The sequence below is a fragment of the Elgaria multicarinata genome, chromosome 10 (genome assembly GCF_023053635.1).
Source record: "Elgaria multicarinata webbii isolate HBS135686 ecotype San Diego chromosome 10, rElgMul1.1.pri, whole genome shotgun sequence".
NCBI lineage: Eukaryota > Metazoa > Chordata > Lepidosauria > Squamata > Anguidae > Elgaria > Elgaria multicarinata.
Genome location: NC_086180.1, coordinates 77,382,935 through 77,527,113, shown reverse-complemented (window position 1 = coordinate 77,527,113; position 144,179 = coordinate 77,382,935). Strand labels below are relative to the sequence as shown.

At 41.2% G+C, this 144,179-nt stretch overlaps 2 protein-coding genes across 3 annotated transcripts; one reads left to right on the top strand and one right to left on the bottom strand.

The window, feature by feature from the left end:
* Nucleotides 1-26,417: 26,417 nt before the first annotated feature.
* On the top strand, nucleotides 26,418-67,160 carry UBE2K (ubiquitin conjugating enzyme E2 K). The gene is made up of 7 exons (XM_063136165.1): nucleotides 26,418-26,589; nucleotides 40,932-41,025; nucleotides 54,684-54,742; nucleotides 56,599-56,681; nucleotides 58,847-58,946; nucleotides 61,782-61,910; nucleotides 62,290-67,160. Exons 1-7 carry the CDS (start codon nucleotides 26,527-26,529, stop codon nucleotides 62,362-62,364), a joined length of 603 nt encoding a protein of 200 aa, XP_062992235.1. The 5' UTR covers nucleotides 26,418-26,526; the 3' UTR covers nucleotides 62,365-67,160.
* A 4,391-nt stretch (nucleotides 67,161-71,551) lies between these two features.
* PDS5A (PDS5 cohesin associated factor A) lies at nucleotides 71,552-135,774 on the bottom strand. Of its 2 annotated transcripts, XM_063136216.1 has the most exons (34): nucleotides 135,574-135,774; nucleotides 134,543-134,716; nucleotides 110,985-111,188; nucleotides 110,346-110,432; nucleotides 109,868-109,965; nucleotides 107,982-108,108; nucleotides 106,699-106,779; nucleotides 104,592-104,732; nucleotides 102,366-102,481; nucleotides 101,445-101,539; nucleotides 100,729-100,874; nucleotides 99,690-99,841; nucleotides 98,581-98,694; nucleotides 96,176-96,257; nucleotides 95,460-95,508; nucleotides 95,234-95,373; nucleotides 93,104-93,219; nucleotides 92,560-92,665; nucleotides 90,995-91,155; nucleotides 88,068-88,191; nucleotides 85,007-85,165; nucleotides 84,755-84,823; nucleotides 84,116-84,252; nucleotides 82,683-82,806; nucleotides 82,264-82,468; nucleotides 81,880-81,994; nucleotides 80,795-80,927; nucleotides 79,846-79,965; nucleotides 79,338-79,400; nucleotides 78,346-78,491; nucleotides 77,471-77,576; nucleotides 76,288-76,643; nucleotides 73,299-73,449; nucleotides 71,552-72,679 (listed from the first exon to the last, which is right to left on the bottom strand). In XM_063136216.1, the coding sequence occupies exons 1-34, from the start codon at nucleotides 135,598-135,600 to the stop codon at nucleotides 72,587-72,589; spliced, it is 4,317 nt and encodes a 1,438-aa protein (XP_062992286.1). In that variant the 5' UTR covers nucleotides 135,601-135,774; the 3' UTR covers nucleotides 71,552-72,586. The 2 variants fall into 2 exon arrangements, with proteins under 2 accessions (XP_062992286.1, XP_062992287.1); XM_063136217.1 differs by lacking the exon at nucleotides 73,299-73,449 and having other exon boundaries at nucleotides 72,590-72,679; nucleotides 135,574-135,773.
* Between the last annotated feature and the right edge of the window lie 8,405 nt (nucleotides 135,775-144,179).

The following is a 144,179-nucleotide window of genomic DNA, read 5'->3' as shown; positions in this document are numbered from 1 at the left end:
AATTAGGCCTACCAAAATATATGCACGCCAACATCCAGAAAGCAGTCATACTTAAAACATGTTCAATAGTCAGGACATTTCTGTATCAGTAAAAGACAACATGACTTGGCAAAGCCCATCATGTTCATCTAGAAAAACCACCACAAGCAAGAAAAGAGAGATAGATGATGATGATGATGATGATGATAATGATGAAAATAGCAACCCTGTTAATTTTTTTAGTTTCTTTAAGAAGGATGAACAATTGTCAGCCACTGTTACAAAATATACGTCATGCCAATTATAGTAAACAAATTGGAAAGGAAGGTCTATGGGTCTAACATGCATTATTTAATAGGAACATCACCTCCAAACCATCCCCCCAACTCACAGAAAACTACAGCCACCCCCACTACAAACATGCACATGCATTCATTCAAACAACCAGGCATCCCATTCAGACATCAATACACTCACACTGCCAGCACATGTGTGCGTGCACACACACACACACACACACACACACTCATCATCACTCACTCCAAAAACACGCATACACACATGCATGCACACATGCATTCACTCAAAGACCCCATGCACCCCATGCACCCTCATATTCTCTCTCACACACAAACTTCAGTCTTGCCTCCTCCTCTATCTTCTCCTCCTCCTGCTTGCTCCTTCTTCTGCTTCTTCTTCTTCTTCTGCTTCTTCTTTTGCGCTGGGTGGGGTGGGGTGCTGGAAGCTGCATTGCTGGAAATTCCTGCATGCAGCCCCCAGCCACTCACCTCGGTCTCACCGCCCACCCCTCGCGGTGGCCATCTTGAATCTCGCCCAAACTCACGTGAGATCTCGGCTGTTGGCTGGGTTTCGCAGAGTTCCCAGCCAGCTGCCGAGATCTCGCGTGAGTTTGGGCGAGATTCAAGATGGCCGCCACCAACCGCTGGGGAAATTTAGCCCCGGTAAGTTGGGGTTGGGGTTGTTGTGGGCCCACTAACCACAACCCCGGTATTTTGGGCCCTAAGTCCGGTTCCTCCGGACCCCCAGCTCTCCCAGGAGGTTTCTGGAATTTTCCGGAGGGTATGGGCAGCCTAAGAGTTTGCCATTTAGCTAGTTAATGCATGGGCATCGCTAGCCATAGGAACTCTATAGCCTATGCTTAGCTTCCTGTTTCCTCCTTTTCGTTCCTCACCTCCCCCCCCCTTGCCTTCCTCCATTGGTATGGGCACATGATTCCTCCATCTCCTGCCGGTGTTGTAGAAAAGGACTGAACAAACTCTGCTTTGAACCCCTAAACGTTCCTGCATATTGTAAATGCAAGAATACTCATAAGTAAACTATTTTCTAACTTTACCAAAAGAAGAGTCTTTTGTTTATTTTTCTACGATAGATTTGTGTGTGCCTGTGGGCTGGTAAAACTCTCTGCTTCGCTTTTGTTTTATCTCTGGTAGGTGCCTCTAAATGGCAGTGGCAGTACTCTAGAAAACCCATCCTTTTCCTTCTGCCCCTGGAGGAGAGATGAGGGAGGCAGCTGTGAATCATGGGGAGAAAAACAGCCACCTCTGAACTGTGTTTCAGCCAGGCTGCTGTGGCCCCTTGGAGTGCAGCAAGACTAGAACTCACAGCATGGATTAGCTAGATTACTCTTTCTCTCTTGTTTCTTCTTTCTGTCATTTTAGTTTTTGGGTGCATACTTGCTATGTATCAAGCCCAAATTATTTGATTGCCATACAGAATTTATCCCATCTATTCTGAATTGCTAACTTTTGTTTTATTTGATTTAATTGATACATTTTGAAACTAATTCTTTTTTTTTTCAAGTGTTACATATTTCATCAATGCGATATGGCCTGGGTCCATCTCTTGGCACAAACAAATCCTGGCAAGCTAACACAAAATGCCAGAATCTGTGCAAACTCTTATGATTAGCAAATCAAGATAAGCTCTCGTGGCAAGAACTTAATGGGTGCTGTTGGTAATTAGCTCTGGTCTCAATATGTAGTTCCATGATCAGTCCAAGCTAATAACTACGACCATGTCAGAGGTCTGAACAGCTGGGTTCCCCTCGTGCAATCCCTAGGGTTCAAAGGAGTGGGCAAAGGGCGTGAATGGTTCCTGGCAGAAGCCATCCTAGGCTATCAAAGACCGGCACTACAGAAACAGACCTAAATACAGAGATGCAGGGATTAAGCCCCACTTTTAAATCTTCCTTGCTACGTTGGCACCACATGGTTCAAGGCCTATGAAATCCAAGATTCAGGCTTTAGGTTCCAGAGTAAGAAGAGGCAGAGAGATTTTGATGGTCACAGCTTCCATTTCATGATCTCTATACTACATAGAAAAGTCCAAGAGTGAGGGTCAGTCAAAGCCAGCAGGCATTGTGGGCTTGTGATGAGGAAGATACCAACAAATTCACATTCTATGGAACATGTAGCAATACCTTCCACAGCAGGTGGTTTCACAGATCAAACAAACACTTCAGGTTTCAAGAAGAGAGACCTTGCAGGTGAACAAACCAAGCCCATGTGTGAGGTGTTTCTCAGAGGAACCAAAATCTTGAACATGAAGAGTTACAGGCAGTGTATGGTGAGCAATGAAAGGTGGGCGTTAATGACAATGTTCCCTGCAAAGGCTCACACCCTGGGCATTGCCTTCAGAGCCAGGATGAGGATGCAAAACACCTCACCTAACTATCGAATGTAGAGGGAATCGTATCCCATCCATGCAACCTACCCCAAACAAGCCATTTCTCTTCTGCCCTCTCTGTCCTGTGTTGCCCTTCTGAACTAGGCTCCAAACCCTTCCGGACCCCTTCGGATCCCATTCTGACTGTAAACTACACAGCCAGCTGTTACACTGGGGCTGAACCCCAATGCCTTCATGTTTATTGCAAGCCGTTTGGGGCGTAGATCACTGTTGGAAAGCTACTGACTGCTAAACCAAAAAGGGCATCTAACTAAACCAAAGAGTCGGGCAATGTGAAGGGCCAGAAAAATGGGAGCGGAATTGGGGAAGGGGAGCATATCTGTGGGCGTGGGGGAATTGAAGAGCATCTTATGCTGTATTTTCTCATTTAAAAGGAGTGAGCTATTTCTAACTGCATCCTTTTGAAATAATACCATTTCGAGTGCGAGAGTCCAAAACCCAAATGCAGCCATGGAGATGCTACTGGTTATTGACGTGTAGCCGCCACGATGTCACGGGTGAAGAGAGAGAAATGCTTGTAACATGGAGGGGAAAGGAGGGGCAGCCCCAGATATGAATCACTGCATGAGTTGAAGCTAAACAATTACTGCAAGGAATGGTAGGATTTCCCCAAAGAAGCCAATTGCAATGGCAGAGCTCCCACCCATCCAATGCAAACAACAGGTGCAGGAGGAGATTGGGACTTCGGGGGGAGACAAATGATTCAGAGGCCCCCACCCCCATGCTGGTATCCTGAGTTGGATTAGGTCCCTGCAATTTACTTTTAAAAATCATTCGCACAGTTTTACACTAACAGCATCACATATAGTTTGGCCCTTCATGCTTTAGACGGAGTTGGTTCTGTTGGCTGAAGATACAGATTAATTTACAAAATAAAAGCATCTCCAATGTATGCTCAGTCATTCCAGATCCTTCAATGGTGCCTTAGTGTACATGTGCACCCATTGCCATGCATGTGTACTGGTGCCGAGATGCTTCGGCAACCCAAAATCGAGATTCACTCTCTCCCTGAAGCCCCTCCCCTCATGATACCATCTGGCCCCAGCTGCCCACTTTTCCTTTCTCCATGCAGAGAAGGACCTAGAGCTCTCTGCATGGAGAAAAGGGCTTGGCTGGTGTCTGCTGAGCTGTGTGTAGCACCTCCACAGTGGAATCCACTTTTCATCTCCCACACCTCCTCCACAACCTACCAGTAGCCTCCAGGCTAGGGTGGGCATGAGCTGGATTGGCAAGGTGGGTTGGTGGAACTTCTGCAGGCCTTCCACTGTCACAGAGAATTGGAGTGGACAGTTAAGCGACCTACTCATAGCCAGAATATGAATCCATGACCGAAAATTGCAAAGCATACTTACGCATACATGTGCGCGTGCACACACACACACACTTGGCCTTCCTTTCCCCATGATGCTAGTGATGACTAAAAAAGGCAAACCTGGACCGGGAAGTTGCTAAAAACTATAGGCTGGTGGCAAACATCCCCTTCCTGGGCAAGGTGCTTGAGCGCGTGGTTGCAGGACAACTCCAGGCACTCTTGAATGAAAGGGATTATCTAGATCCATTTCAATCGGGTTTCAGGCCAGGTTTTGGAACGGAAACTGCCTTGGTCGCCTTGTGGGATGACCTCTGCCGGGAGAGAGACAGGGGGAGTGTGACCCTGTTGGTTCTCCTGGACCTCTCAGCGGCTTTCGATACCATCAACAATGGTATCCTTCTGGATAGGTTGTCTATGCTGGGAGTTGGAGGTACTGCATTGCAGTGGTTCCACTCCTACTTGGATGGCCATTTTCAGAAGGTGGTGCTGGGGGATTATTGCTCGGTGCTGTGGCACCTAAGCCATGGGGTTCCACAGGGCTCTATTTTATCCCCTATGCTGTTTAACATATACATGAAGCCGCTGGGGGAAGTTATCCAGAGATGTGGACTGAGGTGTCATCAATATGCGGATGATACCCAGCTCTACCTGTCCTTTTCATCAAACCCAGGTGAGGCAGTGGCTGTTCTAAACCAGTGCCTGGGCACGGTAATGGACTAGATGAGGGCTAACAAACTGAGACTCAATCCAGCCAGACGGAGGTACTGCTGGCGGGTGGTTCATCTATCTGGCGAGGTGATGTTTAGCCTGTCCTGGACAGGGTTGCACTCTCCGTAAAGGATCGGGTCCATAGTTTGGGGTTGCTCTTGGATCCAGAACTGTCACTTGAGGCGCAGGTGAACTCAGTGGCAAAGAGCACCTGTTATCAGCTTAGGCTGATATACCAACTACGCCCTTATCTGGACAGAGATAGCCTAGCTACAGTTATCCATGCTCTGATAACCTCTCGTTTGGATTACTGCAATGTGTTATATGTGGGGCTGCCTTTGAAAATGGTCCGGAAACTTCAGCTGGTACAAAACAGGGCAGCCTGCCTTCTAACAGGGACTAGCCAGTGAGACCACATTACACCAGTCCTTTTACAACTTCATTGGCTGCCAGTCCAGGTCCAGGCCCAATTCAAAGTGCTGGTACTAACATTCAAAGCCCTAAACAGTTTGGGGCCAGGCTATTTGAAAGAACGCCTTCTCCCATATGTACCTGCCCAGACCTTAAGATCATCCACAGGGGCCCTTCTCCGTGATCCCCTGCCACAGGAAGTGAGGCAGGTGGCTACTAGGAGGAGGGCTTTCTCTGCTGTGGCACCCTGGCTGTGGAATGAGCTCCCCAGAGAGGTTCAGCTGGTGCCTACACTGCTTGGGGAGAGAGGGAGCGGTGGGGATTGTGAACTCCTGGGTGCTTGATTCCTGCCACCCCTACCCCGCAAACCAGGCTTTTGCTGTCCAAGGCTGAGAGGCTGTATTCATTTTGTTGGCCAATGAATTGTGCAGGTAAAGAGGGAGTTAAGAGAGCCTGAGCTGCAGTCTACTCAGGAACGCTTCCCGCATGGCAATTTCTCAGTGATTAAGAGCCAATTGCTTTTCAGCCCATGCAGGTGGGAAACCAAGTGCTTATTGGTTGCCTGTACTCTTTCTCGGAGTCATAGTCTGGAGGCTCAGCGTCACCTCAAAGAGGGCTCTGAATCCAGTGAGACACTGGTCGGCCAACTCCAGGGAGGTTCCTCGGGAACCTCTAATGCCTCCCCCAGACCCAAGGACTCAGCCCTCCCATTGACCTCAGGTTCCAAGGCTCTCTTGCCAAAAGCATCTCAGGTCCCTCATTCAGAAGGACCTTAGGGCTGCAGAAATGAGCATGGGCCCTTTAAGGCTGCAGTCAGTATCCACTGGGAGGTGGAGCTTCTGAGAGACCTGAGCAGATGAGCCTACTTAAGCCCTCCGTTGTTGTTTGTCCCTGGCCAGAACAGCAGCTTCTTCCCTTGTTGGAGCTACCCCAGTTTAGCAGAGGAGGAAGAGGAAGAAGAAGAGGAAGAGGAAGAAGAGGAGGAAGAAGAAGAATGCTGTCCAAGGTGCTAGTAGTCTCTGCCTTGTTGTGCCCTTGTTCACTGGGCTGAAGTACTGACTGAACATAACCTTTGCCTTCCTAGCTGTAGCTTCCTTCTACCAGAGCCTCTTTGAGCACCTAACTGACCAGCAGGCAGCTTCCCCCAAGGCTACCCAGGTCAGTGGGGAGGGTATATCTTGTTCACTCATTGCCAGATGCTCCTGCTCTTTGAGTGGCAGTGCTGCTCCCACTTATTTTTTTAGTTATTTTATTTAAAATAATCAGGGCAGAAACCCTCCCAAAGTGTCCTACAGCAATAAAATGCATAAAATAAATACAGTTAAACTATTAGTAGTGACAAAAACATAAACACAATAAAATAGCAGTAAAACAACAATAACAGCCAACAATAAAACCAGAAACAACAATAGCAATAATGCGTTCCCAAGGCCTTCTTAAAAGCCTGAAGTGATGGAGCATGGAGGACCTCCAATGGGAGCCTGTTCCAGAGGTGTGGGGCCACTGCAGAGAAGGCCCTCTCACATTTATTTATTTATTTATTTAGAATATTTATATACTGCTCCCCATTGAAAAATTTCAGGGCAGTGTACAAGATAAAATGAAAATAAAAACAGAATAAAACAGTTAAAACAGAATTTAAAAGAAGCAAAAACAGAGATTCAAGGCTGCATATTAAGGAAAGGGTTCTTGGAATAAAGATGTTTTCAGGAGGTGCCGAAAGGAGTATAAGGTTGGAGCCTGCCTGACCTCCAGAGGCAGAGAATTCCACAGGAGGGAAGCCACCATGCTGAAGGCTCTTCCCCTGGTGGATTCCAATCGGAGGATGGATCTATGTGGAACCCCCAGGAACAGGCCCTCGGATGACCTCAGTGACCGGGCAGGTTGGTAAAGGAGAAGGCGCTCTCTCAGGTTGCGATCACTCACCTAATTACTCTCATGGGTGGGCAAATGAGAAGGGCTTCTCTTTCTGATCTTAAAGTGCAGGCAGCCTGATATGGGTGAAGGTGGTCCTTCAAGTAACTTGGTCCCAAACCTGTAGGGAGGGAGAACTTTTTTTTTGTTTATTCGTTCAGTCGCTTCCGACTCTTCGTGACTTCATGGACCAGCCCACGCCAGAGCTTTCTGTCGGCTGTCGCCACCCCTAGCTCCCCCAAGGTCAAGTCTGTCACCTCCAGAATATCATCCATCCATCTTGCCCTTGGTCGGCCCCTCTTCCTTTTACCTTCCACTTTCCCTAGCATCAGCCTCTTCTCCAGGGTATCCTGTCTTCTCATTATGTGGCCAAAGTACTTCAGTTTTGCCTTTAATACCATGCCCTCAAGTGAGCAGTCTGGCTTTATTTCCTGGAGTATGGACTGGTTTGATCTTCTTGCAGTCCAAGGCACTCTCAGAATTATCCTCCAACACCACAGTTCAAAAGCATCTATCTTCCTTCGCTCAGCTTTCCTTATGGTCCAGCTCTCGCAGCCATAGGTTACTACTGTAAGGAAGGGGTTAAGCGTACTCAGAATTACTGTTTTTAGCAATTCACTCTTGTTCATTGTCTGTTATAGAATTACAGAAGTACCGCTTATCTCTCCACCTGGCCATAGGCGGGAAGCCATCTCCTGGCTCCGTTGAGGCGAGAGAAGTGACCTTAGGGCAATTTGCAACTGTAAAAAAGAAACTGGCCCTTCAGGAGGGAGGGGGAGGAGTAGAAACGAGGGGCCTTAAAAAGTCTACCAAATCTGAGGCCAGTGCCTGAGCTGAAGGACACCTGGCTGCGGGGAAGTATATTCTGTAACAAATGTTTTAGTTTGCTGGTATGGGGTTATGGGTTGATGTATCTATTTTAGTAGCTAATCTGATGTAAATGCTTGCCTCTTACCCTTCCTATTTCAATAAAGGATTGGGCTTAACCCTTTCAATTTGAGAGCTGTGTGCTTTATTCCAAGATCTGTGCAAAATCCAGTGGGCAGCCGGTTTGGCTGAGTGTGGTTTCCTTTACAACTACGGGGAATACCATTGCTTTAACTATGCGGACCTTTGTTGTCAGTGTGGTGTCTCTGCTCTTAACTATTTTATCAAGATTTGTCATTGCTCTCCTCCCAAGAAGTAAACGTCTTCTGATTTCCTGGCTGCAGTCAGCGTCTGCAGTAATCTTTGCACCCAAAAATACAAAGTCTGTCACTGCCTCCACATTTTCTCCCCCTATTTGCCAGTTATCAATCAAGCTGGTTGCCATAATCTTGGTTTTTTTGAGGTTTAACTGCAACCCAGCTTTTGCACTTTCTTCTTTCACCTTCGTCATAAGGCTCCTCAGCTCCTCCTCGCTTTCAGCCATCAATGTGGTGTCATCTGCATATCTGAGATTGTTAATGTTTCTTCCTGCGATTTTAACTCCAGCCTTGGATTCGTCCAGCCCAGCACGTCGCATGATGTGTTCTGCATACAAGTTGAATAGGTAAGGTGAGAGTATACAGCCCTGCCGTACTCCTTTCCCAATCTTAAACCAGTCCATTGTTCCGTGGTCTGTTCTTACCGTTGCTACTTGTTCGTTATACAGATTCCTCAGGAGGCAGACAAGATGACTTGGTATCCCCATACCACCAAGAACTTGCCACAGTTTGTTATGATCCACACAGTCAAAGGCTTTAGAATAGTCAATAAAACAGAAATATAGAGCATCTTATGCCATCAGTTCTTATTGAAAAAGGTCATGTTTTCTAAAATATAATTTTAAGTTTCTATTACTTCTGCAAGACCCCCGAAATCCAACATTTAAGTAACATAATTTTACTGCTACTACTTACTAAGGCATAGCCCCCCCCGCCCCCATTTCACAGATGAACACAGGGTCATGCTTGTGATATGGGAGGAATCAGCACCACTTCTGAATCCCAGGAACAAGAGGAAGCTTAAAAATACTGAATAAATGGTAAGATTTATTCCAGGAAACAGAGAGGTTTTCCCCAACTGCAAATATGACGTACCAACTCTCCCCACCACAAGCCGTGATTCTGGGAAGCGCGTACTTTAAGAGCTCAAACTCAATTTGGGGTATCGGAAGCATCTGGGAAGTAGAGCACATGTGTGGCAATCGTGGACAGCACCCTGCTGGCTCCTTTCCAATGATGGGTAACTTATAGTAGGGCATTTTTATTTCGTAAAGTGAATCACTTTCTATACAAAACCCCTTTCCTCAATTCCAGCTGGGATGAAATCGACCTGTTAAATTCTGCCATTGTTTAACATGAAATTATTGATTCCCTACATTTTCAAAACGTGCTGCATCAAGCTCATGGCATCTTCTGCATGTCGGTTGATTCTTGCAGATGTATCCCAACTTTTCAGGTGATTATGCTCTCCCAGGGTGGCTGACATCCGTAACAGAAAGCGAGACGGGCCCTGCCCTCAGGGTTACCAGCTAAAACGACCCACGAGGGAAGGGGACTGGAGGGAAAAGGAAGAGGAGGGAGATCAGTTCCTTCAAGGCCAGAACAAGGGGAGGAGCTATACGTGGGCTCAGAAGTGGTGTTTCAGACCAGCCGATTTCCCTTATCGTGCTCTTGAGGTTGCTGGGGCCGACAGAGGGGTCCAGGGCATCCTCTCCCCTCCCTTCTTTCATCCCAGGGGGAAACTCTCAGCTGCAGCCAGTGTCCTTTCTGGCTGGGAGAGAGAGAGGGAGGGAGGAGAAATGAGCCCGTTTCAAGTGCTCCTTCTCTGGCCGACGGATGGGCCATGTTGGCCTCCCCCTTGGCACTGCTGCCTGCTGAGAGCCTGAGAGCTGACTCAGGAGGTGTTGTTCCCCTTCTGGTTGTTGAAAAGGACTTTGAACAGCAATAAAATTGGCTCCAGGGCCCAGTCCTCACATTTTCCAACCAGAAGAGGGAAAACAAGGAAGAGAGAAAAAGCCACTCTGTGGTCTGTGCTCTTGGACTTTGATCTCTGGATGCTACCTGTGGACCATGGACTATATAACACACGATACGGAGCTCAGAGAACCACGGTGAGATGTCACTTTGTTGGCTTTGAGAATTTATGAAGCTGTTATTTACTGAGTTAGAATTCGAAATGTACGTTGAAGCCAGCCTTGTGCTCACTGACATCCTCCAAATTCCACAATAAGGCAACAAAAAGAGCAAAAAGAACCAACAAAAGAAACAGTAATAATAATAATAATAATAATAATAATAATAATAATTAAAAAACAGCAGCCACAATCATCATATCAGGCAAAGGCTAGAGCAAAAGCATCAGTTTCCAAAGACTTCTTAAAAGCCTGTGATGATGGAACATGGAGCACTGCAGATGGCAACTCATTCCAGAGATGTGGGGCCACTGCAGAGATGGCCCTCTCACATGTGGTCACCCAACTAAGTCCTCTTCCAGGTGGGCAAAGGAGAAGGCCTCTCTTGCTGATCATAACATGTGAGCAGGTTGATAAGAATGTAGGCAGTGTTTTAAGTAATCTCATAAGCATGACATGGGCACCAGCCCTAGAGACAACATGAACTATGAAGCAAGTTAATTCACTAAAGAAAGATTATGTACGGAACGGAATAGTGATTTTTATTTTCGGCTTTTCAAAAGTGCTTGAGGATAGTTTGGAAGGACTGAAAGAAACTAGGAGGCAGGAGTACAAAGACAGAGTCTTGTTGCAGCTAATAATATTAAGAGGTCCTAAATGTAAAACCTCTAAGGAAGCAGTTATACATTTAATCCCATAATAGTCAGGTTAGTGCCATCAGCCACATGGCCATCTCCCCTGCAAGGAAGGCACCCAGGCTGCTCCTTGGCTGGTTGGACGGTTTCACTTGGTGAAGCTCCCTCAGAGCCCATGCATTCAGCAGTCTGCAGGGCAACCCATCTTCTTGGAAGAGGGGGACAGGACTTGGGTGGCCACAAAACAGACCTGGCTTAGGAGGCTGACCAAATATGGGGCACCCTTGTGAAATCATAGGCCATACTCAAACAGCTCCAGTACTGAGAGGACCAATGCCCATGGCTGAGCAAGGTTGCTAAGGAACCATGGCATGTCTTCCATTGTGACACGTCCCCCAGCTGGGAGGCCTTTAGGAGGCCTCTGGGGGAAACAGTCTTTGTGGGTTGTGAGGAGAGAGAGAGAGAGAGAGAGAGAGAGAGAGAGAGAGAGAGAGTTAGCGAGTTAGAGAGAGTTGGAGAATTGGAGAGAGTTATCGATCAGTGGACAGTTTTGTTATTATTTTCATTATTTATATTTATTTATATTATATTTATTCATATTTATTTATATTATTTATATATTTATTATTTATTATCTATTTTATTTATATTATTAGAGTTAGTTAGTGGGAGGGACAGTGAGGGCACCTAAAGAAACTTTGAATCCTTTATTTATATTTATTTATTTATATTTATTTATTTATATTATATTTAATATTATATTTAATATTATATTTATTCATATTTATTCATTCATATTTATTTATTATTATTTATTTATATTATTAGAGTTAGTTAGTGGGAGGGACAGTGAGGGCGTCTAAAGAAACATTGAATCCTTAAAGATGTGAGTAACATTTTTTATGTTTTATATTCTGCTTCTCACACTAAATGTGATGGTTCAGAAACCTAGGGGGACTCTCACTTTTCTTTCATGGCCAGGTTAAGATTATAGAGATAGATAGATAGATAGATAGATAGATAGATAGATAGATAGATGATTGTAAGTGTTTGAGGTAAAGGGGCTTTCCTTGGCTTTGTTTCAGAACTCCTGCAGCTGATGCAGGATGGTACTGGGATTCTATTTATGAATACCCAGTATGATGTAATGATTGGAGTGTTGGACTGGGTTCGAGTCCCCACTCAGATATGAAACACACTGGGTGACTTTGGACAGTCACTGACTCAAAACCAATCATGTTAAAGAAATCTTTATTTCCAGGCAGCAATAGATATTGCTTCTTACATGGTCATAGAATCATAGAATAGTAGAGTTGGAAGGGGCCTATAAGGCTATCGAGTCCAACCCCTTGCTCAGTGCAGGAATCCTCCCTAAAGCATCCCTGAGAGATAGCTGTCCGGCTGCCTCTTGAAAGCCTCTAGGGTGGGAGAGGCCACGACCTCCCTAGGTAACTGGTTCCATTGTCGTACTGCTCTAACAGTCAGGACGTTTTTCCTGATGACCAGCTGGAATCTGGCTTCCTGTACATTGAGCTCATTAGTCCTGCACTCTGGGATGATTGCGAAGAGATCCTAGCCCTCTTCTGTGTGATAATCTTTCAGGTATTTGAAGAGTGCTCCTAACCCCCCTAAAAAGCCCAGGCAAGGAGCTTGGAAGAGGCAGAAACTAGCTGCAAGGCTCAGGGGGCATGCCCTCAAGGGACCTGTGCCCCCTCCATACTGTAGACTGAAACCAAAAAGCTATTTGAAAAGTTTTTAAGTAAGATGGTGGCCAGATGTCAGAAACCTCCTTCCCCAAACACACACAGAGCTGTTTGCTCAGGTTTTTGCACACTACTTGCCCGCTGTTTAAGCTTGCAGTCAATACCGGCCCAAAGTCACCCAGTGCATTTCTTAGCTGAGTGGAGACTCGAACCCAGATCTCCTGAGACCCAGTCCAACACTCTAACCATTACATCACACTGATTTGTCATAACTAATCAAATTGATTTCAATGGGTATACACTAAGTATGACAGAGTCTGGCTCCAGCTAATAATGAACCTCAAATAAAACTTTTTTTAAAAAAGTCTTAGAAACCTCATGAAAGAGAGAAAATATAATGGAAAATTCTTTCTGAAGTAGTTATACAAATGCAGCATGAGGGGAAAGATTAGCAAGCTTTCTTTGTTTAAATAAAAAGCACACTCTGCACATGCTCAGTGAAGAACACACACACACTTTGCCCATTCTTCAACAGATCCTCATCAAGTAAACAATAAACCTCCCTGCCACACACAATTTCTTATGTAAGCACAATCCCCCCCACTATGAACATGGAACGAAATTCTCCCCCCTACACACACACACGCAAACACACGAAAATGGGGAAAAACAGAGCTGCCTCTTTCACAGGAGGCAAAAAGTTTCATGGAAGTGTGTGTTTTGGGGGTGGGGTATTTTCAGAGCAGCACTAAAAATACAGCCATAAACAATGCAAGCCCCTTTCATGGACCTAGAAACATATGCCATGGGGGACGGGGGGCATGGGTATCTTTCTGATACTGTCTTCCTGTTGTGTCTCTGTTCCTGACAGTGGGGAATTCTCCAACAATTTCTGAGTAGGTGTCGCCATTGGCAAGGATTGTAGAACAGCTTCTTTTTCTCCCCCCCCCCCCCCCGTGGTTTTGTTTGTTTTGTGTTTCTGCACTGCTGCTGCAAGTGGCAAGAGCATCACCTGTGTTGGCAGCCTGGCCCCATTTTGCATCCTCCACAATGCCCCGTCCACCTAGCGTCATTCTGACAGGGGTTTCCGTTTTTCTGCCTCATTCTCAGGGCATGTTATAATTCATTTTGATTGTGTGTCGGTGTTGTCTTTGACTCTGAGGTGGCTGAGGGCACTGCCCGTATTTTCCTTTCTCCCAATATCAGGAGCTGGGAAGCAGCAGTGGGAGGGGGCTGTGGGACCCATGTCCACTGTAGGAATAGACTGCTTGCCTCTGGTCTGGTCCTAGTGCTGCGTGGATCATTTATCCCATGAAGATTTCAAACATTCCCATTCAATTTGATAGAAAGGAAATTGCTTTTGGGGGGAAATTCAAGAAGACATTTCAGTGAGATTCGCATGGATTTGGTTAAGAGTTCTTGTGCTTCCCTTACTTATAAGATGGCTGAGGAGTGTGTGTTTGGGAATGTCATGTTTTTCATTTCACAGTCACCTCTCTGACAGCCTGTAGCCTCCTTGGCTTCCCACACTTCCTGCCCTGGGGAAGGCATCATGAATTGATTCACAAGGCGTTTTCAGATCAGGAAGTGCAGGCAGCCTGGGGAACTGCAGAGCAATGCTGAGATGTGCAAAAGAAAGCAAAATACAGGCAGTAAGACAACACCAACACACATTCAAAATAAATTATATGAGAATTTATTTGAGAATTTATATGAGAATGAGGCAGAAAACTGGAAGCCACTGTAAGAATAATGTTAGGTGTGTGGAGTCTTGTGGAGGATGCAAGATGGGGGCCAGGCAGCCAACACAATTGACGCTGTTGCCACTTGCAGTAGTAGTGCAGAAAAAGCAAAACAAAACAAAAATAGGGAAAAAAGAATGAAGCTGTTCTACAACTCTTGGTAATGCTTAACTGTGAGAAATTGTTGGAGAATTTCTCCTCCCCCTGGAGAAATTTGGTGAAATTGTCCCAGTTTCTCTGCCCACAAATATCTGGTCTCTCTGGCCCCACATAGCTCTTCTTACATTCTTATATGCCCCCCTGAGTGGGGTGTGTGTCATTGTTTAAAACAAAGATCTGCATCTATGAATGCATTTATGAATAAAAATGGTAAAGGAACTTCCCCACTGGCAGGAACAGAGGCACAAAAGGCGGCAAGTATCAGAAAGATACTCCCCACCCACCCTGCATGCAAGTGGCATCTGCTTCTAGGCCAATGAAAGAGGCCTCATTGTTACCCCATTCATACTGATATAGGATTAGCATCTGATGAATGGAATCTTGGACAGACCTTTTACTCTCAGGATTTTTATTCGGAAGCATCAATTCCATGTTGAGCACAGAGTTGAGACAACAGTTCTTTCCAAACCAATTCCGCTTGAACAGGGCGTGTGCAGCCTTGAGGAGGGGGTTCCTTTTATGGTTCCCCTCCTGTATTCATGGGCTTTGGTGGGCTAACTTGGCTGTGGTGGTAGCAGTGGGCGGCTGAGTCTATCCACCCTTTCAGTGTCCCACAATTCCTCCGAGGAACATGAGCTCGCATAGGATTTGGATTAGGGATTTGAGGCAGGGGTAGGAAAAAAGAACTCCAGATATTTGGGACTTCAACTCAAAGCATTCTTGACCATTAGCTGTGCTGGCAGGGGCTTCTGGGAGTTGAAGTTCAAAACACCTGGACTTCTGCCATCTGTCTGGGCCACTTGTCTTACAATGAAGCTACATGGGGAATACGGTCTGCAGGAGAGGCCCTTTCGGAGGGTGGCATTAACTACAGAGGCCAATTTGCCGGCCACACGTGGAAATGTTTTCTCCTGCACTGTTCCCGCGTCGAGGAATGGGTTCTCTCAAGAACTCTATTGGCCACTGCTCCCTGGGCCTTGTGCCACCAAATACACGTTAGTCATGGAGATTTTTGGTGGCCTCAGCTGACTGCATTGTATGGAGCAAGAAGGAACTGCATGCCCCATTTCTCACTTTCCCCCTTCTCTCTTTTAGGCTGCGGAAGCTGAGAACTGCCTTCTGGACTGCCAAGGTCCAGCCAGCCAAGGCAGAGGGGAGCAGGTCTGCCAGGGGGTGTGCATCACCTGTAGCACCCCCAAGGCCCTTCTGGTGGCCCTGCTGCCGGAAGTCCAGAGTCCATCCGCTAGGGCTGAAACCTCTGAAGCAGAGGAAGGCCCTGGACCCGAGCTCCATGTGCAGGAGGCTGGAGGCCCTGGCGGAGGACCGGAAGGCCGCATCAGAGGGTTCAGGTGAGGTGATGCCCACAGCTCAGGGGAAGGGCTGGTGGAAGGAGGAGGCAGGTCTGTGGTCCAAAGGCCTGAGAGGGAGGGAGCAGCCTGCCTTTTGAAGAGGGAAGGACTCACTCATTCCTCCTGCCATCTGCCCTGACTTCTCCCTCTTTACATCCACAGACACAATGGATTCGAGCACCTGCTTGCTTCCTGCCTTGACAGTGGAGGAACTGGCCAAACGACTGGAAACTGTAAAACGTTTTGTACAAGATGTTCAGGCTGGAGAAAAGGTACAGCTACCCCCTTCCTTGCCACCCTTAACACAAAACCCTGGGTTTCCAGATCCCCCTGCACAGGTGCCGCCCACCTTCAGCCTAGGACCAGGCCCACTGCTCTTTGCTCCAGGGGGAATCCAGGAAGGCAGTTCCTGGGTTCTATGAGAGCTTCTCCTACACATGGCAGCATGGAGGAGCTGATTTTCCCCATGGAAAAGCAGCTCATAGCCTATATAAGGGACGCCCTGACATGAAGGCCCAGAAGTGTCTTTCCATAATTAACAGCCTGATTCTTCCAATTTTCTAGAATTTTGATAGCCTGGAGAAGGTCACTTTTCTCCAGGCCTTCATCTCCAGTTCCATGGCCACCCGGAGGAGCAGGGGGTGGGCGCTGGAGCTCCCCTGCTCCAAACATGACTTAATGCAGGCAATAGCGGTGAGTGAGATGTAGCCCCTGCAATCCAGTGGGAAGGGTGGGTGAGGAGCCCTGAATCTCCAACCTGGGGCTTGAGAGGGCTTTGACTGTCATCTTTTCCCTTTTCCCTGTTGCCCTCTCCCAGGTGGCCATGGAGACCCAGCCCGGGGCAACTCTCCCGTCAGGCATCCTAGCTTGTGCCCTGAAGGCGATCTACCGTCTGAGGTATTACAGTGGCTTACAGAATATGTCCTGGCTGGGGAATAGTGGGAGGTTTAGGCCTTTTCTCTTCCCCACCTTCCCCATTCTCTTCCGAGGTTGCTCTTGCTTGCAAACTGGAGCCAGGGCAGAGATTTCCAGGTTGGATCACTGGAGGTGGCTGGGAAGGTCCCGTGATCCGATCTCCTCCTTCCAGAGGAGGAAATCCACATTGCGTGGTGACCAGATACAGCCCTCGGCCCAGCCTGAACACCTGCCCTTCCCTCTCTCACTAGAACTGATTACTTTCCCTTTTCTCCTACCAGCCGAACCGGACCTGCATTTACCCGGGACCTGGAGTCTGAGGTCTTACGGTTGGCTCTCCACGAGATCTTCAGCAACTCCAGGAGTGGAGCAGCCCCTCGGCATCAGGTAAATCCTAGCCAGATGCATTGGTCTTGGAGAAAAGACCATGTTCTGGGCCTGTGGTGCATGATCCCTTCTCCAACTGCAGTTGCAGAGATCAGCTTTGTGATCTGGGGGGCAGATGTCTGTGCTTCGGGGAAGGGCTGAGTCCATGGAACCATTTCCAAAGGAGGGTTCCTTGGAGAAGCAGAGGTACATGGCTTTCTTTGGCCTTGGGGACAGAGGAAGGCAAAGCTTCCAGGCCTGCAGGCACATCTGACACTCTCATCTCTCTTTCCCCCCTTGCCCCTTCTTTGACCTAAATAAAGAGGGGGAGAGGGGTGGATGGCCAAAACATGGTTGGGCTGGAGGGAGGCGACCTTCTTGCTCCAGGGATCTTTTGTGTGGCCTGAGCCTATTCAAGCCATTTTGCTGCAAGGTGCACTTTCCCCCACCTCTGTTAAAGACAAAGGGACAGTGTTGCTCCATTGACTTTGTTGGGGGGGGGATGAGTAACTCATGGGCACACTGCGTGGTCTCCGTGGGCACCTGTGCATCCATGGGTGCCACATTGCTGACTCCTGCCAGAGCCTAATTTGCTACCTTGGCAGGGGAGATCCTTCAGTGACTACACCCTGGCCTAATGCTCTCTTTCTCTTTCCTTTCAGCACCTCTTCAAGCCATACGGGTATGAGATGGTAGAATTCATGCTGAGGGGTTTGCTCAGTGGAGAGCCAACCATGGGCCATATGGTATTTTTATTGGAAGTGAGTGGGGATGCAGGAGAATTTTGGTTTTGCTCACAAGACATGTGAGGACACCCAATCGGGAGCCCCAAGTGTGAGTGGGAAGATCCTGCATGGATTCTGAGCTGCTGCTTCCCTCCACAGCACATCCACTACTGGATCAGGTCCAAGGATGTTTTGGAGAGGTGGAGGGCCCTCATTGCAGCAATGAACCTCCTCGGGTTTGCCCTCCACCTCTGTGAATTGCCCGTGAGTATCCCCACCTGCTGGCATGGCAGCAGCCCTGAACTGGGACTGTAGGAGACGCCACAGAAGTGGACCCAAGCTGCTCTTGGAGGGAAAGGGAGCTCTTTTCTCCATATAATGAGCAGGGGTGGGGAGGAACCCGAATCAGGGCCACTGTCAGGGGGGCAAAGGGTTACAGCCCTTCCATCCCAATGCCAGGGTCCCATGGGAGTCCCCCTGGGGGCCTGTCATACATGCAGTTTTCCAGGATGGAGGCCCATTAAGGGATGAGAGAGAGATCTATCTTGTTTTCTTTCCCTCTAGATGCCTGGAGAGGATCCGGTCCTTCTCCGGCTTTTGGGGGAAGTGAATGAGCTTCTCCTTGATGGCAGGGAGGAGCTCCGGAAACAAGCTAAAGAAGCCCTTCCCCTGTATGAGGAGCTGCTCCGTCTCCAGAGGGGTAAGTTGGCTGGAAAGAGTGAAGATGGGGAAGAATGCAGAGGAAGCACAGCCTTCCCTGCCCCAAGAGAATTCAGGAATTTCTGCCCCAGCACCCTGAATCCTTCAGTTTTGGGGTCAGAGATTCCCCAATAAGACCACACGACCTCTTTCACTAATCCCACTAGTACGTCAGTACTAAAAACACCCCCAATTAGTGGAGCTTTTAAATGTGACCTCTACAGTGGCCCCTGCCTTCATGTTTTAAAGCTACTCTCACTTTTCTGCTTTTCCATCCAGATGCCGTTATAATTGAGGACCTGGACTAAGATCTCTTTCCAGGTCCTCAATTATATTATCAGCATTAAGAAAGCCAACACTATGGCCAGGCAAGACAGCCAGAAAATTCAAAGGGTCTTCCAGATAAAGGAAAGTGCAGACGGTGAAGTGGAACTCTACAAGGCAAAAGTAGTGGCCAAAAGTTTTCTGCAGAAGTTTGGAGAAGACTTCGATGGAACCTTTGCCCATGTTGTGAAGTACAGAACCATCAGGATATTCCACCAGGCAAGACAGCCAGAAGATACAAATGGGTCCTCAAGATTAAAAATAAATAAATGCAAAAGATGAAGTGGAGCATTTTCTGCAGACATATGGAGAAGTATGGAATTAGAGCACCGGCAGAATATTCCCAAGTCTAGGAGCATCCAGAAAGATGTAAGCAAGGAACAAAGACATAAAGACGGCTTTTCTATGTGGAGACGTAACAGAAGAACTGTTTATGGAACAACCTCCATATTTTACAAACTGCAAGCAAGCAGATCTTGGGTGCAAATTCAAGAAAGGACTTCATGGACAGAAACAGGTGGCAAGATCATTTTACTGGTCCTCAATTATGCTACCACCATCAAGAAAGCCAACTCTACTGCCAGGCAAGACAGCCAGAAGATACAAATGGGTCCTGAATATTTTTTAAAAAAATGCAGACCAGACATGACAAGCAGCTCACCCAGAGAAGGAGATTTCTGAAAGGATACTGAAAGGGTCTGTGGACGTTAAACAAAGATCGTCAGCTAGTAGCAGCAATCCAGAACTGGTTGGCTACATGGATGCAGCTTGGGCTGGCAACAGCTCCGGCCACAAATCCACACCTGGAAACTTGTTAATGTATAGGGACTGGCCGGTCTCTGAGGCCAGCCAAAAACAGACCGCAGTAGATCTGTCATCCACAGAATTCAAATACATAGCAGCAGCAGAAGCATGCAGAGAATGAATGCGGCTGATACACCTTGGACTTGATGAACAAAACCAATTCAGATTAGTGAAGAAAAACAGAGCTGTATCAAACTTTCTCAAACTGAGAAAATTGGAGTAAATTACCATTTAGTGTACAATTTCAAAGAACACGGGATTACTGAGATGTATTACAGTCGAGCTGCAGAGATGAGAGTGGGCATCTTAACCAAGCCACTACCAAGAGAACGCTTTGAGAGTTTGTCGCTCAAGATGAAGCTTCATGGCTTTTGCAGTCGACGTTGAGAAGGGAATATTTGCAATCTCCCCTGCAAGTTACAGGAAGGGGAGAGTTTGCCATTTAGCTAGTTAATGCATGGGCATCGCTAGCCATAGGAACTCTATAGCCTATGTTTAGCTTCCTGTTTCCTCCTTTTCGTTCCTCACCTCCCCTCCCTTGCCTTCCTCCATTGGTATGGGCACATGCTTCCTCCATCTCCTGCCGGTGTTGTAGAAAAGGACTGAACAAACTCTGCTTTGAACCCCTAAAAGTTCCTGCATATTGTAAATGCAAGAATACTCATAAGTAAACTATTTTCTAACTTTACCAAAAGAAGAGTCTTTTGTTTGTTTTTCTACAATAGATTTGTGTGTGCCTGTGGGCTGGTAAAACTCTCTGCTTCGCTTTTGTTTTATCTCTGGTAGGTGCCTCTAAATGGGAGTGGCAGTACTCTAGAAAACCCATCCTTTTCCTTCTGCCCCTGGAGGAGAGATGAGGGAGGCAGCTGTGAACCATGGGGAGAAAAACAGCCACCTCTGAACTGTGTTTCAGCCAGGCTGCTGTGGCCCCTTGGAGTGCAGCAAGACTAGAACTCACAGCATGGATTAGCTAGATTACTCTTTCTCTCTTGTTTCTTCTTTCTGTCATTTTAGTTTTTGGGTGCATACTTGCTATGTATCAAGTCCAAATTATTTGATTGCCATACAGAATTTATCCCATCTATTCTGAATTGCTAACTTTTGTTTTATTTGATTTAATTGATACATTTTGAAACTCATTCTTTTTTTTCCAAGTGTTACATATTTCATAAATGCGATATGGCCTGGGTCCATCTCTTGGCACAAACAAATCCTGGCAAGCTAACACAAAATGCCAGAATCTGTGCAAACTCTTATGATTAGCAAATCAAGGTGCACAGAAGAGCTTTTTAGCTCTCGTGGCAAGAACTTAATGGGTGCTGTTGGTAATTAGCTCTGGTCTCAATATGTAGTTCCATGATCAGTCCAAGCTAATAACTACGACCATGTCAGAGGTCTGAACAGCTGGGTTCTCCTCGTGCAATCCCTAGGGTTAAAAGGAGTGGGCAAAGGGCTTGAATGGTTCCTGGCAGAAGCCATCCTAGGCTATCAAAGACCGGCACTCCAGAAACAGACCTAAATACAGAGATGCAGAGATTAAGCCCCACCTTTAAATCTTCCTTGCTGCGTTGGCACCACATGGTTCAAGGCCTATGAAATCCAAGATTCAGGCTTTAGGTTCCAGAGTAAGAAGAGGCAGAGAGATTTTGATGGTCACAGCTTCCATTTCATGATCTCTTAACTCAGAGGTGAATGACAGCCATCAGTGGGGAGTGAAGGCACAGCCCTCCACAGAAGAGGAGGGTTTGGTTGACAAGGGTCTGGTTGTAAGAAAATGCACTGTCTAGTGAAAGCTTGTGCACTCAGTGTGGCAAAAACCTTCATCAGCAGTCAGGGCCTGCATGGGTTGGGTGACCATATTTTGGAAACCAAAAAGGAGGACAACATGTTCGCCATGTTAAAATTATTTTTAAAAAATAATTTTAAAACCTCAAACTTTTTTAAAAAATCCTAAAACTCAATGGATGGACAGATCTGTTTCAAACTTGGCATAGCTAAAGTCCTTGTTAAGAGCAATCATGGTGCCAAGTTTCATCTCTTTATCTTTAAAAATAACATATATTTTTTTAAAAAATTAAATCCTCAAATTTTAAAAAATTCCTAAAAATCAATGGATGAACAGATCTGTTTCAAATTTGGTATGGCTAAAGCTCTACCTAAAAGCTATCATGGTGCCAACTTTCATCTCTTTATTTTTAAAAATGACAATTTTAAAAATAATAATTTTAAAACCTCAATTTTTAAAAAATCCCTAAAAAATCAATGGATGAACGGATCTGTTTCAAATTTGGTATGACTAAAGCCCTTCCTAAGAGCTACCATCATGCCAAGTTTCATGTCTTTATCTTAAAAAATGACGGAGTTATAAGCATTTTTGTTAATTCCTATTAGAGCTGCTCTTTGGGGAAAATCCGGATTTCCCCTTCCCCTCCCCCTCCCGGATTTGTCATCAAAAACCCGGGCAAATCTGGGCAAATCCGGTCATATGGTCACCCTAATCTGGATGGTACTCTGGACTATATTATTTTAGTTAAATAATACTTTACTTTTGTTCTAGCAAAAAAATATCTAATGGAGGCAGAGAGGAGGCAATCCCACTGTTATGTCTAAGCAGCATCGCAAAGGAAATCTTATAATATTTTAACTGAGTGTTTTGAATGTTTTTACTGAAGTTGTCTGTATAATGGTTGATTGAATTTGACATATCCCATCCTGCAGAGGGCACAGTTACACCTACTTTTCAGCCTGTAGGCAGAATACAACACATATCAAGGGGAAAGGGAGGAGGCAGCAAAGTTGTGACAATGGTAGGAGCTGCTATAAGTTGGAATGTGATGTCACACTAATGTGCTTGCTTCAGATGCAGCAAGAAGACAGTTCAAACTAATTTGTTTTGTTGTAATAGTGTATCCTTCCCCACTATTAATCTTTATCAGTAAGTCTGTATCTGCTCTGTCTACTGGCCCCATGCCCTGGTTGCTTTCTGTACCTCCATAGCTGCAGTATTTGATGTGCATAACTACTAATTTGGCAAAGATGTAGTTGGAACCAAAGAAGATGAGTAACTTCATTTTCTAAATTTCACAAGGTTGTAGCGACTTAGCATACATTCTTATGGAAAGGAAAGGAGAGTAATATGCTGTGGAGAGAGATGGGGACTGGGGGAATAAGATAGCTAAAGAGTTTAATTTGTTTACACACTGGTTTGCAGCTTATTTTTCATTTAATGCAAAACAGGTTTTAAGCTGAGACAATCTTAGGGATCTTCTACGAAGGAATTGCATAGGGGATGGCTGCGGTCTTATGCAGTTACATGTGTTTGGCTTTGCCAAACACATGGGGAACCTCTGGCCTATGAGCCCATTTGGCCAGCCCAGCCAGCCCACAAAGCCCCTCCCTCTTCCAGAAGTCCTTGGGACTCAGCCTGTGGTTGCTCGAAGTGCTGCCTGAAAGTGCTTCGCTTCTCCTTCTTCCCTCTTTGTCCATCTAGCCCAATATTGTCCACAGTGACTGACACTGCCCCAGTATTTTGAGAACTAAATATAATTTTGACTCTAATAACCCCAGCCTTTCTCCTGCTGAGAGGAGGATTAGGACAAAAAAAATTAGATTAAAAACATAGTACTTGAAGGAGAAATCTTCACTATGCCCTGGTTTGCATGTAATGATAAACCAGGGATCAAAGGAACAGTGGTTTATAAATTATAAGCAGTGAACTCATGCATATTGCTCAGTTTCTCCTGCTGCAAACACTGGAGTGGTTAAATCTTGTTTGCAGACCCTTGGGCCTATAGGTCAAGTACAGCCATCTTGGAATCCTAATCTGGCCCTCCGGGTTTTCCCTGGCCTCACTGCTTGGCTTGTCTCTTCCTCCATACAACAAACCATGTATTATAATTATGTACCTGTAGTTGCACCTTCTAAGGGTTATCTCTGGATAGATTTTTTTTTCAGGGCTGGCCCTAGACATTTTGCTGAGATGAAGGACGAAATGGCACTGCCTCCCATTCTATGTACAGAAACTGACCAGACTGACATTTAAATCTTTCTTCAATACTGGCAATGGGACAGCTTTTTCCACCTGAGGGAAGCTTAGGGGCACAGGGTAGGCCACATAACACATACAGTTCTAACCTCCAACATCTCTATGCTTCGGCTGTTGGGCGGTATAAAAATGCAATAAATAAATAAATAAATAAATATGCAGTGTCCTATGCACTCCCGCCACATCTACTGCCTTTGGCAGCTGCCTCACTCTGCCTAATGGTAGGACCAGCTCTAGGGTTTGTTGTTGTTGTTTGCCACTGCTACCTAACACTTTTGGAATATAGTAAACTTCTGCATGGTTCAACATTTTTCTGATAAAAGATCACCCAATCCCCAGATGACTTAATTTACATATGCTATCAAAACATTGGATTGGCCCATATTTTAAACTATTCCTAAAATCCATGAACTGACTGAAGGCCAAACCAAACGTGTGGGGAAACCACATGTATCATCATCATCATCATCATCATCATCATCATCTTAATTGTTACCCGCCTGTCCCTCTGGATCGAGGCGGGGTACAACACAAATAAAAACACCATAAAATACATACAACTAATTCAAACGTTTAAAACAGTGCATCATTAAAAGCACATGTTTGTTTCATTTAAATATATAGCAGAGGTGTGTGTGTCAGGACAAGGGGATATACTTCTTACACAAAGAAGAAACATGCAGAGGGAAGTGATCCAGGCAGGGCAGAAAGTTGCCTAAAACAGTTAAGTCAGGATTTTGCTCTCCTTCCCTGTGTGCATTTTATGTAAAAAGTAGAGCTCTATCTGAGCCTTGCTTTATATGCAGACTAAACAAGACAAACCTGTGCTTAATTTTTCCACACACATCTAGTTTTGTCTGAATGACATATCAAGGGATGATTTCTAGGCAGGCTTGGGCCCTAGTATCTATCACTTTAGAAATTAAAGATGGATTTCTGTAGTAACTAACAGAAAATCTTTAGAGAATACAAACCTCCTGATCCAGCATAAGATGCCATTTTGCTCACACATGAGTTGCACTTCTAGATTATGATGCTTATCTAAGCCTTATGAATATACTGAATGCAACTTTAATCATTACTTACCTAAGAGTAAATCAAATTGAACTCAGTGGAGTTTACAGGATTGCACTGTTAGGCTTCTGATGCAAATAAGGATGTGCATCAGCATCAAAAGCTACCGGCTGTTGTGTGAGACTAGTACAAAATTCCAAAGCAAGGTGTTGTATCCAGTTCCCTAACGTTTGGCCGAGTTTAGAGCAGGAGCTTAGGGCAAAAATATTTAATTTCTGACTAGAAGCTGCATACTGCAGGTAGAAGGTGGGTTTTTTTTTACCCCTTCATAGGGCCACCTCAAGATAGTTTTCTACCTGAAGCAAAAAGCAAATGGCATCCTTCTCCCCAAGGCCGGATCTACACTACTGCTTTAAAGTGCTTTATAACAGTTATAAAGCGCTTTAACTGCTTTAAAGCGCTATAAAACTGTTATAAAGCGCTTTAAATCAGTAGTGTAGATCTGGCCCAAGTCAAGATGCATAGTACCCAAGGGGTGGCAAGTTATTTTGGCAGCTGAAACAGAAAAACAACAACACCTGTGTGTCTCCCTGAAAGTAAAAATGCAACAATAACACATTAAAGAACTATTATATTCATTCATTTCAGATATGAGTGGCTCTAGCTGAAGTTTTCAGGGTAACACACATTATAAAACCAAGAATAAAACCAGCACTTAAGAACAAAAACATTAAAAGCAGCAATGACACTATTGTTCCTACTCTAGAGTAAAAAAAGTAGCTCTAGATACAGGTTGAAAGTAATGTCTGTTCTGGCCTTCAGAGGATGCAAAAAAAAAAGTTTCTTCACCTTCTGCACTGCAGGAGTAGGGTGACATCCAAACCCAGCTATTTAAGGCAGCCTAGTCACTCTTTTTCTCTTCAACAGCTCCCTCCACCCCTCTAAAATAGATCTTTAAAATCTGGCTTATTGCATAAAATGGCATTTATATGCTGGGGGGAAACGCTACAAAATATCGTGCTACCTACTTCTGTAGAATATCGGTTAGACTATATGGCCTCATGCCTTGAGAAACCGTTTGGGAAAGCGTCCCAAACCCTCCATCTGAGCTGCATAAGCGTCCCCTATCTGCATGAGGCAGCTTTGGAAGTACACTCCAAGCAAAGGGATGAATATATCCTTTCAGATCAACTTGGGTGAGTATGGAGGGGTGGGGGGAAGTGGGCTAGAAAGGCATGAAATAAAATGGAGGGTGACATCTGTGCATAACTGACAACTTAAGCTGAAGTGAGTGAGGACTGCATTTGCATGAAGGAGCAGGAATGTGACACATCATACAATGGGCATGATTTCATCACAAGAGCCACAACCCCAACTTGCTCGCCACCCTTCCCATCACATTTATCTATTAGCCCGTATGAATTAACACCTGACACTCTCTATTTAAGAATAACCCACGTACACAGGAAAGGTGGAGGGAGGCTATATAGTCAGTGTCAGCCAAGGGATGGAGGTCGGCGCCGACCCGTCCTGAGGGGCAGGGGCTTCTGCCTCCCCTGAGGGGGAAATTATCCGCACCGTCCCTCGAGAGGACAAGCGGTGGCGAGTCTCTTCGCTTTTCCCCTCCCTCCGTCCCTCCTCGGCGCCTGCTCTAATTCTTCCCCCCTCCCTCGGCATTGCTGGAGGAGGAACTTTCTCTCCATTTTCTTCCTTTCTCTGACGAAAAGGAAGGGGCAGGCGCTGGGTTGCCGCAACGCGCATGCTCGGGGCAGGCGCCATTTTGGAAGAGCCGGAGATTAACCAGCAGGAGCGGTGGCGGTGGAGACGGGTGGAGGACCTCGGCCCGGCCCGGCTGGCTCAGAGGCGGCAGCAGTAGCGGCGGCCTGGGGTTGGGCGGGTCGGCGGACCCCGCTGTGGAGATGGCCAACATCGCAGTGCAGAGGATCAAGCGGGAGTTCAAGGAGGTGCTGAAGAGCGAGGAGGTCAGGCTTCCCTCCTTCTTGCTCTCCTCGATCGCCGTAATGGGGGGTTGGGAGGTTGCATCCCTTTCGGTTTTCCTTCCCCTAGTCCTATTTTCCTTTCTCTTAGCTGAAGTCCGGGTTATGATCTGGTTGGGGGCGCTATTGCCCTCATTTTCTCGAGCAACGCTTATTGTCAGGTAATATAGGTGGATGGAAAAGGGGGGCTTATTCCCCATTAGGGAACAACTACCTACTTGAGGGGAAAGGGGGGGATCGCCAAGAAAAGGAAGAAACGACGAGGGAGAAGTGGCTGAGGGGTGAAGCCAGGGCTGCTAGAGAAAGGAATCGCTCCATATCTTAACCATTTTACCTACTCTGGTACCCATGTGTAGGCCCACCCGAGGGGGAATGTTACAGGCCAAAATCACAAGTGCATTTAAAGTACTTTAATTGTTATTTGTGAATCTCCCCCACCCCCTTCAGCTGAATCATGTTTCTACTGGTCGAAAGTTGTGCTATTTCCCCCTTAAATGTCAACACTTCCTCTCCAGCTGTGTGAGGAAAAAAACCTTTACCATTCTCTGCCCCGAATGCAGGCCCATGCCACCCTGCAGCTAGATTTGGATACAACCCCACAGGTATCTTTCCCTCCTTTCTCCCTCACTCTATTTTCTGGTGATTCTGATAAGGGTGGAGGAAAGTTTTGACAGTTTGTTTATTTTTAAATTAAAAACATTATTATGTGCAGCGGTGCTGATGTTCATACTGGCAGCATCCACTGGTGAAAATTTCCCAGGATTGATGAAAGTGGGGAAGCCTCCCCCTGTCATTTTTTTTACTAGACAGCAGAAATGGAAAGCTGTAAAAGGCTAATTTGGATGTGTAAAACTGGGAGGGTTTCACCTCATAGTGGGTGGAGATGTTAAAATTGGGGATTGAGGAGGGGGGTAGGAGAGCCATTTTCAAATGTAAACTCTATGGGGGAAATGGTAGTTTGAAGACAAATGTGTTTCAGGTAGAATGCATCTTTTCAGAGATATCACCAACACAGGAAGGCAAGGCAATGTAATACATAACCATCCATTGATTGTAAAACCCTTTAAAAGCATACTTAAAATCACATTTCTATCTTTCACACATGCATAGTGCAGAAGAAGCTCTAGAGCATGTGCTTGGAGGGACTGTTTATTTATTTATTTTTTAAAAACTGGTTTTTATTTTTGAGTTTAAGTATTTTCGTAACTGGATGTGTAAAATAATATAGGTGGGAAGGCACACAGCACAATGGCATTTTTTCACTTAACAGCAAAAGGGTGGGCAAGTAGATATAGCAGAGATGGAAGGCAAGAAGTTGTTTAATAACATAATTTACTTTTTAAAACCAATCTCTTGGGGAAGAGTGTATATTTCAGTTACCGACTTTGAGGACATAATGCATATTGACTACTCACTATTTTATTCTTATACCATTCTTACTATTACCATCACTTCATACATTATATGAGGCAAACTGGGTTCGCCATACATTCAAGTTGAAACTAATCCCCGTATCATGAAGAGTGTATCTGCAGGATATATATGCTTTCCTATGCACAACACATTAACACTTTTTGGTGTACACGTTAAAATATCTTTGTTGTAAACCATTTTAGGTATACCTTAAATATTTAAAAGTACACATGCTTAGCTCTCACATTGAAATCAGTGACACGCACACTGGCTGCATCATGTCCACAGTCTTTCCTATATGCTTCCTGTTCTGACAAACACTTGAGTCATACTTCACAGATCTTCATTTCCCCCCCTTCCCATTATCTTTAGGTTGGAAAATCAAGTGTGAAGTAACTTATTTCTGAATAGTATGTATATGGTTGAGGTATACATTTAGTGTCTAGTATTCAGTTGGAGCTGTGTTATAAGTAATGGTATATTGTGTGCCTTTGAGGTGTTTTATCCAGAAGCCTCCTGACCCTTACTTGAATATTTAGATATTAAAGGACGGAAACCTTTCAATGTTGGTATGGTTGATAACATTTGACGAAAAGAACTGGAGGGTTTTGATTTATCATATTTACTTCCTGCCGTTCCTCCAAGGAGCTCAGGGTGGCATACATGGCTTTATTCTATCTTCACAACAGTCCTATGAGGTAGGTTAAGCTGAACAATAATCACAAGCTCAAGACTGTCCATCCAGTTTGCTTCCTGACTTAAGGAGCATTTCAGCACAGTTCCTTCTGATCCAACTGTTTATTTTTCCAATGTTTCAGGGAGCATGTGCTAGATTTAGAATGGTTATAACTCATTTTGCTTTTCTTCAACACCAATATTCAGTAAAACTCAACACATAGGTTTAGACCGCCAAATTATCTCTCTCCATGATAATGAGGTAGATTGTATTCCTGTAAAATATTGATCTGAGTGCTGACTGATAGTTTAATATTTTGCAAGAAGATGGTAACTTTGAGGATTTGTAGGAAACAATCTCTTCTGCAGATGATGGATTTTTCTGCTAGTCTGTACTAACAAAAAGAAAGCAGTAATTTCCAAAACTAGCATAGAAAAACCAAAGGATTGCTTTTACAGTGGTATCATACATTGTAAGCTAATTGATTTCAATGCAAGTTTACTTATGTGGCAGTTACAAAATAAAGGCCTACATAAATGCAAAACAGCATGTTTTCTTATATAATCAGTGTCTTTAGCTCCTTTCCACTGTAAGTTTTCAAATGGACAGAACATATATTCACTGTAAAAATTTAATTGGTGGATATCGGAAAATCAGGAACGATGGTAAATTCTGCAAATCAGGAATGCAGACAGTTTACTAAATGTTATAGAATTCGTAGTGATTTAGGTAAGAATGTATTTCCAATATCTCTGTCTTGTTTTATTTAGAAAACAAAGAAACTAAGTCGGTTTTGATGGTCCAAGAAGGTGGTGAGAGGGCATTTCTGTCCCACTGGCTGCTTTCTGCTCTGTATTTATTGGAGTTTGTTATGTTTTCAACTATTTAAGCTACCATCGGGAGGGGGCAACATTGGTGGAAATATAGTGATATGCTTTAAACTAAAAGATAACCAGAGTTAAAAAAAGAAAAAGAAAAAAAACTGCTAGAAGAAAATAGATCCCCACCAATTCCCATTTCAGATAAATGATGCAGAAAGATACCATGATCAATGATATTGAAAGTATGGGAGAGGTCCAAGAGAATCAACAGGATCATACTTCCCTTATGGCTGCAGAGAAAGGGCCCTGGCATAGTGTTAGAGCACATGTTTTACATTCAAAAGTTCTTGTGTTCAATCACTGGTATTTCCAGTTAAGTCTGGAGAAAAGCTCCTATTTGAAACACTGGAGGGCAATTGCCAGTCAGATGTTTACACTGCGGCCCTCCAGCTGTTAAGTTCCAGCTCTCATCAACCCCAGAAATATGGCCAATGGGCAGGGAAGATAGAACTTGTAGCCAACAACATCTAGAGGGCCACAGGTATATGGACCAATAGACTGACTCTGTGATCTGGTTTGCAACTAATTACAACCCATGGGTTGTCATGCACAAGTGGGAGAGAGTGAACTCAGCCCAAGATCGGCTCCCTTGTGGATTGTTCAGCATGATATCTGAACCTGGATTGATGAGCAGTTAACCCACGGTTTGTTGTTCGAGTAACTGCTGGGTTGTTTAGCTCCTAAATAACCCATTGGTCCTCACTCTTTAAAACCTACTAAGGTGTTTAATGTAGGTTGTTGATTAAAAGTGGAAGTGGCTGGTGCGCTGTAGGCAATATGCCCGCTTTCCCCTGCTTGTCCCTGACAGCCCATTCTTTAAACCAGTTTCATTCCCAAAATTGGGCCCAAAGCAAGACTGGAATATGCTTAAATCTGTTTCATCCACTAAGGTCTGAAGTTGGATAGCCAACACCTATTTCAGCATCCTGCAACAAAAGAGATGAATCCTGCAACAAAAGACATGAATGATCACCTGATACTTGAGAAAATGATTGAGTCCATGGTGGGTTTTTTAAGGAACTGTCTTGCAACCATTTATGCAGCTACCCCATTGTGGGTTAGTTTACCCTTGAGGAGTTGTGGTGTATGCCGGTGAGCATTATGAAAATGCAATTACTGATTGGGGGTCACCGTGACTTGTTGTGCTGTGTGAACTTGGCTGGCGTCTTTTTTTTGAGGGTTAAACAAAGCCCATGGTCCCAAAGCCCATGGTCTATGTTACGGTTATGTGAGGGTTGTTTAACCCTCAAATAACCCCACCAGCTGGGTTTAAACGACATTAGAAGCCACAGCAACCCCCCAGCTGGGGATTACATATTCATAATGGTGGCCAGTATGCACTGTAGTTCCTCAAGGGTAAATTGACCCAATATATAGTCCTTTGCATGTTGAATTATCTCCTATGGAACCTCTGAGTATCTACTATGAAACCATGCCTGTTGTAGAGGATTTTGGAACACATAGGGCTTACCTCTCATCAAGTGAAAGTACACTTTAGACCAGCCTTTCCTAGCCTGCTACCCTCCAGATGTTTTGGAATTCAATTCCCATCAGCCATTATTTGATCTCTTGTAATTGAGATGTCCATCTTCCCTGGAACACAATTTGAAAACCACTGTTGTATTTTTAAAAGTCCATCATGCCCCACCCCAGTTAGAAAAAGTAGCTAAAATCAGGCATATTTGCACATTGCAGTCCACATGTATCACTTAAGGTCCCAGAGCACTCCAACAGCAGTTAGTTCCTGGGCAAAGCAGGTTGATTTCATTTTCATAAGGTGAGGAGAAAATGTCCTTGTTTGTTTATAGAGGATAAATATTCATAATTTGAGCAGATTGCATGGTCAGATAGTTAAGAAAAGCTTAAAATACACATTTACAAGATGCTCAGTTCAGATGGGCACAATGAATGATCCTATAGTGCCGTAAAATGGCATCTCTTAGAATCAGGACCTGATCCCAGTGCCTGTGATAATGTACTAGTTTAAACACATCATAATATAGTATACTATATCACCTATTGTGCCATATTTTATAATGCTTGACACACAAAATATTTTCTCCATGAGCATCATCCAGTTGGAGAGCGGCGCTAAAGTAAATTATGTTGCACTAGCATAAGGAACCTCTAGCATAATGCCAGTAGCATTAGCAGCCTCAACAGTTTTCCAGGAAATCTAACTGTGGCATCTTATTGTCAGTTGTATGAGTGCAGTTTAGCTGAGAAACTTCTCTTTAGTTTGTTAGTGTTGTGAAGAATGATTGAGTATATTGATAGTTCCTGTAAAATAAGGATGCTCAAAATGGGTCATGCTAACGATTCATTTATTCCAGTATCTAAAAGCTAAATCTGTCTTTAAGTGGGGTACTTCCCAGCCTAATGCCCACACCCAAACTCTATTATTTATTTATTAATTTATTTATTCCTATACTAGCTGTACCCTGCCACACGTTGCTGTGGCTCAGTCTGGTTAAATTGAAAAGAAAGAAAAGACAAAGCGGATGTTTCTAATATGTTTAATTTCACAATGCTTGTGGATATACAATATTTTTAGTTGTTCCATTGTCTGTGTAGATATAGAGATTGTTTGGTTTGCCGACTCTAGAACACGCAACATATAATTGTGACATCTATATTCACTCAGCCAATTGTGAGAGAACATGCAAATAGAAGAGGAGGCAGAGGCAGTGGATTGGCCTACTGTTTGGTTTTTTAAAAAAGGATGTTTTTATGGTGAGGAGGTTAGTGGAAACTCCTGGCAGTTACCTTTCTTCAGAACGTGTAACTGTCACAGGTGTGACATCTATATTCACTCAGCCAATTGTGGGAGAACATGCAAATAGGAGAGGAGGCAGAGGCAGTGGATTGGCCTACTGGTTGGCGATGTCACAATGACCTATAAGAGCAAATAGGAGAGAACATGCAAATAGGAGAGGAGGCAGAGGCAGTGGATTGGCCTACTGGTTGGCGATGTCACAATGACCTATAAGAGCAAATAGGAGAGAACATGCAAATAGGAGAGGAGGCAGAGGCAGTGGATAGCTGTACCCTGCCACGTGTTGCTGTGGCTCAGTCTGGTTAAATTGAAAAGAAAGAAAAGACAAAGCGGATGTTTCTAATATGTTTAATTTCACAATGCTTGTGGATATACAATATTTTTAGTTGTTCCATTGTCTGTGTAGATATAGAGATTGTCTGGTTTGCCAACTCTAGAACACGCAACATGTAATTGTACATGTGAGAAGCAATCTGTGTCTAGATCTAAACCGCACAATTCTAAAGATTGGCCCTGAGCTTTGTTGATGGTGATTGCAAACGCCAATCGAATTGGGAATTGCAATCTCTTAAATTGTAATGGCATATCTCTTGGAATCATAGGAATGCGAGGAATGAGGACATCTTCACCTTTGAAAGGTCCTGTCAAGATTGTTGCTTCTATGACCTATAAGAGCAAATAGGAGAGAACATGCAAATAGGAGAGGAGGCAGAGGCAGTGGATTGGCCTACTGTTTGGTTTTTTAAAAAAGGATGTTTTTATGGTGAGGAGGTTAGTGGAAACTCCTGGCAGTTACCTTTCTTCAGAACGTGTAACTGTCACAGGTGTGACATCTATATTCACTCAGCCAATTGTGGGAGAACATGCAAATAGGAGAGGAGGCAGAGGCAGTGGATTGGCCTACTGGTTGGCGATGTCACAATGACCTATAAGAGCAAATAGGAGAGAACATGCAAATAAGAGAGGAGGCAGAGGCAGTGGATTGGCCTACTGGTTGGCGATGTCACAATGATCAGCAGGACTGGTTTTGAGGAGGCCTATTTCTTTGATTTTAAGACAAACCTTTGACCCCATATAGAACATAGTTACATAACAACACTCGCATATTCGAATGCAACGTTGTGTCAAAATTTCAAAGCAATCGGTGAAGAACTTTCAGAAATATAACGTCTGTTTCGAACGGACATTTACATTTTTATTTATATAGATTGTCTTTTTTCCAAGGCAGTTTACAATCTTTAAATACTGAAACAAATGGTATCAAAAAACATCAGAATATATTTCTCTTAGGCCGGCTGAAGGTCTCTTCAAGAGCTGATGGCATGAGCCCCCTGGCCTGGGCTTTTCCTCTTCTCTGAGGGCACACAGATCTTAAGTAGCCCTAGGAAGTTGGCGGAGAGGCTGCCCCAACTTTCCTTTCAGGCTGCCGATGGCTCCCTCAGGAGCCAAGATTGAACAAGTCTAGTTGACTCTAGTGAGCTTAACGGTATTAAAAAATTTCAAATGCAAGATGAAAATCCTGAAAATTCTTACTTGCAGTTGTTGATGTCCTGTCTGCCTGGAGTTAAACTAATTACTTAATTTTGAGGTTCCTTATAGTACTGGTAAGTACAGGTTCTATTTATAATATGGCTGGCCTGCATATATAGCATAGGTGAAACAAGTTATGCAGGCAGGTCTGGCTATGCCTAGAATGAAGCCTACACACTTGCTCCTTTAGCACTTCGCTGCAGCTTATTCAGTGGACTAAAGGCAAAGCCATCCCAAAGAGAGAGGGATGAACAGTTACTATGTCATGCACTAGTGTGGCACTCACTGGTTCAGTTCAGGCATAATGGAAAGCCCTGGCTTCCGGTTACAAGAAATTGTAGCTGTGAATCTTGAGCACATGTGCTGCCCTCTTCTTTGCAGTTATGTCTGAATATGCAAAATTGTGGCTTGTCCAAATGATGGTGCAGTTTTTACTGAAATTAACAGTCATCTTTGAGAAAAGCGGTACTTTGCAAATATTAATCTATATTTTTGTCATAGTATTATGAATTGTTATTTAGACACGTATGTCCCACTTTTATGTGATATAATTAGCTTAAGGCAGCTTACAATAAAAGTAAATCACCTGACAGTAAAGCTACATCATAAAACATATCAACAGCAGCAGACTAAAAACGATTCTCAGGTTCACCTAAAGAATTCCTACAGAATAAAATAGCCAAGAGCTCATTTAAAAGCAGGCAAATATGACAAATGTCTCTAGGGAGACTAATCCACAATTTAGGTGCCCCAATTAAAAGGCCCAGAAAAGGCTAATGAAATTACTAATGCCCAAATACTGAAATTATAGTGTTATCCTGCATGATCAGAATCTTCTAAGGCATGTAGAAGATGTTTTAAGGATGGATAACTGCATAATTCAAAACCCTTGAGGGAAGGCAATCAGTGGGTTCAGGGCTCATAGACTTTTGTAAAATGTTCCCATGTGTAAAGGCAAAACAGATATGCCTATTGGGGATGGGTTAATCCCAGGAAATCCTGCCATTGGAGAAGGTATTTTCACCTCAAAGATTGTGTGAACAGAGGACACACATGCTTGCAAACTTCTGTATAGTTTCAGTTTTTTCAATGCGTAACTATATTAATTGTAAAATAGACTACCTGCACATATAATCTCAAATGATATAAGTTTTAGATAGATGCTCAGAGAATTTGAGAATATTGGATGCTTAGAAATTGTTGTTGAGAGAAAAGCATTACTCACTTGAACATATAGAAAATGCTAAAACTATATTTGTGCTTGAATGCTGTTCCTGTTAGTAGAATGGTTTTTTTTAAAATATTTCATCTTTTCGCTGTTGGTAACTAAAATGCAAATATTAGGCTCCTCACCTTGAAATAGCAAGTTGTTGTCCTACCTCAGGCAAAATGATGGGGGGAAAACTAATTTTCCTACATAGTCTGGAAATTAGTTATGACACACATTACATTATTATCCTTGAGGATATTTTAGAATAAACAGATCTGAAATAACATTATTTTTCTTTATTCTCTTCTAACCCTTTCTCTGTAGTAATCAAGTATTTTTCTTTATTCTCTTCTAATCCTTTCTCTGTAGTACTCTAGTATTTTAGGCTGCAATCTTTTACCTTCTTACCTGGGAATCAACCCAGTTGAACTCAGTGGGACTTAGTTCTGAATATACTTGTGCTGTTCGTTAGTCTGCCCTAAAAGGAAGATGTGGTATAGAAAACTTACTATTCATAGAAATTTGCATAGTCTTTCAGCACTCTGTACGTTCTTTAACAATCAGCAAGAAATGGTACATTAGGAACCAGGGTGGATTTGATTTAAATCACTACTCAGAAAGACTCGATTTAATCATGTCACCCCCCCCCCCCAAAGTACACTCTTCCTCGCTATATTTTACACAACTCAGAGTTACCAATGACTCATTCTTGCTGGTTTAACAATATTTACAACCAGATGAAGGTTTCATTTTTAGAATAGCAACTTTTCAGATTAGTTTTACAGTTATATAAAAAAAATACTGATTTGGTTATACTATTAGAAACACATCTGAGATAGATAATTATGAAATTATTGCAAGGTGAACTATCTGCAGTTTAATAGGTTAATCATTAATATTTAGACAACTTTTCTGCTGTACTTTATTGGAAGGAGAAAAATAATCTTACAAAAACCTCTGGAAGAGCATGGCATTGTGAATGGATTAATGGAATTCATTTACCAAAAAATTTAAACAGCCTCATGCTACATAATTAAAAACTGATCCTTATTTCATGATGAATAACCTTTGGAGTATAATGTATCTTAGAAAACGATCTTTAGTTAGATTTTTCCTCAAAAAGCATTTTATTAAAAAAAAACCCAATTTAAATCAACATCTGATTTTAAAAAAAAATCTGATTTTTTAAAATTAAAAATAGTGATTTTCATCCACCCTGTTAGGAACTACTGGAAATAGCTGCATTAATTGCTATACTTTGAAGGGTAACACAAATAAAAAGCTGTATGGAATGTATTCTGTGCTACGAGACACCGAAGTAGGAATCTTTTAAGTAGTGATCCATTTGAAATCAAGGTCTTGCATTACACTTACGAATAAAGAGACTTTATATTGGTGTGTGATGAGGATTAGAAAGGCATCTCAGGTGATAAGATACAGAACTATGTACATATATGCATAACTTGAATGGTGAACCCACTGGAAAGGTGTACTCAGTGGCTGCATTTGGACATTACAGTGCACTGAAGCTTGTTTCAGCTCTTCTGATAGCATCCTCCGTGCATTCCATACCCATCAGTGGAGAAAGTGCATGACAGAGGGATTGCCTACTGTCAGGCGACCCTCTACCATGCACTCTTTCTTCATTGGTGGGTATGGGGCGCACAAGGGAGGACGCTATCAAAAGAGCTTTTCAGCATCCTCCCTTGCGAGCTCCATACCCACAAATGGCTAACAGGGCATGGCGGATGCTTTCCTGACATGGTCTCAGGAGAGTGTCTGCCTCCTCAACACCTTCCTTTGCCATTTGTGCGTCTCGGGATCCCAAGATGCACAAATGAACGGAGAGCGGGACACAGGCGGACGCTCTCCTCCTGCACCCCATGCTTGTTCACCGCTTGTTCCCCTCCTTCTCCCTCCCAATCCCCTTTCCTTTTGTGTCATGTCTTTAGATTGTAAGCCTGTGGGCAGGGACTGTCAAGAAATACTTTTGTAAGCCGCCATGAGAGCCTTTTTTGGCTGAATGGCGGCATAAAAATGCTTAAATAAATAAAAATAAATAAATAAAATAAAAGTGCTGGGGAATGGGGATGGGAGATGCTAGGAACTTCTGCAGCTGAGCGGCAGGAGTTCCTAGCATCCCCATTCTCCAGCACTTTGTGGCGAATGAGGGTGGGGTGCAGGAGGATGCTCTTGGCAGAAGGATATCTCCCTCAGGTTGACGTTACATCTCCCTGCCCCGTGATCCATTTGGATATCAGCTTGAGGGGATGGAAGGAGCCCTTTCATCTCCTTGAGTCAATATCTAGATGGATCATGGGGCAGGGGGGGCAAGGGACATGCATGTCCCTGGGAACACACGGGGTGCTGTGATCAGCAGCACCCCACCCCAGGATGGCATGTGCACATCCTGGGAAGCATGTGGGGAGCTGCCAATCACAGTGCCCCACCAAGGGATGGCAGAATTGGTGGCTCCCCACGCGCTTCCCGGGACAGGATTATTTTACATGCCTATAGAGCCCCGCTGGGCAAGAGCGGCAGGGGTTTCTGCCTCTGTGTCCATGTGACTTTGTAGGCATATGAAATACACAATGGAGCCCAACACACAATACAATAATCAATGGTTGTGCAAATAGTCAACTCTGCACACTGTTGATTATTTGTGTTGGTTATTCTGGGGAAATAACCAACCATGGTATGGAAAAGGCTCGACAGATGACACAATCATCAACGATTGACTGTTTAAGCAACCGTTGACTATTGTGTTGTCCGAACCCAGTCAATATATGTGAATTCAGGATTGTAACCAATAACTTTTTTGTAGCTCTATATAGCTGTTGCCCTGCATTTAGTGGTGGTTCTGTAAATATTGTAACCAAAACTGTAGTTATGGTAAATTTCAAGTCATTTGGGTATTTTTGAGGTATTTGTATATATATGTGTGTGTGTGTGTGTGTGTGTGTGTATATATATATATACACATACATATATGTATATGTGTGTGTATGTATGTGTGTATATATATATATATATATATATATATATGGATGCTTTCTTTTGTCATGGTATTTGTCATGGCCTTTGGCTAGTACAATAAACTTTGGATTGACTACTTGACTTATTAAAAGTTACTTTCATAGCCACTTGGGGAAATTTTTAGAATAGTGCAGTCTTTCTTCAAAAAGTATGTTAATTTGTTTAGAAGAACATAAGAGCCATGCTGGATTCAGATCAAGGATTCATCTAGTCTAGCATCCTGTTCACACAAAGGGTATATTTCTCCTACAGAAAGTGGAGGAAGGTGGAGGATCAGATATCCATGACTAAATTCTGGCCAATAGCCCTAAACAACTTGGGACAAGAATACCTAAGAGAGCGCCTTCTCCCTTATCATTCTACCTGATCACTGAGATTGTCGGAGGGCATGCTCCTCGTGGTTCCATGTAGACTTATGGCCTGACTGGAATCCACCAGGAGAAGAGCCTTTAGTGTAGTGGTCCCTTCTCTGTGGAACTCTCTGCCCCTGGAGGTCAGGCAGGCGCCAACTCTAGGTTGCTCAAAGTAATATGAGAATTTCAACTAGATGTCTGAAAGTATATCTGTTTTGGAGTGTGGTATGCTACTGCAATCATGGTATCCAACTTTCTGTGGAACTGTGACAGGAACAGGAACATCTGCCTATACTGTGAGGCAGCAAACTGTCCCCAGGCACATGGTATGTGAATTCTGTAATGGCTAGGTCACATTCAAGTAATTATGGAAGCATTGCAAGTTTGATTTTTTGAATCTTTGAAAATACTAAGTAAAGTTATGTCTAAGGAAACTATACCTATGTTACTTGTATTAATAACTTGTTATTATTACGTATCTCTAAGCCCCTTTCATATGTCTGTCTCTTCTAGGTAGGCTTCATTCCTCTTGTTGTTGCATTGCAAGCTTCCAGTCACATATAAATTTGATATACTTTACTCTTGCTATAGGCTATTTGTTAAGCTATATATATGTGATACCCAGTACAACAGTGTCAGGAACCACCTGCCATTGCTGCAGAGTGATTGAGGAGGGAGGGGGAGACCCAAGTAACCATTGGGAGGTAGCAGGGAAGATATGGGAGCATCTCATGTAGCACTTTGCAACTGATTGCTGATAAGAGAGTATCCACCACTTCTGGCAGGTGTGTGCTTACACAGTGCTGATGAAGACGCTGCCCTCTATTCCCTCTCCTACTTCCCAACTGTTTCTGGTAGAGATTTGTTTTCCCTTAATACTGCCTCACCACTTTTTTTGTGGGGGTGTGGCGTTCTGTGAAGGTGTTAGCACAATCGCCTTGTCCTCGTGCCATACTGCAGGGATAGGCAGCCTGGTGCCCTTCATATGTTTTGGACTAGAGTTCCATAAACCCCAGCCAACACGGCCTATAGTAAGGGTTTATGGGATTGTAGCCCAGAACATCTGGAGGCACCAGGGTGTTTATCCCTGCTGTACTGTAACTGACCTTAAGTACTCCTATCTGAAATAATACATTCTTTCCTTGTTTTTTCTTGCTTTATTTTCTTCCCCTTCCGTTTTGCTTGTGAATTATAAAGCGTAAGCCATGTTAGTTGGGATTTCTGCTTTGCACATTGATGGCGCCATATAATAGTGATAGTAAGTTGCTTTCTACACAAAGGAATATTTGTCTATATTTGACTGTAGCCAAACGATAGGGCCTATCAGATTGGCAGGCAATTGGCAATATTTGATCAGTCAGTTGACTGGCTTGCCAGACCGTGATACTGACAAACTTGCTTTCAAGCTTTCATCTCACTCCTTTAGAGTCTACAGTAGATTCCCAAAGATCTTACTGCAATCCATAGCTATTAAATCCCGAGTATGTCCACTTCCTTTTCTAAATTACTCTTTCATAGACATGGTCCCCACAACTTATATAAGAGTCATGGATGCTTCAAAGACAAATCTGTGTTTGATTTTATCAGATTATTGAAATGCTATTTGCTATTGGTGCATTTCTTGCTTGCTTTCTTTTCCTTGCACTCCCCCCTCCCAAGGATAATAATGTATGAAGGTTGCATCTGAGGATGTGGCTGAGCTTAAACTAAGGATGGGAACTTTTGGCCCTCCAGATGTTTCAGTTTAAAACTCCCATGTTTCCTCACTATTACCTATGCTGGCCAGGGCTGATGGCGTTGTAGGGCAAAACATCTGGAGAGCCACAAGCTGGCCAGCCGTGATTTAAACTGTCCACTTTTGCCAAGTATCGATATGCATAGCCAGTGGTAGTGTGATACTTGCCATTGCAACAGCTATACATCCTTGCTGACTCCATAATCTTAAAAAAATGAATGACCAGTCTAGAACTATGCCTTAGTAGGATTTTGAGCTAATTTGGAAGGCTGATTATGGAGTATGGAAAAAGTGCCATCCATTGTTAATTGTGTTTAATGTCTGTTTTTGTGGTTTGATACATAATCTTAAGTAGTCACTTGTAATTTAAATATCAGTGTAGAATTCTTGCACACAGTTAGGTTACTTAAATGCTCTTGACTTGAATGAGATTTAAGCAGTTTAACGATGAGAAGGTTTGGAGCCCTAATCCAATAAAAAAATGTTGCTGGAGATATGATGTGTTCACAGAATGTCTGACCCCAAACATATTTCAATGGGTACATAAATATGATTTCAAAATGGATAAATATTAAGGTTATATGGCTTCTAGTGTGTGGCTGTTTATTGGCTATTAAAACAAATGGGATAAAACTTTTTATTTCTCTAAATTTAAGGATATAGAGAATCCAGTACATATTAGCATCTGATTGTAATTTTTCTGTTTTTATTTTTAAGACAAGCAAAAATCAAATTAAAGTAGATCTTGTAGATGAAAATTTTACAGAACTAAGAGGAGAAATAGCAGGACCTCCGGACACACCATATGAAGGCAAGTAATATTTTTATATAAGTCATATAATATTAAAAATCTTGTTGCTTGAAGCTAAAGTTTATAAAACATTTTTATTGTGCCCCATTTTGAAGCTTGTTACTAAACTAATATATATTCAGCCTTGCAGTTAGTTATTCAGGGTAAATAAAGTTTTTTTTCCTGGTTTGTAGCATGTGGCTGCTTGAGCTAGCATATGTACAGAATTTGTTGGCGTAATTTTTGGCATGAATTTTGTGAGAGTTAGTATCATTTTTGTCCTTAACTTATCAACCGAAACATTTAAATCATGACTGGGCAACATGCATGCTGCACCCCATTGCTCCAAAATAGTCAGTTTTTTTAAAAATAAAATAAATGGTTTGCCACCATAATTCAGTAGCAAACTATTACAGAGGCTTACATAGGACAAATTTAGGTTTTTTTTTTTCAAGTTACATTTGTCCTCAGTAAACCTTGGTAGCAGCTATGCAGGCTAACTGAGGACAAATTTAGCTTGAGCGCAAGCTATATTTGTCCCTTAGTAAACCTCCCTAGCAGTTTGCCCCCAAATTATAATTTTGGGGGGGGGCAGGCATCACCACATAGGGAGGGAGGTGCAGCCCACAGGAAAGTGCAGAAGGAGGAACCACCACCTCTACCACCTGAAGTTGCCCACCCTTGATCTAAATACTTAAAGTAGAACTCAATTTCTTCTTCATGGTCTTTGTGTCACACATTATGGGCTCTGTGCCTGTGCAGAGCTTTTGTCAGGAATCTTCTAAAGCTGAGGAGTGTTTTTGGTGGGAACCCTCCCCCACCGTCCACTGCGCATGCATAGCTGGGTTCCTGCCTTCCCCCCAGTTCTCTTTCGACTGACTAGCGGTTAGCTTCTTCGGATCTTTGCTCCATGTTTTAGATCGTCAGAGAAATTTTTACAGAGTTTTTTTGCTCTTGTAGTTTAGCGTTCTCTCTTTTCTTATTTCTCTGTTGTTTAAAAAGAAATAATTACAGTTATTTCCCATTCTTTCTTGGCCTTTCTCGACACATGGCATTCAGGGCCTCTTTCAATAAGTGCCGACAGTGCGGGAGCAAATTGCCACCAACTGACAGACACTCATTCTACCTTTTGTGCCTCGGTGAAGCACATGTTGTTGAGTTGTGCCTGCACTGTATGAAGTTTACCAAGCAGATGAAAAGACACCGATCTGATTGCCTAAAAGCGATCCTTTGCAGAAAAGTGCGGGAGGTTGTGGATTCTACACAAAAGCAAAAGGAGTCTGCAAAATCTATGGCAGCCCCCTCACCCCCCACACTAAAGGAGCATGAGCAGTCACCAACTCTATCCAACGGTCCGCCCGATCCAACACCTACAGGAGCTTATTGTCAATTTCAGCTGCCAAAAAAATTTCTAAGAAGGCTAAGCTAACAATAGAGGAGCATAAAAAGAAAAAGAATGATAATGAGGGGCCACTCTCAAAAAAACTGATAATGTCAGAATCTGGTTCTTGACTTTACAAAAATCGGCCAACGGGTCTGGAGGATTGGTTCCTCCTTTTCGGCCATCTCTTGATCCTCCAGCTGCTATAGAGCTGCCGTCGAGACCGACACCTCATCAGCCGAAACTGACACTCAATGTCAAGACTAGAGATCGCTCGATACTGCTGCCACACCGCCAACACTCGACGTCTGTATTAGAGGGCGAGATTAGAGACACCTCAGCACCGGGTCCAAGTATTATTCCACCTCAGGACTCATTGCTGCCAATGCAGCAGTTCTTGATACCGAGATTATTTGACCAGCGTCACCGGGAAGCTTCCCCAGACTCCGTACGGTCCCATTGGTCTAGGCCCTTGGGACCAGAAGACCTCAACTGTGCAGATTGTGTCAATTACTTACCTCGCTCCTGAGACTGATGACGAAAACAATGGTTGGCTCAGTAGCACTCTGACGCCATGCCTGTCTCTGCTCAGCCAGCCTAACCCAAGAGGCTAGGTCTAGAATTGAAGATCTGCCCCTTGATAGTGAGTGGCTCTTCAATGTGAAGACCGACGATGCCATGGACATTATCCAGAAGGCAAAAACGACTGCTAAGAAGATGAGTCTCGGTCAGCATTCTCAAACAGCTACCTATAGACCTAGAAGATGGAATAATCAGGACTCTTACTTCCCTTACCATTCTTACTCGGAAAGGGGCAACCGCCTGTTGCTTGCTACTGTCAACCATGTTCAAAATAGGACCATGGAAACAAGCAAGGGCTTTGACTTCATTGGGGATCTAGTTGCTCATCTGATTTTTGGCTCCAGACTCTCCCAGTTTTTTCGGAATTGGAGCCTCATCACCAAAGATTCTTGGGTCTTTACCATCATTTGACATGGTTATTCCATCGAATTCGAAGTCCTCCCATCACCTCATCACCATGAGAGTATCGGCCTCAACCAGGGTTTTGCAAGAGGAGGCTTTCTCTCCCCTCCAACAACCCACGTGTTTTTCTCACAGTACTTCATGGTACCCAAGAGGGACAGGGGACTTCACCCGATCCTGGATTTGAGGGACTTCAACTCGTATATCAAGACCCACAAGTTCCTCATGACCATGCTGGCCAACATCATGCCGCTTCTTCGCCAGGGTGTGTGGTTTGCCGCGGTCAATTTAAAGGTGCCTCTCTCCATGTAGCCATTCACCATCGGCACAGACATTTGCTCAGGTTTATGATAGGAGCTCAAGGGTTCCAATTTTGTGTACTATCATTCGGCCTGTCAATGGCCCCGAGGGTTTTTACCGAATGTACAGCAGTGGTCTGTGCATGCGAACCCAAGGCATCGAAGTATATTCCTACTTGTCTCCTCACTGAGGGATGGCATTCTTTGGTTATTTATGCTTGTATAGAACTTGTTCAATGGTCAGGGTCTTTACATCAATGACGAGAAATCAAAGTTACATCCAACCCAATCCATATCATTCATTGGAGCAATCCTCAATGCCTTGAAGGCACGAGCCTTCTTTCCTTAGGACTGAGCCAACACACTCGTCAACCTAGCATGCACATTAACTTGACACTGACTTCTGCATTCCAAGTCCAAAGACTTTTGGGCTGATGGCATCGGTGGTATTAGTGGTCTAGTATGCATGGCTCCATATGAGGCTGCTTCAAAACTGGCTACTCAAAACCTTCCCAGGAACAAGCAGTGCTCGACGTTTCCGCCTAACTATCCCGATCGATGTTGTCTGCTCACTTCTATGGTGGACATGCCGACAAAACATTTCAGTCTCCTCTTTCTCACTCCACTACCCACCTGAATCTGGGGGGCACACTGTGGCTCTCTCAGGACTCAGGGAGAGTGGGACCTAGTACACAGGAAAATCACATCAACATCCTGGAATTTGTTGCGCTCTGGAGGGTCCTTGCCTCCTTCGAGGACTACGTCAATGGGACACACATTCAGATACAGACGGACAGTACTGCAGTCCTATGGTATCTGAACAAACAGGGTGGCACTTGGTCATAATCTCTTCTCAGAGAAATGATGAACATTTTCAACTGGACGATACCGAGGGGAATCACGGGCAAGGACAATGTGCTAGCAGACTCTCAGTCGAATCTTTTCAGGGGCTCACAAGTGGCAGATCAATGTATGCATGCTTCAGCAGATGTTCCAGGAGTCGGTTTACCCCACCATGGACCTGTTCGCTACCAAGAACAATACGATCTGCGATCGATATTGCTCAAGAGCCGGGATCGATTGCAATTCGAATGGAGATGTATTTCAACTACAATGGATGGGCAAACTATTCTACCTGTTCCTGCCATTTCCCCTAATATCCTGAACATTGCAACTCATTCTCAGAGACAACACCAACTGCATTATGATAACCCCATGGTGAGCGAGACAACCATGGTTTGCTCTGCTACTAGGTTTGGCACATGGCAACTATCGCAGACTGCCCTTGATCCCAAACCTCATTACCAGGGACAGCGGCTTGATTCGCCATCCCAGCCTAAAGATGCCAAAGTTGACAGTATGGAGAATCCATTAAATGCTTCAACTTTGGTCCCGATATCGAACACATCCTTCATGCTGCTAGGAAACCCTCGACAAGGAAGTCATACTTGTCCAAGTGGAAAAACTTTGTCGCCTTTGCTCAAGGTAGTGGCATTGATCCCCTTCAAACGTCTAGGCTGGTCTTTGCTACGAGTTCACCTAGCAGCAATTTCGGCACATAGGGATCCTCTAAGATCCAAGTCTCTCTTCATTGACCTCGTCATTCATCAGTTCCTCAAGTGGAGGTTAAGCACCTAATGCCCCCAGTGAGACATCTAGTCCTGGAGAGGAGTCTCTCTGTGGTGCTGAAAGCACTGTCCTCAAAACCTTTTTTGCTTATGGCAACGGCCAACATCTGTTGAGTTTCCTGGAAAATAGCTTCTGGTGGCTGTTACCACTGCCCAGAGGGCAGGGGAGCTCTGTGTCCTCAGGATGAACACCCACTAAACCAAGTTCCATAGGGATAAAGTAGTCCTAAGACCCAATGTAAATTTTCTACCAAAGGTGTTATTGGAATTCCACCTCAACCAAGATATTATACTACCTACTTTCCTCCCCACAACCTTCGACTCCACTGGAATTGCCATTACGCGCCCTTGATGTATGTCGATCTTTAGCCTTTTACAGGCCCAGAACCGGAGATTTTTGAAAATCGCAACACCTTTTTATTATGTATAGTGGACCCAAACGAGGGAGCTCCATTTCCCCACAACATTTTTCCTCCTGGGATGCACAGACCATTCGCTGGCCTACCACTTGGCAGGTCTAGAACTGGACCAACCAATTCGAGCTCACTCGACTAGAGTGGTCTTGACATCGACAGCCTTTGGACGGGGAGTCTCCATGCCAGAGATCTGCAAGGCTGCAATGTGGTTCAGACCATCTACGTTTGTAACTCATTACACATTTGATATCCATGGTAGGAAAGATTGCTCTTTCGGAAGAGCTGTCTTGTTGGCAGTGTTGGGCTAAGACATCACGCCTACCCTCCTCCGGTAAGTGAGCTAGTTACTCTCCCATAATGTGTAATGCAGAGAGACCACAAAGAAAAAAATGCAGGTTGCTTACCTGTAACTTTAGTTCTTCAAGTGGTCATCTGTGCATTCACACAACCATCCCCACTTCAGCATCTATCTTTTTTTCTGGATGTCGGGGTGTGAACCCCCCTTTGCCTTGAGGCCATTTAGTCCTTCTCAGAGAACTGAGGGGGAGGCGGGAACCCAGCTACGTATGTGCAGTGGACGGTGGGGGATGGCTCTCCCCAAAAACGCTTCTCAGCTTTAGAAGATTCCTGAAAGAAGCTCTGCGCAGGCACAGAGCCCATAATGTGTGAATGCATAGATGACCACTTGAAGAACTAAAGTTACAGGTAAGCGACCTGCATTTATTGTTCAGACAATTTGAAGGAGTAACGCAACAGTTACCCTGGGAGTAGAGAGTTTTATGTTGATAATATAGGTAGTGCTGGAAAAATTCCAGTGACCTGCTTTCTTAAGCATTTGATACCAGATAATGTCCAGAAAGGGAAAGTATGTGTAAAGACCTATAATGTTTAGGATCCATTTTGCAGACTATTAGTTTTTACATTGGAAATTCAGATGTTGACAGGTCTTTCAGCTCACTTTTTTCTCTTCTCCCCCTCCTAACTTTGACCTCAGCATAAGCAACAGAATTTCAAGCAGCTGGTGGGTATCTGTTGACATGTAAACACTTAAAAGTTTAAGTGTACTGATTTCAGACCTCTTCTGTTTACATTAACTACGTACAGTGATGACACTGTATAAATAATAATGAAAAGCTATCCGTGGTTTCTGAAAAACAGACACCCATCAAATAAGCAGTACTGTGAGTTAATGTAGAATGTAGCTTCAAAGATGCATCTTCCTTCAAAATAAAAATACAGATAAACAACAGTTTCCACCTTCAGTTAATGAGACTGGAATTTGGAAAGTAGTGAATTTCTATAGAATGTATCTGCACATAGGATATATTAAACTAGAAAAATGTTTACATAATGCAACTCTTTTAATACAGTGGCTACATGGTGCTTATTTTCTAATTCGCTTATATTATCACTTTGGTCTTCATTCTAGTTTTTTTACTATCTTCTTTGTAGTTTTGGTGTAGTCCCACAAGGGTTATGCACCTGCACTGAGCTCCATTTGGAAAATTTCTATAGTTAGGTTAGAGTTTTGGTGTGAGTCTCTCCCTGTTCTCCAATCGAATGTTCAGGGCTGTGGCTTCCACCTTCCCACTCAGTTCCCTTTCAGCTCCCATGGCTGTAGCTTCAGGGAACATCGTTCTAGGATTGAGAAAAACAATCACAGACTGTTTTGGTTTTTTCAACTCTTTTGTTTGTTCTTTTTTTTTATCTTCTCTGTCTTTATATGCTGTTGGTTTGCATTTTTATTTGTTATCAACTTCAGTAGTTTGTGGAAGCATGTTACAGCCTCCAGGCAGTCATGATCTCTGCCCCTTTATCTGGGAGAAAGTCAGCTGATCGAATCATGTCAGCATGGTCTTACTATTACCAGACAGGGCAAAGGAAACATGGCCTCATGGCTTTCTGCTCACCTATAGGAGAAGGCACTTCAGCTAGCAGACTCTAGTAAAGTTTCTCAAAGTCACCAATCAACACTGTTCCAATCCAGCTCCAAACTGCATCCTGATAGAGTAGCAGGCTGATCCTCGGGCTTGACTGATGCTTGATTCATGTGCAACAGTTCCTTGGAGGATGCTAGGTCTCCAGCTTCTTTGGTGGCAGGACTGTTTGCTTTGGTATCAGACACTGATTGACACCCCATCCCCTGCACTCTGGACACACTTCTAACCCTAAACTTCTACCTGGTAATGAAACTTCCAGCTAAATCAATGTTGAAATACCATGGATTGGGTTCCTCTGAGAATTCTAAGAGGAGGAGCGTTACGTTGCTGGAGTGTTCTTCAGTTTCAAAGCACAGCATAAACCTCATGGATGCTCAGTTATTGTTGACTAGTATGTTGTATCTCACTTTGTCTAAGAAGCTCCTGAAACCAAAACACCCTGTGCAGTGGGAGGTATTTGAATCAATACTCCTTTTCCCTCCTGTTAGTGGAAACATTCATTGCAGCTTCCCCATAGATACCACTAGTGGAAGCGTTTTATTGCTCAAGTTGTACCAGCCTATGGGTAGACCACCTGCATCATGGGGGAAATCAGTGACCTTATACCTGAGGCCTCATGTACCCTTCACTTGGTTCATGATCCTCCTCTGCATTGTTCTCTGGATCATCCCTGATGCTCCCCTACTCTGTGTTGGTTGTCTTCAGAATGCTATTGTTGAGAGTATGACCAGTCCAAGACTTCTAGAGCATATTGCCCCCGATTTCAGTCCACAGGATGTTGGGAGCTTCTTTATCTTACTCATACTCCAGGGGAGAATTGTGGCAGTCTTATATGCTGAGGAACAGCAGCTAGGGCCACACCTGTTACTATTACTTTTCATTACTCACATGATTATCATTATCAAAGTCTGTTTCCCTTGTCTCGCTATCTGGCCATTGGTACCTGGTCTCTGCTGCTTATTCAAGCCTATTAATGATGACACTGTATAAATAGTGAAAAGTTATCCAAGTTATATTTGTTTCTGACAAATATAAAACCCACCAAATATTCAGTACTATGAGTTAATGTAAAATGTGTTTAGGGGTGCCTCTACTTTTTAAAATAAAAACAAAAATATTCAACGATTTCTCATTTAACCTAATGATATAGGCATTTAGAACGTAGTTAATTTCTGTAGAATATATTTGATACTGATAGATACATCAAAGCAGCGAGACATATGTATGTAGATGGAAGTTCTTATAATACAATGGCTACATGTTGATCTTATTTTTTGAGCCTCCGTTTTATATCCAGTATTGAAAATGACTTTGTCTGCATTCTAGTTTGACTAATAACACTGCATGCTTTACAGATGTAGCAGAACAGGAAGTAAAATGTATTTTCTCTTTACATAGAGACAGAGGCTAGATCTATACTACTGCGTTATAGCGGTATTGATGTGCACTGATAACTTTTAGGGCACATTACACATTCCATATACTGCTTTTATAGTGTTATTTACCTGCTTGTTATTCTACAATATCCAAAATACTGCAACAAATGTCATTATGTGTCCTACGAGGTTTAAATATGCAAGTGGAATATAGCGTTTCCATGTTGGGATTGTAATGATTTGACACAAGGTGTAGATGTGGCCATAATGCCCAGTTTGCATCAGATTGTAGCTTGCAAAACTGGATGTCTGTTGAGATGCAACAATAGACCCTGGTGACCAGGTTCCCCATTTTAAGCACCATCATCCTTGGTGCTCTCTGGGAGAAACTCTGTTTCCTACCCAAGGGAAGATTATTGAATACCCTCAGTGAAACTTCCAACAGTCCATGACACTGGCATGAGCCTACCCACCCTACGACAAGTTTTATTTCTAGTTGAAAATATTTGTCTCTCCTAGAGGAAGGAAAAATTCTGAGATCTTTGGGTTGTGAAGGAAAATATGTATTCCAGTGAAGGCATTACGTATTATAAGATAATACCCTCCAAATACTGTGGTTTGAAGCAAATGAGATTCTTCATTCTCAGATGTATTCTATAGAGGGTCTTGAGAATATTACACTACTCACTAAAAACATACGAATTCCAAACTAAATGTATTAACTAAGTCCATACCTCTTGGCACGCTCTCCTTCTAACCAATCTATATTTGTAGAATACTATCCAATCATCTAACCTCCATTTCTTCAATATTTATCATAATATAGCTCATTCATTCAAAGATCGTATTCTGTCTTCAGTTAGAATTTTCTCTACTTAAACATAGGAATCTAAATTTGGACACAGTGTTCTCGCCAATGCAGTGTACAACATGAATACATCATTAATTCTACTGGAATTCTCGTGCTTGGTACATTTAAAAATGTATTTGCTGCCTTTGCAATTGAAACACTTGGCCTATAGCCAACTTGTGATCGGCAAATATTTCCAGATCTTTCTTCATTATTTCTAGATGTCTCTTTATCCAGCAACAAAAATGTGTATTACTAGCACCCAATACATGATCTTACCCTTCTTAAGTACTGAATTTAATTTCCTGATCATTCTGCAACTTCTACAGGTAAAAATTGGATGTCATCAAAGAATTTTATCACTATCTCCCTTCCTACAGTTACTAATGAAATTATCAAACAGAACGCTTCCCATGATGCATCTGAGGAGAAGGGAAGGGACTTCCTTCAACCTGAAGTTCGCTTTTTGCCATGAACGTTTGTCTTTGGCTGCCTCCATCAGTCTCTTTTCTTTCAAAATAATAAAATGGTGTTCCATTAGATACTTTGGTTAATATTCATAACAGTTCAAATTGCTGATGAAGTTCTCCCAAGCCAGGCTCTGATAAGAACTTTGAGGGCTCATAAAAGTCAGTCTAAACTGACCTTTTAAAACCCCTGAATTCATCTCTGGCTCAAATCAAATTCCAAGCTTGAAGAGAATTCCTGGCTTCTCCCCTCTGTTGTTCTCAATAGCCCTTACCACCAGCTCCTCAGTACCCCAAACACCCTTTCCTTCCATGCTTGGCAGCTGATGTCTTCTCTCCCTCTTCTTTCTGCCTCCTTGGAGTACTGATAAGTGGCATGTCTAGGTGCAAAACCCCAGTTGCAGCCTCCTTCCTTTTCTCTCTCCATGTACTGCTTTTGCCACGGTTGCTTTGTACCAGGGATGGGGAAATCTTAGGTCTGCAAGCCAAATTGTCCCTGTGGACCATTCTGCTGGGCAGAATGACATCAATGGGGTGGGACCCTGCTCCTGGAGCCTTTCCCCATCTCCTGACATCATAAGCACAGCCCTACCCTGCCCTGCCCTACCCATTACTCTGTGCTTGAGGATTCCGTCAGAATGGGACTTGAGTGCCACCTTGTAGTCTAAGGCAAGTTGCTGCAACGGAACTTTCCAGAGACTTTGAAAAGTCTGAATGCTCAGTTTTGATTTGCCTTACACCAAAGTGGTTTTATCTTTTTCTCTCTATGTTCCTCTTTGGCTCAGGCCTGGTTTTTCTTGGTTTATTGTCATCGTCCAAACATCCACAAAAAGGCTGTAGCCATAACAGAATACAAACTATTAATGAGAACAAAGTTAAGGACCAAAAATATACAAAATGTAATACAATTCAAATAAGTTAAAATTAACAATGCTTTTTGCATAGGAGCACTTGTATTACCAAATATTACACCAAACGAGTTGCTAAAAAAGTGCTCTCTTTCAAATGGCAGGAATGTCTTCTTCAGTGGCCAAACATCTGTCATACAAAAACATACAAATAAAAATAATATTAATTAGTGTCTTAGAAGGAAAAGGGGAAGAAAAATATTAGTATATGCAGCACATAATATTTACACCTACCCAGGCCTGTATATACTGGAAAATTTTATTAACTGGGGCGGAGTGCTTTATATCATTCTCTTGTAGAGTCATCAGTACACAGACTGAAATATATATTAAAATTCCAATTATAGCATTACTATTTTATTGTGTACACACACACACAAACAAGTAAAGAGTAATTACAGTAAAATATTTCAATTTCTATCAAGCCTCAACTGTACCATACCATGTAACAAAGAAACCATAGGGTAAGGAGTCTCCAAAGAAACTCAGTTTATATGGCCAGCCAGCCTAGTGATAACCGTTAATAACAGCTGTTCTGTCAGTTTAGAGAAAGAAAAAATGTTTAAAGAAATATCCCACAGCTGTAGATACAGCTTAACCCTTTCTAAAGCTCCTATGGTACAGAAACCAATTTGTCAAATATAGTCAAAACCACGATGAACAACTAAATAAGAGCAAATAATTCATAACAGTGTAGAAGATACTTACGTCCCTACTTTTTTGCAAAGCATGGGACCAATTGCATTCTTAATTTAAGCCATTTGGCATTGTTGTTTTGAGCATGAAGATCCAGAACAGTTCCCTCTTTTTCGGTATGTTTTCCAGTTGTTTTCCAGATCCAACCAACCTTTCCAAAGTCCAGAATTTCAAATCCTTCACCATAGGGGCATGCAGTCTACGATTTCTAATACAGCCTTTATGCTCACAAACTCTCATTTTTAACATCCTAGTGGTCATTCCAAAATACAGAAGTTTGCAAGGACACTGAATTGCATATATGACCCGCCTTGAGTCACAGTTCTAAAAATCCCTTAAAGTATATTCACTGAATTTCATAAAATTTTCACAGACACTACAGTGACGACATGGGAAATTACCTTTGATTCTCTGGTGTAAAGTGGGACCTTTATTATTCACGTTATTCCTCCTGATAGTGCTGTGCACCAATAGATCTTTTAATTTTTTTGCATGTTTATAAACAAAGAGGGGTTTGGTTTCACAACCAGGTATGTTAGCCAATAGATCCCTGTGCTTAAATATATCCTTTTGTATTAATCCATTATAACCATTATAAGTCAAAGGCACCAGCGTTCTAGAGGCTTTTATCCTTTGATTTAAATAAATTCTTTCATTCCATCCTTCTGACCTTACACATAGCTTGCTTCAATTTTCTTTTAGGGTACCCACAAATATGGAGCTGTTCTATCAGTATTCTTGTCTATTTGTATCAGGATGTGGATCTATTCTTGAACCAATAGCCGACTCTGTGGATTATTTTCTTAGTTGTTTTTGTATGTTTTTGTATGCCAGATGTTTGACCACTGAAGAATACATTTCTGTTGAAACCTGTTTGGCCATTTGAAAGAGAGCACTTTTATTTCAACTCGTTTTGTGCTGTTTGGAGCAGAGCACGACTTCCCCAGCCTTTGGAGATGCTCCGCGAAGCATTTGCCAATTTGGATGTCTCCTTCATGTGCCACTTGCCACCCCAATTGGGGAGGCATGTGGCGGGACTTGGCCAACACTTTGAGGAACCATTTCTCCAAGCAGCAGCTGAAAATAGGAAGCTGCCTTATACTGAAACAGACCCTCGATCCATCTAGTCCGGTATTGTTGGCATTGATTGGCAGTGGCTCTCCAGGGTCTCAGGCAGTTTTTCCAGCTCTACTTGGAGAAGCCAGGGGTTGAATCTGGGACCTTCTGCCTGCAAAACATGTAATCTACCACTGCATCACAGCTCCTCCCCCTAGCCACGGCTGCTCCCCTTGGGTGCCTCCTTCCTGAATCACTTGCCACCCTTATTGGGGCAACGCCAAAGGGGAAGGATTCAGCCAGTACTAGGAGGAACTTTCACAAGCACCATCAAAGTGCCTTCTTCTGGAATTCAGTGCCTCTGTCTACACAGAGAAATGTAAAATGATGTGGATGAAGTCAAGAGAGGCTAGCACCAGGGAGAGAAGTGGGGCTGGTGGTGATTCCTCCACAGGCTGGATTGGGAACCTTTGTGGACCAAATTTGGCTTGCAGCCAGAGGTTCCCCATTGCTGCTTTATAGAGGGGGGATTTTGAGTTGGCAAGCAGCTGGCAGCAACTGTTTCTGGGGACAAGAAACATTGACAGAGAGAGAAGGAGGATGTGGATTTTGCCACAGATTGTCTCGAAAAATAATTTTAAAAAATTCAGATTTTATTTTCTTTCCAGAAAATTTGGATAATTTCTGGGTAGCTAAAGGCAAGCTTAGGAGAATTATTAGAGGGCATCTCTAATAATCTTTCTCTTTTCAGATTGCCAGTAATTTTGAAAAGGAGTAGGTGAATGTTAATGCTTAGCATCATGACTTATGGGGTTGTTGTTGTTATTTTTGTTGTTGTTGCTGCTGCTGCTGCTATTATTATTATTATTATTATTATTATTATTATTATTATTATTATTATGCATTTGTGCTTTGTACAGTCAACTTTGTGGGCCTGTGAGCATATTTGGAAATTTGAAAAAGTGTCCTGGGCACCTCCACAAAATAGCTGCCATGGGAGGTGTGACTAGTCACAAAGGCCAATCACCGTGTAGTCCAAAGGCATTAATAGGAAATGAAGATGGCAGCTGTTGGAGGTCACTTTGCTTAGAAGTGATCGCAGCTGCCTGTAAGAAAATGTGTTATTTTATTTTTTAAGTATGTGAGAGAAATAGGGCATCTTCGTGGATACCAGGAAAAGTGTCTAGAAGTGTATTGGTTCCTGTGGGCATCATGATGCCTGCCCCTAGTCTACTTCGTTGAAATAAGTGGAGAAATAAGTGGATTGTGCCATGTGTCAGTAGTTTAACAGTAATAAATGGAGTTGTGATAGGATGAAATGTTATTGCATAGCTCTGTCTATGTACATGGTGCTTTACAAAGAATGAGTGGAAAGGCTCCCACTCCAAGGGGCTTACAAACTAAAAATAAATGCAAGGGAAAGGAAATTGAGGCAGGGATGAATATGCTGGAGGAGCTTTATTAGTAAATCTGTCTACATTACAAAAGAACTCCATTACACATAAAATCATAAATATTTAACTCCTCATATTAGGATTCCTTCTGCCTGAAATTAAACCAGCTGTTGCTTATTTTTCTAAGACAAAATTTAAAAAATGTAATTTAATTCACTTACATGAGAATTCAATATTCTGGAATACTGGTAAAGTATGTAATGCTTCTGTTTTTCTTTTTGTAGGAGGAAGATATCAACTAGAAATAAAAATTCCAGAAACGTATCCATTTAATCCCCCCAAGGTATTGTGAGCATAATTCTCGTGAATAATCCTCTGGATTGTTTCTGTGTAGTAGACATTTTGCTATACAGTGCTGTTTTTTTCCAGATCTTTCTGGGCAGATACAGTGAGAACAGTCATTCTAGTCACTTTTTTGTCCGTATCCCTTGTCCCTAAAATGCTGTACAGACAACAAAGCCTTGGTAATTCTTTAAAACAAATTGCCTTCAAAATAACCTTTTTGAGAAGGCCTTCATTTTATGCTTCGTCCATTTTCTTCCACTGCCCCTTACGCCTGGAACGCTCTTCCAGAACATTTGCGAACTACAAGTTCAATCGCAGCTTTTAAAGCTCAGCTAAAAACTTTTCTTTTTTCTAAAGCTTTTAAAACTTGATTTTGATCTGACTTTTATACTGTTAGTTTTACTCTACCCTCTGCCTGTTTGGTGCATTCTCTTCCCCTTCTTATTGTTTTATTATGATTTTATTAGAATGTAAGCCTATGCGGCAGGGTTTTGCTATTTTATTGTTTTACTCTGTACAGCACCATGTACACTGATGGTGCTATATAAATAAATAATAATAATAATCCCATTGCTTTCTGACTGATAACCAATTAGAACTGGGTCAAATTCTAATTAGAATATTCACTATTCTATTTTTGAGATTATTAGTAGAATGAATTGTATGTACTTGTTTAGGGATACATTTTCATTGGAAATTGTAGATGTGGACTGTATTTTCTTAGATATTTAATATAAGTCGAATAGTTTAGAGCTATAGGAATTAGTGCAATAAGGAACAGTTGCAGTTTTTCTGTGATACTGATGTGAATAAGCAAGGGGCAAAGAAGAGCTTGCTTGTTAGTGTTATGGACACTGATACAGCCTAAACTACTTAATTTCATATGTGTTTATCCCCCAAATAATCCAGACAACCTGATTCATGTTTTACCTAGTGTTCCTGAATAGCAGGTGATGTGGTAAAGCCCTCTGATTAGGGAACGGCCTGTATGTCGGTGGTAGAACACATGCTTTTTATGCAAAAAGTCCCAGATTCAATCGTAGGCATCTTCAGGTAAGACTGGGAAAACTCCTCTGAAGTCCTGGAAAGCCACTACCAGTCAGTATCAACAGTAATGAACAAATAGTCTGATGTTGTGACCTGGTTCACATAACATGGCAGCCCACCATGGCTTAATTTACCCACGCTGTTGTGTCCTGTTGGCTGCCTGCAGGTGACATTTTTGCATGGTGCCTTTAGGCACCTGCCTTACGGTGGCTTGTTGTGTCATGCGAACGCAGGTAGCAGGACAACACTCAAACACCACATGGCTTGTTTTAAAGTTATTTAAGGGTTTTCTACCCTCAAACAACCCCTACTTCCTGGGTATGCATGAAATGGCAAGTGAGCACTCAGCATGATGTAACAGCCCCCACAGGTAAATTAAGCCACGAAGACATGCGAACAGGCACTATATAAGGCAGCTTCCTATGTTTCTAAGCCTGTGTCTGGAGTATATTGTTTCAGGTGAGGGCTCACATGAGGAAATGCTCCCTATAGCTGGAAAAACTACAACGCCATTCTTAGAAAAAAGCATCTCAGCAAGAAAACAAGCATCTCAGCAAGAAGGCTAGGCTAGAATCCTCTCAGGAATCTAGATGTCAGTATAAAGGAATCCTTTTTTTTTTGTATGAAGAGTGTGTAATCATTTGAGCCCCACCTGCATTCTTAAGTGGTAGAGTCCAGGGATAGCTTCATTACCATATCTTGTTCGTGATAATAGCAGTGGTTTTTACATTAAAATATTGAGAAGCTGTCTTGAATACTTAGTTGCTTAGCAGCTATTTTCATTGAAATTTCTGTTTTATGTTCTAGGTGCGGTTTATCACCAAAATATGGCATCCTAATATCAGCTCAGTCACTGGGGCTATTTGTTTGGATATTCTAAAAGATCAATGGTAAGGTTTTGCATAAAGTTCTTGAAAATCCTTCAGATAATTGGATAGCTGTTGACAGTGGCTGTGGAGATGTGTTGTGCATGTTCATTTATTTATTTTCGTCTTTCCTACTTTAATTTCAAAGAAAAATAAAGTTATGATGTTTGTGAACTGTAACAAGGTTTATTAAATTGTTTGAAGAAAACATTTCAACTAAGCCACTGAGAAATGCTAAACTATGGTTTAGAAATTTAGAATGACCCCTGCAAGTTCTTTCCTGGACTTCCTAGTTTTTGTTAGTCATAGGCTCAGTTCGGATGGCATGCTAACCAACAGGGGTTTAAGTAGTCAATCGTCAGTTAAATAGTCAACTGTTGGTTATGGTGGACTATTTCCCCAAAATAACCAATGGAGAAAAACAATGCTCTGCAGAGTTGACTACTCGCACAAGTGTTGGTTAGTGTGTTGTCTGTTGGGCTCCATGGACTATTTCGCCCTGTTGAGTTGACTATTTCGGCTGCCTACGGAGTCCTCTGGCAAGAGCGGCCAAAACTTGATTCTGAAATCTTTCTAGCAACAGACGACAGCCTCCCCATCCTGCTCTCATTGTGCGCACGAAATAAGTGCCTTCTGACAGGTGCCCATGCCCTCCGCTGCCTGCCCCCAAAGCAGTTGACAGTTTGCCCGCAATCCCTACGGACAAGTCCACACATGCCACAACCATCCAGGGCATGGGATTGGAGCGGGGCTGTGCGGGAAGAGGGGGGGAAGCTACGAGCAGTTGCGTCGCCGTAACATCCTACCGTTCCAGCAGCCACGGCACCTTGCACATCTTCAAGCGCTCCTTGCAATAAACAAGCAGCCCTTTAGTGAACACACTGGAGCAGCAATGCTTGCCCTGGATCCACTCCACATGCACTGGCTCAAGCCCCTGTTGTTGCCAGTGATCACAGCTGCCCCATCCTGCTCTCCCCCCTTTCCTTTCCCCAGGGCAATTCCAATTCCCCAGGTAGAAAGGGGCCCCTTCCCCCTTCTGGCCTCGCCTACACGGTTAGCCAACTTGCCCTTCAGAAGCCCCAACCCCTCTCCGCCCCTTGCTCTCTGCGCGCCACCTTGTTCCTACGGAACTCTGTGGTGCTGGCAGTGGGCCCAGAGCTGGCTGCGAAATGCTTGTTACACGGTTTGATTCGAAGTGTTAATGGGAGAAGAGACTAGCAGTAGATTTAGAACTAGTTCTTACTGAGTTGTTAAACCTGTACAGACTGAACATGAGGCTTACATGGTTGAATGTACGCTTCATACAGAAAATGAGATGTCGAGGAGGATTCTAGCCTGCCATTTTTTTTTATAAAGAGAGAGTCTTCCTCCCTCCCCCCACATTGGAGAAACATTCCATCTGGTGAGCCCCCACCTATAGTTTAAAGTGAGATATGTAGAGGATTATCTGCTCAATGAGAACTAGGCTATAGTTTCAACATTAGTGTAAAAACATGCAGGCTTTGCATTTGTATTTCCCTTCTGCCTGTAACAACAGCTCTGTTCAGGCATTCATCTGAACGCATGAGGGCTTAAAGTTGGTAGACGGTTGGGGCGGTGCACACTGGCCCCACCCCTTACATCCCCAGGCATGCTGACCTGCCCCTTCAGTTCAGACATTGTCTTGAATCAGAAGCTCTGCTTGCATTTACTTGAATACAAGTAGAACCCACTGTGCAGTCAGGAACCCTGATAAACCAAGGCCACGATTGTGTGGAGAGTTCTTCTTGCATCCATATAAACATATTTAGAGCTGCCATTTAGACCTTTCCATTTCAACATAGCAATGTCTGATTTGAGGGGGTGGGGCCAGCATGCACGGCCCTGATGCTCTACCCACTTTAAGCCCTCATGTATTCAGGAGAATGCCTAAAGAGGGTTATTACAATGTCTCCTATTGTACTCATTGACAAAATGTGGTAAATGAGTAACTCAGAAGTACTCTTGTTGATTAAGGAGATTAAGAGTGGCATGGTAGCCACCTAATGCGATACTACATGCAAAAATTACTTTAAATATAGTTACATGTTTAATAAAATTGTACTTGTATTGGTGTTACATCTGTAACGTGTGAATTCTATTTCTTCTAAGAGTGTAATATACAGGAAGGAAGAACCGTTCCCAGTGAACTTTTCAAACTTGTATTTTAGGGCTGCAGCAATGACTCTAAGGACAGTATTGTTATCACTGCAAGCGCTCTTGGCAGCTGCAGAGCCTGATGATCCACAAGATGCAGTAGTGGCAAATCAGGTACAATGTTTGCGGAAATTCTAGTTCTTTCTGTTCAGAACACTTTTCTCTCTTTTCTTCTCCAAATGACACTGACAGCTTCCCAAATTGTGTGTATGTGTGTATTTTAAATTCATAAAATCATTGGGGGGAAAACTAGTGTCATAAGTGCTTGTTCTTGTAGAATAATCTAGCAGAACAACTTTTTATGGGAAGGTTCTGAAATTTCAAAAAAGCAGGTATATGCACCCCTGCATTTTCTGGCTAATCACTTTCACTAGTTTTGATTTTAATGTTAGTAAATTCTACTCTTGTTTTAAAGACTTCCTGTAAGCTTTAAGATTTTTGAAATGTAATTTTAGAAATTGCACTGTTTTCTTCTCCTGCATAGATGCCTTCGCATCCATCTGGGGCATGGATGCAGAACCTCTAGCCCATGGATCAAATATGTGACCCACCAGGTCTCCCTTTCTGACCTGCTGGTCTCCGCTTCCAATGAGGTCCCACCTTATCCCCTCAGACAAGAGGAAAGGAGAGCAACATCATTAAGGAACTCTCCTCAAGGTCATGGCCTGGTCAGTTTCACACACCCCCCAAATTGCCATTCCCAATTGGGAAAGGCAAGGGAGGAGTGAAGCCACTCCAGACTGAGCTGCCTTCTTAATAGCTTGTACACTTTGAGGCTGTGACTCAGTCAGGAGCCAGATAAAGATCGGGCCATCTGCACTTCTTGGCTGACTGGCACAGATCTACTGAGAGGTCCCAGTCTTGATCCTCATGCTAGGTGAGGAGGTTTAACACCCCCTTCCCCACCATCCAGCGTGCCATGATGGGGATGAAAATGCCCCCTCCCCCAGCTGATCTGCATGGATCAGTTAGGTGGGGTTGGGAAGGGTGTGTGTGTGGATGGTATGTGCATGTGTGAAAGTAAGTGAGGTGATTGCATCCATTTTAGCATGCAGCCTCCCAGACTTTTCATCATTGCTATCATGTCATCTGTAAAAAGAGTAATGTTAATGTGTCAAGGGCCGGGGGCCTGGATGAATCTAAAATTTCAACTGCAAGCAAATTGGGCATGGTCTGACACTACCAGCGATTGAATCTTACAAGCATTTATTGGATTTAACAAATATGTAGGAACCAAAAATCTAACAGGAAGCAATTGTGATTGATAGGTGAAATAAAGGTGTAGTCTCCCTGCAAAATTCACCAATTGAGTTCACCGATAGAGGCCTGAACTGTCGATCTCACCACAGTTTGCCTCTTAGGAGCAGGCAAACCCTTATCCAGCAATGGATTTAAAATCTCATTAAAGTCCCTGTGCACAACCAAATAATCATAAGCAGTATCAACCAATTTAATAAACTATTCATGAAACATAACTGGAGAGTCATTGTTAGGCCTGAACACATTAATCATGGTGATTACCTTATCAATACATTTCTCACCCAAAATAAAAAAAAGGATTATCTGAACAGAAAAGTTGCTTAGGAATTAAACTAGTAACCCCTTTATATCACATCAAAGTATCCATTACATATACCTCCCTTTATCACCCAATCCCTTCCCAAAGAATGTTCATTTGCTGCCATCGGATGAGCTTCTTGTAAAAAGACCACATTGGCATTAAATGCTTTTAACTTGGAGAGAAATCTCTTCTGCTTATTTAATTTCATCAATCCCTTCACATTCCATGAAATCCCATGAAACAGAAAGAATAAATAAGCAAAATAAACATACTGCTCACCCCACACACAAACAGATCTTTATATAATATAATGTATAAATCATGGAATTAATACATTTCAGTCCAAACTAATATTTTATTATGCTACAACTTAGAAAACAAGTACAATAAAAAATCGAACTGGAAATAAAAACAAAAACAAAAGGCCCTCATAGTGCCAGCATCCCCCACCAAAAAATGACCCCCCAAATATAATAAAAATAGTCTAAAAAAAAGAAAACAAAAAGAAAATCTGTCTTTCAGTAAGAGGCAAGACAGTTCCGGCAACTGATCCCTTTTCGCAATCATTAAATACATCTACAAATCAAGAAATAAATGGGTATTTTAGAACGTATTTTAATCTGCTTGTGAGCAGATAAAATATTAAGGACATATAATACATAGAAAGAAATAGTAAAGAGAAAATCAAATGAAGGGGATAAAGGGAAAAGGGAGTAAAGTAAAACATGTCCAAATATCTGGAGCTTCATCTACTTAGACAGCATAAACACTAAGCAGCCAGGGCTGACTGGCCAAAGGCCAAGTCCAACAAGTAAGAGTACTAGTTTTTCTGGAGGATGTCATGATGTTATGTATGGTTTGTGGTTGTTTTATGCCAATAAAGGTACATTGATTGATTGATTGACTAAAGAGGCTGCTGAATAATCAATGGTGTGAATGTGTGTAAGAAAAGACTTGGCTGCTTCAGGTGATGGAATTTTCTTAACTGATCTTGATATGCAACACAAAAGATTGTAGGATAATGAATATGATAATGCAGACCCAGCTGTCTTGCCAAAGATCTTGCCTGATCTGGGGTGTATATATATATATATATATATATGTCAACGTGGTATAAAACAATAGCTTGATGGCCACATTGGACTTAAGGGGTGTAGATACATTAATTGCAGTTATTTCTTGATAACTTGTATCTATAAATAGAAGCATCAATGAACAGTGTGCATCAGAATATTGGCTTTTATCATTCTAAGTCCTAGATGGGTGCTCTGGTAATGCCAGGCAGTAAAGACACTTCCTGAGAGAAAATCAGCCAGTTTGAATGCAAAAACTGCCCTTGAGTTTGAACAATTGTATGAGTTAATTTTTTTTTTGTTTCTTTGGTATAGTACAAACAAAATCCAGAAATGTTTAAACAAACAGCTCGGCTTTGGGCACACGTGTATGCTGGAGCACCAGTTTCTAGTCCAGAATACACCAAAAAGATAGAAAACCTTTGTGCTATGGGCTTTGATAGGGTAAGTATTGATTATTACAAAAATGAAAAACTAGACCAAAAATGAAAAACTGGAATGTCCTGCTGTGGGCTGCAGTTGAACTTGGGCTAAAAATTGCTTCCATGGTGCTATTTTGCTTTCTTTGCTTCCTTAGGTGGAAGCTTCTGTTACAATATCTTTTTTGTTATGCCTTGACTAAACAGTGTTTTGCTATTTTGGAATTTCAGGGAAACCCATTTAATGCGTACTTCTCTGCTAAATAGACAAATAAATGTCTGGCTTTAATTTAACAGTGGCCAAAAGAATGCGTAAGCTTTCCTTCAGTGTAGGGCTGCAGTGGGTTTGTGCCAAGAGCAGGTGCATGCTCTGTCTTCAGTAACCTTTTTTTTTGTCTTTGCAGAATGCAGTAATAGTGGCCTTGTCATCAAAATCATGGGATGTAGAGACAGCAACAGAACTACTTCTGAGCAACTGAGCCATCTGTAGAGAACTGCTTCTGTAGTCCAGCTTGCCCCTTCTTGAGGAGCGTCACCATCTCTTATTTTTAGGTTTCTATAGATTCTCTTTTAAAACTGGTATTCTTGCCTGATACTATCTAGGCACTATTGGAGACTGAAAAAAAAAACTGCTCTGTAAATAAAGCTCAATTAAACGTCTGTGTAAATTTAAAAAGGGGAAATACTTTAATTTTTTCTTACTAAATATTGTAAATTCCTTGAGCTTGGCTAAAACAATGGGGATGACATGCCTACTTTAGTGTTAGCAGTGTGACCAAGACTAGCAGGAATTTGCACCAGGATTTTGACTTTTAAGAATTTATTCAGAAAACATCTGATTGTGTCCGTACTCATCAGTCGTTGATGTCATTATTCATCCCAGCTACCTTACTGGTTTTTGGTTCGTTGTTTCTTTTTTTTTTTTTTTTACACGGATCCTATGTGCCTGTGGACTGACCTTATATTTGCATGCTTGTGCTTTACATAGACACTTTAAAAAAAGTAGGGTAAACTGAACAGAGCACCATTTAAAGTACTTGAGTATTCATTCTTGTAACTTTTTCCCTAAGATTTTCCAAATGTGCTCATAGATCAAAACAATGGCCTACTCAGAAATGTGTTCACCGCCTAATGAGTAGCAAGCCTGCATATCTTCCTTGTTCCCAGCCCCACTCAGCTGCTCACACAACTACAATATCACACTAGAAACTCTTCAGAATTTGTGGGTATGTGCCATTTAAATTAGCCTAGTTTTCCACTTCAAGTGGTATATTTTGAATAACCGGTAAAAGTGTTTCAAACATTGTAATTTCTACACAGTTGTATAAAGGTTTGGTATACTCGGACATAGCACAAACACGTGGAGCTGCTCTTGTTTCTTATGCAGAATTCAAACCTCTTTCAATAAATTCTGGATAGAATGAATTCACTGAGAAGAACTGGTTCTCTGTTAACACTGAGAATGCCACCTCTTTCCCCTAGTATTTGCTGTGATGCAATCAGTTTTTGGGCAATAGCTTCCTAGTTTTATCTTGGATATAATTTTTAGTAGGGGTTGCTTATAAAGAGTTTTAAATATCCCTCTTGTGTGCATTTTTCCCTAGTTAACATTTGGAAGTCTTGTTGGGGTTTTTACTGTACATATGTTAAATTCCAGTAGACGTTTCTTCTGGATTGATGTTTCTGCTAAAACAATTGTACATATAGTCAATATTTCTATTCATTCTGAGAGATCTAAAATCTCTTGATTGTTAGTTTTTATAAGTCCGAACACTCATACCTTTGTTGAAAGTTGTAATATTACAGAACTGCATGAGCAGTTACGTCTGAGCAAAATGCAGAGATGTGAGGGCGCATTCTTAGAATATCAAATTCTATGAAGTTAATCCTTTCCCCCACCCTCCATAGACAGGAATGTTTACATCAGTCCATTTTTTTAATTGAAAAACAGACATTGGACGACCACTTTTGCTACTCAGTTATGTTATGTAACTGTTAAGTATCTGATGCAAAGTCGAAAAATAGAAGAGATTGGAACGACCTCTCTAATGCAGGATTCTTTTCTGCAATATGGCTATGCTGCCTATAGTTTGAAAATGTTAGGACACAGATAGAAAAATAAATTGTACTTTCTATCTGTGAAATACGGAACACCGGATTCTTCACATGCTATTTATGCATTCAGTGATTGTGTGGTTTATCTTTCAGTCATGTAAATCACTTTCAGATGCCAAAGGAAATGTGATTGGGGTGTGTGTGTGTGTGTGTGTGTGTGTGAGGGGGGAGTGTTTTCTTGATTATTTATTTTTTTTAACAAGCTGCTGCTGCTGCTGCTCTTTGACGTTTTTGTTAAATAGTAGCCAGGGCCAACATGACCCTGGCAATCTGCCATATGTGTTTGTACCTTTTTTTTAATTATCTATATTTTGATGAATTAATCTGCAATATTGTTTACCCTGGTGGTAACTTGTAAACAGCTGATAGATTACATTTTTCCTCCCCCCTCTCCCGCAATTTATTAAAGGAAAGAACGTGGAAGTGTCTAGATGGGAGAAAATGGCTTCTGCTTTTCCATCTAGATAATAATCTTTCCAGGGAAGCTTTCTATGATTGTGTCAAATGAGACTAGAAAGGCTTTGAACACAGGAGAAAATACTTACAACATCCTATGCTATTTTCTTTGGCTACATTGCTCATTACAGAACTCTTTTAGTGTGTGTGTGTGTGTGTGTGTGTGGGTGGGTGGGTGGTGGTGAGAGAGTTTACATGTGACTGTACAGGTGGTTGGTTTCTTTTCTATGGTTCTTGTGTACCTGAGGGAATGGAAGTTCCTCAAGACTAAGAAGGTGCTACATTGAAGCAAGAATCATTAATTGAGATTGATGGCAACTGGGACTTTGAGTTGCTAAAGGTATGTGTGTAGTGCTTGGTAGGTGATTGAGCTCAATAGATTTAAATGCTGCCAGGATCAATATAATCGCAGTTTAGCTTTGGCTTGGGAATAAAAACTATTCAGTAGATCTTCATGTGCTTTTTATTACTCTACAACATTTCTTTGGTGAGCACCCTTATGTGGCCTGTGCATTCATGGTGGCAGAACTGTTGCTCAATTCACCTATTCCACATGGTAGTCCACATAAAGGATTCTGTGGTATCTGCTAGTCTTAAAACTGATCTTGTATTGAGCAGCGGGTTGGACTAGATTACTTCCAAAGTCCCTTCCAATTCTGTGATTCTATGATTATACAAGATTCTGTTGCTGGGAACTTTAAACAGCCCATTTATTTTAAACAAAATAGCATGATTGGGACTGGTTGGTCTCAATGGATTCTGAAAAGAATCCCAGTGTGACTTTACCATGAAGGCAAGACCGAAGAGATGCCCTTCCCCTGTCAGAGGCCTCAACAAATCTTCATAAGTGCCAAAAGCGCTCCATATAATTGGGTTCCAAAAATTCCAAATTCATGGTATCAATCTTCCATTAAAGGTGTTAAGAAATGAAGTAAAGACTAGAATAAAAACATTTTACACTCCAGCTGACCTATGTTATAGAAATACAAGGCTTTTCAGCAGCATTTAACCTCAGCTTTGGTTATTGAACAATTTTGAGCAGTTAGGTATTTATATAATGTATTTTAAGTTTTCTTACTGGTATATTTGGAAATATCTGAAATATGAAACTACCGTCTTTTGAGTGACAGGAGAAAGTGAGTGGTTGTAAGGAACTTTGTCTTCACGTAAGTCAAATTACTGCAATGTCAGTAAACTATGCAAATCCAAGTTTATTAAATCGAGATTTTGTGCACCTTGCCTTAGGGTGAAAAAGCAACATCAAGCAATTGCTTTCTCACATTTTACTGTTTAATGGAAGCAATGACTTGGATTAAAAAAGCTTGTACATTGTTGCTGCTTTTGCAGACAACAGTTCTTACAACGCAAAGTGGTTTTACAGCCAGTATGACTGAAGAAAGACATCTTGATAACCATTACACTTTTATGAAATCTTGGATTATTATTTTTACTGGATGGTTAAATGCATAGTGACTCTGGAGCCCATCGTGCACTGGAATTTTTCTGGGGTTGGTGAGGGTGAATCCTTAACATAGTAACTGAAATTATCAGTGGGAGGAAGAAGGTAAGGGAATGTGGGTAGTCTGAGGATGGCTGAACAAGCCCTGATTACTGATTTTGCAGATAGAAAATGAAATGGGTTGCTGCCATTGCAAAGGTAGCTGCAATTGAGAATGGAGCAGTCATGTGGAAGCCCTGGTCCATTCACTTACTCTGCTTCCTAATGAGCACAATCAGGTGTGAGCTCGTGCTCCCAATGCATTTGTACGGAGGCTGCCTGCTATATAAACCAGTGCTCAGTGAAAGCATGCCAGTCTTAACTGGTCTGCTCTTCCATTTTGTGTTGTTAGAACAGGAGAGGCCAACTTGTAGGTCAAAACATCTGTGGAGGGCTATAACTCTGATCATCCCTCACCAATGATGGTACTGACTAAGGCTGATGGGAATTGTAGTCCAAAACATCTGGAGGGTCAAGTTGCCCACCAGTGTTAGAGCTTCATGTTCAAGTGCCCTTACCCGCCTACTTATTTTTTATTTTACTTTAATCAACTCTGAATCTATTCCCAAAGGACAAAAGGTTGCAAGCTACATATCTATTGTACTGTAATGCTGCTTTCTGGTTAGTCATCTGCTCTGTAGTCGTGGCATGGGGCAGGGTTGTTGGATTTTTTTTATCGACCCAATTGTTTGAAATGTAGCCATTTCAAAAATCATGCCAACAAGATCAAAAGTACTGTAAGAGCCTATTATAAAATTTGCAACGTGATACTTAACATTGGTGTCTAGAGAGGGCATCTCTCAGAAAAGTAGTACTGTTGAAGATCCTTGCTGAACTATTTATTGTTTTCCATCCCAATTTGTGTTGGATTTTTTATTTCTTCCTGGCCAAGACAACTAAATGCATACTGAGAGAGAAAAAAATTATTACAACTTCCAACATGGATGGCTGGGGCATGCTGGAACTTGTAGGCCTTTTTTCTGTCTCAACCCAAATAGGATTGTGTCCTAAGGGTACTTGTAGGAAGCTCTCAGCTGAGCCTTTCACATCGTAACAAATGAGTGGGCTGGAATGCAGCATTGGTGTGTTTGTCTCTTGAGATGAAAAACGACACAACACTTTTGTACGCATTTTTTAAAATACACATTTTAAAAATGTTGATTTCCACTGCAAATGCTTAACAATAAATGCATGTTTCCCTGAAAAGTTTTTCAGCTTATTTTATGGTAACACATCTCTCCAGAACAGGAAATAATGCATCAAAGTCAAGTGTGATGTAATGGTCTTATTACAAGTTGATGTGGGGGAGCAAAGGAAGTAATTAGACACTTTGGTTGGCACAATGGTGTAGACATAGGTATGTGTATGAACATTTCAGTGAATTAAAACTAAAAGGGCATCTTTTAAGGGAAGTGATGGCTGAGTCATCACTACTTGGGCAAAGAAGTCTCTGCTGTGTTCTTCGTACTTATTGCCTTTATGACTCCAAACATTATGGTGCTCTCCCCTCTAAGGCAGATCAGTCTTTTTATTGCATATCTGCACATGGTGTAGTTAAATACCATTTGGCACTATGATACCCATGACCAAACCACTGGAGTGAGATTTTATGCCAAGGTACTTTGTATAGGCTCAGCGTCAAGTAAGAACCTGTGTGCTTTTGAAAGCTTGCAATAATTTCATACGAAAATGGCTTGGTTAAGTAAGAAAATGCTCAACTCCACAAACTTTTGAGTGATACTAATGTGTGAATAAACACCTGGGGTTTTTTTTTTAAGACAAAGGTTTGGCTCCAACAGAACCGAAGGTATTTTTCAATCTTTTTGTTTTTGAACTAAGTTATCTGTTCCATAGTGAGCTCCTTATCCTTGCTGTGTAAATTCAAAACACCCTTGAAAGCACAGAACTAGCTATAGTTCTTTGCAACCTGATCATAATTTATTAAGTGGGGCTGCTTTGTTGGAAACAGCAGTTATGGAGTTTTTAATGTGTTTGTGGTAAGAAATGACTTCAAAATCTGCAGTTGGGCAATACTTTTATTAAGACCAACTAAACTGTCACAAAATTGTGAGCAAGCTTTAGAGTTCTTAAACACTTTTCAGTGACTTTTATCTAGTACGCTGCCCACATTTAGTCTCTGGCTTAGTTAATATAAAGACTATCATGTTTCTGTTTATTTCTTCTCTCTTAACCTGTGTGTTTCACTTATGGTTAGCGGTGAAACTAAATAACAGCTGGGCCTTTTTTTTTAATGGGGTCAGCCATTGCTCCTTTCCTCAGAATCCTAGGTGTAACCTGACACCACCATCTAGCAAAGACTAATTAAATTTGCAGTCACTATTTTGGGACAGTCTAAACACAAGACCTCAGGCTACAACATTTAGCCTATTCAAGTTCCTCCCCCCACAATCCCTCCTTTGTGTAGCATCCAGCCTGATGAATAGTTTAGGAGAACTTGAAAACAGCTTCCTATTTTGTGTTATTTTGGTTAGTCCTAATAAAGGCATTGCCAAACTTCCATCTGCTCACTCTACAGAAGCCCACAGTTCCTCCAAATTCATTCCCTTTTAAGGTTTTCATTTCCTAGGCCATTTCTTTTAGGATGCATATTCCTCAGATCAAATTCAGATGCAGTTTTGGAGCAAGCAGGGTGGTGGACCACTGATCCTTCAGCCACTTCTGGCAGGCCTCCAGGATGCCTATAAGGTAGAATGCGGTAGGGAAGTACTTTATTGCATACACCGCCCCTAACTTACTAACCTCAAAACAACTCATTTATTGGATATTTTATTTAGTAACTTTGGGCATTATCCAACAGTGACATTCAGCAAGCTCAAAATAGTGTAGGAGAGCTCTATTAAATCTTTGTGTTCACGCAATCAGTTGCATAACGGGTGCATAGCAGTTGTGCAACCAGTTGCATAACATGTTGCACAATACATTGCATAATAGGTGCAAGCAGTTGTGATAATAATAATAATATATTTCTTACCGCCTCTCCCTTTGGATCGATGTGTTGTACAAGTTATGCACAACGGGGTGCACTAGCATAATGTAAAACTTTACGCAAACATAATTTAGTTGGGATTCTTCTCCAGTACAATTCAGTACATAGTTTCCGCTAGTGGGATGACACACTTGGATATTGCCCTCTGATAACCACCTTTCTTCCTTTTGAAGGAAGATAGTTCCACTTACTTCAGATAGAACAAACTAAAATGGGTCTGCTGTTGTGCCAAGATATGAGGTCCAACACAAATTTGCCAACATTTGATAGATGAAAATGGGACATCCTTGCAATATTCCAGTTTCAAGGATCGTAACATGAGCCTTGTCGCTGCTGTTATGGCATTGCTGAAGGTGCTCTCCCTTTTACTATAAGCTTGATTTGTTGGTTCTGCAATAACCTCTTACCCACAAAGTGACAAGCCAAAACTGGGTGTGCATTCATTTGGGTAAAGATATTTGAAAAGCAGTTGTCTACAATGTTAACAGCTCAAAATAGACCTTAACAGCTGTATGGTGAAATGTCAGGTTGTGCACTGCCTGATAATACAATGTCCATGCAAATGCACTACAGCCAAGTTGCATAATTCTACACTCTGGGGAGGGAGCTAAATGCTGAAGAATGACAATTGTAACAATTCATGCCAAGGCAGCACTTCTAGAAAACAAAATGGCTCTGGTTTGTATGTAACGACTTAACTATGGCTTAAGCAACCCATAGTTGGGGGCCATGCTGGAATGAGCAAGCTGCCCCCTCCTCATCGGTGCATGCTCTGCTTCCATTTTCCATTCACTTTCATAAATAATCCCAGGGACATTCCTGGGTTGTTTGATGTGACCGTAGAAGTCTAAGTTGTTGAAGGACAAAGCAGAGTTTGAATCCACAACAAACCAGAGTTCCTGAGATGTTTATGGAAAGCAGAACTGGAGAGTGCATGGGAGGCTGAGCTCTTAGTTTGGCCACAATTCATAGATGAAACAAACTATGAATTGCCATTATGTGCAAACCAGATCAAAAGAGTGATGCTCAGGGACTGTCCCTGGTAAATATGAACAGGTAGAGAATAGGCTAACTTGATAGTGGCCAGGATTTGCACTTTATTTCCCAGGCTTTTAAGCAGCTTTTATTTATTCAAACTAACAAGGTGTGTACATTAGAATGTTCAGGTATTATCTACTTAAATGGACTTGTCTTCACATTTCCAGTTTGACTTGGTTAGATGAGATAATACCTATCAGATTTTCTTTTTACTAGTTTTAGACTATCAAAATTTCAGGCATCAAACAGCTGTTACACCTTTGTCCCTATAAAATGGGCATGGAACCCTATTATTTTGCTGCTACTACATCTTCAATAGAAATATTTAATATGCAGCTATATAAACCATTTGAAGTCATAACAAGTTATTTTAAGGTATCAGAGGTTATTTCTAGTTACAAACATTGTTCTGAATTTATGCACATTTTAGTTTCGGAGATGAGCGATTTTGGCAACCATTTTCGATTTTTTAATTTCCATTGTCTTAAATGTCACAGAAGGCTAGATTATTTGATGCTCTACAACCAACACTTGGCTTCATAACATTTTATGTCGGCCAAATACATTTCAATTGGCCATTTTGTAATTTTTCAACTTAAGCCAAATTAACATGTCCTCAAAATTTCATGAGAATTGATGAAATGGTGTGGTTTCATTGGCCAGTTTATGTTGGTATAGCGTCAGCCATCTTGGCTGCTAGCATTTTTGAAGGTCAAAACTTAGATTTTGATTCAGCAAGTTGAACAAAACATACTCACGGAAACAAATTCCCCTGAAATAGGTTCAAAACTTGGGAAATCTTTCTGACTACGCATCTATTGGTTTATAAAAGGAAGAGCAGATCCATTCTACCAGCCCTGCTGATGACCTCCTCCTGCAAGCTCCTCCTCCTGCACCACCAGGGGCCATATCAGCAGGCTGAACAGAGGGAGTTGAGAAGGAGAGCAGAGCCACTCCCAAGTCTGGCTAAAAGAACTATTCCCCCCACCCACCCCGTCTTCCATCCCCTTTCGTTTTTCCTTATGTTTCATGTGATTTTAGATTGTAAGCCTGTGGGCAGGGACTGTCTTGTTTAATTGATAATCTGTAAGCCGCTCTGGGAGCCTATTTGGCTCAGGAGTTGCATAAAATGCTATAAATAAATAAATTGTATTTGCACCCACAATCTCAAATTTCCTTTTGACATTTTTGCACACTTTGGTGTCTAAAGTGCTGCATGCCCCATTCTTTTGCTTTCAGGAGCACTGAAGTAATCTTGCAGTGACCTGAAGTTCTGCTTGCATTGCAGGATCTTTCTATGCTGCATTTTCCAGCTGGATGTTGATCACTGTCTGTTTTGTTTCTATGTTGAATGTAAGAAATCAAGTCTATCAGGGAGCTATTAATTTATGCTGTTATCTTGCCAGCTGGTAGGCCATGACCCCTGAGAAGTGTCTTACATGATAGCATCAATGTTTAGGCACAGCAGGGGTCCTACACATATGCAGAGAGGCTGTGCAGAACTAGGGCAAAGCAGAAATTATTTATTTTTATTAAAAAAAAAGATACCAAATGACACCTAGAAGCATTTATTTTATGCAACAAACTTAAATATGATCATGTGTACATAAAAGTGTACACTATGCTGAACAATGCCAGGAGAAATCAATATTGATGCAAATCTTCTAAATTAAACATGAAAAAATGAGCTGGGTCAGGAAGACAAAAACAAACAGACTTACTTTCAATCAGCACAATGCTTAAAATTGAGAACAATCCTAAACATTTCCAACGTTCCTTACAAAGCTGCCAAAAGTCCAACTATTTTTAAAAATTGATTTTTTACATCAATAATAAAAATCTGGTGACAAGCATTATAAAATCAAATGCTGGGCTGTCTTTACTCCATTAAAATTTAGAATATTCCAACAGAACCACAGGAGTAAACCCACTTAGAAGTGATATATGTTTTATATAAAACAACCAACAATATGTACATTTATTGCAAATTATATTAAACTAAAATGGAGGGGGAAATGAAAAAAAAAGATGAAATGTCTACTTGCAAATCAATTATTAAATGATTAGTCTCCTACTCTGATAAAAGTCAAAAAGCAACATGTATAAAAATTGCCACTATGTGACTTTTCATAGCAGGAACCAAAATCTGTACATCTTATTTTGCTGGAAAAAATTATACATAAGAGTCTCCAAAAGAAAAGCAGATGAGAATTCAGGTATTTTTCTTGGGTCTTGGATTAAAATTCATTCAGTAGGCTTCTATATTTTCTTGAAAAGAGGATGGGCAATACCTGATAATTTTTAACATTGCTGTAAGGACTTCACTCTGACTTTCTTTAAAAAATGCAGCATGAAAATTAATGGACTAAAACACTTTTAAACTCCAGATATGCAGAAACTGGAATCAAGTGTTAAGCAATTTGCTTAATTATTGACTTTTCATAACAAAAAGTCTCTGGGGAAATAAGTACAGATGCTTTTAGCCTCTCTCAAGAGTTTCTGCAGATTAATTTTATCTGAAAGGGAAGCAGAGTTTTCCTTCTGTTTTCAGAGCTGAAAGCTGTGTGATCTGAAGTATTTTCAGTTCCTATACAGGAAGTTTCTTGGTTTTTGCAGAAGCTTGGAGCATGCCTTCATTGGGCCCTCCTTTTCTCCCTTTGTGAGGAAGTTTTCTTTTTACCTTGTGGAGGAGGAAAACAATTTCTTTAGAAAACGAAACTTGCTGAAGAAAGTTCAATCAGGAAATAAACTTTGCTTCCTTAAAGTGCACATTTCTTACAATAAGGCTGCAATCCTACACACACTTACCTGGGAAAAAGCCCAGCTGAACACAGCAGAACCTCTGAATATACATGCATAGGATTGTAAGTTGCGTTCTTACCCAAGACATCTGTGGTAGAAGATAAAGGTCTAATCCAAATATCACTGAAGCCAATTTATATTTATAGTGGGCTCAGTAATACTTTTTTATGAAAGAATTATTTTAAATTCAAAGCACAAGCATATTTTAATCACACTCCAACAATATAGGAGAATGATCATAAAGATGCTTTAGCATGAGTGAAGAAACACTCAACAGTGCAGTTCTAGTCAACAAAGGGGAGGACAGCATTATGTACTCCTGGTTTATCATCTTCCATTATCTTCCTTAACTAAATTTATAACATAGAGAAGTAGTCTTGTAATGCCTAACATTTGCGCTGGCCATTTTTATACAAGAGCTGACAGCCACCACCTCCTGCCAGCACCCACAATTATACAAACAAACAACAAAGCCCTGTATAAGCTGCCTGTTGCACCTTTAGGAAGCCTCCCTCTGTTAGATCTGTCTCCTCAGGGTCTTCCTGGCTGCTCTCACAAAGCTTAAAGAGATCCATTTCACTTGGAGAATATCCAGGGCTTGATTCTATCTCCAACACTGAATCTCCATCACTTCCCAGCACCTGGCTTCTGAAAAATATGGGAATGTCATTTGGGAGTAATATTCTAACTAAACCAAGCTAGGAACTGCACTTCTGTCCTTTTGAGTTGAGACAAGGCGATTTCTGTTTCTTCGAAAGGAAGTCTTTAAAGGTCAGCATGAGATTTTTCTTAACCCCCTTTGAAACAACAATCAACATAAGGGTTATCAATGTACTTTACAGATGTGCATGACTATGTTTTATAGAGGGGCGTGGGGGTTTTTGCTGTTAAATTAAATGTAACTTGCCTTTAAATAAGCCAAAATACAGCTTCTTTCATCTGAGATATTGCTACAAGCATTCCTAACGAAATTCCAGATATAAATACCTCTTCAATTTTAGATTGGGATCCAAAGAGCTACTTTAGGCACGCTCAAGGTCAGGCCTTCACAAACTTCTAACTCTGTCCCCCCAAGACAACCTAGTAGCCATGTCTGTCAGGAACAGGCCACAATAAATGGTGGGGGGGGGGGGGAAGAGGTGAGGCAGGGGTCACAATTTGTGCAAGCCTGCACATACATGCCTGGTAGGATTTTATACTTTTTTCTTTGAACATCAGACCTGTACGTCACATCACAAGTTCCTTTTAAAACTCCCCCGCCCCAACTCCAAAAATAGCTTGCTGCAAATAGCTTGCATGTTGGGGTTGAGGGGATGGGTCACTCCTGGACCTCCTGAGAGCTGGATGATGTCAGAGGGCATGACTTTATCTCAAAGCAATACACATCCCCGATATCCAGTTCCACCTATCCCAACCATTTTGTTTTTCTCCATGCAGAGAGAGGCACAGAGCTCTCAGAAAGCAAAGACACTTGGACGGACTTCTCCCATGTTGGTATTGACCCGGGGAAGGCCCTAGAAACGAAATTTCTGACACGCGTCCTGACCCAGAGATGAGCACAAGGTAGATCTGCGTGATCTGCAATAGATTGGCAAGGATTTCTGACACCCACTTGTTTAACAATAGTAGCAATAAAACGACTCTAGTCCTAAAATATACCAGTGAAATGAAGAAAACTTGGGGTAACTAGGAATGATTTTGTGTGTAGAAAGACTGTGAGCTCCACTCAGTTCTGGTACTCAAAAACAAACTTCTGGACTTGTATGTCTTTTGCATTAGGCTCCTGTTAGTGAATTTCAGGGTTTTCATAAAAAACAAAGTAGATCCCACAAGCCTGAGGTCTGCCTACTGCTGATCTAACCCCACTTGGTCAGCAACAAACGATATTTTTGACTAGCCAAGGGCTGAAGGACCAACAACGCTGGTATTGCTCTACAAACTTTGACTTACCTTAGTAGCAGCCATAATTTGTGCCTGCCTCTATCTCTACTAACCCATCTCCTCTCAAGTCCTCCAGCGCATGTAATCTTACCAACATGTTCTTTTGGTGTTAACAGGACATATCGTGCCTTGTCACACTTCCTGACCCCAGGAAAAAACAGTCCTGACACAAATTCTGGCCACATACCCACAAGCCAGGCCATCTCAGTTCTATCCTGCTGTGCTGGCTCTACTCCCAGCAACAAACACACGCAGAAGAGGACATGGAGAAAAGCTGGACTGCTGGGAGTGAGGGAGCAGGTAAAAGAATAAGAAAGGGCCAACACCTTCAGATGCATTGGGAAGAGAAGCGGTAGCATGACACAGTGCTCTTGGCTCACCCTCTCCTTGCACCTGTGGCCAAGATTGGATGCAGCATCCAGGCTGCAGCTCCTCTTTGCACATATTAGGAATATGTGCCAGGAGGAAATATCACCTATCGCCCTGCTCTCTGCATGAAATGTAAGCCAACTCTGACCTCCCCTGCAGTTTTTGTGTTCACCAGGAGACTCTGGAAGAAGGCAGAGTTTCTCTTACATCCAATGTACTGACCTCTTCCTCCTTTGGCAAAAGGTAGGGGAGTTACTCCTGGCGAGGGAATTTCTAGAACCACCAACACTAGCTTTGCCTATTTGGTTTAAGTGGGAATCAAACATGGGGGGAAAACACCTCCCCTAATTATGAAGAATGGAATTTTCACAGCCGTCCCTGCTGTTTACTCGGTTTTGCCTATGCCTTGGCTTGTGCATAAGAAACAGCTGAAAAGTGCAAGAGTAAAAAAAAAAATCTACCCAAGCTTCTACTGTTATTTAAACTGTGTGGGTTGGGAGGGGGAACTTCTTCCCTGTCCCTCAACCTAAATTATTATTATTATTTATTTAATTATTTATTTATTTATATAGCACCATCAATGTACATGGTGCTGTACAGAGTAAAACAGTAAATAGCAAGACCCTGCCGCATAGGCTTACATTCTAATAAAACCATAATAAAACAATAAGGAGGGGAAGAGAAAGCAAACAGGCACAGGGTAGGGTAAACAGGCACTGGGTAGGGTAAAACTAACAGTATAAAGTCAGAACAAAATCAAGCTTTAAAAGCAACAGAGGTGCATAATGGAAAGAGATAACCTGGGGGCGGGGCAGATTGCGCTGTCAGGCTGCCAGTTGCCTACCCTTCTTAACAAGAAGGGAAAGGGGCAGCTCATATGGTTGCTTCCTTTGATTCTAGCAAGGGGAAATCTCAAAGAACTGCCCACCACCTTCTGTCTATTTAGCAGCAGCCATTGCTGGCCAGAACTATCTGTGTCACCTGGGAAAGAACACACACTTTTAAATGAATAAAACAGAGCTTTTGCTTTATATAATCTTCAACTCTGGCATTCATAAACATTAGCTTAGGAAAATTTAAAAAAAACATGCAAGGGCGCCATTTTCACAAAACAGAATCTAAACAGGTATGCTAAGGAAAGCCCATATTTTGAATGAAGAAAATCAGTGTGTTTACCTTTGCAAATCAATCTGTCTCTGTGCTGGTACTGTTTTTTTCACGGTGTCTTGCTGTTTTGGCACTTTAGCATTACTTGCCTCTAAACCCCCTGGACCTTCTTGACTTGGTGCTGCCCTTTTTCGCCCTCTACCAGATGGTTTACTTGTTTCGGCATTTTTCGCTGTGGTGCCCTGAGATTCAGACTTGGGAGGACGGCCTCTTCTGGGTTTGGGAGGAGCTGGCTGCCCTGTTTCATCCGCTTTCTTTTCTTCTGTTTTTTGATGAATATTCTCTGCTCCTGCGGCTGCTGCGGTTCTTTTTTTCCCACGTTCAGTGCTAACATTTCCTTGCGTTGCCTGATCAGAATTAATCTCCTAGAGAAGAAAATGGCATTGTATTTTAGAATGGCATTTTCAAGGGCAATTAGAGCAACCACCTTGGCAGGCACCACAGCATACTTAATCCAAGGAGATTTATTGTTGAAAAGAAGAATTCTGATCCACACACCAGGTCCTTTCCAATGGTATGTTTGTAAAATATTATATAAACCAGTATTCGGAGTCATCATAATGGAACTTCAAGTGTGGCAGAAGGTTTGCATTCATCCTCCTACTCAGAAGGAATTAAATATATCAAATGAAGAAGTTATTTTTTAAAAATAATCTAATAATGCTCTCTGTTCAGTTTATCCTGATTGCAATTTAATGTGTTCTTTAACTTTACTTACTTAAATTGCATGTTTATCTTGTCTTTTCTTCAAAGATGGTCAGGGCAGCACATATGGTGCTCCCACAACCCATGTTATCCTCATAAGTAATGAGGTAAGTTAGGCTGAAAGATACTGAGTGGACCAGCGAGCTTCATGGCTGAACAAAGATTTGACCCCAATTCCCTAGTCTAAGTCCAATATTCTATCTACTATATTGTAGTGGCTCATGTTTTCTACTCAAAACAAACTGAATCACCAAACTCAAAGCAACATGAAAGGACATGAAACAAACCAGAGACAACCACTTAATGTTGGCCATAACAAATCCTTGCATAGTTCAACAAAATACTTGATTTTCCCTCATTCAAATAAGAAAAATCTTGCTTTAAGCTGCTTACCTGCCTTCTTCCCACTTGTCACAAAGGTTATCAGAATTATTAAATTTGGGTGTGTTGTCATAAGAATAAATGGAACAAAGCAACTCAACCATACCTTATTCTTTACAGGTTCGATTTTTGCTGGAGTGACAGAAATAATTCTCACTGGATTTTCATCATTTTCACTGACACCAGTTTCTGATATGTCTGAGCTCTGCTCTCTATTGGAGGAATGTTTTGAAAATTCAATGTACTCTGCTTTTCTTTATAACAATGTGAACCAGAAATTCATTTTCTCTATTTCAGTCTAACTGGTTAACAAATTAAAAGGAGAAGAATTGAAGATGATCTAATTGAACTTAAACATATTGCTTTCAACCGTGACTTTAAATTTCAAATTCACTATATCCACAATTACAGCAGACCCAAAGACTGAAAGTGCGGGTTATCTTTTCAGAATTCCAGGCACTCAATTTCAAAGTTAACCCTGAAATAAACTTACCATATAAACTTCTTTTTCAACTGACAATCAATTTTTAGCTAAACCCCAATGGCTATAATACTGCTGCTACATTGTATCAAAAGTATAACTGTTTGTGGCCTAGTAATTTAAGAACATACTTTTAGCCTGCTCTAAGATATCATTAGGCTGTTAACACTGGATGCTGTGGCCAAAGTAGTAGCATAAAGGATTAAGCAGGTTTCAGCTCAAGATTAGAGGGTTGGATAAATAACTGATTGGTGAGTTACCTTCATTAAAGGACTTGGAATAAAGTTCCAATGTATAAGTATCAGAAGTTTAGGTTGCTCCCTTGCACAATATCTATAACCTGCGATCAGTTTTTGCCTGTTGTGAACAACTTACACTGTATCTATTATACCAATTGTAATGTCAAGTTAGTTAGGAGTTTATCATTAATATTTTAACAGAAAATCTTTCTTTGAGTTTCTGTTTTACAATCTGAATTATATTATTGAAAAGCAGTGTACCTTGATCTGTTTCCTGTAGGTGAGCTCAATTCTGAATTTACACTATTATTGCTTCCAGTTTCTGATCCTGTGTTTCTGATATATGGTCTCCTTCCAGTTGCAGATAAAGGTTTATTTACTGCACCTAATACACCAGTTGGTTTAGGCTAAAATGTACAAGAGAAAGCTTATTTAAGTTTGAAAAACATACATACAATTTACAGAATATAATTTATTTCAAACACTTCTCTATTTTAGTGGAAACAATGCAGGTGTTTTGGTATTTGCCTGTAAATGGGCTCCTTGAACTTGGTTCTAAAAGGCACATGCATGGATCATGAAATAGCTGCAGCTGCCACTAGCCAAGTGTAAATTCCTGAACATTCATACTCTGCTATAAGCACAGCAAACGCAATAGAAATACGGGGCTATATTGCAAGACCTTGGCCTTCCCCTCTAAGACAAAAGCAAGCTCAAACATGCCTGAATGATCTAGTTGCAAATTGCCCCAGGGTTATTTTCTTTTAGTTTATATTAAACTATACTCTGCGATTTAAGTATAGAAGCAGAAAGTACCAAAAAAATCCTATGGATTGGGATTCTAAAACGAAAACTTTGTAATTACTGCAAATTCTTGGAATTTGTTCACTCCTTGTAAGAGTGTTCACACCCTCCATATGAAAATAAACATTATTGTTCTGTCACAGAAACGTTGCCAAGGACTCAACCCACAAATTAGCTGCATTAGTTCAACTTAAATTAAGGGGGCTAAACTTATTTAAGTGGACACGCAAGTAATTTTAACAGTGCAATCCTAAGCATGTTTACTCAGAAGTAAGTCTCAGTGAACTTAATGGGATTTACTTTCAGGTAAGTGTGCATAGAATTGCAATCTAAACAGGCTGCAGATTGTACTTCGTTCAGTCAATTGTTATTCAATTTTATTATTTCTCAAAACAACTGAAAGAGTTAATGTGACATAGTAAATCAAGAAGCAGGACCACAAATGATACCTTTCCCGTTAGCAGAAGAACTCTAGTCTCTTCCGAAATATAATTCCTGTCATTGCAAAAATCCTTCAAGAAAAAAAAAAAAAGAAGTTACTTAGTTTTTCATGCCAAACTTCAGAAAAACGTATTTTTAACTTTAATATTTTCAGGATACAATTCAGGAATCCAAAGTTCTAGTCTAAAGGGTATTATAAAGGAAAAAATATGTGCTACACTGTGGGCTACTAATATTTTGTCCAGATTCTGCATTACAAGACTGGCCTGTACTGAGAGTGCTATTGATCCCACATATTATAGATATGCAGAGAATTTATTTCTTTGATTTGGCATTTATAAAATAACCTAGTAAAGACAGATCAATATTCCTGAACATATACAAAATGTAACAAACATTTAGTAGTGTTCTTACACTGAAGAATTAGAGGACAGCACAGAATTTAGAGAGTTATCTTGAAGCTATGCCTAAGTAGAAAATAAAGCCAGACTTGTTTTCATTATTTCACAAAATTACCTTTTCAGGTTGTGTAAAAAATTTGGTTGGCAATACAGGATCCTTTGGAGAATCTGCATTACATAAAGCGCTTTTGCTGTTGATTACACACAGGGCCACATCACATACCGTATAGAGTTTCTGAGGGAGGAAAATGAGTACAGTACTTTGGAAATTATTTTGTAACTTTAAATGAGAACAAAAGACTATGTTAACTCTATACATACCCAGAAATCAATAAGCCAGCTATAGTAAAGACTTATTTTAGGCTTTTTAAAAACAACAACCCAACAGTCCCCACAAACATATTGACCTGGTTCACATGACCACAACAGCCCACTGTGACTTCTTTAAGCCATGGTAGGTTGCAGCACACGCAGGCAGCCATTTTGAATATTCAATCCCCAGAGTGGAGTTGCCACGGTTTCTCATGTTGTCCAAACGCAGGGGTGGCTGTGAAGATCGTATGAACCAACCCATTATTCCTTGTGCAAGTATTGTCTTATTTTTTAAAGTACTGCTTTTTCTAAATTACACAAACACAACAGATGGCTACTGATTTAAAAGACTCTGGGCCACTCCATGCTTATGGCATAAAAATGTTAGTCTTTAAGATACCACAAGACACATTGTTTTTGCTGCAACAGAGAAACATGAGTACCTAGCAGTAATAGTTTTCCTAGCTTCCTACTTTTACAGTACGCTTGTCACTTTCACATGCATACTAACACACACACACACACACACACTCTCTTCCCCTTCTATGGGAAATGTTTCTAATTTAGCCCTGTTTCATGACAACTATAGATTAATTTGTTTGGTAAGGATGAGATTGCTAACACAAAATGCTTACAACTAAAATTCTCTCCGGAGAGAAATGAGAGATTCTGCCTTAGTGCTTGCTCTGAAGCATTCTGTCCATCTTGTTCAATAACTGACTTCAAAACCCTTCTCTTTCCACATTTCTTACTTCATTGGCCTTTGGCTCATCTGGAGACTGGGCATCCCGTGTAAGTTTGATACTTTCTGTCATTTTCTTCATGAAGGCATGACTGTTGTTTTCATTCTTTGTCATTAAGACTTCCAGCATGAACCACAGGCACCTAATGAAATACGAATACCATGAAACATGGTAAAGATAAGACATATTTTGAGTTTGACAGTACCTCCCTTCAACCTCTATATTTTATGTCCAGCAATCCCATATTGCATGATTTTAGCTATGTTATAAACCAGACAACTCTTTTTTTCTAAATTAGGGCAAAGGAAGGGAACTGGAAGCCACAAGAAGCATATCTTAGTGGTTCTAGAGAGCAAGGAGATGGAAAGAAGCGAGTGCTGAGCTTGGGACCATACAGTCTGGAAGTTTAGTAAGGGACTTCGCATGGAGTGAAGCCCTCCCAAATAAGCAGAGCCTGGGAATTTGGAATCAAAGATTTTAATCAACAAGTGTTGATTATTGTGTCGTCTGTCAGGCTATGGATTACTTCCCCTGCCTACAGTCACAAGGCCTATGGTGACGCCCACAGCCCAAACCAGTAGCTGCCCAGGGACACGCGCTGCAGGTGCCACTGCAGCAACAAGAAGAGGTGGAGGTGCTTCTCTCCCTCTCTTGTTGCTGCAGCTGTGCCCGCAGCCAGAACCAGGGGGCAGATCTCTCCACTGGTTCGAGCTGTGGCAGCCGCCGAGGGACACACTCCATGTCACCGGCTCCTTGCCCATTTGCTTTGACGCTGAGGCCAGAGAGAGATGTTAACTTCTCTCTCCCCCCACCTGCCCCTTCCCACAGAATGGCAGCCGGGGGGGGGGGGGGGAGGAATAGGCAACCCTGCCGTTATAGTTTACTCCAAGATGAGTTATTAGCATGTCACCCAAGCGCAACATACCAATACTCATCCGCAGAGTGGACTATGAGGGCAGGGTTGGCTATTGCGTTGTCCCATACTGTTCTCTCCTTAAAAAAGTGTTCTGAATGTCCAGGCATATCTCCCACACATCAAAAGCAACAATTTGTATCCACAGTTTGTCAAATATCTAATATAGGATGACACATACTCTTTGATATCACGAAGCTGATCAACATCTTGAGGCTTTGTGAAATCTGGATCATGAGCCAGCAAGTGAATCATGTATGGTACCACATATTCAGGCAGCAGGGATAACAGCTTTTCTGGAATAACACGAAATAAAAAGGTTCATAAGCACACACAAAACGCAATACTGAACACCACAGGTTTCCCTGCTTTGCTATTCTGCAAATAGGTAACACAACTGTAAACTATTTTACAAAAACACTGTAAAGTTTTATTAATAAAGAATTTGGGAATGGCATCACAAAACATATATAAATGTAACTGTTTTATTCTTGCACAAAAGCAAAACAAATATTTGGAATCACAATATAATGGGAAAATGTCATTTGTAAACAAATTTACTAACCATTGGCCATAGGGTTCTGTTTAATATACTCTCGCCGTATACTTATATTTTTAAGCAAGCACTGTCTTGCATGTGCTCTCCTTTCTTTTACGGGGTCTTTGGCACACAGTGCAAATATTGCCATGTACTCCAATGGGAGCAGTAATTTTACTAGGGCCTTATGCAGCTTCTGAGCAAATATCTGCCTCACCTGGTAACATTCATCCTGCAAGAGTAAAACAAACAAACAATACAAGTGCAATTGAGCAACCAAAGCAAGCTACATGGGTTAAGAGATTCTCATAAACAATTCCAAGTTGTTAAAATATATATCATCCCTCAAGAAAACACATATTCTTAGCCTGAATAGAAATTGTATGGTAGAGAAGGTGCCCTACCTTAATTGTCTCCCTCATATCACTTCAAAGATGATTACTTACATTAATGACCAGCGCACAGAGTTGGAATTGTTCTGGAGTTATAATTTCATGGTAACAGGGCTCCTGTGCAAGTTTCATTATGGCACTGCCAGCAGCCAGCCGTAAACGGGACATGTCAGATTTGCTGCATACGAAAGAGAAGAATTCTTATTCTTTTTCAGAAATTACAATTGGGTCTAAAGATACATATTCAGTATGAAAATCCTAACTATTTAATGGCTATGGGCCATCTTGTTGCCAGAACTCAGTCTCTGTCTCTGCATGCTGCTCTTAACAGCTGTCAAAAATGACAGCTCTCAAAAACAAGGCAGAGAGAAAGATCCCTACAGGGAGCTAGGAAAGCCTTGCTTCTTCTGTGCTGCCAGGCATGGGGAAAGGTGGGAGGGGTTGCCTCTTCCACCCTGCCCCCATGCCTGGCTCCCCCGCTTCCTCAGAAGAAAGGGGTGGGTGGGAGGAAGGGTCTTAAAGATCCACTTCCCAGCAGAATCCCCCTTCATGTCAGGGTGTAGGAACACCCAGTCGTGATATTTGTGTAGCATAGTTGTTAGGATATTTAACCCACCCTGGGTTATTGTGTTGTGTGGAGTGAGTTTTTTAACCAACAGTTGGTTATTCGGACAAAATAACCAGTCCAAATAACAAATGCCCACTGGGGCATCCCTTTTCTCCCCCTCCTCACACCTGTCTACCTCCAAGGAAGCTTTATCCCACAGATTGGGGAAAAGGATTTCTCCTGTGGCTTGACTTTTAAAAATTAAGCCGCAGGAGAAATCCTTTTCTCCGATCTGTGGGATAAAGCTTCCTTAGAGGCAGGGAAGTATGTGGGGGAGGAAAGGGGTGCCCCAGTGGAAAGACCCGTTCAGGTGTCCTACCATCCAGCATGAAGAGGGATCCAGACTTTTTTAAAAATTTGCCTTATAAGTCCATTTGTGCAAATGGGGAAAAAAACCCTGAAAAACACCGACTTCCCCCTGCCAAAGACTGTGGGGCAAGAGCGGCATGGTTTTCTGATGCTCTTGCCTCGTGACTCTGTAGGAACGTGAACTAGTCAACGGTTCCTGCCACATGACATGATAACCAACAGTGGTTCAAATAGTCAGCATTGGTTATTTGCGTGGTTATTTCAGCCAAATAACCAACCGTGGTGTGAAAAAGTCCTGACAGACGACACCATAACCAACCATTGATTATTTAACCCACTGCTGCTTATTTAACCCACTGTTGGTTATCGTGTTGTCCGAACCCAGCCTGTGTGAAGTAGAAGTGAGAATCACACTGAATGTCTAACATCCAATCTACATCACTGTTTAAAATCTAAGTAGGGACTCCATGTGTGTACCTCTCACTTTCATATGTGGATGTTCCTGGCTAGATTGGCACATAAATATAAACATTCATAGATGAAACCACTGAGAATTTTGAATTTTTTTTACCTGATTCTCTTCTGTTCTGTCAAGTCTCCTTCACTGACCAGCATAGCTGATAATAATCGGAGCGTTGAATTTGCAGATTTTGACTGGTTGTTTTTCATACCCAAGAGCCAACGTACTAGGAGTTTAATTGCTTGAACCTATTAATAGATAAAACCTAAACATTGATATTCATAATAGCATTTTAAAAACATCTAGTTTACTTGAATTAGTTATAGTGTGAGAGTCAGTTCTGTATAGAAAGAAATAACACAAGATGTGGTGAAGGCCACCAATTTGGATGGCTTTAAGAGGGGGTTGGATAAATTCCTGGAGGCGAAGGCTATCAATGGCTACTAGCCCTGATGGTGGTGTGCTATCTCCAGTATTCGAGGCAGTAAGCCTGTGTGCACCAGTTGCTGGGGAACATGGGTGGGAGGGTGCTGTTGCACCATGTCCTGCTTGTTCATCCCTGGCCAATGGCTGGTGGGCCACTGTGTGGACAGAGTGCTGGACTAGACGGACCCTTGGTCAGATCCAGCATCAGGGCACTTCTTATGTTCTTATATAGCTTATACCAATAATGAATCACCTTAACACTGGTATATATATATTTTTGGGAAATCTCTACAACTCATAACTAAAGGCAAAATATTAAACTACCTTTGCTAGAACTTCTGGAGAAACCTCTTCATCTGGAGACCATAATTTTCCATTTTTCTCACCTGTAGACTGCAAAGAGTTATACAAGATTGAAAGCAGCTCAAAGAAAAAAAATGCACAAAAGATCTTAATTTAGAAAAGGATTTTAATACACTTTGCATTCTTTCCACAGGCTTATATCAGATATTTACATAACATTTCTTCATTCTCACCATTTGGTTTCAACTTCCATTAAATTACACTCAACCTTACCCTGTCATTCATCAGGAGATCTTTTACAATAAAATTTGCAACTACAGATTTCATTGGTGATGCAAACTGGTCAGGTGCCAACATGGAAATGTGACCCAAAGAAACTAGAGGAGTTATAAGTTGCTCTGGAACATCAGCATTCAAACTTCTACTTAGCGGCTGAAGAAGAAGGGAAAAAATAATTATTTATTGCAAATAACAGATGTTTACTTCCAAAATAATATACTAACTTGTATAATTATTACAAGTATAAATCTCGAGTCCCGAAATGAAACACAGGCTCACTTTCTTACTCAATTCAATATAATTGTTTGGACTAAAAGTCAAACAGCTTTAACATTCCATATGTAGAGGATTACTTGTTCCTATATGTCACCTGATTTTCAGAATGCCCATGATACAACACTATTTGCATACCTCTATGAAGAGGTCATGGTTAGGCACCATTCTTTGACCTTTAATACTCTTCAAGATCCAAGCATCTTCCAGATGTGCTCTATGACCATCTGTATTTGAGAGTCTATGGTTATATTAGTGAAAGGATGGTATAGTCAGGATGTATTATAGTCAGGATTTGATGCTGTTACATATTTTAGGTTTGAGGTTTTATTTGGATTTAGTATAAATACAGGGGGCAGGATCCTAGGAACAGGATGAACAGGTTGCTTACATGTAACTGTGGTTCTTCGAATGGTCATCTGTGCATTCACACATATGGGCTCTGTGCCTATGCAGAGCTTGTTTCAGGAAACTTCCATAGCTGAGGTAAAAGTTTTGGCGGGTAAATGTAATTGCTGTTGTCCAATTCCCCATTTTCTTCGCTGTATTTTTGGCTTTTTGGATACTTTCCATAGATTCATCGGTGGAATAGTTGAATAAGCCATCCCCACCAAACGGTAAGTCCTCTATACGGGTGCGTGCCTCTTGGGACAATCCCACTTAGTGCCTTCTAAGCATGATGGAGGCGACCATAGCTTTTGAAGCACAGTCTGTGGCATGGTGAGCTGTGTTCAGCTCTTGGTGAGACAGCCTCATTGCCTCAGTATAAAAAACAGTGGCTAGTTCCCTTTGATCATCGGGAAGATAGCCGCATAAAGAAGCCATCTTTTCTCACAAGAAAAGTTGATATTTTGCCATGGTGGCTTGGTAACTCTTAACGACAATGCGGTAGAAGAGTAGATTCTTCTGCTCAGACCGTCTAGCCTACGTCCCTCCTTATCTATGGGTGCATTGTGCCTTCTTTGTGAACATCCTTGAGAGGCTTCAACAATAATGGAATTAGGTTTAGGGTGAGTAAAAAGGAATGCCGTCTTCTCTTGTATTTTATACAGGTTCTCCAGCCTTTTGGAAGTCGGAGGCATTGAGGAGGGCAATTTCCACAATTGTTGGGCCATCCTCAGTGACACAGGTAGTGACCACCGCACAGTGCGCATGTCCCAGTGGTTCCCACCCTTCTGCTCAGTTCCTTGAGATTGTCCTTGATATGTTGGCAGTACTGGAATGAGTTTATCTCCTCACCATGGGACAGGTCTTGACAATATGTGCTTCCCCCAAACAAAACAAATGAAGTGAGTGGACATTGGTGGAAGCTTACTGCCACATTCAATACATTTTTGAAAGGGGTCCCATGCAAACAAGAATCCCAAGAAAAGCCAGTACAATGCCAAAAAAGTATTTCATTTTTTTTAGAACAAGAACAAGAAATAACCTCAGCAAAAAAAGTTCAACACTATTTCTCCTAAGAGAATAACACAGAAGTTCCCCACAAGACATCCTTTCAGCAAGGCAGTCAAAAGAGAACTGAGAAGGGTGGGAACCACTGTGACATGCACACTGGACGGTGGGGGAGGAGGGGTCACGCCAAAACATTCGCTCAGCTATGGATGTTTCCTGAAACAAGCTCTGCGTGGGCGCAGAGCTCATACGTGTGGTGCAGAGACCACAAAAAAGAACTAGCAATTCCTGAAAAAACTGGAATGGAGCAAGTCAGCAGAGTCCACAGAACTATGAGAGGTAATTAAAATATGTTTAATAAATAATTTCCTCTGCTTGTGTCTTTGACCATTTTCCTTAAAGTATATAAGCTGATAAAGAGAAACAGCTGAGCTTACTAGTTTTCATTAATGTTGGAATAGTCCAACAACAATAGTCCAACACTGGAGCCAGCCCTAAATGGGTGGAAAGTGGTGACATATTCACACACTGGATGCCATTTTAGTCAATGATGGCTTAATATGCTATGCACAGGGGCTTATTTTAAGAATAGCCCACTGTGCACGACACACAATGAGACAAAGAAGCTACTGTGCATGCCTTATTCCCCCACCCCTCGCCCCTCAGTCCTCTAGCCCGCATCCCAAGGCACCTGGCAGCAGAGCTGTCATGTCTGCCACCAAGTCTCCCTTCCCGGTTCTGATCATGATGGTGTTCAGAGTTGAGGCCCCTCACCCCCGCTTTTTAATTTTCTGAGCCCCTTGTGTTCAGTGGGATTGGGGAAATAAAAAAAAATGTCCCAACATGCATTGGTGCAGGTGGGGAGAGCCAGGATCCCTCTCTCTCCCAAAAGAAAGGCAGAGAGAGGGATCCGTATGGAGGTTGGTGGGAAAATGCCCTGTTTCTTCTGGGTAAGCGAGGGTGCCAAGCACATTTGCTTCCACAGAAGAAACAGGGCACAACATTTCGATCCTGCACAATAAGAGAACAAGGCATTAACAAATAATTGGAGAATTGGGCGGGTTGGGGGAGGCTGCCCCAATTGACAAACCACCAGAGCCATGGGGGCTTCTTGTTATAGGGGAACCTGGCCAGCGAAGCTCTCAGAAGGGAGTTCTGCTGCCCAGAGCCAATCTGGAAATAAGCCTGTCTGCTCGCTTCCAGGGTTCCTTTATGAAGCACTGACTGTGCACTGCCCAAGCGGTAGGTCCCGCTGGTGCGACACAATCAGTGGGAATGCAGCGGCCCCATTGGATACTGACCCAGGATTGTTCGAATAATTCCTAAAGCCCTAATAATTGTGACTCCCTTCTGCCATGGCTTTTTAAAAGTGTGAAGACACGCTTACCTCAAAAATTTGTGCAAGCTGAACTTCTTTATTTGAAAATATGGCATGTATACAGTGGACAGCTTGTTTTGCTTGGTGTGGTGTTCCTCTCTTGGCTTTCTGATGCAAGATAGGAATTAGGGTTCTGTACAGATTTAGCACAAAAAAGAAACGTTACCCAAAGTAATATTATTACAATATTTAGATGAAGTCTATCAAATGCGTTTGGAAATGTCTGGGAATCACCACCACATAAATTAGGAGTAAACATTGTAGTCTGGAACACACACACACACACCCCGCCAACAAACACATGAATTAGTATGAAAGAAGTGATGATAATCAGATATCTTCCCATTACTACTAACTTTTCCAATAGAACTAAACCTTCGATTTAAAAGTTGCCCAACAGAAGCAAAAAGGCTCTTCTGCTTGTATGAGGTGTCTGTCCCAATTTCTGCTGATTCTCTGTTGCTGCTGCAGCCTCCATAACTGTGCCTCCCACACCATTCAAGATGGAGCAGTTTTTCAAGGGAAATGAGGGGCTAATCAAAGCCCAATTTCTCACTTTTAAAGACATCTTTATTGGTATATTCATTAAGATAAAGATAAGTTAAAGAATAATACACAAACACACATACATGAAAACAACACACACACACAAATCTTACATACTATGTTTATTGACTGAAGAAGTCTGTCTTCAATTTAATATTTAACATTATTGGATAATTGGTCTCCAAAGTTCACTTGATGAGTGTACTGTTAAGATGGGACCTTCCAAATCCTGTTATTTTAACTAATTTCACTATCCCCCAAACTTTCATTAGCACCTCCCTTTTTGTGGGTTCAACACGCATTTTCCGGTATTTAACACGTCAGTCTAGTCAACACTAATAAATATAAAATGTTATCATATTCTTCAGATTGTACATATTTTATGTAATCCTGAATATAGTAGTAAATTGTCAGAAGCAACACAGACTTTTTTGCACTCTCGTACAGCTTCACCATGAAATATTCAAAATCTTACTTCATATTACTTCTAAACCAAGATTTACTATTTGTGCCATTGCATATTTGATAGATTTTCCATGGTGATGTGTCACTGACTGGGTTCAGATGATATGATAACCAATGATGGGTTAAATAATCAATGGTTATTGTATCATGTGTCAGGACCTTTTGGTACCACGGTTGGTTAGTCAGCTGAAATAACCAACGCAAATAACCAATACTGTGCAGAGTTGATTATTTGAACATCCATTGATTATCATGTCTTGTATCAGGCACCATTGACTATTTCGTCACACACAGTTGGTTATTTTCAGTGATTACAGAGTCCCCTGGCAAGAGTGACGAAAGCAGCGACTGCTGCTCTAATTCAGCTGGCAGAACTCACAATGGCTGATGGGATACCAGTGGGAGGACTGAGGGGGGAAAAGAGGGCAGGGGATGTGTCAATCAAACACGCCATTGACTAACAGTAAATTTGACACTGGCCTTAATCCACACCATGGTTGATTATAATCAACCATGGAGTTGACTATTAACCCACCATTGACTATTGTGTTGTTTGAATGGAGCCATTTTTAAACAGTTCTTTCAGATTAAAAAGAGTGAATGTTCTGAGTCTCATGTAAAGCAGTAATTCCATATTTCATCTATTAATACACATCTTTCTCTCATTTTGGGATATAATTTATCAATTGTTGTAAGCCACCCAGAAAGTTTTTGCTATTGGTAAGTATAGAAATGAAAACAACAAAAACAACATTTTCTCTTACTAAAGATAAAATGTGATTAAGTTTTGAAAATAATTCTAATGAGATTTTTTAAATTCTGTTAACAATCATAATGCATTTGTTTGTGTGTTCAAGAAGCTTCTTATGTGGAAATATTGAAATGTAGCTATAGTCTCTCCATAAATAATTATTAACAATTTCTCTTCATATTTTGTATTATTCCCAAATACTTAAATTTTAACAGCTACATTTTTCACTACCAAGACAAAAGCTAGTTTTATATTTTATTTTTCTTTGTCTAACTTAGTGAGGAAAATGTAAAGAGAATAACTTGCTATTCACCTATAAACAAAATATTAACTTCATTTATTCAGTCTGATAATAGTGTGAATTTTAATGCAGGATAATGTACAAACGTTTGGCATTCCTATTTCCCATCTATCGCATGCTGTATTCTCTATGATTCTCTGCTTTCTGTCACTCCAAATGTCACTAACATGTTTTACCATTCTCTTATGATCTTCTTGCGTTTAACAAGAAATTTATCTTTGGCAAAGTGTTCATTTTGATGACATTAATTCACCCTTTGCAGGAAATACATATATCTTTTAATATCAAAAGATCTTTCTTGATTAAAGAAAAAATTTAGTACAAAAATAAAAATAGATCTATTAAGTTCCAAGACAAGTACACACCCAGGTATTTAGAATCACTCTCCCCAACCTGTTAAGTCAGGGGTGGGCAATTTCCAGTCCTGAAGAATCTCAAGGGCCACAACTCTGACCATGCCTCACCGCTGGCTATGCTTTCTAGGACTAATGGGAATCGCAGTCCAACAACATCTGGAAAACCACAAGGTTCTCCTAGAAGGCTGTCTGTCAATTTGTAATGGGGCCAAATGCCATTACGTCAGTTTTATTTAAATGAAGCCTGCAAGTAGGTATCTCACTGTAATTAATCTTTCTACTTTCATCCCATCTAGGCCACAGGCTGTGATCCAACATATAATACAGGAGTTGGAAGACATACATGTGATGCCAGATTTTTCTTTTTCATATGATGACTGAAAATTAAGAGATGAAATAGTAATGGGCAATTATAGGCAGCTACGTATATTTGCATCAGCAAGGAAAAGGGTTGTCTAGTATTGACATGTTGTAAGACTGAGGCAAGCATTTTTGGTATGTGGAAAAATGCACTCACGATCTTATCTGAGGCAGATCTGTTTCTATTTTGTGGCCAGTGTTTCTGAATATCTGAATAGCTGCCTCTGCTACCTTATCATCTTCCATCCTGAGGCACTGCAGGAGAGATTCATACGTCTCTGCAGAGTGGAACGAGGTAGGATGTGTGAAAGACAGAACCTATGGATACATATCAAAACCAAAATTAATGCACCTTGAATATTTGGGATAGTGGCAGGCTATAAATCTAGACAAAATGCAATTATTTCCCACAATAGATTTCTTTAAAGGAAGGGGTGGGCAACATGAAGCATCGAGATTTCCTTCTGAAATCCTAATAATACTTGCCTTCCATTATTTAATTTGTTTTTAAAAAGACTTTGTCCTCATGGATACAGAAATAAGTTTGAACATACAATGGCAATGTTTCCTTAATTGGTTGCCATTTCCAACACTAAGCAAATCCATAACTCTCTTTAATATTGACATATGAAATAGCATGTGTATCACGTCAATATAAGCATGCTTCTCAAAATGTGTCTATTTGGTTGGTTTGGTTTTAATCTTTCTATAAACGTGTTCAAAGCAATTTCCGAAGAATTATGGAACTAATCATATGCCTGAGTGAGCTTTGAGCTTGTGTTTCTCCGGCCCTCATGCCACATGGGAAACAGCTTTTGAAATGGAGACAGCTTTTAAATAAAAAATCATTGCTACATATTAAATTTATGGCAACAGACATACAAAGAAGGAATCTGTTAAAAAGAATAATGGCAGGATGAAAGTATTTTATGCACTCAGGAATGGATCTCGTGAATCTGAGATGCAAACCTCATGTGTAATCTAACTCAAGATCTAATCTGATTTCTTCTTTATACTACTGCAGCTTAACTGGGCTTGCATTTCCACTCTAAAATGTACCCATTCCTTTCTGCCTCATTGCAAAATTCAGATTTGGGCCGGCTCATTTCCCACCCCCTAATAACTAGTGGATTTAGTTCCTTGCAAATACTACTTTCACATACTATCTCTTTTGCCTTTTTTCCCATTCAAAACCAGATACGATGAAATCATCTACCATAGATCATTTTGTCTATATCCACCCAGTCTTTGGTTGGCTTCAAGTTGTGTTAAGTAGAATGCTTTCACTGCATTCAGCTTAGAACCCACTTCTCTCAAGACTTTGATAACCCTTTCTTACCCCTCCTAAACTGACTTAATTTCTCCTGCTTCTGCTCATTTCTGAACCATGTATTTTCCAAAGATACATTATGTTTGGATCTGTTGCCTTTACAAAATCTGTTCCTTGATCTAATCTACCTTCACACTACATAATTTAATATGTTAGTAACTAGAATGATATACACCTGCAATCCACTGGATTAAGCAATAGTCAAAGAAATTAAAAGGATGATTGTGGTTAGTCCTTCCCATAGCTTTTATCAAGTCAGTGTTAAAAGTTGGAAAAAAGATTTTAAGTGCTAAGAAGCAATTATTCACTCTTGGAAGAAAAAAAATCTTTAAATGGACAGGGACACAGTCAATTTGCTGTAGTACTAACTGATTAATTTTTTCAGGGAGTACCTTGAGAAGTTCAAGCCCTGAACGAATAGCAGTATCAGGACTTACACCCTCCTCTTCATCATCGGCTGTCCCTTCTATTGATTTATTCATCAGCTTTACTAATGCACTAAAACCAAATTTAAAAATACAATATACTCAATTATGTGAGAATAACAGCTTATATATTATATACAAGTTAAATCTATTCTTTTTGTACACATTGACTAATCCATGTAACTAGTCAGTTCAATGTTCCAATACTCATCTAACAAGTGAGACCCTCTTGCTTATTTTCTCAATATTCTTGGTTTGTGTTCAACTCTTTCCGATTTCAAATTGAAAAAGGAACTTGACCATATATGAGTGCACCTTCCTTCAATATGCAATTTTATTTTAAATATCAGAAGTTTTTATTTAACTCAATTCCAACAACTTTCTAGTATATGAATCAGAACAAAAGTTACTCCTACTAGCATTCAGACCATGATTATGTGCTCTCCTGACATAATTGTAAAGAACAGCATCGCAAAAATTACTAAATGGGGCAGCCCTCAGTCGTGCTTACCTGATGGCTTCTGAGTCAATGTGTACAGGGGCAATTCTTTCCAAAAGAAATTTTACCATTTCCAGGAAAGGATTGGTTGGCTGCTTAGGATTTGCAAGTTTCCGTGCTATTTCCCTCTGCATAAAAGAAAATAAGAATTAAGTTATTTGACAATTGAGATATTAATTTACCCATGCAATACAGTGGAGGTGCTGTAGCGCAGTGGTACAGTACATGCTTTGCATGCACAAGGTCCAAGTTCAATCTTCAGCATCTTCAGGTAGTATTGGGAATATCCCTGCCTGAAACCCTAGAGAGCTGCTGCCAGTCAGCGTCAACAATACTGGTCTAGATGACGGTTACACTTCCTGGCATTTCCTGGTAGCTATCTCTTTTTACTGCTCTCAGATCCCTGTTACTCATTGGATGAGAGAGATGGAGAAGAAGTTACTTAGGCTAGGCTTCTCTGTGGAAGCTGTGGGCAACTATGGGCTCCAGAAGGCCCAATCTCTGGTTGTTCAACGATTAACAGACCTAGATCTACAGCATTTAAGAACTGCTGCTAACAAATCTTGCTCCCCATTGTTCTATAATAACTTCAATAACTACGGACTCACTGCAGCTTCATATCTGTATGCATTAACCATTCCAAAGTATAGAAGAGCATTTACCCTTGCTCGCTTTTTAATCTGTTGCCATCAGCACTACTAGAAGGACGATTTAGTAAAATCCCGATTAATGAACGGATATGCCCCTGTGGTACTGGAGCAATAGAATCTGTCAAACATGTCATTTTGCATTGTAACATGTATGAGGAATGCAGAAAGAATTTAACCTTTCCATTATTAACAGCCTTTTCTGGATGTAAACCCACAAACTTGGTATTAATTTGGTTAAGGGATGTGTCCTCCCATATTAGTGAAAGGGTCTCTAAGTTTCTTATGACTTGAAAGCAAATTAGAAAAATAATGTTGCAATCCTCCTGAGAGAAGGAACTTCACAAAGCTGTATTTTGGTTTTATGTCACTTTTTATCTATCCTTTGTATGTTTTATATTGATTTTGCTGGTCTGAGACCATAATAAATAATAATTGAATTGAATACTGGACTAGATGAATCCATGGTCTGACTTATAAGTGTTTCCTATGTACTCTGAATAAGAATAGATTTAATTAAAAAAAAATCAAAGGCCCCACTAATATATCAAATGCCCATGGAATACATTCAATTTAATTTATTACATTTCTATACCACCCAATAGCCAAAGCTCTCGGAGTGATTTACAAAGAGTAAAAATCTTTAAAATGTAATACTATTTACATACAAACATATAAACAGACAACACACATATCTGAACAATGTTGCTGAACAGACCCAGATTTCCGCCAGTCTTCGTTAAGGGGCAACATTCACATATTATTGGCTGGGCTTTTGTTGTAACTGTTGTTGCCACTAATGGCTGCTGTAGGACGTGCCTTTCTAAAAATGTGTACTCTATATGCTTGTACACCTCACAGCTGACACACAAATTTCACTAACTATGCTCTGAAATAAAGTCTTGAGAGCTTTAATGCTTGGGAGTCTATGTCCACACAAATCTAAAAATAGCTGAAATAATTTCATTTCAAAATCTGGAGATGTTCACCCCAAAAGGTTAATGTACACTGATACATGGCAGGCATCCTCATTAATTTAAATAGTTGGAGTGGATCATTGTGTAAAATAGAAGTGTCTGCATAGGTCAGATCTTGTAATTAAAATGAAGATCAACATCCACACGGGCAGGAAAAATCACATCAGGTTATCAGTGCTCCTGTAACTATTATTAACCAATGTGCGTTTTTGCTTATGTGTAATGTGTTCTGGATATGTCTTGTAGTCATTTCAATGTAATGGGTAACTTTTTGTCACATTACTTTACACTTGCAGTCCTACCGACACAATAACAAGGAGGATCAAGGTGTATGTATGCACACTTCAGTATCTTTTATTGCTAGGGATGCCCAAATTCAAACATAATTTGGGGTTCAAATTTCTGTCCCTCTTTACCATGGCAAACTCTTATTTGTTGCTGTGCATTCTTGTTCAGAAGTGCATCAAAATGACATATAATATCTACACTGGAAAACAAAACAAAAAACTGATTCTTACCACACAGACATCTGCCTGTTTACAGGAACATGTAGGACTGATTAACAGCTCAAGCTGACAACGAAGCTTCTCGTCATCACCAAGAACTTGATTGAACTTTTTCACAAAGTCCTGTGCCTTCCCAGGATCAGGAAGATTTTCTACAGAATTAAAATTTGAAAATGTAATTTGCAGTAGCAGCATGTAAAGCTGTATTGAAATAGTAATACTGATCTACAGTTCTTACTTGCTATGGTCATCAGCTTCCCAAACATAGCAGCACTGTTTGCCTCTGACTGAAGAGAGAAGTTCACAGTAAGTGTTCACACAGAAAATTCGCCATGCAACCTGATTGCCTGATCTGCTTTTACTGTTGTATCTCTCTCTCCCTTCCTCCCAATGAAGAAACAAATGTTTGGTTATCAGGTAATAAGATAAAAGAACTAAGATAAAAAATATTTAGCATTTGTCCAGCCCATAAAGGCCAATTTGTAATATTCCTGGAAAGATATTGTTCTTGCTCTTCCCATTTCTTGAAAAACTCTAAATAAAATGCTAAATATTACTGTGCTCATGTATTAATCTGATTTACTATATAAGTAGTACAATCCTATACTTGTCTACTCAGAAGTAAATCCCACTGAGTTCAATTGGGCTCACGACCAAATACGTATGTGTATGATTGTAGCTTAAGTGTTGCTAGTAGTTTGTTTTTGCAGGAATATTGGAAAGTTTTAAAGGAAAAAGGTCACCTAATAGTGAAGAAATGATCTCATATTTTTGAGCATTGTAGATTTTATCACTTCTAAGTTCCATTAAGATGATTACTAAGCTCTGAACAGCTGGTTATTTTAAGAAAAATCATCAAGCATAAAGGTAATATTAGAATTTGAAAACTTTGAAATCATTTAACATATTATTTCTAAAATACAAATAAATGTATTACAGTATTCTAAAACGTACAGTGGGTTGCTTATGCAAATCTAGTAACTCCCGCACATGACTCCTAAGCATGTTCTGGCACTTCCACATTTCATTCAGTGCTCTGGATATAAAAGAAATGACAAATATGTTAAAATATGATAAAGTACTGTAATTCTATGAACAGCACACCAGGACCCCAAGGTCGCTATCCATCCAGCAACTCCCTTCCTGCTGGCCCAATATTCAATCTTCAATAAATTCTCCAGCAACCCGACACTTTAAAAAAATAATAATCGTGCATTTTTATACGGAGACCTAGATTTATCCCCCTCTTTCAGCTAGTTTTTAAGTCTGCCACACATGTTTGCGCACAAAAAACAACAACAGCTCCCTTTATAGTTCAAACACAAAAAATAATGTTAAAATACTTGTATTGATCTAAATTCTGCTAGGTAACAATTTTTAGCAAACTACTTAAAACTATTAAGTTTGGATGTCACAATAGTCCATGATGGATTAATAAGCTCTGCACAGCAACTTATTTTTGAATAAAATGGGCTAATAAGCTACTGTGAGTAGCATATTAAGCTACTGTCTGTAATTAGACTTCCCGCTCTCCCCCCCCCCCCCCCGGGGTCCTGCTGCAATCCTCCAACCCAAGCAGTGGCGCTGGTTCACCTCTGAAGTGTTGGACGTTTCCATCACTCCTTGCGATCTCTGTCGCCACGCTGCTGTTGAGAGCTCCACTGACTCGCACTGACTTTTAAACATCAAGCCGCAGGAGAAATCCTTTTCCCTGACTTGTGTTAAATGGCTTCCTTGGAGGTGTCACCCCGCCCCAACATGAAGGAGGATCCTGTCTTTTTGTTTTTGGAACCCCATTTGCAAAAGAGTTCCAAAAACAATTTTAAAAATGGATAATCAGAGATGGGGCGGTGGCGAAAACCAACCCCTTCCCAAGGACAGTGATGCCCCATCAGTTCTTGGCAAAAGGATGGATTTTGACACATGCACGCCCCTGATTTTCCAGATGGGGCACCTTTGCATCGCGAATACCAGTCAGTGGAGATCACATCTGTTGACTTGCATTGGTGATTTAAAGGTGCTCTGTCTAGAAAATTGGGGGTAAGAGGAGCAAAACCAACCTCTTGCCAAAGACTGTGGGGGCAATACAGTTCTTGGCGAGGGGGCGGCTTTCACACACATACCCCCCGCCCCCGATTTTCCAGACAGAGCACCTTTAATCACCAATGCAATCAATAAACGTGATCTCCACTGACTGGCATTGGGGATTTAAAGGGCTGCTCTTTTTCCCCTTTCATTTTCCTGATGTAGCAGAGGGAAAACAATGGATACCAGCTTTCTGCCTCTTGCACCCTGGCCTGTTTGGGCAATATGCAGGGGTGCAGGTGGGGGGGGGGGGGGAGCCAGAAAAACTAGAGTACCATTTCCCCATGTATGCGCACATGGGGGAAATTACAGGGAAGTACTAGCAATGTTCCCAGTCCTGTTTTTGTGCAAAAATAGGATTGGGAACATTTTAAAAAAATGGGGCCTGACCCATTCCAATTCGATTGGAGCCGGGGAGGGGTATATGGGCAGTGGCTTGGGAACACTCACAAATGGCAATCTTGCTCTGCTGAGCAAGAAGTGGCAGAGGTTTCTGCCACTATTACTACGTGACTGTGCAGGAAAATGAAATAAACCATGGTGATTGCCAGGAGACACAATAACCCACGATGGCTTAAATAACCCACTCTGCAGAGCACGGGTTATCAGAGTGGGATATTTTGGCCAAATAATCCATCACAGGTTAAAAACACACACCATCAGATGACACAATGACCCACAGTGGTTAAATAAACCATTGTGGCTTATTTACCTGACGGAATGCCTCTCCCGACATGAACCTACCCGTACACTGTGCTCAACATCTAAGGTCCTCCTCTGAGTGCCTACCCTGAGGGAAGCTCGGAGGATGGCAACAAGGGAGAGGGCCTTTTCAGTGGTGGCCCCCCCAATTATGGGATGATCTCCCCAATGAGGATCGCCTGGCGCCAACATTGTTATCTTTTCGGCGCCAGGTCAAGACCTTTCTCTTCTCCCAGGCATTTAACAGCATTTAACAACATATGCTAAGTCTGTTTGTTTTTTAATGGACCCCAGAACAGTCATTGTTAAAAATGGATACTGTTTTACACTGTTGTTTTTATATTTTTGATGGTTTTAAATTTGTATACTTTTAATGTTCACTGTTTTAACTTTTGTAAACCGCCCAGAGAGCTTCGGCTATGGGGCGGTATATAAATTTAATAAATAAATATAAATAAATAAATATTTAACCCATTGTGGGTCATAGTGCTATCTAAACCCAGTCATTGTGTGTGTTTAAAGGTATTGCTGAAACAGCCTTAAAAACCTTAGGTAAGTAAACACATACTCACTTAACAGCATTTGGGTCTAAGCTAGCATACAAATAATATAAGCATTTCATTCTCTCTTCTGTTTCCAAATTGTGAGGAACAAGATACTGAGCAAAGATTTTCTCCACCAATAACCTGCAAAGGAAAATAAATTGAGGGAATATATGTTTCCTAAATTGTTCATACCTTTCAAATTGTAAATACAAGTCTAGATGCACCAACTGATCATTCTCTCATTTCTACATATCTGCTCCCCTCAAAACATGCAGAATGCATCCCTTACTGATGCAAAGAATATAAAATACTTGATGGAATCCCCATCATTAAAGTAATGGAATTAAATAGCCACAACTTATCAGATCCCCTTTCCTCTTCAAAAACACACAATCCCCCCTACATTTCTTTCACCCAGTGTCAAATTGATCAGTGATGTGGCTGCTCGTGTATGCGTGTGTTTGAAAAGCAAGAAAACAGAGTGATGGGGGCAGGTATGCGTGATTGAGAGTCCTTGGTGGCAGCAGGGAGCCAAAGTTCACTATCTACAGTTCACATCTCAACCACAAACCATAGGTTCTCTTCATGGGTTGTTTGTATTCAACAAACCAGGTTTGTTACTGCAGTTAGGTTCAGACTACACAACAAACCCACGTTTCAACAACAAACCAATGTCCAACAACAACCTACACTCAACCTTGAGTGTGGGTTATTGTACTGTGTGAACCAAGTCAGTGTTTGAATTAGGCAAGCTAGTTAGCGCTAACCATATTTTATACCAAAACCAAAGACTGAAACACTGTGTGTTTCCATCTCTGGTTTGGAGGCAAGCTATAGTTAGTGGTAGCCGTAGTTTGCCTGTTTCAGATATATCAGCAAATAATTCTCTCAAGCCACAGAAAGGGGGGGCGTGGCACCATGCAACTTGCACATACTTCGGAACCTAGTTTCAGCTAATGGAATTACACAGTTAGATACTGCCGCAGGTTGTAAGACTGATCCAAGCTATAATTTGGCACAAGTTCTGTGATGGCTGAATTGAGCTAGGGGAATTTTATTTAACAGGTCTTTGGAATGGGTGTAGTTTGTTGTGCTTCACTGTTGCATCTTCAAAAAATGTCTTAAAATTGACTCACTTGTCATCGATGCTATTCTGATAATATATGTGCAAAAGTTTATCCTTTATCCAGCTCACTTTCTCTGCTGCATCCTTCCCAGCTTCAGCATGAAGACAGTATTTCTTATATAGCTGAGCAAGACCCATCATTGCTTCTTTTCTTACTCGCCACTTAAAAAGGAATAAGAACACAATTAAATATTGTAATTTTGCTCAGGAACAGCTACATTAAGGTATTTTATATTAAATGTTGAGGACATGCCTGAAGTTTTTAAAACCTAAGGACAGTATACTATTTGGCACTAGTGCTAACCTAAATTATGTTGTGCTAGAATAAACCATAATGCCAATAAAATTTACTGGTGCGAAGGGTTTTCCAAGGTGTTGAGCTAGATGTAGCTTATACTAGCACAACATAATTACAGTTAGTGCAAGTACCAAACAGGATACTGCCCTAAATTACTATGGAAGAGCCAACATTACAGTTATTTATTTTAATCAGCAGTATTAAAATGCTGCAAATAAAATAGAAGTCTAAAAGCATTTTACTTTTCCCAGGAAAGAAGCCTGATAGGCAAACTATCCAGAATGTTAACCCTCTTCAATTTTGATAACTCCGAGGAAAGTTGATAGGACTGAACAATAATATAATCACAATTCAATCAAAAGATTATGAGTATGTTTCTAAATAACTAAAATATTGAGAATGCAAACTAACAATGGACAGCATGAATGCCAAAACTGGTCAGGAATCCCTTTTACATGAGAAGAGTCAATGCAGTAATAGGGGGAATGTCGTGATCTTACACCCAGAATACAATGTTTAGCAAGCACATGCAGCTGTTGCACTTTTCAGTATTTAGGATCCCCCTGAACCCTACCATCTCATAGAAGGAGACTAAATGGAGATATTAGGAATTGAATGGCCCTATTTCAATAACTCGCTTTTATTTGTTCCAAGACAACATGCAATAAAAAAAGCATGAAATAATTACACAGTTGTGTCCACTTAAGTTAACAATTAAGGGTTTACCATATTATTATTATTATCATCTTACCCTCTTATCCAGCGTTCTCTCTCTGACAAAACCAAGTAGCTGGTCATTGACTAGAGAGAGGTCCCTCTTGCCAGCAGTTATTATTGTAACAATGACATCATGGCGAATGGCTTCTTCTGGATCATGTGATCTAACTTTTAAGTACTCTGATCAAAAAAGAATCACTTATCAGTTGTACTGAAAGATACAGTAGTACATTCATGTACTTCTGGTTGCATCTAATGAGCAACCATCTTAGGACTATTAAACTACACCACATCTTTAACCCACAATACTAAACATATTTAATGCTGTAATAGCTTTTACTGAAGTCAGTGGGATTTACTTTCAAACACATGAGTTTAGGAACAAGAAGATAATATAGTAAGTCAATTAGGAAAGCAACTGAATATAGGAGAGCCACAGACTCTGTTTAATGCAAAGCTTGGTGTAGAACACTGAAAGTTTCAACAATATTAGAAATGGGTTGATAAATCTACTTAAAACAACTCATTCTCATTTTATATGTTGGGCACAGCAAAATAGCACCACTGCATCAGCTCATATTATCTGTATGTTTGCTTTCAACAATTCTTTTAATCCTCCAACTGATTAACAGAATAATCAAATCACAGATTAATATGTTTCATTTGTCATGCCACTGTGTTATATACTTAAACTGTTATTTCCATGCTTTTTTGTCTAATTATTCTAACCTTTGAATTAAAAGATCTTACCAGTAAGGTCTTTTGCTAAATCTGGATGGTTCATTAAACAATGACTTGCAAATTTCACACTTTCTAATCTCACAGGAACATGGATATCATTAAATCTGGAGAACAAGAAAATAATAATTCAAATACCACCAAGGAAGGGGGGGGGGTGGAACAGCTGTAAAGCCAAAACAAAAAAGACAGCTGCACCAATAGATTGTTCCTGACCATTTCCAAGGAAGACCTGGATGAGCCAGAAATGAAGTAGTCCAGAATAGCTCTTCAGGAAACTTTAGAAGCAAGTGAAGAATTTTCCTTGATAGAAAGACACATCTTGAAACACGCCATGAACAATATATTGATGCAGCTTCCTTTTGTTTTTGTAAAATATTAATTCACAATCATATTGTAGTTAATATGAAACAGATAAATAAACTGAATGTGTTTTCATACTATTATTTCAAAGTGGAATACACAGTGAATATGCCACATAATAAAGAAAAGCAAATCAACAGCAAATAGCAGAACAGTAAAGTTATACTTGCAATTAAATTACAATATGGAAAAATCTGGTAAAGTTCATTGAAACTGCTGAAGGTACTATTCCTGCTATTCAACTTGCTTCCTTAGGATAGAGCAGAAAATAGCAGTCTATATATAGCTAACAAAAAGAACTTACTGTACATAGCTATTATTTCAATGAAGCAGTTACAGTATGTGCTATAAAAGTAGAAAAAAGATGATTAGCCATCAGTGAAATTCTAGATGGATGCCCGATTTTAAAAATATGTGAGTTTCAGACATCCTTATCTGCAAACAGAGCTTGGTCCAAAAATATATAGCAAATAATTTTGATTATATTATACAGGATTTTAGAGAAAGAAATGGTAGGAAAAGAGCTGCTTCTGAGGCCAACACAACTAAAATACATCTATATTTTCTCACCGGCCAAGAAAACACTGCCAAAGAGGACGGTTCTGTGTAGCAAGGTCGGAATCTTTAGAGCCAAATAGCTTAGCTAAAAGCCTTACAACAGCTAAACGTTCCTCTCCATCATTGCTCTATAGATTGAAAAAGAAAAATAAGCTTTTGAATACTAGCTTGTCAAATTAAACAGAAATGTACAAATATGTTTATATGGTTCAGACATATGAACATATTTGTAAATTATTGCCTTTAATCCACAAAATAGCCAAGTCAAAAGCAATACTAAATGATTAAGTCACAGACTTCCCATGAAGTTCTCTCCCAGAGTGTGTAATATGCCACTCTCTTCTAGAAATCTTTCCAGTTGTTGTAACTAGGATCATTCACCAAGGGGATGCTGTTTTTAGAAGCTGTGTTCAATATACTTCTTCCCATTTTTCCCGAGCATCCCTAAGATAGCTCCTAATTGCATAAAGACTTGTCCTAAGACATTAAACTTCACCTAATATCCCCTCTACACTTGGTTCCCCCCATCCTCCCCTGCCACATACACAATCCTTTGATGTTAAAAAAACAACACCTCTTAACTGAAGTATCCACAATGCCTATCCTCAGTTGCAGGACAACAGTTCCAAGAATGCCAGGAAATGCTGTTCCCTTAACTTGTTTCTTCTAAGGTTTATGAGGTTTTGCTGCACCCTGAATAAATATAATCTTAGTGATACATAATTCTGCCTAAACAGTGACTGGGTTCGGACAACAACATTAGTCAACATTTGATTAAATAGTCAACTCTTTACTAATGTCTGATGAGCCTTTTTCACACCACAGTTGGTTATTTCCCTGAAATAATCAACGCAAATAATCAATGGTGTGCGGAGTTGACTATTTGCACAACCGTTGATTATTGTGCTGTATGGCAGGCTCTGTTGACTATTTCACATGCCTACAGAGTCACGAGGCAAGAGCTGCAGCTGCTCTTGTCCAGCGGGGCTCCATCGACATATGTCAGCCATCCCTGGGTGGGGCGGCGCAATTGGTGGCTCCCCATGTGTTCCAGAGATATGCACGTACCATTCCTGGGTGGGGCAGGGTGCCACGATTGGCAGAAGGATTTCTCCTGCAGCTTGATGTTACACGTCAACTACAGGAGAAATTGGGGCAGGTGGAAGAATTTCTCCTGTGGTCTGTTACTCATCAAGCCGCGGGAGAAATCCTTCCACCCCTCACCCTGCTGTGGAAGAGATTGTATCACCCCTCTGACCCGATATCCACAAATGGATAATGGGGCAGGGGGAGGAAGCATCACTCCTTTGGCTGTCCAACTAGGAATGGGATGTGCATGTCCCTGGGAACACATGGGAAGCTGCTGATTGTGCCGCCCCACTCAGGGACAGGATGTGCACGTCCTTGGAAGCACTGCCATGCAACACAGCAGGAGGAACAGAGCATGGCTCAGGCTCACTGGAAGAGCTCCATGCGGGCTCAGGCACGCTGTCAGGTACTGACAGTTGGGGGGACCCAGCACGAAAGGGGATTCTATTGTGAACCAGCACTGCCATTTGGTGGGAGGGCAGAGAGGGGGTGGGGGTCAGCTACAATAGTCAACAATGTGTTCATAGTCAACTCACAGTCAATTATTATCATGTCATGTGGGGAGTACCCCCTAAATAGTCATCTGTGGAGTTGACTATTAACACACAGTTGACTATTTTGTCATCCAAATGCACCCACTGATTCACAGCAGAAATCCCAATGGACCATTATCTTGATACATTCTAATGAGGAAGCCTTATTACAACACAAAGTAGAAGATAACTATTTTGGTCACCTTTGATAAATTTAGCCTTGTGCTGCAAGTACAACAAATTGTTTTATTACTCTACTGGATAAAAGCCATAATTCAAACAGTTATTTTAGGCATGTACACAGACTTGTGCATGCTCAGCACAATTTTACTGTTTTCTCTGAAGAGGGGACCTTATATGATATCTTAAGATTCTGACCATCTATCTGTCACCTCAAATTCCAAAAGTGGTTTGCTATGCAACTTGTGGATTTATGGTTTCACGAGCACAAGTCCAAAGCATCACTGAACAGGTGGAAGTATTTGCATAGTTTTTGGACCCTGACCAATATGTAATAATTGTCAGTCACAAAAAGGCAATTTGTTCTTAAAACCTTATGTTTGAGGCCTCCATATACTTAATTTAAATAATGTAATAAAGCAGCAATATCTCTTACCTTCAGTTTGAACTCAAGCTGTGGCATGACGGACAGCAATAAATTAGGATCAATAGCAAAAAGCTCCTGTATTAGATCAAATATATGCTCTGATAAATCACTTACAGAAGATTTTCCTAGTACCAGAACCTGGTTAAAAAACTAGGAGAAAAGAAGATACTAAGTGTAAGCTTTTTTTTTTTTTTAAAGAAAAATGTTTATAAACAGGTGTCTTGCCACCAATACTGCCATTCTGTCAAATCAAGGGAAGGGAAGGGTTTCACGTTTAACATCATGCTGAGCTTCAGAAGCACTCAGACACAGCAAAACATGATTCCGAAACCCACCACAAGATCAAAGAAGAACTTCTGTTCATCTCTTTCCTTGTGCAGCAGCACACTATGGGATGGGGGGGGGGGGGACACTGACAATACCCTGATCAAAGAGGCAAAAAAAAAGCATTGAGATTGCCTGCCCACTGATTTGTCAGGGGAGTGGGCCACGTTCCGGTGTTTCCATAGGAAGTGTGGCCCTTGTAGGAATTCAGATGTTGGGAAAGGCTGTGTAGCATGACAGGGAGCAGGGAGAACTTTAAAAAAAATAATAATTCAAATATTATTTCCTATAATAAATAAAACTGCCAAGGAGGATTTTGCCGTGGCTCTCAAGGATGCTGGAAGGGAATGCAAGGAGGAGGTGCAGGATGACAATGACAGTTAGTGGCTGCAACACTTTTCTCTCTGAATTGCCCATGGGAGTGGGCTTGGCCACAACACAGGTGCGCACTAGATTAAAAAATACAGTTGTCACTGGTGACCACACTGATGGGATTGCTGCTTGTACAAGGGCAAAGTTTAAAAATACTTATACAACATAATTGTTTGGAGCATTTAAGTAATTTCACCTAATCATAATTCATGGTAATCAGATAAATTTTCAGTGCAATCTTCATATCATAAACATGTTTATACTTCATCTGACAATCTTACTTCAGTGCATAATCTGTTTGTTGGTTCCAAATTTTAAAAACAGCTTTCATCTGAAAGCTCGGACTTTTCTAGAATTCGCTTGCTAAGTTATAAATGTAAGTAGTGTTCCAGCAGGAAAAAATTGTGCATAGGCTTATATCTTTATGGACAAGCCTCATTTTCTGACTGTGCTTCAACATTTGTTAAATGCCTTCTAATCAAGTATTTGCCTAGCAACCTATGATCAGGAACAACTGGCTCCAGACAGATAATCAAGTACACACACACACACACACCACTGCATGTTAATTCTTCTTTCTTGCCTGCTAGGAGACAGCGACTGAAAATCAATGTGCAGCAGCCACAAAGCTCCTCTGTGTTCCAGCAGGTGAAGTCAGTTTGCCAAGACTGGCATGAGCCCCAGAACTCTGTTATGTATCTGCAATGCTACTGGCTGCTGTATTTGCTCTCTCTAACTGAAAGGGAGAAGAGCATATGTGCTGGGAGGGCAGTAGTCACCTGATCCTACTGTGATTCCATAACTGCATAAGTAGAGTAGTGCTGTGGCTACTGAGTCTTACTGTAACATCCACACAGAGCAGAAGTGTGGATGTTACAGTAAGGGCTTTGGAAACAAAGACCTATGACGAGAGACTGAAACGACTGGACATGTTTAGCCTGGAGAAGATTGAGGGGAGACATGATAGCACTCTTCAAATACTTAAAAGGTTGTGACACAGAGGAGGGCCAGGATCTCTTCTCGATCATCCCAGAGTACAGGACACGGAATAATGGGCTCAAGTGACAGGAAGCCAAATTCTGGCTGGACATCAGGAAAAACTTCCCACTGTTAGAGCAGTATGACAATGGAACCAGTTACCTAGGGAGGTCGTGGGCTCTCCCAACACTAGAGGCATTCAAGAGGCAGCTGCACAACCATCTGTCAGGTATGCTTTAGGGTGGATTCCTGCACTGAGCGGGGGGAGGGGGGATTGGACTCGATGGCCTTATAGGCCCCTTCCAACTCTACTATTCTATGATTCTAAGTATTAACTACAATTTTCTCAGCTTCAACATATCCAAGCAAACAAAGGGGTTCAAAGCAGTTAAGATTTAAGAAAGTAGCAATCACTGTAGTTGTTGATGAGTGTATTACATACATTGGCAATGCATGGCTCAATGGTCTGGACTGTCCTTTTCAATAGGATTTTGGCAAGATCAAATGCCTGTTTATTAAGGTTCTAGAATAAAGAGGAAAAAATGTTAAGAAAAATCTGGCTATTTGTTTGAAAACAGTATAAAATTATTATTTTTCTATTATTCTAATTATTACTAGAATTATTTATATTTATTGAAATGGAGGGATCATTCTGAGCAGAAGGGAAAGTACAAACTCTAAATATGCCTCCTATAGAAAGCATGTAATTTACATATTTCCAATTATCTAAAATTCATAGATAATTGAATTTAAATTGTTGCCCAATTTGTTTAATTCAAACATATCAAACAATTATCAAACATTCATAGATAATCATAGATAATTTAATTTAAAGTATTGCCCAATTTGTTTAATTCAAACATTTTAAATCCAAAAGGAACTATAAATCAACATATAAGCTACTATATTAATCTTGTGAACATTACTATTCTTTACTACTATTATACTAAGAGGCATAAATAATGGTTAGTGCAAGGAAGGATCCACTTATATGCCCCTTATAAAACAAAACATAAACATTTGTGTCAACAGAACCTTTCTCCCAGAATCGGGGTGTATGTGTGTGTGCTCACATTCACACACATCCTCACTTCCCTGCCCCTGAGCAGAAAAGAAACTTTGTTACAGCTCACTACTAGTTTCATATATACTCCCAAACCATGCTGAACCCACTAACAGAACCTGTCTTTGAATCAGGAGGAACACATTTTTGATTCAGATCCTTGATTTAAAACTATTATTTCTTTTCCATCCTGGCAAGCCTATTAATTCACAACTACCAATTAAGGTTAACACATGGCAAGCCTCTAGTCACTTCTTCCATTCTAATAGGCTTCTCATATGACTACTCCCACATGTTGCCCCCTGAAAGTTAGCAATGGCATGGAGCCAGCCAGCCATACAGTACCCATCGTAGACTTCAGTGATAGATGTTGTACAATGATCCACCCTACAGGAAGAAGGCAGAAGCACCTTGGGCTCTCCGAAGTCAACACACTGCAGTTACTCCACCCAGCATATCTCTTATGAATCAACTTAATATCTCTGCATTCAGTGAATTAGAAGCAATAAGATATGTACATTGAGGGAGGGAAGCAACAGGCTAGCATTGCCTTCTGCAGTATTCTGGACAAAACATCTAACTGGACAAGAGAGTAAAGCTATGCTATGGGGAAGGTGGAGGGGGAAAACAAGGAAGAGAGGTTTTTGTTTTACTTTGCAAACCTTGTGTGCAGGGATGAGGTTGATAAGAATTGAATCTAATAGTTCTTGAGTCACTCCATCGCCTTCCATGATGATAGAACTCATCAAATCTAGCATGTGCATTTGTACTTTCTGGTTGTGGCTATTGCTAAAACATTAAAATTAGAATAGATTAGCTTAATGGCACCAATATGAGTATAACATCTTTTTAATAGATTACATAATTAAAGGTACACATCCTTTAATAAATGTCTGTTAATATTATTATTTATTTATATAGCACCATCAATGTACATGGTGCTGTACAGAGTAAAACAGTAAATAGCGAGACCCTGCCGCATAGGCTTACATTCTAATAAAACATAATAAAACAATAAGGAGGGGAAGAGAAAGCAAACAGGCACAGGGTAGGGTAAACAGGCACTGGGTAGGGTAAAACTAACAGTATAAAGTCAGAACAAAATCAAGTTTTAAAAGCTTTAGGAAAAAGAAACGTTTTTAGCTGAGCTTTAAAAGCTGTGGTTGAACTTGTAGTTCTCAAATGTTCTGGAAGAGCGTTCCAGGCATAAGGGCCAGCAGAAGAAATCAACCAGCACATTATATTGACATTCTTCCCTTAAACGAAGTCACAACTGCTTAGACCTCTCCCTCACTAACATCCCAGATTTGACTGCAGTTTACACTAGTTCTCCAGTGTTCACCCACCCAATCCTTTCAATACACCAAATGGTGATTTGTAGTAGCAGGTGGCTATTAGAAGGAGGGCCTTCTCTGCTGTGGCACCCCGGCTGTGGAATGAGCTCCCTAAAGAGGTTCGCCTGGCTCCTACGCTATACTCTTTTAGACACCAGGTGAAGACCTTTTTATTCTCTCAGCATTTTAACAGTCTTTAAATTAATTTTAACTTTGCTGTTTTGACTTTGTATTTTAAATTTGTATTCTGCACTGCTGCTGATTTTATCCTGGCTGTGTTTTTATATTGTATTTTATATCATGCTTTTATACTGTTTGTTTTATACTTTGAACGGTTTTAAATTTTGTGAACCACCCAGAGAGCTTCAGCTATTGGGTGGCATAAAAATGCAATAAATAAATAAACAGCTTTCCCCACTTTTAGCAGCAACGCTTATTATCAAAATCCAAGGAGTGGATATTACAAACGTTCTTAGCATCCCCACTCTCTTTGAAATCCCTCCCAATGCAAGATGAATCACTCAGTTTCAGAGGTGACAGTCAGGTTTTTCTCCCAATGTAACAATTTCCCCAACTGCACCACGCTCCCGCCCTGCACAACAAATAGGAATGAATTTTAGCCACACACTTCCATGGGGAAAAAGTAAATGATTGTACTTGTGGTCAGTGTCATGATACAGTAGCTAAAACTGCACTGAGTTCTTAAGGAGAGATAAGAGTTTGCCCCTCCAACTGCACTGAGAATTGCAGCTAGTATATTTTGTCCTACATTTATTTTTTAATTTATTTATTTATTTATTAAATTTATATACCGCCCCATAGCCGAAGCTCTCTAGGCGGTTTACAAAAGTTTACATAACTTAATGGGAACCATAGAGAACCAAACCCCTTCTATCTGCCTTGCCCTCTCCAGTGCTTATTAAGGAAACTGGCTTTTATACTTACAGTGACCTCTACTCCTAACTGTGTGACAAAGTGCACTTCCCAACTAAGTATTTCTTTCACTACAATTTATTTTAGTAAACCACAAAATGCATTTTTTTAGTGTTGCTAGTATTTTCTATGTTACTGTAAAACTGAACTTAAAAATAGCCACCATGTAATATTGTAACATACATACCACCAATATTTTTATATTTTATTTTTATATAACTTTTTAAAAGAAAGTTGCGTGTTATTGTGATCACATAAAACTTCAACGTCATACAACTTACTTGATAACTGAAAAGAGAGTCCTAAAAAGCTGAATAAAAATTTCATTGCAATCTTCCAACTCAAAGCAGATGTTGTAAGATTTAACCCAAGCTAAATTCTACAACAAAAACAAAGTATTAATTACCATTTTGTTCTGAATCATGTAACTAAAAATGCAGCTAATGGTCAGCACAAACCTCAAAGTTGTCTACCAGTACGAACAACTAAACATAGTTATGTTAAAGACTGATTTGTTAACTCCTAAATTCATGCAGCATGGTTTATCTAATGCACCGTCTTGTGTTCTAACAATATCCAAATAGCTTCACATGTTGACATATTCTGTGATAAAATGCCATTAAAATAAATCTAGGATCAGAGCCAGAAGTATTTTTGTCTTAATGAAACTGAGCAACAAGCATATATTAAGCTGCAACTTTCATAACTTTCTAAATTCTGCTGACCATGGATTTTTAAAAATGTCTAGTAAAACATTACCTCTAGTAAGTAAAAGTATCTGTTAAATTGGGGGCTTTTAGTGTCCTCCAGTCCTTTTAACTGTCTTGTAATAAACAAGAATATATCCTGCAAAACAAGAACAAAAACGAACTAAGAAAGCTAAAGGCACATTGACATGAAATAGAATGATAATGATGTTTGCAAGTTCGTTTCAGTGTAAATGTTTTATTCCCAATTAGGGAAACTTCACGATGGCCTCATTCAAGATATAACAATAAATGATGATTTATCATTAAGGGAATGAGCCTAAGCAAACTATGGGCTCTAGTGCTCCTTTATTAATTTATTTTATTTGATTTGGTTTATACCCGACCTTTCTACCAAGAAAATGGCACTCAAGGAGGCTAACAATAATAAAAAGAACTTCAAACCACGATTACAGTTTGCCTGGATTCAGACATGACAAGTAGATGGAGTTAATCAAAAATCAAAGCAAAAGCTTCAGATCACCCTTGCAGCAGTGCCAGAAAGGAGGGAGGAGTGTGAGAGCCCAAGGTTCACCTACGCGTGTTCCCATTATAAGCCACAGTTTATTGTTACATCTGAACAATCCATCCAATATTCGTCTCGGAGGTATCAAGGCAACAACAACTGGAATAGGTAGAGACTATGTTATACCTTGAGCTTGTCATGAGATGTATATGGTGCTTCAGGGGCATAAATTCGAAAAATATCAGCCAAGCAACATGCTACAAGGAGACGGACATCTTTATTGGGATTCCTGAGGAAGAATTCTGATGCAAGGTGCAAGGCTAATGGGAGATATTGTTGTTTCTCATCTTCTGAGTCCTGGTCCATGTCCATAAATGTTTTCACTACCATCTAGGAGTTAAACACAACATTAACACTTCCAGTTTTCATTCAGAGTTGCTAACTCCAACTTGTGATAAGGATTTACTACAATTAAACATGTATTGGCTTTAAAGGTTTTTAAAGGCACTATAATAAGTTATTTATTGGACTTTTATTTATTTACTATAATGTACATGCTTCACCTCCAACACTGCAGTATACAGTTAAAATACAATACAATATGGTACAAAACACAAACAGTTTTAAAAACAGCAACAAAAATCAGAATATAAAATCTCAGAGGAGCACAGCAAGGTAACATACCTCCAATTGTTTAAAGAGTGAGGTGGGGGAGGGGAATGTAGACCTGGGAGGATAAAAGGTTATTTGTCTGCCACAAAAATTACATCAAACTGGGCTCTCCCTACGGAGAGAGCATTCCAGGGCTCCACTGAAAAGGCTGGACAGCACCAGCTGCACTTCAGAAGGCAGGGACACTTAAAGGAAAATCTCGATAACCTCAGTGAATGGGTGGACTGGTCTGGGAGAAGATGGTCCTATAAATACCTTTATTAAACCTAACAACCACATCCTCTTAATTTAAAATACATGAAGCAATGCAAAATTTAAAAAAAAAATTAAAACAAGAACCAACTAGAACAAGATTTTAAAATTAGTTAAAATATCAAAAAGTCAGCAGCTAAACTACGTCTTCAGAAATAATTATATAATTTGGGCTTCATCTAACACTACCAGAGCAAACATCCATTCACACAGTGGGAGCTTCTCCTTCCTACCCTCCAGAGCAGATCTGGGGTACACAGAAAGAAGGCAGAATTGGCTCTGTCAGGGGTGCCCATTCTGCTGGTGAACACCATTACATATAACACTTTGATCTGTGGCATTCTGTTGCAGGGCAGGCAATTTAACCTGCTCCTGTCATTTTCTTGAGCAGGGCATCCTTGATCCCTGCACAGCCTGCACCAGCAGAAGGTGAGAGACAGATGAGCTGGGCTTTGGAAATAGTGGCTCTGAAGCTCAGCATAATGTCAAAGACAAGACCCTTCTGCTCCTCCAAGTCAGCAGAGGAGCCAGGTCAGTGGAAACCACAATTCCAACAGCTAGTAAAGGCTAACTCAAATTTGTGGACCCCTTGTGCCAGGACTAAATAATAAAGTACTTGACAATGCACATGAGGCAAAAAAAATTGTTTTTTGCCTGCTCCTCATAAACTGGCAAAACCAATGAGGTTCCTTAGAGTTCAGGTGTTCCTTACAGTTCAGGAGCTTGTAGCTCCATTTGTTACTATTTTTTAAATGTTTTTTTAAAAAAAGTAAATTCAATTTATTTATTTATTTATTTATTTATTTATAATATTTATATACCGCTCCCCATTGAAAAATTTCGGAGCGGTGTAGAAAAATTTCGGAGCGGTGTATTATTTGTAATAATTGTTTGAATACACTGTACTTTTAATATACCAAACATGATAATTTTATGCCAAACCAACTTGTACATAACTACATTTTATCTTCCTAAAGTAAGAAAGTGACTTTCAATCTGTAAAAAGTGCTAATATTGCATTTTTCCCCATGGCTTCAAAATTTCTGGAAATTTACATCTCTAAATATTACATGTATCAGTTCTGTTAAATTCTGTCAATATTTCTGATCCACTTTTAAGAGATACCTTGTAAATATCTTTTCATTTCTGAATACCTGTCCCTGAGAAAATAGATATTTCATCCTTTAAAATGAAAAACAATAATTTCAGTGTACCTGTAGAGCCTTTTAGATCCACGTAATTCAAAGGAATCGATTTTAAAGTGATTCAGAAAATGAGGTCTCATCAAATCTTGTTGAATATTTAGGAGGTTACATTTTACATTTTGATAAGTAGTAGGGACAAAGATCCTTTTAACTGTAGCTCAGGAGACTTTCCATATTATCTCCTAAATAACTTGAAAGTGTACTATCAGAAAAGAAACTGCAGAACAAGACCACAATAGCAATATTTGTCACACACAGGCTAATCTACTTTCCTACTGAATACTCTGATTTACATTAACAGGTTTCCCATGGAGATTGTTTAGTGCTGATTGGATCAGCACTAAACAAGATTTATCAGTACTGAATTGCCTCCTATAACCTGAATTTGTTTTTTTTAAAAGCATATTACTAGCTGAACTATATACTTATTTTGTACAAAGGAGATATGACAAGACATTTTTGCTTTCTGTAGCTCTAGCTGTCAGTGCTCTATAAAAATGACAACCCTTCCTCCCACATAAACATGCACTAGTACAAGTAGAACACTATCGAAACTCACTTTAATCTCTCAATATTAACAATATTAGGTATCTGGACACATAGAACAACATATGTGCAAATCTTTACAAATTTACAACATTATAGATAAAATAAGCATTGGTTGATCATTGCAGACTATAACAGGGATGAAGAGCCTCCAAAACTCTGGAGGGTTCCTAATCCGGTGGTTCCCAGGAAGCCATGCCCACTTCCCCCCAGCCACTGATCGTTTCGTGGATTCCCAACTTTTGTGCAATGTTCTAAAATGCTGAAATGCATCTCTTAACTTTTATTTACGGCAGTAAAAAGGCTAACTAAAACATGCTGGGGGAGGGGTTGGTCCAAAGAGCTCCCCGACAATGGAATTTGGCCCTCAAGCCAAAAGAGATTCTGCACTTCTGAGCTATAATTTACAATTTTATCAAGACATGCAACATGATTACTTAATCTTTGTACTGCAATGTGTACTCATTAAGCAATAGTAAGAGCATGCCTATTAAGAGTGGATTAAAGACAATATAAAATATACTTGTTTTGAATATTAGGATGCTTTATTGAAGAACTAGAACTACCAGTACTCTGAATAATTAATAATGTTTGCACTCTACAAGATTATTTCTGCAATACTTATCTCTCTCACACCCCTATCTGGGGCTGCATATTCAAAATGGTGCCTAGCATGCACCATGGCTCAGCAGGGGTTAAACAAGACATGGTGAGTGAGTCATGTGAATCGGTCAACATGTGCAAGCACTGAGAATACCTACTTCTACATCAGGTTGTGCACAGAGCTCTTTCGTAATTTTGCCTTAAGGACTACAGATCCTTTAAAGCAGCAGTCAGGCAGAGGCAGAGTGCAGATCAACAGTTCAGACAAGAAATAACCAGTTGTCTTCAATACAGTGCCAGAACTGTGAAGCAGAAGTGAAGTGCACCCCTGTGCATATAACTAAGTAATAGGTTCAATTTTAGCAAGGGCTTTTTTAAAAAACCCCAAACAGAATCCAGCCTTGGAACATGTGGAAAAACAGGAATAACTGTAGTTATACTGAGTTGTTTAAGCAGCCCAAAGCTGCTTAAAATCCATTTTATATAATGTATTAAAAGGAAATCCTATACATATATATATGAAAATCCTATACATAAGTATATAAAAACTTAACACCCTGAAACTATATGAGCTAACAATACATGTAGACAAGCAGATAATAAAAATGAATTCCGAAAGCTTGCAGGAATAACATTTTGCACTGCTTTCTGAAAGCTTACAGACTGACATTCAGGCAGGCTATGCTAGGGGAGGACAAAGTCTTTGGATATCATCACATATAGGCAGAAGGGACTCTCCATCTAATATAGTAAATTATCTATGGGCCTGTTCAGTCAACATGCTAAGCCATGGTTAGGCCATTAACCTTTTTACAGCAAATTGTTAGTGAGCGTGTTTAAACCATGGTTATGTAGCCACCGTGGGTAGGAATGGTCCACACAACATGCTAAGTCATAATGTTAAGCTTAATTACTTACTTAAAAGTGGTAAGATGACACAGACTCATGGCCAATTATGAAAAGATTTGTAAGGATAATAGGATATGAAGGGAATAAGATGAATGAATAGAGAATATACAGTGCCTTGCATAAATGTTCACCCTCCTTTGACTTTTTCACATTTTGTTGTGTTACAACCTGGAATTAAAATGGAGTTAATTGGCATTTTTACCATTTTAACATACTTAACACGTTGAAGCTGCAAAATATTTTTATGGTGGCACAAAAGTTAAGTAAACAAAAACAAACTGGCATTTGTTGGTTGTGTTTCACTCCCTGAGTCAATATTTGCTAGAAGCAGCTTTGGCAGCAAATTACAGCTTTTAGTCTTTTGGGATATGTCTCTACCAGCTTTGCATACCTGGATCCTGCAATATTTGCCTATTCTTCTTGGCAAAATTGCTCAAACTTTATTCCATACTTGTTTTTGGTAACTCCTTGGTCTACATGGTGCTGTTTGTTTAGATATGCTATCCAACAAACTCCGGGGCCTTCAACAAACAGGTGTACTTTATCTGAGATCATGTGACACTTGAATTGCATACAGGTGGACTCCATTCAACTAATTATGTGCCTTCTAAAGGCAGTTGGTTGCACCAGAATTTATTTAGGGGTGTCATGGCACAGGGGGTGATTATTTATGCAACCAAAAAATGCCATTTACTTAACTTTAATGTCACCATAAAACATTTTGCACATTCGATGTGTTATGTATGTTGTGTAAATCAAATGGTAAAAATGCCAATTAACTCCATTTTAATTCCAGGTTGACCTTGTTCAGACAACACACTAAGCCATGGTGGTTAAGCATTTTGAGCTAAACATTATGGCTTAGCATGTCATGTGAACTATTTCTAACCATGGCGGCTACAATAACCACAGTTTAAACATATTCACTAACCATTTGCTGCAAAAGGGTTAGAAGCCTAACCACGGCTTAGTGTGATGTCTGAAGAGGCCCTTTGTAACACAACAAATATGGAAACATCAAAGGTGGGCGAATACCTAAGCAAGGCACTGTAGGTGAGGCAACCTCTGTATCGTAGAACACTGTTGACAGATGGTACTTAATGTACTAATTTTCTTATTGTTCATTAATGTTTTATTTGTTCAAAAATCAATTATATATATGTGTGTGTGTGTGTGTGTGTGTGTGTGTAGGATGATGCCCTTTTGGGAGAAGCAGTTGTGGTGGGAATGTATGGTTAGCTTTTTGTAAGAAACTCTTAATTTTTTTTTCTTAATTAAGATACATTGTGGTTATGAAATTTAAGATAAAGAAATCAGCAGTGGGCATAAAACAATTAGTGAGGCACCTTTTCATGGGAATGAGTCAGATGAAGTGCTGGCATACATGACCGTTGACAGCAACACTGAATGGGCCACTCTGTAATGCCAAAAGTATCTTACTCCATGTGTTAAGCAAACTGATGGGATTTTTGACACACAAAAAATACCATTCTGTGGGCACATCCTGCATCTAAAAACTAAGGAGCAGGAGTGGATAACTACCCCTACCAATCATAAAAAAATTTACTCAGAAATAAGGCTGCTTCAAAATGTTGTAAGGAGGGAATGTGTGGCAATTGTGAAGCGTGGGGAAAAGCAATGATTTTGTACCACTTGCAGCTTTCCATTTGGAAACACTATAAGAACTAGCAGTTGAGTTCACTTTTTTCCTTCGCCTTCCCCATCACTTTTTCCATTTGTGTTATGTATTTTAGATTGCAAACCTACAGGAAGAGACTCAAGTTTTTCATCCCTGTACATTTTCAGGTAATTTTAAATGTGTACACCGTTAAGTACATTTTAAACTGCTTCATAAATGTAAAGAGTAAATTAACAGTAAAGTACAGCATGATCATAATTCTATCATTTCTAAAGCACTTAAAATGTACCTTCCACCCAAAATGACAGTGGCTGCGTTTGGACGACACGATAGCCAACCCTGTGCTATTAGTCAACTCCACAAATAATTATTACATTGTCTTGGGAAGCCCATAAATAGTCATTTGTGGAGTTGACTATTAGCGCAGGGTTGACTATTGCCCACCCCCAACCCCTTCTGCCCTCCCCACCAAATAGTGACATTGGTTCCCAAGAGAACGGCCCTTTGTGCCGGGTCCCTCCAATGTCAGTACTTGGCTCTGCACTCTCCTCTTCCTATTTCGACGGTGGGGTGAAAGGGACATTCTCATGGGAACCAGCACTGGCTGGGACGATTGCGGTGCCCCCATGTTCCCTGGGATGTGCACGTCCCATCCCTGGGTGGGGTACCCCATTGTTACCCGGGACGTGCACGTCCCATCCCTGGGTGGGGCTCCACATGCGTGTCCTGTCCCTGCCAATATCCTTGACAGTGACAGGCCAGTGCTTGCCTAACACTGTCAAGGACAGTATCATGCGAGTGTCTCCCTCTGCTGTGCTATCCATTTGAAAATAGGGTTGGGGGATGGAAGCATCCCCCGACTCCATTTCCATGTGGATAGTGGAGGGGGGAAGGGAGACACTCGCATGATGCTGTCCTTGGCAGAGTCAGGCAAGCATCTCCCTCTGCCGCTGCCATCTATTTGTGGATACTGGCAAGGTGCAGAGGGAGACAGTGAGTGTCTCCCTCTGTGTCCTGCCAATATCCACAAATGGGCTTCAGATATCGGGACAGAGAGGGGAAGATTTCTCCTACAGTTTGATGCCGCAGCTGCAGAGGAGATCCTTACACCCTTTGCCCCAATCTCCTTGCAACTCTGTAGGCATGTGAAATAGTCAACAGAGCCCACCACACAATAATCCACAGTTGTGCGGATAGTCAACACTGCACACTGTTGATTATTTGTGTTTGTTATTTCTGTGGACACCTTCCCCCCTTTTTATCTACCTCTGAAACCTTTACTCCATTGTGCTATATAAGTCTCAGGTTTGGGAATAGCTGCAAGCCCTGAACCTACGCATTTTATTTCTATAATTTTTGTGAACCGCCCAGAGAGCTCCGGCTATTGGGTGGTATAGAAATGTAATAAATAAATAAATAAAATATGCCCTGTGGTGGGAGAGGCTGCTGAAAAGCAAGAAAGGAAAAGGAGTCATTTTTCTTTCCCCTTCTGAAACCTCCCTATATGGGGAGAGAGTTCTTAACTTTATGGCTTGCATTTTCTCAATCGTAATTCCCACCTTTTATAAGCTGTCAGGGGCTTAAGCAAGCCAATTCTTCCTCCCATTCTGATACCCTTAACATTCCATGGTGCAACTACCTTCAACATTTCATTGATCCAGGATATCACTGATTATAGGACCTTGTCAGATCATTTCAAAAAGTGTTTCTTTTAATTTATAAACTACTATTGTGTTACCCTCCTGATTATGTAGAAACCACTACTTATCTTTTGGTGGGCCTGTCTTGTTTTCATGTTGATAGGCATAGGATTATTCAAGTTCAGTATTACAATTACAATTGTCTATTAAGAATTTTTTTTGTGGGGGGGTATTATTTCATTTATATTACACCTTTCCTCCAAGGAGCTGTCACCTAATAAGTTCATGACTAAAAAATGACTAGAACCCAGGTCTCCTAGGTGATAGTCTAGTCCTCTAACCAGTACAGCACACAATATATATGAATATACTGCTACATTAGTTAAAGGTTTGTTTTTACTTCACTGACACTTTCTGGCATGTCAGTAATTGCCTGGGGTATTTTGAATATAGGATTGATATAAACGGAATAAATAAATAAATGATAATAATTTATTAAATGGAATGTGACTCAGGTTTTCATTCACTTGGGGGACTTTAAAAAATCCAATCCTTATTAATAATGACAGAAATAGACCCATGAACACAAATCAGTGTATTTATTCATCAGTTTATTATTTATAAAAGCCTCGTGTGGCGCAGAGCGGTAAAGCAGCAGTTTCTGCAGCTGAAACTCTTCCCACGGCCTGAGTAGGCCTGAGTATGATCCCAGCAGAAGCTGGTTTCAGGCAGCCGGCTCGGGTCGACTCAGCCTTCCATCCTCCCGAGGTTGGTAAAATGAGTACCCAGTTATCTGGGGGAAAGGTAATATCAGCCTGGGAAGGCAACGGCAAACCACCCCGCTATAAGGCCTGCCAAGAAAATGTCAGCGAAAGCTGGCGTCCCTCCAAGAGTCAGTAATGACTCAGTGCTTGCACGAGAGGTTCCTTTCCTTTTCCTTATTATTTATATTTATAGATCACTGTTAAAAGACAGTCCCACAGCAGGACACATACATATCAATAAAATAAATTTGTAAATTCATACTAAGAGCTACGAATTAAATAGCATTGAAACTCAATATTGCTGAAAACTGGTCTTAAGTTTACATAATCACTCTTATTTTAGGGTTAGCTTTACTTTTATGATGCAATTTTTAAAATTTCTCAAGCCCAATACCAAAATTTAAGATTTCCAATTTTCTTGAAGCTTTTCATACACAGTAGTGTGTTCCAAACATCTTTCTACCTAACAAATCCATGATTTGGCATCTAGAATAATTTACCACTTGGCACCTAGAATGGATCAAAACAAATATTCAGATGTTGCATGCCAGCTTATCAACTGCTGTTAGTTATCACCCATTACGATCTTTGCAATGAAACAGGTATTCCATGTAAAAGCCATACTTATGCTGCAATCCTGTCCTCACTTACCAGAGAATAAGCCCCAATGAACTCAATAGGACTCATTTCTTAGCAGACAAGTATAGGTTTGCACTGTTACTCTCCATTTTAAAAGGAGCTTTAATTGAAAAAACCAACTTCCATATAACTCCAAATGCTTATTCCTGCCTACCTGCGCAAACCCAAACCCAATTACTTTTTTGCAAGAACAATCTAAACTGACATTTCAGCTAAATTGCAGTATGATTTTCAAATATGTTGCTTTACTTAAGATTTCTCAGTTACATATCAAATGATACACTTAGGATATATAGACATTTCAGTAAACAATATGGCTGTTACAATTATAAAAAGTGACCTAACTTTGACAATTTTAAAAGCAATACTTTTTCTAGATGTTTAATATTTCTACTTATCATTATTGCTTTCAATGGGAATGTTTTCAAACCTGAACAATCACCACATTTTGGTTGTTTTCATAATGCCAAACACACCTTTTTAAAAAACTTTGCAGGAAACATTCCTAATTCAGCTGTTTGTGATTTGACCTTTGCCATACACACTATGTCCATCCATCCACTATGTTTACCTTTGATGATGTACTTTCTTTGAAACTGATACTACAACAGGCCTACAGGCAATGCTCAATCGCAGCATAATGATTCATAGTCAAAGACCAAAAAAGTTGGCTGAAGATTGATTTTATTAGAAAACATTTGCTAAATACTTTAATCCATGGTTCAATCCAGACATGCCAAACCATGTTTTGTGTTAACCAGTTTGAGTTGCCAGATGTATATCTGACAAACCACCATTTACAGTAGGTTGTCTGATTTCATCTTCCATGTTAGCACTGAGCTTCATAGGTTCATCAATTCACACCTGTCTCCATGGCAGAAGAACTCCTGTCTCCATGGTGCATCAGCCTCTTGAGGTGGAGCAATGACCTTAACTGTGTTTTGTCTTTGCGCACTATAAATTCTGGAGTTCTCCATGCAGGTGGTACAAATATTGGTAGATAAAGCAGAGTTCATATCTTTTGTTTCTGTTCATCTCAGCAAGAGATAAAATACTAATTTCAAGGGAGTTCACAAAAACTGACTTTTGAACAATATTTTTAAGGCACAGTAATTTTAAGGCACCCATCATTTGCTTTTTTAAAATTTACCTTATTCGCTCGTTTACTTGTAAAGTGAAACCCTATCTCATACAAGATATTCAGAATCAGTTTTGTCAAGTCATGTTTGCTTTGCGGACTGGTCTTAACATTTTTTCAGAACCTTAGTCCTATTAATTTTAATAAGTCTACACAGAATTGCAGCCTTGGCATATTAACTGAGTAAAGTTTAGTTCCACATAAAGAATAAGAATGTTGTTAGGCTTTGCTAGACTATCCAGCAATTTCATTCCTATTGGACAGTTCTATGCGAACTGCAAAAGCAATGTCAATTCTGGGGCATGGATTAAATAAAGCAAGGACAAACACATAAAAAGTCTTGTCAACACAGGCACAATTTTAAAATATTAATTTTATCATTTCTGCTGATTTTTAAGGTATTTTAATATTGCAATACAATGGGTTTTGAAACACCTGTTGGTAAAAGGTTAGATCCCTCAGTCAAACTTAGAGCAGATCTGCTGAAATCAATGGACCTAAGAGTCAAGCCCCACAGATTTCAATGGGCCTACTCTAAATATTTATTTATTTATTACATTTTTATACCGCCCAATAGCCGAAGCTCTCTGGGCGGTTCACAAAAATTAAAACCATCATAAAACAACCAACAAGTTAAAAACACAAATACAAAATACAATATAAAAAGCACAACCAGGATAAAACCACGCAGCAAAATTGATATAAGGTTAAAATACAGAGTTAAAACAGTATAATTTAAATTTAAGTTAAAATTAAATGTTAAAATACTGAGTGAATAAAAAGGTCTTCAGCTGGCGACGAAAAGAGTACAGTGTAGGCACCAGGCGGACCTCTCTGGGGAGCTCATTCCACAACCGGGGTGCCACAGTGGAGAAAGCCCTCCTCCTAGTAGCCACCTGCCTCACTTCCTTTGGCAGGGGCTCACGGAGAAGGGCCCCTGTGGATGATCTTAAGGTCCGGGTAGGTACATATGGGAGGAGGCGTTCCTTCAAATAACCTGGCCCCAAACCGTTTAGGGCTTTAAATGTCAATACCAGCACTTTGAATCGGGCCCGGACCTGGACTGGCAGCCAATGAAGTTGTAAAAGGACTGGCGTAATGTGATCTCGCCAGCCAGTCCCTGTTAGTAAACAGGCTGCCCTGTTTTGTACCAGCTGAAGCTTCCGGGCCGTTTTCAAAGGCAGCCCCACGTATAACGCATTGCAGTAATCCAAACGAGAGGTTATCAGAGCATGGATAACTGTAGCTAGGCTATGAGCAAATTTGGATCCAACTCAATCATCGCCTCAGAAAAAATAGTTTCTCTTACGTGCTGTTGAAACCAGTAGCTATATGTTCTTGGTTAAGAAACAAAAAAGGCCAGGAATCTGTGTGGGGTTTTGACCTGTAGCCTAAATGACTTATTGGCCAAAGATCAAATTTAATATTAATGGTATAAATTTGCTTGCATACTTCTGTTGACATGTGTAGATTTTCCTAATTATGGTGTCAAATTGCGGAATGTATTTAGTTCCCAAATTACATATTTCTGCTATTCAGGAAATCCCCCCCCATTTATGTGAAGTTCTGGAAGTTTAGATACTCTTTGGATGCTAATAATTATAATTGGAATAATTGGAGCGGGAAGAGAAAGTCAAACTTTGGCTGTATTGCATCCTTTTATTTTTGCCCTTACTACTGTTATCATTGTCAGAGAACTGCTAAATTAACTGACAAACTATGTATAGTCTTATGTCATCTGTAGATTTATTTTCAAACAAGTCTCTTGCTTTTTGCTCTTATTTCCTATCAACTATCAGAAATAGTTTCTTGTATTTACTAAACTTAATTGTAAAGCGAAAGATAAACAAAGACTTTAAACAATATGAATACCAACTATGCCATCAGACACATATTTACAGTATACTTACAAGCTAAGATACTAGTTGTTGCTCAGTGTTACTATCTCAGCGTTATTTTAAACCTGCTATTTCCCCCCTGATATAATGTATTTTCAGAAAGCAGAATATAGCGACTTAACAGGCCACAGGACAAGCAGAACTACCCAAGGCACAAATCTCAATCCAAATAAAAGGCTGATGACACTTTCCCTGATGTTGCCAGGAGACCATCACAGTACCGCTGCACATGCAAGATTGCCGTTAATTACCGTTGAGTGTATGACAAGAAAGTTACTATAGCTGATGAAATACTTTCATTTCCAATTCACTTCAAAGACACAAATGAATTAGTCTAGAGAAGTTATTTCCTCAAGGACCAATGAAATCATGGTGTTCAAAAACAAGATCCCTTTAAAAGAAAAAAATACACACACAAATATAATCAAGATGTTTTTACTTCCAGATTAGTGTTAGACACCCACACCTGCTGTAATTTGAAGAAGTTCTTTATGTCAATTTCCAAGTGAAACTGCCCAAGCAACTTACACACTGACCTGATTTCCATGTAGGAGAAGCAACTGCAGGGTTTATTGCTGTGGTAGTGGCTGCCATTTTTAATATATGGAGCATGGCGAGGGTGCCCCATAGCTTCCCATTACTTGTGAACCTGGTGAAGATGGGCTGTTGGGGTGGTTGACAAGCCACTCAGAACCCATGGGCTGTTTTAGGGTTGCAGGTGGCTTGTCAACCACTCCAACAACCCACTTGCTGATGCAGGAAAAGGGGAGTGGGTCGCTATGTGACATTCAAACCTGGACATTATAGGTTAATCATCAACCCACAGATAAGCTAACTAATAATTATAGGATATATATTAATTTGTGAACATACATGAGCGTCACTCTCTGGCGCTTCTCTCTTTCTCTCCCCTCTCCATGCCAGTGAATGGAGCAACTTCTCCATTCATTTACACAGGAAGAGAAGCTGACCTACTGATAATTGGTTGGAGGGGGAGAAGGTCCACCACCAAGGACCCTGTTACCCCGAATGTCCATGGTGGTGGTGGTGTTTTCAAAACTACCCGGGGGTTGTTTTTTGGCAGGCAGGACTTTTTTCCTTCACATTCATGTGTATGGAGGAATTGATCCATTCACTCGAATAAGGAGGGTGAAGCCCATGTGCAGAGAACTGGCTGGAGTAGGGGGGGACCCCTCAAGGGTCCTTGCCAGGGGATGGGCTTACATCCCAGTCCAATCATTTTTTGATAGGACACCTTTCTCCCCTGCCCCCCAAATGAACGGTGCTTCAGCCTGCACAGTGGCAGCCACTGGTACTGTGTCGAGATCCCAGATTTAAACAAATTTGTGTCTGGATGATATTTTGTAATAGCTATTTTTCTATGTTTTTCTTTTTTTGTAAAGATGGCATAATGAGATGTTAAATTGTGTAAACCTATAAAGAATTAATATAAATAATTAAGTGGCAACAGATTATGCTACATCTACTCTCTGATTGCCACTCCTTATATAGCCAGAAGAGCACCCCCATGAAGAGAGAAGTATCCGCATGCTTGGGGAACCCTGAAATTTGCAGAAGCACAACAAAATCTTTAGGGGGGAAATTAACAGATTTTTTAAAAAAACTCAACCCAAAACAACTCCAGTGTTGACCAGGCATACTCAATGGGCACAGAAAGTGGACTGTTTGTTGGGAGTGAAAAACAGATAACGAGGAAATAGAACAGAGTATCCTGGAAGAAGATATGGCTGATTAGAACACTAAAAAGGAATACTCCACACTGTAACATTTTGCTGCAAGTCCCACTTATAATCAATAAAGCCAATCCAAGGTTCTTCCAGATAGAGGCTTCCTGGCACTAATGATTAGATGACAATTAGTCTGTCTTTTTTTTTTCCTTAACGGATTTTCTGCAGTATGAAAAAAAATGGGAAAAGTAGTAAGAAAACAAAGGAGGGTTATAAGAAGATGACGATGTATGAGCCTCCTGCAAAATTCCTTAAATGCAGCAGGGCAATAAAGCCTCATCTGGAAGCAGCCCCAGATAATGAGGCTATTCAAACATAATGATAGCAAATCATGGATTAATTAACCCATGATTTGCTGCAATGTGTACCACATCCTTTTTGAATATTCAACCTACAATCAGGAATTACTAAATGACATCCAAACCCAGACACTATAGGTTAATTTTGGATTAAACAGCCAACCTGGTTTGTTGCTGGGTTAACTGCAGTTTTGCGGTCTGGGTTCAGATGTCATGTTGCACAACCTATGAAGGAGCAGATTGTGGTTTCTGCGCTAAATTGGAAGAGGCAAGAGCACTTCAGGCACCATATCTGCTTGTGCACAACAAACCAGTTTTCAAACCAATAGGTTGTTACTGACATGCAAACAGCCCCAGTATAGATTAACTGTGGGTACTTTAACTCACACTTAACCTACAGTGTCCAGGTTCAGACATCACATAACAACACCCAATAGGGTCTTGAACTTTCAAAATGGCCACAGAACATGCCTGGCACATCATGAGTTAATTGACCCAAGATTTCCCACAGTTATCTGTGAAACAGGTCAATAGTAGTAGCCATATTTGCTTTTTCATGTGTCTGCCCCATTCATGTATATAGGATGCGCAAACAGAGGAAGCATTAAATTTTGTAATCTAAAGAGGCACAAGGTAAACCATTTCAAACCTTAACTTCCACAGGGTCCATCAGTCCAGCTCATTTCAGATATCGAAGCTAGGCTGGGGAAAGCTTCAATTGCCCTCATGAGCATGCTTCTTTTGACTGGGTTATAAGAATCTAAATAATAACAGTAAAGGCGCAATATAATGGCATGATTCACACATAACAACCACCCATTAGTTGTTTAAACTACGGGTTACTGGGGCTGCATGGGAGCAAATGAGCACACCCGCAACTTCCTCTTTGCATCTGGTTTCTCAAACAATCCAGGAACGCCTGCCCCAATCTTAGGTTGTCTGATGTGACAATTGAATTCAGAACTCTGGGACGTTGAGGAACAAACAACCCAAACTTGAACCCATGGTTTGTTGTTGGGTTAAAACTCTAACATCTGGAACATCTGAAAGATGTTCCTAACACCTGAAACATCTGAAAGTTCTAGGTTCAGACATGGTATCAAACAACTCAAGAATAGCATTCCTAGGTTGTGAGAAACTGTATACAAAGCACAAGTGGCAAGTGGGCAGAGGGCAGCTCATACACAGCCCCAACAATTAATGGGTTAAACAACCCATGAATTGCTACAAACCAGGTCAGAAGTTTGTAAGGTTATAACAAGGGCACATTTGGATGACACAATAGCCAACCCTGCCCTTATAGTCCACTCCACGGATTATTTGAATGCCGCGCTTGGGTGACATGCTAATAACTCTTCCATGGAGTAGGCAATAGGGTAGGGTTGGCTATTCCTCTCTTCCCTGCTCCACCCTCCCCATCAAATGGCAGCACTGGTTCCCCCTTACCTTACTAGTGTGCCGCCATTCCATGGGGAGGGGTGAAGGGTGGAGAGACGCTCCCCCACCTCCTTCCTGCTGTCAGTGGAAGAGACCCATGGGCATTGATTCTTGTAGGGGCAGCCATGGAAGGAGACATACCACGGCCGCAGAAATAATCAGCTGACAGATCAGCTCGCCTGTCAGAGGAGATCCATCTGCCAGGGCCATAGAAACAAGGAAGGGGACAGCTCTAGCAACAGCTGGTAGTGCCCCAACCAGGGCGATTGGTGGAGTCCCAACCAGGGACAGCATGTGCCTGTCCCAGGAAGTGCATGAGGAGATATATGGGGATATCTCTCTCATTCCCAGAGATATATCTCAATTAATTAAAATAAATTGATTAGTGAGATTGCACGAGATATAGATAGATGGGCACCGTTAAAGTTGAGTTTGTGGGGTAAAGCCAACACACTTAAGATGAACATTATACCTTGACTTCTCTAATGTTATACATGGGATTCCTTTACTTATACCTGGCAAATATTTTCAAGACCTTAATGTTTTATTTCGTAATTTTTTCTGGAGTTCTTCCTCACCCTGAATATTTTTGAAATGGATGCAACTTCCAATTCAAGAAGGTGGGTTTGGTTTTCTAGACCTCGTTTTGTATCATCGGGACTACTTATTGGCTTGTACTAAGTTTTGGTCTTTTCCAGTTCGATTAGATTTGCCACCATGGTCAGCTTTGGAATCTTTAAGGTTAGAACCTTTTCCCAAATGGATGACACTAGGTTCTTGACTTATTAGAATAAATCCTCCTACAATCTTGGCTGCTAGAGAGGTATGGAATAGAGTATCACGTCAATTACAGTTTGATCCATTCAAATTGACTTTATGGGGAAATCCAGGTTAAAGAATTGGGGAAAAAAGATTTTTTGTGGAGGACATGAACAGATAAGATATTTTTACTTTGGAACAATTAATAGGTCCAGATGACCAGTTTTTGATTTACAGGCTAATTATTTTCTAATTTATGTGCTAATTATAATTAATCTACCACGTCTGAATGGCAGTACTTGCAATTGTAGCACTTGCTGGAATCCAGGTTTGGTCTGGCTACTTTTACAGCTTCAGAGCCTCTATAGTTGTTAGGGACATTATAGCAGCTGAACAGACAAGTTGACCCATGGCCCATATATATGCATTTATTAATAGTAAATAAATACGACACCCATGGTTTAAAACAGGATTGGAATAGAGAATTAGAGTGTCATATTTTGCCTAATCAATAGATTGTTGTCTTAGCATCTGTATCTGAAGCTTCCATGGACCTTAGGCTACATCTTATTCAGCAAAAAATCTGGTTTCGGGTCTATTGGACTCCACGATGTCTTTTCAATAAGGGTTTGTCTAACTTACATAACTGTTGGAGATGTAACACACCTAATGCTTCTTTAATTCATATGCTTTGGCAATGCTCAGTAGTTGCCCCCTTTGGAGAGGAGGTTATAATAAGGATAAACTTTGCACTGAAACAATTTTTAATATGGAGTTATGTGCATGCCCTCTTAAACTACCTACTGGCTTCCTTAAAGTTAACACATGGTCGGTGCAAATGGATTTTCAGAGCCCTTATGACAGCTAAAAGACTTACATTATCATGTTGAAGGACAAATGCTCATCTCCCATAATGCTATGAACATCTGAATGAGTGTTATATAGTGTTATGCGAATGGATAAATACATGGCTATACGTTCTGCTTTTCTTGAAAACTAGGCATAACTCTCTCCCTTTTTTAAAAAAAATGAATAGTATAACCGATGAAAAACGATATTTCTATATAGCTAACTTTTTTTGTTTTTGTTAACATATTTTTTGTTCTGTTTTGTTAATATTCACAATAAAAAGGGGGGAAATTAAAAAAGAATTACATCAACTGGAATAACATAAAATTACACTCAGGTTTACTTAAATTATCTAAATATCTCTATATACCACCATTCCCAGATGGAGAAAGAATTCTTACCAATACTGTTTGAGCATTCAGCCACTATTAAAATTCATGTGTCTTATGGTAGTGGCCTTCACCCCTTTAAAACCTGGGGGTGGGGGCTCTCTTAACTGCAATCTGGAACATAAAATGCTCTCAGTTTTTTCCCCTTATCATACAGGGGTGCCCTCCAGATCAGACAATCTAGTGTCTCCCTGGTATTTTGGCCTACAAGCCCCAGCCAGCATGGCAAGTGGACAAGGATTATGGGAGTTGTAGTCAAAAACATATAGAGGAAACAGGTTGCCAACTCCTGAACACAGCATGTGCATGTCCACATTTTTTCTATTCATTCTCAATACATATCTCTTCTGAGTCATGTTACCTTCTTTCCAATGCACATACTTTTTCTATGGCAACATCCCAATCAGTAATACACTTCTCTGTGCCATATACACCGTACATACTGCAACTGTAAATCTTTGATTAAGAAAGGCACAAACTTGCAATGTGCTACCTTTTGGAACTACATATTTGTTTGCCCTATGCGACATATCCTAGCACTCACATACTCTCTCTCATGCAAACATGTGACTGCCTTTCCCTTTTAGGATCACCCCTCACAGACTTAAATTGAGCCAGAGCTCAGCCTGGAACATGCAAAACAACAATACAGAAGAGTGCCTCTGATCATGTGCAGAAGTGTGACCCTCATGGAGCGAGGGGTTAAGGAGAGGAGATTAGATCCAATGTGTTTCTCACTCATTCTCCATATCTCTGCAAAGGACAAGTTACATCCCTAAATTCTGCTGGAGCCCCCATTCTTCCTCTATGACGCCTTCTCCACAATACAAGGCAATCAAGCATCAGGGAGGCAGCACAGAGTATGAGAATTTTTTTGGGGGGGGCAAGTTAGGTAGCCATGACAAGTTGCATGTACAGTGGAGTCAGCCAAGCTCTGAATTTCTCCTCCTCCTCCAAAAGTGCTCTCCTTGCTCTGCTAAAAGACAACAGCCAGGATCTCACTATTAATTAAAAGGAAAAGCAACGCAGTAGCTGCTTGGTTGTGTACTGCCATTCCACTTGTTGAAGACCAACAAGTCTTAATACCCTATAAGGTCTTTACCCTTAACCCTACGAAGCCAGCTACAGGGTGGAAAAAATGACAGTAAATGGTCAACAAGGATCATCAGAGCAACACACTGGCCATTGAAAAGCACTTTATCATAGCAATGGTCCATGGAGTGGGTGTAACATGTAACATTTGCAGAATGTCATACCATACACAGCCTCAAAAACAATCCTGACATCATAACTTTACAGAATAGGTGTGTATGGTTATTTCGGCTCTATTCTCAAGCCCTATGTCACCAGCATCCCAAGTCATTTGTAAGGTATCATTGATTTCCTGAGAAAATTACAATCCTTGACAAAGAAGGAGCCTCGTGTGGCGCAGAGTGGTAAAGCAGCAGTTTCTGCAGCTGAAACTCTCCCCACGGCCTGAGTTCGATCCCAGTGGAAGCTGGTTCTCAGGCAGCCAGCTCGGGTCGACTCAGCCTTCCATCCTCCCGAGGTCGGTAAAATGTTAGCTGGGGGAAAGGTAATAATGGCCGGGGAAGGCAACGGCAAACCACCCCGCTATAAGGCCTGCCAAGAAAATGTCAGCGAAAGCTGGCGTCCCTCCAAGAGTCAATAATGACTCAGTGCTTGCACGAGAGGTTCCTGACAAAGAAGACTAACCTGACTCATGGATGTTGAGGCTCTATACACCACAGATAGGATACCTCCAACCTGCAGGCCAAATTTGGCAACCCAGGCCAGCCTCCACAATCTATAACCTCACTCTGAAGCCTCATCATCTATACGGTAGCAGGGAGAGGAGTCTACAATATTATCTCTGATCAGTGATCAGAGATAACATAATGTTCCCTACCCTGCTATATACCAACATCCCCTTAAAATGAACTACAAGCACCAGGAATGTTATGTCTCATATTACTATAGCATATCTAGCCACCAAACTTTGCCAAATTGTCCTCACCTGGGCTGAACCAAATGCCCATGAAATTTCAGAAAGCTCTGGCATGGGCTGGTCCATGAAGTCACGAAGAGTCTGAACGAATAAACAACAACATGATTTTGGGGGAAATGGGCTTACCATAACAATGGTGGAAAGTTCCTCTTATTTACTTACTTTTACTTTACTGTTCAAGAGATTATACCTGTTGCGTCATCACTTTTTTCTTTTCTTAAAGAGTAAAAGGGGGGGGAACCCCACTCAAAATGCCTCTAATCAAGGTGGCCACTCCAAATTCACAACATACAAATGGTAGTAGCAAATTGGGAAGGCAGTTTCATCTCAAACCTAGTTCTGATCTATTATTGTTTTAGATTTGGAGAGGTCCTGTATCTTCAGGTTAATGGCAATGTCATCAGTGCTTACACAGCTCGACAGTATGCCAACACATTCATGGATGACTTAGAACAATGCTTCCTCATCTATTGTGCCTCTGCCTGATATGCACTGATCATCATCTGAAGCAAAGAGCAGGAGGAAATTGAGAACATTCCATCAGGATCTCAAGAATTCTCACTTCATTATCAATCTGAACTTGAACAAGTCCACACAGCATATTCACTTTCTGAACACTACTGTGCAACTACATGATGGACATATAAGAACATCTTATAATGGAAGCCCACTGACCCCTAGACATATCTGCATACTTCCATCCAACTTCTACACAGCGCACGCCATTGTCTTTGCTATCAGAGAGCATCCCAATTTAAAACAGCTACTGAGGAACAACAGCAGGTCACATAATAGAGACATAAACATAGTGACCAGAACCTGCAACAAACCCAGATATCAACTCTGTCCCAATGTGCAGTCTAGAAAAACATCAGACCAAATAAAATAAGTCAGAACATCAAGGGCTCATTCATTTGTTCATCCCTCAGTGTGGCATATGCTATCATCTGCCAGCAATGCCTTTCTGCTTTTTAAATAGGACAAACAGGTCAGTCGCTATACAGAAGAATAAAGGGACATAAATCCGATATCAGCATTCAGAAATCAGTAGAAGATCATTTCAATTTCTCAGGTTACTCCACTACTGACCTGAAAGTTGTTAAACTTCAACAAAAGAATTTCAAAACAAAAATTGCTGAAGATACTAATGTGAAATTGCTGGATTATAACCTATGAAGAAGTTTGATTCCACCCATTTAGGCTTGAATCAAGAGGTTTCCTGGTTTACTATAGGTGGGAATTAAATTAGCAAACAACAGTTCTCCAGATTAGTACATAATGTGGAATCGCAGTTTATTTTAAAGAGAAAGTTTTCACTCTCCTCCTGGGCACAAAGGAGGTGTAGAGGAGAAGGAGAGCATGAAGCTCATTTCCAATCTGGACTTCACCATTTAAAGCTTAGATCTCAATCTATTATTGAGACTGGGAAAGGGAACATGGTAAGCTATACTACGTCTGAGCACAATTAATGACCCAGCAAAAAGAACTTTCTATGGCAAATACATTTTAGCAGGTTGCCAAGTAAAGAACTAGAGTTTTAATCATGAGATAAAAAATATAAAAGCAGCCAACGATGCAGATCTAAGAACAACCTAGAACCCTTCCAGAAAGCTCACTCGTCTGTGCAGTGCTGAATGGAAATCAGACAACATGCAAGAGACACTGGAAACCGTTGGAGGGTGGAAGAGAAACAAAACTAGTAACAAAATGATACAACTTCATTTGTACCTCCAGGACCAGTTTGTAGAAAAACATGTGACTATGGCAATGCTACTCAATAAAAGCCTCAAACTGTAATGTTAACAATAAATATAATGATAATGCCTACAATATAAACATAAATCCAACTGGCGTTCTAACCATATATTTATATCCAGCTTTGCAGACTATTAAAATTATTAATATAATAGTGAAGAAAGGGAATTAGGACAAACCCAGGGTTTCTTTGCCGAAATATATTTATTTGGAGTAAATCAAAAGTGAACTGACACATAAACACTCCACATTTCAATGTCCAAGTAACCAGTAATTAATGATGTGAATTTACCCCCCAAAAATAATAATTGCAGAATTTTCCAATGCATATTATATTAATTTGCATAGTGTCATTTCCATAGGATTTTTTTTAGTTTGCATTAGAAAATGTCCTGATGTCCCAGCCTAGAGAGATCTAATTTAGCATATTTTAGTTGTATTTAGTAAATTAAAAAAAGTATTCCACGTTAATTTTAGTCCTAATAATCACCATTATTTGACCTGAAATATTTGAGGAGAAAAATTAAAGCATACTTTAGAGTGCAATCCTATGAATGTTTAGACAGAAAAAAGTCCTGCAACTCTCAGCATTCCACAGCAAGCATTTTTTTCTGTCTAAACATGTACAGGATTGCACCCTTAATGTGATATAAATGTTATATTACATAGAACTTCTTATTGAAATACTTTAAAAAAATTAAAGACAACAACATGTACTTCTCTTACAATGTTTAAATTCAAGGGGGGGGGAAACAAAGATACTAAAAAGTTGACATACTAATTAGTAACTAAAAAATGTACATGATATGCTGACAACTATTCATCTATTTCAACATTCAACTGGCTTCCATTATTGTTCTTGGAGTACCATCAGTGACTCTGTCACTACTTATTAGTTCCATTTCACTCTGAGACATATATGTTTTTAAATGACATATATGTATGTTAGAGCTTATCAGCTGAAAAACATTAATAACAACTGTGAAACTACCAACCTTGCCTAATATTGTATTTGCAATTGGCATACATTCAATTTTACTAATGAACAATCTTTTTCTGCAGAAAAATAAAGCACTGGAAGATTTTCTGCCCCACATCACCACTAGCAACTAATGAGAAGATATCAGTATATCTTAGTAAGACAGTTTGTCATTCACACTTATTAACAAAAATGTCAAAACTTATCAGAGCACAGGGTAAAGAATAACTGTCAAACAGAATGTAAGCAAACCTTAAAAGATGGCACCAGATTGAAGACTATTATTCTGAAACATCTTGGCTTCCTAATACAACAAATAAGGACATCATACTATTCATTGATCTGCACTTCAGCACTTAGATAGGTATGGGCTAATACCAAATCCCTGACTAGAGAACTGAGCAAAAACTGCCATGGTGACTTAATTATACACCAAGGCCAGGCTTTTTCAGCCTAGTTGCTGTCTGTCACTGCAACTATATAAGAACAGATTCATAATATGAAATAAATCCATCATACGTTGTTAATGAAATGAATACACTGCTATCCACTGCCCTCTCCCAATCACACTGAGCCACAAATGTTCTCTTCCCACCTCCTGAAAATTTCCCAGAGCTTGCAGATGTAGATTACACCTCAGCTGCCCAAGCAATCAAACCACTGTCTCTTTCTTTTTTCAAGGCACAACTGGTCTAAAGTATGTCCAGCAGTCTTGATAATCAAGTCCACATATTCCTCCTCACATGAGCTAACAGCACTATTGGAGTGCATCTTGGCTGTCACAGCAACCAGGAAATTGCTGCCTTGCTGCTACTTTGGCAATCTATCCAGGCCTCTCTGAGTTATCTCACCTTTAGTTTTCGCCCTTGGTGTGAATTATCTCACCTTTACTTTCCGCCCTTTATACTAGGGTATCTGCCATCCCAGACCATACTAGTTTTTGTAGAAGGCAGAAGCAGATGTTTATGTACTCTGCAAAAGTCAGCAAAAACACACACCTCTTCCCTTCCCTTCCCTTTACAGAGAATGAGGAGGCACACTTACGAGTGAGCCTACAAAGACATCTGTAGAGCACTAAATATGATTTCAAAGCTCATACATTTAGTAATTGTTTCCTTAAACCTGACATTTATATAAAGCATTTTTGAACTTTGGGCCCATTAGCATTTCACAAAATTAATGACTTTGTCCTAGCAGGTACTTTGAAATCAATGAGAACTACAAATAAGTTTACATAACAGCTTTCAACCAAACAATGTGTGAACTATGCCACATCTCTAAAATAAATAAAATCATCAGAACTACACAAATTCTTAATGTATTTTAATTAACCATAACCCACGTATACACTCTTATTTGCCCTACTCTACAGATATTTTGTACCAAGTTTAAAAAGCATTACGCAACCTACCTTGAAAATCTTATATTATCTTCCCCCAACCCTTGTGAGAATGAATTTGACACTGTAGAGCCTATGTAAAACAAGTATAAACCTTAAGCAAAAAATAACAATGTATCTCTGCTACAAGAGCCTTCCAAAATATTTTCATTGCTCAAAGTCAACATGGTAATTAGATGACCGGAAGAGAAGGTTAATAAGGGAAGGAGGCTCTTACCTTCAAGCGTTTGACCACTTCATCGTTCGTTATTTTATCCGTGATCTCCTTAACTCCAGGAGGGTAGAAGATGATTTTGCCATCGGCAGGAGGCTTTGGTTGGGCAGATGGGAAATCCATCCTTGTGCTGCTGGTTATAAAGTTTCCTTCTTCTCCACAGTCCTCTACCGGCCCCTATCGGTCAGAAAACAAAAGTTCAGCAGAATAGAGGCGACTTTCTAAACCCTTTTTTTCCCTCCCCCATTTCTAAACCTCGATTCAAAAGAAGGCCCCGCTGATTCTTAAGCAAGGCCCAATTCCTTTCTGCCCGGGAAGCCGCAACCCGGGCTTTGCACGATTCCCACCCCACCACCCAACAAGCCTGCGTGCTTCCTCCGACTCCTTCCCCGTCGCCTCTGCTTTCCATTGGGCGGCTGCTCTGAGCCTAGCACTTTTTTCTCTTTTTTTGCTGCCTCGCGTTTCACAATGAAATCCCGGACCCCCCACAAAATGGAAAGATTCCCTTCCCGGCAAGGAAAGGCCAGAAGGGGAGAGAGACAGGGAAATCCTGGGGGGCCCGCAAAGATTTCAGAGGCAGGCACTTCCACCAAACAGGGAGGCGAGGCCTAAACTGTTAGGCCTCAAAACTATCAGCAGACACACAGAAACCAACAGGAGAGAGAGAGGGAGGGAGGGAGGAGGCGGGTGAGATCCCCCCCACAGCCACCCCCCACTCCAACTCACAAACCCTCCTCCCCACCACCGGCCAGGCCCTTGTCCCTACCTCGGAGACGGGGCCATGGAGGCACCCCTTTCCCACGGGAGGGCACAGGCCACTCTCTACCCACTTCGCAGGGCTTTCTCTCAACTTCCACCGTGGGACCCCCTCCTCTAGTCACTCGCCTCAAGTTAATTCCCGACTCCTACGAAGAGAGGCCGTCACCGCCTGCCCCCAAAACCCGCCACGGCAGCAGGGAAGGAAAAGGGGGAGGGAAGCAAACGGCAACAAGAGACGCGAACCCCAGGGGCCGCCCGCTCGCCCGCCTTTTTACCTCATGCAGCTCCGGAAGGTGCAGCATTGAGCGGCCTACTGTGGTGGCTGTTATTATGGAGGAAGGTGGTGGTTGGTCGCTGCTGCTGCTGCTGCTGCTGCTGCCGCCGCTGGTAGTTCGCCACCGCCGACTACGACCGGCGCCCTGCCTTCGCGACTCCCTTCCCCCCCAGTTGCTGCCTCAGTCCCGGCTGCTCAGGCTCTCGGGGAAGGCTCGGGCAGAGCGTGCGCCTCCTCGCTCGGCCGCCTCGCCGCGGGGAAACAGTGCCGCTCCCCGGCCGGCGAGAGAAGAGCAGCCCAGGAGGAAAGCCCTCCACCGCCGCGTTCCTCGGCTGCCTCCGCCTTTTCTACGCTGTGCGCCGGCGAAGGCTGGGAGCAGGGGTGCCGCCCTACCCGACGAGGTCCCATGCAGACGCCGAGTTTCCCCGGGAAGGGTCTTCCGTGGCCCGCGCTCGTGGGCTGCTGCTGTGTGCTCCGGGCAAAGGCAGCCGCTTGCTCGTCGCTTGGCGCCAAAACCAGAAGTTGCTGGGTGCTGACGACGTGTGTCATTACCTGACGAAATCATGCCCCAGCTTAGTCACCCGTGTGACAGTTTATTAGGGAAAACGTATCTCTGCTTATATCGCAACACCAGTTAAACATCTTGGAACGTGGTATATTATACCAATGTTAATGTAGATTATTTCCTGATTGCTACTAGAAATTGCCCGCAATTTGTGCCAGAGTTCATCCCCCAAACTCTCCTAAAATTACTGAAATAGTATAACCGCTGAAGTTTTTGGCTTTTTATCTTGTGAAGCTGGCTAAAAGTTTTAAGGCTGCAACTACATATTATTATTATTATTATTATTATTATTATTATTATTATTATTATTATTATTATTTATACATATACTTTTACCCAAGAGTAAGAGCCGTTGAATTTATTGGGATTTACTTCTGAATAAACATCTTGAGGGTTACACATCATAATGAAAAGGGAAGACGAGGTAATTGCTTCAGAAAATGGGAAAACATACTGAGATGCTAAATAATTAGAGTGACCATATGAAAAGGAGGACAGGGCTCCTGTATCTTTAACAGTTGCATAGTAAAGGGAATTTCAGCAGGTGTCATTTGTATATATGGAGACCCTGGTGAAATTTCCTCTTCATCACAACAGTTAAAGCTGCATGTTCCCTGCCCTCTTTTAAATCTGGTCACAGTATAGCTGCAGTATAGCTCCTGCAGCTTTAACTGTTGTGATGAAGAAATTTCACCACATGCGACATGCATACAAATAACACCTGCTGAAATTCCCTTTTCTATGCAACTGTTAAAGATACAGGAGCCCTGTCCTCCTTTTCATATGGTCACCCTAAAATAATAAACAAATATTAAGGGGGGAAAGTGCTAACAAATACTTATGTTGTGATACATTATTCTTTACTAGCAAAAAAGCCCGTCATACGACAGGTATAGAGGAACAGTCTGGTGAGGAGGTTAGTGGGTTTTGGCCCCTCTGCTAGGCCGGAAGCTCCTGGCAGTGATCTTTCTTCGGAACTTGGAACTTCCCTAGAAGGCCGCAGTTCCGAGAAACGTCGCTAGATGGCACCAGAGGGCAAAACTTAGAAGCGGTTTGGAGGAGCCCTCTGGCCTTCCATCTTGGAACTTCCCTAGATGGCAGTTATTTTTCTTGGAACTTCCACAGAAGGCCCTGTAAGCTCAGAATTTTAAAACATGCAAATAGGAGAGAAGGCAGAGGCAGTGGATTGGCCTACTGGTTGGCGATGTCCAGTAGGCCAATCCACTGCCTCTGCCCTCTCCTATTTGCATAAGTGGCTTGGAGGAGGCCTCTGGGCTTTTATACACAAACACACACACATTATATTATATTATATTATATTATATTTATTTTTATCCTGCCTTTTGCCCAATGCTGGGCCTCAAGGCGGCCTTACAAAGTTTAAAACATACATTGGGGAGGGAAACAAAACCATAAACGTTTAAAATACACAACAAAATTATAAGACATTAACATAGATGGAGGGCCAGATTATTCTCCAAAGGCCTGCTGGAACAAAAAAGTTTTAGCCTGCTTCCGAAAGCCCATCAAGGAGGGAGCCAGCCTAGCTTCCCCGGGAAGAGAGTTCCAGAGCACTGGAGCAGCCACTGAGAAGGCCCTCTCCCATGTTCCCACCAAGCACGCCTGTGAAGATGGTGGGACTGAAAGAAGGGCTTCTCCAGAAGATCTCAAAGCACGGGCAGGCTCATAAGAGAGAATACGTTCTTTCAAATAACCTAGACCTGAGCCATATAGCCATATATAGATAAATACATTTGAATACATGTCTTCAATAAATACATTTATTGAAGGTCAATACATTTGAATTCTTCAGAGTTCCTAATTTTGGATTTTCTACATAAATGCCTTTACTGTGGCCTTCTGAAGATGAAATTGTGGCACTCCATCTAATATGCATTCCCATCTGACATGCATGCCCTATCTGCATAGAGAAATAAGCAATCTTGTTTAGGCCATTCCAGATAGTTATTTAAAAAAATGCAAAACCATTACTCAGGTGTTGAAGTTAATCTAAAACCTTTAAGAACATAAGTACCATGCTGGATCAGACCAAGAGTACATCTGTTCACACAGTGGCTAATCAGCTGTCGACCAGGGACCAAAAAAGCAGGACACAGTACAACAGCACCCTCTCACCCATGTTCCCCAGAAACTGGTGCACACAGGCTTACTGCCTCAGCTACCGGAGATAACACACAACCATCAGGGCTAGTAGCCATTGATAGCCCTCACCTCCAGGAATTTATCCAACCCCCTTTTAAAGCCATCCAAATTGGTGGCCATCACTACATCTTGTGGTAGTGAATTCCATAGTTTAACTATGAGCTGTGTGAAGTACTTCCTTTTATTTGTCCTGAATCTCCCACCAATGAGCTTCATGGGATGACCCCAGGTTCTAGTATTTTGAGAGAAGGAGAAAAGTGTCTCCTTATCTACATTCTCCACACCATGCATCTTTTTGTGCACCTCTGTCATGTCTCCCCTTAGCCTCCTTTTTTCCAAGCTAAACAATCCCAGCTGTTGTAACCAACCCTCATAGGGGAGATGCTCCAGCCCCTTAATCATTTTAGTTGCCCTTTTCTGCTCTTTTTCCAGCTCTATAATATCTTTTTTTTAGCTGTGATGAGTGACCAGAACTGCATACAGTGTTCTAAGTGTGGTCACACCATAGATTTGTATAAAGGCAGTATGATACTGGCAGTTTTATTCTCAATTCCTTTTCTTATAATGCCTAACATGGAGTTTGCCTTCTTTACAGCGGCCGCACACTGGGTTGACATTTTCTTCTTCTTTTTCTTTTTTTTAAGCTGCGTCCAGACTGCACTGTAAGGGCACTCCTGCCCAGTGGGGAAGAGATCCCGTCCAGTGCTCCACATGGTCAGGCGGCACAAGGTCCCCCCAAAGCGCAACAGCCGAGGGCCACAAGCTAAGATGAGAGCTGAAAGCAGGTCCAAGATCTCCAGGTGGACCAAGTGCAGGAACAGCATCTGGAGGGGTCTGTCGCCAAACCAGCTAATGTTTTTCACAGAGATGTCGTGGGCTTGGCAGACGAAGTCTAGGATGTCTTGAACCAGTCACGGGAGCCACAAACTTGTTTCTGAGCATCCGGCAGAGGCACTTGGCCAGCCCAGAGAAGCGCTGCCTCAGGTGCAGGACGAAGTTGGCCTCGCCTTCCTCCGGTGCCGGCAGGGGGATCTCCACACTTGGCACGGGGTGTCGTAATGCAGCGGGGGGTCTGTCTCTCCGCCCTTGTGAGAGTCCCCAGCAGGCTGTGGAGCGTGGCCAGGAGGCAGTGGGCTTGCTGCTCCCAGCACTCTGTGTACTTGAGTCCCTGCATGAAGCCAGCGCCCAGGGAGGGCAAGAGGGCGTAGCACTCGCAGGCCGGCTGCTGCAGGTGAGGCATTTCTGCATCTACTCGGGAGAGGAAGTCAGCTGCCAGTTTGCCTCGCAAAGAGCCACAGGCCCGGGGATAAAAGGTCATACAAGCTTTGCTTCCTTCCGGGCAGACAGCTGGCACTCAGGCTTGAGGGCCAGCAGAGAGGTGAGGAGTCCAGGGATGTGATTGGTCTCGCGTCAGGTCAAGGAGTTGGCAGGAATACTCCAACAGGTCCCGTAAGACGAGCACGGCCAGTTCCGTGGTGGGGGGCAGACACTGAGACTGGTTGAGGTGCTGCAGGCTGCGCAGCCAGCTCACGCAGTTTTGGCTAAACGCTTCGGCGGGGCTCTCCATCACCAGCAGAGAGAGGAGGCACAAGCCCTCAAACCGAGTCTTCATGGAGCCCAGCTGGACGTTGCTGATGCTCACCAGGCCCCTGAGGGTGGGCGATTCCTGCGCGCAGCCCCCGCCGCTGTCCCAGGTGCAGCAGACCAGACCGGCCAGGCCGCGGGGGGCTGAGGTGAGTGGGGCGCCCTGCCTCGCCCCGCCCCAGCCCGCATCTCCAGCACCAGCTGCCCCCTGGCCGCCCCCCCTTTAAAAGATTCTACTTAGAAGCTATTTTATAAAACCTACAGGCATGAGCAGATAAGAGGTGGTGAAATGTCACTTTATTAATTTGGTTTGGGAAGCTAAGTTGTTTCATTCCACATGGGCACATTTTAGTTCACAATGTCATTTATCTCTTACTCATCTCCTGATTTTAAAATCTGATTTCCACATATGTGTATTGTTACTTGTACTATATCGTATTCAACTTCCACAATACTTGTCCCATATTTATTTATTTATTTATTTTAGAATATTTTTATCCCGCACCTCAGCCAAAAGGCTCTCAGAGCAGCTTACAATTTATCGATAAAGAAGACAGCCCCTACCCTCAGGCTTACATTCTAAAAACGGCAAGACACACAAGGAAAAGTGGACGGGGAGGGAAGAGGGAGAAAATAAAAAGAAATTAAGGAGACTGTTTAGGCTGGTGGGAAGGCCTTGCTCCGTCCTCTCATCTCCCAATGGAGGGGCAAACCAGCAGCTCCTTCTTCTTCCCCACAGGATGAAGATGTTAGCCCTGTGGAGGCGGGGTCCAACTGAAGCAGGCTCCGATGGTCCCTGCCTGCTCCAGACCCCCCTCGCATTGTCTTCCCCACAGGGTGAAGATGGCAGTCAGCCCTGTGCGGGGTGGGGGTGGGGGTGGGGGGAGGGGTTCCTATTGAAGCAGGCTCCGATGGTCCCTTTCTGCTCCAATCCCGCTCACATCTTCTTCCCCACAGGGAATTATTTTTTCATTATCTTTTTCCATATGGAAAATAAATCTGATATGCTTATTTTCTGTTTGTCAAGAAGATAAATAATTGTAAGTGTGTGTGTGTGATGTGTATGAATAACCTTAATTTTTAAACTGATTTTAAAAATCTGATTAGAAAGTTAAATAGAGAATTGAATTTCTTAATAGCGTTTCATAAAATTATTTTTTTAGGTGAGTGTTAATAGATCATTTGTATGTTAATTGATTTATAAGTTGGTGATAAGGGCAAGAAGAATGGATTGATACTACTGTTGATTAAATTATTTTGTTTGTACTGAGTGGGAGGAAGAGAATATTAATTCAGCTGAATATTAAACCACTGTAATACATTAAAAATTGCAGAATCTTATTATTGGAATGCACCAGAAGGCCATTCATTCCATTCCCTTGTTCTAACTTGAAGCAAGATAACCTGCACCTAGAAATTAAGAATACCTTCAAATAAATTAGGATTTTGAGGGTAAAATTTGCTGTGAGTTATTTCATCCCTTGAGCACTATGGATAGCAGAACAGGAGAATGGGCAGAATCAGGGAGGAGAAGGTACACAGCAGCACATAGCCACTGAGCCAATATGGATTTTCACACACTAGGTTATTTATTTATTTATTTGTAAAAAAAAAACTTTAAGAAGGCCGTTTGTGAGACATCAGGAAACACTCAATAATCTTTATAAACAGAATGGGATGCTGATTCTCCACCAAATAGGTGCTAGGACTCCACCATCTTGAAAGTGCGCTTACCTAGTGTATGAGAGGCCACATTATTTCTTTATTATTTATTACAATTGTTTATATCTTGCCTTTCAGGAAAGAAATCCTCTGAGCTGGTTTACAAGTAAATAAATATGCATTAATAATAAACAATTTAAAAAAACTCACAAGGATCCGTTCCACAGGGCAACTGATGATAGAAGCTCCTGTAATGGGGAGTAGAAAGTGAAGCTGGAGCAGGGGCCTGAGGTAGTCTTTGCCTGCCTCTCCCTCCTGAATCCTTCCTGCAAGATAGTTGTTGGGATGGGAAGGGGAGTTTAACTAGATCAAGCTCTGAGGTGATCTTCACCTCCATCCCTCCTTCACTTCCATCTCTGTTGGGATCCTTTCCACGGGGCAGAGGATGGTAGGTGACTTGTAGGGGAGTAAGCAGTCTAGTTTGAGTAAGCTCTGAAGTGATATTCACTTGATCGTTTATGAATAAGTTGAAAAGGATTGGTCCCAATACCGATCCCTGTGGGACCCCACTATTTACTTCCATCCATCAGGAGAATTGACCATTTATTCCTACTCTCTGTTTTCTGTTTTTATAGAAAGATACCAGTTCTGTTCAGGAGTTCTTAACCACAGAAGAGTAAACACGTGAGAAGGAGCAACGTGGTAGCCCCACCCCCTCCATCATTGCTTTCTCTGCCCTTTACATATGGAAGGCAACTTAGAATCATAGAATAGCAGAGTTGGAAGGGCCCTACAAGGCCATCGAGTCCAACCCCCGCTCAATGCAGGAATCCACCCTAAAGCATCCTTGACAGATGGTTGTCCAGCTGCCTCTTGAATGCCTCCAGTGTGTGAGAGCCCACAACCTCCCTAGGTAACTGGGGAAAGGTAAACCCTCAGGCACAAGGAGTTCCATGCTACTGCTTTCTCATGAGCAACTCCTCACCACATGAATCAAGGCAACCTATAGTCCATGAAAGCTTATGCCATGATAACATTGTTTAAAGTACTTCAAGAGTCTTTGTTGTTCATACTGATTCGCTATACTCTCTGCAGACTTTCAGTGTCTGCAGCTATTAAGGGGAGGCGAGAATAGGGGGTACCTTTAATTCTAATTTTCATTTTCATTATGGAGACACACACACCAAGTTCCAAAAGCTTTGCATCCCTTGGCGAGCCTCCTTCTACACTGAGCCTAGTGTGCTGCCAATCCCTCACCAAAACTGCAAGAAAAGGGAAAAAAAAAGTGCATTAAAATCCAAACTGAGGTTTTGGTGAGAGAGATTGGATCAGCAGTTACCCAGACAGACAGCCTCTTAAAAAATGAGCTCAGAGAAAGTGAGAAGGGAACCACACTGTGTAATTACATAGGGTAGCACTCTTCTCACTTCCTTTCCGCTCCATTTTCAAATCAGCAGCTGTCTGCTTCACTTCCTCCTTAAACCAAAGCCCTGAAGGAAGTCGCAGGGCTGCTTCCTCTGCCTTTGCTGGAAATACGAGCTGGTGTGGAGGAGGAATCAACAGCGCCCTTCTTCATCCAGGGAAAAGAGTTGGTGGCGGCTTCAGGTTTCAAACCCCCCCCTTTTTTTTTTTGCAAGATCGCAGGTACAGTGGATTTGCCGTCCTTTGGCACTGGCACGAGCATCCCAGCAATTCCTCTCCATTCAAGGAAAAATGTATCGAGCTGTTTCCCTGGCAAGCACAGGTGTGTGTGTGTGGGGGGGGTCTGTTTTTCGCTGATTTTGCTTAAGGGAAGGAAAAGAAAGACGCTCAGACACAAAGGCAGAATCTACACTACTGCTTATAACGGTTTATAATAGTTATTACAACTACTCAGGCCCAGGACACATTACGTATACCGTTTTCATAATGTTTTTAAAGTGTTATATCCTGCTTGGTGTAGATCGGGCCAAAGAGTAGCTGGAGAGAACGGCAGAAGTGCTAGGAAAACAAAGTTACTGGCACGCACACACAACGCAAGCAGGGGTGGCCACATCTCTTTCCTAAGTAAGGTTTGTTCCACTAAGGTTCAAGTTTCCTTAGCTACTCTTTATCACGTGCTTATAAAATTAAAGGGGACAGTGTAAAAGACGGAACAGGCTGGGACGATTCCTTTATATTAAAAACTATGCCAAAAATAGTGGCATGTGTTAGAAACACTTCAGGACAATATGTTGGGAATAAAACCCTTGCAATATTTTATTATTAACCCTGAAAATCCCAGAACACATCCAGGATAGAACGGAATGACACAGAACGGCACGGAATGGCCACTTCCAAATGAGTTAAATCAACCAAACTCAGCAGTCACGCATAACTAGATGGGATTGATAGAATAAGCTCCAAAACCTTTACATAAACCACGTTCCGGTCCCCTTTCTGGACCATGGTCCATATTGCTCAAAACAGGCCAGAATGGCAACTTCTAAGTGAGCCAACTAAACCAAATTCATCCCTCACACTTTCCTTCAAAGGACTGATATAAGAAGCCACAAAAAGTTCACAGGAACCCATTCCAGGCCATAATCCATATTTGCAAAATGGCAGTATGGCAACTTCCAAGTCAGCCAACTAAACCAAATTCATCCCTAACA

Coding starts and splice junctions, on each gene's coding strand:
- UBE2K (XM_063136165.1), top strand. CDS start 26,527: ATGGCCAACATCGCAGTGCAGAGGATCAAGCGGGAGTTCAAGGAGGTG. Junction 41,026..54,683: donor TCCGGACACACCATATGAAG/GCAAGTAATATT, acceptor TTCTTTTTGTAG/GAGGAAGATATCAACTAGAA. Junction 54,743..56,598: donor ATCCATTTAATCCCCCCAAG/GTATTGTGAGCA, acceptor TTTATGTTCTAG/GTGCGGTTTATCACCAAAAT.
- PDS5A (XM_063136216.1), bottom strand. CDS start 135,600: ATGCTGCACCTTCCGGAGCTGCATGAG. Junction 110,433..110,984: donor CATCTCATGACAAGCTCAAG/GTATAACATAGT, acceptor CTTGTTTTGCAG/GATATATTCTTGTTTATTAC. Junction 99,842..100,728: donor AGAGAACGCTGGATAAGAGG/GTAAGATGATAA, acceptor TTCCTTTTTAAG/TGGCGAGTAAGAAAAGAAGC.